Genomic DNA, 144,179 nt, shown 5'->3' on the forward strand with positions numbered 1-144,179 from the left:
CTTTTATATTATATGTTGTATTTATTGTGTTTATCCGTGCAAGGAATATGTAAAGTAGGTTTTCAAAAATGCAACACAAATGCCTTCCGTCTTTAGACTTGTACTTGTATAAACAAGAAATACGACTTGTGGAAGGATATCAATCTCCCCTCCCTTTTCGAAACGCCTCAGAAAACTGTACGTCTTCAACCCTCACTTACCCTCATTCACACTGCAGGGATAGTAAAACTGAAATAAGTTAGTGCTTCGCCTGCTGTGCTGGGACCCCTCGTAAAATGCTTTGAATACTGTGGAAAATCTGAGTGTACAGCAGTTGGATGAAAGGGAAATGTTGGCTGTTAACCCGGTGTTTAACAAGGCTCTGTGGGCCCTTAACTTTGAGCACTTCGGGTTTTTTTGGCCATGTCACTGTAAGCTCTGTATGTCAACGAATGACAACACCGGAGCACATCCCTGAATTTGCACAGTGCATGTTGAAATTTGTAGCTCAGGGGTAATAGATGCTGAATTTCAGCAGCGTAGGATCGTAGGAGTTTTGGAGTCTGGTGAATTTTTTTTTCTCCTGCCCAGATATTCAGTTTACTAACTGTAATAACCCTGTTGTTTAATGTAGCTTCACTCAGTCGTATTGTGATAGAATTCGGTTGACAGCCTGGTCTAAGAGGTAGATGACCTTTTTGGATAAACTCAACAGGAGGTGTGATTAAATTTAACTCTCTCCTTCAGTTTGATTTTACATCAAATGGTTCTCAAGCCTTGAAACCAGACTCATAACACAGAAAAAAGCTGCAGTCCTGCATGGCTTTTGAGACGATTGAGCATTTCCCATCACCTGAGTTTTTACTTCCTGTATTTTAAGGATAAAGAGAGATATGCAGACGAATCAAACTTTAAACAATGTCAGCAGGGAATATGTTTGCTAATTTCTCAAACACTGCCTGTAGCAAAACAAGTAAACCTGTGCCGAAGTGTTCTGCTTTCCTAGGATCTAGAAAATTGCGTTGTTTGTGTCTGTGTAATTATCGTCTCCCTGTGAGTGATTGCATTTTTTTGCTGTCACGAGTGAAAATATCTGGCAGAAATAACTCGCACGGAAACAAAGAACAAAGCAAAGCTTTTATTCGAGACTTGAGTTTAAGCTCCGAATGAAAGAAGGATAGAAATAAATTGTTTCATAGAAAAGCCTCTCCACTGCCATAGCATGTCTATCAAGGGCCCTGATAATTAATTTTTTGCCTCACAAATCTCATTAGTGCATAATGAGGGAACAAGTCCTATTAGAACGACATGAGTGAGACTGTTATCATCTAAGATGTATTATAGGCCCTGGGCAGAGTGACAGGTTCACCTCTGCTTTCAGGACAAACAGGACATAAAGGGAGTCCTCCCTGTTGTCTGAGCTGGTGATATAAACTTCTCACTATCAGATTTTGTTGGACCTCGGCTGTGATTCAACAGATATCTACTGGTTCTTATCAGGCTTTTCATTAAGAGATGATCGGATACCATCAAGAGATGACTGCGTAACGATCCGATACCAGTGGATTTTAGAAAATACTACATACTTTAACAGCTGGATGCTACTAATCCTGTAGGAAGTAATGATTGTGTTCATTGTTGAATGACAAAACAAATACATACAGAGAATGAATGCCATAGAACTTCTTTTATTTTCTAGTTTGGCACCCGTAACTAAAATTTAACACAAATATAGAAATACAGGAATACACAACACCCCTCGAAACTGAATTCTTGCATCTGGTATATGTCACTGTTTCACTTGTGGGACTTTCCAGTATGAAATATTGCCAAATTGCTGATATGTTTGCTACACTACCAGTAATCACTTGTCTTTGCCACTCTAAAAACAGGCACTTGCCAGTGGCAGTGCAGCACAACTGCTGTTTTGGAGCGACAAAAAAGAAGCGATTACTTGGAAAAGAAGCTTGCAGTTTTATTTGGGTGGACTAATAAACTTTAAACACGTTGTATCGGAGCAGTACTTAGATTTGCATATTCTCTAATGCGCGGTTTTTTGGCAGTATCGCAGGCATTTTGGATGCTGGTATCAGTATCGGAGCATCCCTGTGTTTATTTTAACAGCATGACATGAGTTGTGTAGTGAGGTCAGAAGCTGCATTATGAGTGTCATGGCATGAATCTTCTTTCATCCCTGGAAAGTTGGAAAATATTATTTTTGCAAATGCCCCCCCCCTCTCTCCGGCTTTCTCGTTTTTGCGACTCTACAAATTACAGGCTCCAGCAATGCCTCGGGTCTCTCATTCCCCCGCTCCTCTACAAAATAAGATACTATGATGAATGTGGCAGTAAATATCATTACACAAGTAGATCAGTGGTCTGCTTCAGGGCATTGCTTTGGCACTTACGCTGCTAATATCAAAGAGTTTTATATCAAGAGGGTTTACATAATTATCATGCAGCCGGCATTGTCATCCAATAATACATCAAAGGGTATGAAAAAGCAAAACTCCTCATAGATCTTAATTTACGAGTGTTGAATTGTTAATCTGAAGGAGGTATTATTTCATTAGGTAATTTCTACTCCACTCGCTCTATATACACTTGTGGCGGATGCTAATTTCCTGAAGAGGCAAACACCATCACGTACAATTTTTAGAAATCCAATAAAAATCTTGATTGTTCTGGGCTTTGTGAATAAATTGACCAGGCCTTTAAAATGTGGAGCGCATTATGTTGAAAACAGCACGCAGATGACATGATAGTCCCTGAAATTAGTTAATACTTCTGGGGATGATGTGCCAATCATGAACTAATTAGACTAAATCTGATCTTTCCTGCTGAAGAATTATCATAAATTTAGCTTCTATATTTCTTCCCACGCACTTCCCCACATGTAAAGTTCCTGAGTTTAGCCACCACTGTTAAATCCCATCACAACTCTAAAGTCCTATCTCTCACGAGCAGATAGAGACACTGGCGCAGATTAGCCCCAGAGTGAGGAGAGATTTCAGGGGTTTGATTTATTGTCTTTGAGGCAGTGGCATTGAACACAGTAGGGGTTCCTCTCTCACAGTATGCCGTGAATACAATAGCTGGCTCACATACTTTATACAGGCATACACAGGCCCATGCATCCCCACCACACACACATAAACACATGCCAAGCACTATTGTGGCCCAGATGTCCTCCTTCTCATTAGCATCTTTATAAATACTGGGTTTTTTTCAATCAAAAAGTATTTTTTTTCCCCCAAGTCTCTTTCCAATGTCATCTGCAATGTTGAACGTGACGTATTGAACATTTCGCCTTGTTACCTCCGCCGAGGAGATAATGTTTTCATTGCCGTTTGTTTGTTTGTTTGTCTGTCTGGGAGCTTTTGAGATTACTCAAAAACAACCCCTCCAGTAAATTTGGATGTGTTTGCATTGGCTTTCAGTGTTTGTCTTGCTCTGGAAGTGATCCTTTCTCTGCCACTATCTTTGGTATATGAATTCTGCTGTGCACTTGAGTTAGAATGAATTTTAAAATGATGTACTTACAGTTATTATTCTCTGTGTGAGTTGCCCTAAGCACACGCTTTGCTAGTAGTGTTTCTTTAAGAATGGAAATGTAGGGCAGCCTGACGGTTTATCCAACACTTCCTATACTATCTCTGCATTACCTGGAAATCGATAGACAGTACACAACAGACTGAATGGATCTTAACCTGGAAATGAACCTCGATGTTGAGCATTGTAAATCTTCACTTCACTTCACTGACATTGGGTCAAAGCACAGAGCTGCCAGCATGACTGTAGACTATTTAGTTTTCTTAGCAAAGCTGCTATTATTTGTATTGTGCAGAAAGTAAGTGTCTAGTTACGGTAGCGATAGAAACTGAAGCGATACTGCAGAATCAAGTTAGGAACATATGATTTTGTATTAAAGTGTATTACAAAGGCTGACAATTATGTTAATTACATCTGATAATTGTCCTTCTGGCAACATTTCTTTGTGAAGGTGTGATATTAGATCTTTTTTTAGCAATACAGATCTTTGGCTTCCAGTCTTCAGATGCACTATATCATTGTGTTTTTCAATAATGCAGCGAAAGGGAAAGTTGTCAGGCTAAAAATCATCTAAAAATGAGCCACATGGGTTTTATACACTTATGTTTTCAGTTTGGATTGATTCACTGGTATTTTTGATATCCTTTAAACATGTTAAAATCACAACTGGATTTAGTAATTTGTGAGCTCTAATTTATTCATAATGTATTTATTCATAATGCAGTTTCCTCTCTCTGAAACTAACAGGGTTTCTAAATATAGACCCGAGAATCTCAGTCCACATCGTGACAATCTTTGGTCTCTCAGTGCTCCAGGCAGGTTTGCTCATGAACCGTGACTGTGAGCTTGGTTGATGTGTGCTGCAGGGGCGAGAGAAGCTGGATCCAAGTAAAAAAAAAAAAGAAAGATGAACAGATGAGCTGCTATCACACCTGGGTGAATGAAATGGACAGCAGTGTGTTGTTTTGTGTGACCGGACCAAGTTACAAAAACATGTAAAGGGATAAACACGTTTGTCCTCTATTGTTCTTGTGCCTACTGCAGCGGGGCTCAGTTGTAATGAATTTCTGGCCCCAGCAGCTGAAAATGCTCCAAGCCTTGGGTGAATGGTTCAGTGCACAGTCAGTACACCCGAGCTGGAATGAGTGGACATGAACTTAGCCCAGCGTTGGAGTGGAAAGGAAATTGACCGTCCACGACAACAGCGATCCGAGCCGTCACGTTGTCAAGTGACCTTGAAACGATCTTTGATGCACAGATGAAGATGCAGAGTAAAACCGCACACAAGAAACGCTTTCACTGTCGATTCCTGAGCTCACTCGACACGTTTGGGTTCGGCCCAGTGTGCTGTGAGACTGTCGTGTCTCGAATGCCTGAAAGAGCCAGTTGCTGACATTTTCCTGAAGTTTCCATCATGCTCACAAGATGGAGGCTGCTCAAAGAAATGCATGGGTTCCTCTAACTTTCTTTTTCTTATTGTGCCGTTGAAACTACTGAAGAAAAGACCATAACAAAAAGATCTCTGACAATTATGGAGATTTCACCCTCCTATCTGGATAAATATCTCCTCCATCTCTGCCTTGGTATGCGATACGGTTTTCATACAATTTCCGATTTTGTATTGAATATTTTCATTGAAAGAAACCTTTTGACGAAATAGGTGTAATGCTGTTGGCGGGGGACAACAAAAGAACAACAGCTCCATACACATCTAACTTCATCATCATATTATTAATATCGTATAGACTCAGAAAGGCTGTGAATATGCAGTAGTGCAGTGCCTCTCCTTCTTTCCACTTTGCCAATACGATGCAGCCGAGCCTGAAATTACATATTATACAGTGTCTGCCTATAGAAAGGCTGAAAATATTCATATAAATGAGAAGAGGTCGGCCTCGTTAGGGCGATAACAACCTTAGGGCGTGAGGATGTGAGCAGATTAATTGTGTCAGTTGATTCTGTCTTGTTGTGCAAATGCAGGGTGGAGCAGGAGCTGGTATTTGATTCGAGCTGAACCTTTAGAATAAATAGGGACTCTATGGCAGTGCCAAACTCGAGGGATCTCAAAGCAAGACACCAAATAGAGTAAGACCTCCTTTTGTTTTCACTGCACAGTCATTATACCAAAACCTCTCAACCCTGAAAGACTGACAGGAACAGAGTTGGTGAGGGAAAATGCTGCTGAATCATCAGAGAAAAGTGCAGAAATAGTCAGTAGCAAAGTTTTCGCTGGTGTGGTCAGAACTAGAACCATCCATCTCATTAAAGGATCTTAGAGCTACAGAAAGTAAAAGCACCTTTTTATATCAAATCATAAGTGCTGAAAGCTGCTTTCTCTCATCTTTTCGCCCCTTCACACCGTATGTCCCGTGCAGCTTGTTCCTCTTATTGCTTATTTGCTCAGAAAATAAAGAGCAACACCAAATAATCTTTTATGTGCGTATCCTGTAGCTAAAAGTGTTTTATGAAAAAGAAATACACTAATCACTTTGGCTTTTACAAAATGCAGTTTTTTTTTTTTATCAGTTATGAGATGATGCCAGTCTGAGCTGAGAGGGAGGAAGAGGCAAACACAAGCCGAACTGAACGACAGAGATGTAACAAAAATAGCTGTCAAAGAGTTTCACAGTGCAAAAAATCTATTATATACACAGTATCTGCTCATATTTACATGGATATGAACATACAAAATATACAGAATCTGTCCCCCCCCCCCCCCCCCCCGAACCCAACAGGATTGATAATGTCTTACAGTGTGCAACACATCCAAGGCAAATCAAGAGAAAGATGAATTTCATAGCAAAATAAATAGTATACTTTAACATTTCACATGAGAATTTGTGTAACGCACTAAAATCTACTCTGCCATCATAGGATGATGATATAATTCGCTCATATTGATTGTCACTCTCCATTTCTTCCTTGCGCGTGGCTAGCAACAGCAAATTAACTGAAATATAATATTGCAAAAGATCCAGATGTCTGTTTTATTCAAGAGGCTTCTGGGGAACTGCAAAGTGAAGCAGTTAATAAATGTTTATTAATAAACCAATGCATTAAAGTGTGATCTTGTTTTTCCTACATTCCGTGTAAATCTAAATCAGAGCCCTGTTCTACACTGTTAAAAATGGACTCGCCTCTTAGGGCCACTCTAGAGATCCATTGATATAAATTTTCAACTGTACTTCATTATTAAAATCCAAAATATCTCCTTGTACAAATCTTTAAAATCTTCAGATGAACAGTGACCAGGGATTCAACAGATCGTAGACTAACAGCACTCGAGTAAAATAAAATAAAATTCAGAGAGTCAAATTAGGGCTTAGCAAATAATTGAAAAGGAAAAGTGCAGTCATTTTCTATATTTTTGTTATTGTCTAATGCAACGATAAAAAGACTAAAGTTCAAAATGAAACTCCAAATAAAGGCTCATATAAGCTGCCTTTACGTATGAAAAGAGACGTGTGTTTCAGACGATGTAGCTGTCACTGCTCACATACTTCAATGCGTCGTTTAATAACAAACACGGTGGAGGAGGTTGTCCCTGTGCCTGACAAAGTAACATATTGATGCCTGTAGATTTCATAGCAGCTTGAAGTCTCGCTCCAAAAAATTCAGCAAATTGTTGAAATTTCGTCCTCGTCTCTTCCGGTCATCTTTCCAACTATTGGCTACAGCGCCCCCCATGATTTCCTGTGGCAGTGCTCTGTTTCGCCTGGATTCGTAAGCTCTCATGAGACGTGTGCACAAATACGGACAAAATGAATGCAGAGCAAGGACATCGTGTCCCCGTTTACGTTTCAAACCTAAATGAGCCTTAACAAGTTACGTTAATGTTTAAAAGAAGTCTAGTAATATATTCCTCCGATTCACAGAGTTAGTTTTTGTCAAGAAGCTATTCAAAAAACATCCGTTAGCCACGCTGTTGTACTTGGTGCACATGGGTAGTATTTTAGTCCTATTTGATTCATGTTTCCTATCAACTTAATTGCCCTGCCCTTTTATTTTAAACCTAAACATTGAGGTTGTCAGTATGAATAGGTTTGATGCTGTGTCAGAAACAGAACGGGGAGGTTAGAGCGTGTTTGTCATGGGATTTGTTGACTGTAACAAATATATATCATCTGTCTTTCCTTTTAAAATGTTCCCTTTGTGTGTCTTTTACAAAGAGTTGATTTAACTTTTTTTTACAGCCCTGTAAAAAAGAGAGCGCACATTTTCAGTTGAAGAGTTGAAAACAAATCACAGTAGTGAGCCAGCTGGAGGCTTTGTTTGCTATTGGCTTTGTTCTGTCGGATAATTAATATTCTTCTCTGGCTGATTTTAAATGTCTGTTATTGAATATGTGTTTAGAATCTTACTGGGCTTTCAAGTAGCTTTTGTAGATAAATGCATGATACATCTTTTATTAGAGTTTAAAAAGAACTGACGATTTTGAAGATGTTGTGTTAGGGTTAGGAGAATTCACTGTAGTCCTTAGTTTATATTCACATTTAAATGCAGGATTCTTAACTTTCATCCTCCAAAATGGCAACAAATCAACAATGACATGACATAGAAGTTATATGAATGTGTATAGGACACATTCATGTTTTTGGAAAGTGAAATGTGCCTTTATGACAACAAGAGCGTTCACCGTTTTATCTTTTCTCCTCTGTTTCTTTTGCCCTGGATGCTCATTCATACAAAATGCTACAAATTTCATGAATAAATATGCACAGAGGAAAGAATTTCACATTTTCAACAAGCAGAAGATTGATTAAAGGCATCCTGAACGTGACAAAAAGATGATCGAGAATAAGTTCAAACAGAGCAGCCTCCATGCTTGAGAGAAACTGCGTCTTTGTCAGAGTCATTGGCACAACCTATAGCATCATAGACTTATAACAGTGAAACAACTCTTGTGGCTGTTAAACATAAAGATAAACGTTTTTTTTTTTCTCTCTATTTTTGTGTGTATGTGTGCATTTAGCTTATTTAGCGTTTCAGCCCTGTGATGTTCGGCATCGGCACAAGTACAGCAACTGCAAAACAACAAAGCAGTCGGGAGTGCAGCATCACAGGACAAACACGAAGCACGTACGGAGGAACCGGCGAGAATCAAATGTTCATAGAAAACAAAAATAAAATCTTTTCAAAACATTGAAACACTTTTCCAAATAAAACATAGTGAACATACATTATGTACACAATTCCAGAGAACAGAGTTTTTTTTTTTTTTTATAAGGTTTGTAATACTGGTGGGTGGGAGTGTAAGTGTGTGTGTGTGTGTGTGTGTGTCCTTTCCGTCAGGGTACCACATCTGTGCTCATCTGGACAGTACACCTCTTCATAGCTGACCAACATACAGTACCCTTTGGTATAGGTGAGGTTTGGAAGGATTCTCCTTCACCATCAACATCATCATCATCAACACATCATAATTCATTCACCGTTTAGTCACATAACTGGTGTGATCGCTACCATTACATTCAGCTCCATCATCTCAAACAGATCCCACACGGTCCCCTCCCTGCTGTCGTCCCAGTCACAGTTATTTCCGTCTCCACACCAGCACAAGCCTCCGTTACTGTGAGCGCGCTCACACAGTTAGCAGCTTTAGGAAGTGGCGCGTGTCAAAAGGGGCTCTTGTCTCGTGCCACAAGTTCTCAACATCAAAGTTCTCAAAAAAAGTCAAAGTGTCAGGTTCATAGCTTGTCCATCTCCGTCTCAATGAGTTCTTTATGTCCAGACCCGTATTTTCACCCTGGGCTGAATAAACCAGAATTAGCCTCTGAGATTTAATCACTGAGATATGGTGGGAAAACTGGATGAATTTTCCGTCCTTACTGTACATCTCTGTTTCTCTGTTGCTCTTCCTTGACTCTTCCCACTGCTACACTCTTTATCCTCAGTGTGGCTCATGCGTATGTATCCCCTGTTTTCAGCTTCTCCAGCTCGGAGTCCTCCATGTGGCGGCCGTTCAAGTATTCGCTGTTGCAGTCGTGGTTGTACATGAAGGCAGGTACCTCGCTGATGGAGGTGGCCGTGTAGGACGTGGAGCGCATCGAGCAGTGGTCCTTTCGTCTCTGACCCCACTGGGTCTTATACTGCATCCACTGTCTCTTTAGAGTTGCTTGCACCTGGACCACAACATGCACAGGAAAAGGAGAGTTTAGCGTCGTGGTGAGAATACTTGAGTTTTTGGAAGAAAGTGGCCCTAGTGTGGGAGTCAGGCTCAGTAATGTGTCATCGAAAAAGCCATTTTTTTGTTGGCTGCATCTGAATAAAAATACTCTGGCAATTTCGTCAGCCTCATTGAACCGTGTAACTGTTTACCTTTTAGGTTTTGCACACCCCTTAAACTCACTTTGTCAAAGTAACACAAAGATTCCTCCCGTTTTCCTAATTCGTTTTTTTTATCTACTGTGAACACAAAATGATGCCACTAGAGGTCTGCATGCAGTTGCATTGCAGTGGGAGTAGGACAGGGCCCACGTAAACACCATCTTGTGACAATATTAGTGCAAGCTTTAATTGTTGCAGCATGTGTGGATTCAATCACATTAACCGATGCCAGTAGGGAAATGTAAACGCCAAAGTCACATTTCCTGCAGTGTGGCCAAGCTGTGCATGTGGCCAGATCATCACCTGTTTTAAAGGGAACACGCATGTTATCATTATGGAGCCGTAAATCATGTATTTATATGTGACACATAATCTCCCACATCTGTCACTCATAGCCAACGGCTCTCAGGCTGTTTTTAAATTATCAGTGAAATATTTACAGTTTGTCCTCAGTCTGTGATTTCAGGATTGTGGAAATCATAAAAGTTTGCACCATGATTGTGCAAGAGAGGTAAATCAATGTGACATCTTTTTATCTCTGTTTTTTAATGGTTGATAGGGCTCGACTGACTTGTCAGTTGGTTGATAAGAATCGTTTGATATGAGCATTTCACAGTATTGGCATCAGCGTTTGTTTGAACCAACATAAAAACTTTGATTTTAATCTTTGATCTATTTTACTTCATATATCAGCTGATATATCATTACCAGAAATCCCTAAGATTGGAATGGGCATTGGCCTCCAAAAATTCTCATCAGTCAGCCCCTAAGTAGTTACTCCCTAAAGTGATTTGTTTTTGTTTTTACAAATTATTAATTAAACTCCCTGACACAAAATTCAACTGGCATGTATACCAAATATACCACCAAAAATGATTAATACTTGAGGATGTCTGTACTTGAAAGAAAAATGCAGTATATATGTTTTAAGACAAATTGTATTGGCTTTCAAATCCCTCCCTAAAGATCGTTGTCCTTTCTAGAGTCGAGTAAACTTCAGACTCAAAATCAATAAATTCAAATACTTGGGCGATCTCCAGAGAATTCCCAATTTCACACACCTCATAGATGGATGATGCTACTGTCAGATGGAGCTAGTTTCCTATTGTATCCAGCCCGTTTTTTTTCCAGGCTCCAGATTCATTTGTAATGGACATATGTTTGAGCCCAGAATGTCACTTTATTCTTTTAAGAGTATTGTATCAATTTTTGGTGTTTTTTATAAAGGTCAACTTACATGGTACTCTGGGTGCAGTTCACTCATGGAGCAATAAACCTGCTCATTGCTTATGACATTAAGTGCGTGACGTCAAACTCCATCAGGCAAAAATATTTTCACATTTAGTTTTTCAGGTCAGATCTTCTGACATCCCACCTGTACCGTATCTGAATGTCAAACACCGACTCGAATTGTTTTTTGACAGTAAATAAAAAGTTGTAACTTCTACATCTGTCGTTATTGCGGTTGTTCGCAGGTTATAAAGCATCGTGCTGCTCGTTACTTTGAAGCAGCGCCGCGGCAGTAAAAGCTGAAGGGTCACGTCAGGTGAGGAGTAAGACACAGTTTATAAACGGCTGTGTGGTTTCCAAGTCCAGCTGGAAATTGACTCTCCTTTCAAGTCCTCCCGTCGGCCTCTCTGAGTCTGTCTGCCGCCGTCTGACTGCAAGCATCCTTCACTTGGTTCAGACACATCTCAAAGCAAATAAAAAAAGATTTTCATTAAAACCCCGCGTCTGGGGTTAATGGTGTTAGCGAGACCTTTGGGCTCCGCGGACTCATTGTGTGACAGATGCTTTCAAGCTCGAGGTCGCCACAAAGCCGGGCAACGACAATACACGCTGTTCGGCTGAATTAGGGATTTTTAGCCGGTTGTTAGACTCCATGGCAGTGTGAATAGCAGAGATCAAGCAATTACTGCACCGCTATTACTCTGTGTTAAAACTAATATGCTTTTGTAATTCTCCTGGAGTTGCAAAAAGTAAAAAATAAAGCAGCGGAAATATTTATACGGATAATGATGTAGTTTTGAGGTATTTATTTCCATGGGAAGAAAACAGGCCAGAGATGCATAAACAGAGCGAGAGGAGCATATTTAAATACTCAGCATGAGGTGTCTGGCACGGAGGAACTAGCCATCTACTGTGGGGTTGTGTTTGTCACATTCAGCCTGGAAAATAGGTCAGGCATTAGCTCATACACAGGCAGCAGGAGCACACCAGCATCTTCTTAAACGATGTAAACAATTTGCGAATAAACAATGCTTAGCGCGCACTGTATTCTTTAAGGGCGAGCCCAATTTTCCTGGGACACGCAGGGTCAACAAACCCACAAACTGTCACGCGGGGATGAGAGGGTCTCTTTGCTTTGCCTGCATAATGACCAATTTAGCTCCCTTAATCAGGACACGGGCTTCTGGGGCTGGGTTCAATTCTGGTTTTTGATTTCAAGGCCAAACTGCACAGACCTGCCTTGTTTGTTCAATGGCCCCATTGTGGTGTTAGGTCAGTGAGACAAACAGCTCTCATGCTGTATTTGTGATATCAAGCAAGACGTTCTACATGGAAGCTGCGCTTTGGTCTCATTATAACAATTAGTGTCATCATTTATATCATTAGATCAGTGTGCTATGTCACAGAATAAAATTATTAACATTACACTGCAAGAAAATAGCAGCTCTACTCGCGGATTTTTAAGAATATCAACTCTTGTTTAGCTAATCAGTCAATAGTGTGGAATAGATTAGTCGATCAACAGAAAACGAGCGACCACATTTCTCAGCGACGTTAATTACTCATTAATCAAGGACAAAATGTCAAACGTCCAATGTTTACAGCATCTCAAATGTGAATATTTTTTTGTATCTGGTTTTTCCCTTTTCACCTCCACCGAGGAGGTTTTGTTTTCACCTGTGTCTCTTTGTTTGTTGGTTTATTTGTTAGCAGGATTACGCAAAAAAAAACCTTTGAATGCTCCACTGAAGTCCGTTTCAGTGACTATATTTAGACAATTAGTACTTTCACCTCTAAGCAGCCAGCCAAGCTCTGTCCAAAGCAACTCTAAAGGTTAATAGTTCATTCATATATTATAGGCGTCCTTGTAAATGGATTTGATTTCCTTGGGACAAAGTCAGTTAAATTATTCCTCTAAAAATATTGTATCATGGAAAAGTTACATTTTTGGGAGCATGTGTGACATTATGATTTACTTCCTTAATGACATGTGTTCCTTTAACTGCAAATTGTGTTATTGTGTGGTGGCAGCCACATTGGTAATGTGTAAATACATGAACAGTGCTTACCTCTCCATTGAAGAAGCAGAATATTGTTGCCACCAGTAAACCCTTGAAAAAATAAGCAAAATTACACAAACTTTAAAATATACTTCTCCACTTAAATAATTAAATACTTATAAATAAAAACCAGAAGAGTATCAGGGAGCAAAGTAATCTCTTTCTAATGAATGAATAAACTGAGTGGACTGCAAATTTCATGGGCTGCTTGCCTTGTTGTTTAATAAGGTGCTTACATGGTAGTTAGATAAACTTAATGGAGTGACTAACTGGTTCCTTAAAACGAAATTCAGCAGTGAGTCACAATAATCAATCACAACCATCACGAGGCAGAGAACAAGGTCCCGTGGTTTGAAAGTTTCAACAGTGCCAAATGGCTAAATCCCACATTTGACAGGGCCCGAAAGGTATGAACAAATCAGAAAAATATGTATGTATTTCTTTTCCCCTGCATACTGTGGGTTCTGGTCCTCTAATATTTATTTGGTGTGGCAAAGACATGCAAAGTGCTTGAAACCCACAGAGAGGCAGCAGCGAAAGCAACATTCTTCTATTTGTTGCAGAGTTACCTTCGAACTGAGCCCCATACCTGACACTTTCATGGAAACCCTGATTAGTTTTGTGCCTGCCTGCAGCTAAGTACCCACCTGGTAATGCATGAGTATGTGCATGATGTACTCGTAGACCTCCCCCGCCAGCCGGTTCTCTGGCCTCCAGGGGAAAACGACAAACTGTATTCCCAGCAGGGGCACCAGGATCAGGGTGGCTCTCACCGCTTTCATGTACATGTTGGACTCTGCCCGGTGCGTGTCTCTCAATTTTGTCACCAACACTCTTATGATATTTAGTAAGAAGAAGAGGTTCACCTGAAAGATAAAAAATAAAACTGGCTAAGAAGTAAATCTTTCACCAAAATTGCAGAAATTATGCTGAGACAGAGGATGAGCAGACTTACAAGAAGCGCTGCCACTATAGGACCATGGACCGCGTAGAGCAGATGGGTTTCCACACTCATCCAACAGCTACAGAAGGAAAAACACGTCTGTCAGTGCTGTCGGCCTCCCAAAATACACACGCACATGAACGGCTCTGCTGCACGCTCTCACTCACTGCCACATCCAGCCGAGCACATGTGTAAACGTCTCCTGTTTATTTGCAGAATTCTGGAACATTACTCACTTGTCATCAAAATACTTTTTCCTTGCCACGGCGTGGATGGATGCAGGGACTAGTGGAAAGCCTTGGGCAGGAGGAAAGAGACGGCAACCATATGAGGTCTTGAGTGAACTTTGTGAAATTCATTTGTCATTTATGTAACAGTAAAAGTGTGGTTAGCTTAGTCAGTAGAGTGTTGGTCTTTAACTTCCTCATCTGACAAATGATGAATATTGTTGCAATTATTCTCAGATGTGGAGCAACTTTCTCATCCTCATTTATACAAACTGAATAATTTCCTAAAGCAAGCCTGCCAATTTTGAAATCCACACCCTATAATGAAAACCAAACCAAACACTATATACTAACACATGAATCCATGTACAGTTCATTTGCAGACGCTGCTGGGGCCTTTCAGCATATCGGCCACAGATGGACCTGACAAACTGGCTTCACTCCATCCACACACACACACACACACACACACACACACACAGACAGAGTCCTGAAGGTTATCCACCCATTTTTAATGATGAGCATCCATTTAGTTCCATCGTCTGCTTGTTTGACAGCCTGCACTCATTATTCCTGTCCTGAGCAAGGTGAAAAACAGGACACGCGCCGCACTAAGCGACAGGAGGGACAATAAAGCCGTCAGCACGTCCGGGTTGACGAGCTGTACGAGCGCTGCGTGGTTATGAGTAAATGGTGGCAGCTGGATTGTGTCCCCTCTTGTTGAAATGCAACGCTCGGTTTTCAAGCTGTGATTTGAGTCCAACATGGATGTGGAAAGGAAAACAGAAGAAATCAGCGTTTTGATCAAGTACAGACGACTCACCCCAGCCCAGGAGGTAGTACCAGTGCAGATGCTGCTCCTCTGCAAACACAGCCACCACGATGAGTGTGTGCAGGTAGATGCCCTCACACAGCATCCAGAAGTAATTGCAGCCCAGCATGTACATGTGGAAGAAGTGTAACACCTTACAGCCGACCTGCAGTGACAGCCCAAACAGAAACGGTTATTTTGTTTAATTTTGACTTTTTTACACTGATTGATTCCGATTAAGATGATGCGATTTAAGTAACCATGACATCATCTCAGCAGGAGACAAGAACAGAGCCGAGCAGATATTTCACTAAATCATGAGCCAGTGTAATGCTCCTAAGGCTGAGATGATGTTTACTCATTTACCCCCTCTGGATGTGAGCCGAGATGGAAATGAAGCTTTGTATTTGAAATGCTTTTTGATTGTGTTGGTCTTACTTTGCACAAAGAAGTTAAAAACAAGGCAACTTTCTGAAAGTGCATATTAGTACAGTGCTATACCATTTTCTGTGTATGAATCCACCAGAGTGCGGCAACATATCAACACGTCTCATTGTGTTTTCTGTTGCTTTGATTGACTCGTTATTATAATTTCTTAAAGGAGACTATTATTGTCAATCTTATCTAACCAACACCTGCTAATGCTGTCATTACCAAGACACTTATGGGTGTTCCATGAGCTGTAATTCCTCAGATAGCTGCCAAACAATGGCTTCAATGAACCTGACTATCCCCGGAGTCTTATCCAAAAAGTCTGAAAAACTTTTCCCATAAAAGGTAGCAGTTTGTCAGTGGCATATTTTGATGTCGGCCCTGTTGGTGATTTAGGGACCATTGTTGTATTTCTTTGGATATTAGTTACGCAGACGTGTTTTTGAAACATTTTTGACAGGCATCTCTGCGGGTTCTGTCAGCTCTGATGAGGGCTGTTTGCTTTTCCCAGTTCTGAGAGCTTGCAGCAAGTCATCAAGAATTTCATGAAAACTGCTGCAAAACAATAAGGATTATTTTCAGTCTAACTTCTCAGACAAATCAATTTCATACTGCAAAGCACATTTTGATTGTTCTATATAGTATCATTAAAAAAAAAACCCAATATGTTCCTTTCTTGGATTCCAATGCTTCCCACTGGTTTTGATGATTTGGCACACAGCCGGTCTAATTCATATGTTCCTGGCTGTTTTTCCTCTTGGTATAAAACTATACCCGAAACATTGGAGGGATGTCCCAGAAGGATCAATGTTAGCACCCCCTGCAATCTACTCTACACATAGATAATGTTATTATAATTAATGTAATTATAATATAATCCTGTTCAAAGGTAGGACCATGACAGCAAATCACATGACGGGCTAACATTTAAATATCTTCTTAACTGGAGAAGAGGTGTTTTGCAACACAAACTTAAATCACTGGTTCTCGGAGTCATTAAATTTCTATTTGCTGATATTTTTAATGCAGTAATACTTGTGATATTTGCAGTGATTATACCTTCATCTGGTGGTTTTGTGTGACTGAATTGTCTTGTAATCTTTATATATAATTTGATTTTCATCTCAATGAGCCCTCTTGAATAAGACTATTAAATAAAGTTCAACGTTTCCCTAAAATACATGTTTGGAGAGACTGTAAACACTAGAAACCGTTGTATGAATATATATTTTGAATATTCACACTGGGGTTTCAGGTTCACATCCTGTGTTAAAAGAGCATACATGCGGCGACGGTATAATTCAGATATGCTGGCATCACTATTAACTGCTGCTCTCGGGGGTCTTCTTAGCTCAAGTAATTCATGTCTAAACTTTTAGCCATGTGTCTCCCGCACTTTCTTACCTTTCTCTTTCCAGTTGAGGAATCTCTACTATAACAGACAAGGACAGAGTCGGCTTCAATTACTTTTCACCAATTCCGACCTGTTTTGCTTCGCAGCAAGTCAAGGTTTGTCTAAAGTTACTGACAATGTTCTGGTTTACAAATCAAGCTGCTATAGATCATGTAGATGTTTCTCATGTTTTCAGCCTCCCCCCTGGTTTGACATAAGCTTTGGGGATTCACTCCTCCACTGTGCTGGCTGGCTAAACCCACAGTTTGTAAGACCAAACCAGAGAGAATGAAAAAAGCTTGTTTTCACTGGGAGAGTAAATCTCCACCACAATCCGCCATTCCTAAATCACCAGCGCGACAAACAGGCTCATAAGTGTCACTTTGGCAATGACATTTCAACATGCTTCCCCAACAGACACCCGTGAATCCTAACCAGTGGTGCTTGAGATGTTTTTCCTAGGCTTCCTCTTTAAACCCAGGGCCTTGTTGATCTGATCAGAGCTGACATATATAAATCAATAACCATATAGAGACAAACAACCATTCGCACTCTCAACTACATATACAGGCAATTAAGACTCTTTGGACTGTGGGAGGAAGCTGGATTATCAAGATGAAAAACCCACGCAGACACAGGGAAAGCAGGCAAACTCCACACAGAAAGGCCTGGACCTGCATTTGAACCCAGAACTCTCCTGCTGTGCGGCAACAGCGCTAACAACTGCACCACTGCGCTGCCGAAATATATGTTTCCTCACTTTGATGATGAAGGATGTCATTCCTATCTGCTTCTTGGACAAGTTGGGAGTTGGTATGTGACTAAAGACGACCGTCGGGATGTGCCAGACGCAGCAGGACACAGAAGCAAACCCAAACCGCAGCTGTCTCTTGGATGTTTGTAGTGACGCTCCGGCTCAGAGCAGACTGAGGCTAAAAGGATTGTGTGAAATGTGAGCCAACACCACAATCCTATCTGCTGTATTTGTTTTGTTTTTTGTATCGCACTTTGATTATCTGCTTTTTCATTCATCTCTAATTTTCACACAATTAAATAAAGAAAGGACGTTTTTTTATTTTTTTATTTGAATGTTTTCAGTTATTTTTTTTCCAACAGGAAATATTCTGACATCTTGTATTAACTTGGACTTTAAGAACCCGCGTGTGCTCAATTTTATTCAGTTCTACATAAAAGCAGAAAATATATGGTCCTTTTATGGAGTTGGAAAAACTCTGCAATAACAACTCTTAAGAAGCAGAAAAGCACAGAGTTAACAGGCTTTCATTATTTTGATTTCCAAAAAGGAGTGGTTCTTGAAGAGCAACACATGAATTTATGCTCAGTCCTGATAGCCGGGCATTCCTACGAGAGAGATTTATCATGTCTACCTAAGCAGACCTCTGGGTTTCAAAAAATTCACATAAGGCTTTCAATGTGGCTCCAAAACAGAAGAGAGCAAAGGGAGAGAGCAAAGAGAAAAAGTCTGTTGACTCTGCAACGCTGCCCCGATGTAGCACGCTGAGATGAAATACTAATTAGCATACACTTAAAAGTCGACAGACCTATACATATTTAAAATAGAGAGCAACTATATCTAAGTTTAGTTTCCTTGCATTGCTTGGCTTCACAAATCAAATGGATTTTAAAAAGCTCACCAAATTTTTTTCGTGCTTGTATCCTTGTTAGGTTTTGCATAAATTGTGAATGCATTTGTATCTCATTTAAAGACGGTGGAACTAATCCTCTTCCACGCTCTGTGTTCTGCTAACTGGGTTTTTTGCTAACACAAGGTTGTAGGGATGCCAGTGCTGGTCAGTGGTCGGCCCATCACTGGTCCAGACTGAACTATCATAACAAATATTGGACTCTAAGTAGAGGCCGACTGCTAATGATTTTTAGGGGCCGATGCTGATATGAGGGTAGTAAAAAAATGTCCAATACTGATAAATCTCCAATGATTCCGAAGACTTCGTTATTACCTTATAACAAAGTAATGTAATTGAGGCTTGATATTTTACCGTTTAAGTATAAACAAAAGAAAACACAAATTAAAAGAAAATTTAGATATATTCTATGTAAAATGTAAACATTAATGCACATCCTTTCTGCATTGTTAACATCTTTTTAGACATTGTATTGATCATTGTAAACATCTAAATACATATAAATATAACTATAAATCCACAATTTGTGTTGGACAGACTATTGACAGGTCTTCATATCGACACATATCAGCAACTGCACTTATAAATCAGTCGGGCTCCAACTATAACATTCAGTAATAAATTGTCAGGCCTTTAGTGAAACAATAACTTTTTTTTTTAGCAGCATAATCAGGTCTTAATTTGAATTTGTTAATTTCTTTGAATCATGGCCAAATATCTGCAAAAGATTGACCTGATCAGCGGCTTTTTTTTTTATTAACTGCAAATTGGAATATGGTAAACACATGATAAGTTAGTTAGTGTCTGAAATCTCATTTTACTGCTCACTAATTTGGGAACAATTGAGAATCTAGGTAGAAGTGAATGGGTGGTAAGGAGATTTTAGACCCAGACTGTATTGTCAGCATGCTAGCATTGTCATTGTAAGCTTTTTAGCCTACTGATGTTGGCATTTAGCTCAAAGCACTTGCGGTGTGTACAGACTCACCGGGTTTCTGCCCACCACTTCAGGATTGTTGACCACCGCTACAAGGTAGATGATGGTGAGGGCGGAATTGAGCACATAGGAGCAGAAGAGGTTCTTGTGGAGGGTGATCCTCTGGCAGCTCAGACTCCTGTGTAGAGACCGATGCCATCATTAATCTTGAAACACTGCCAGTCATAATTATTAGAAAACAACATCAACACATTGGGAATTAAATCATCTGACAAATAAATACCAGACATTAAATAATCTCATTTAATCTCACGCTGATATTTGTGGTTGGTGGGAAAAGAAATCCCTGGGATCAATGAGATAGACTGCTGCTAAGTACTCTACTGTACATGAAAGAAGGGCTGTTAAATAATGCATAATGGGTCCCACGGGTGCTTCCTCATTACCTTGGCTGGCCACTCAGAATTAATAGCACAATGAAAAGCTTGACAGGCAAAGTGAAAACAACTATTAGAAGTCATTCATTTCCAGTAGCTTTACTGTTGGCGGTGTTTAATCATGTTTTAATTTCGGGGCAGAAATCAAACGGACTGTGGAGTTTCAAGTCGGAATGAAACTTGAAGCAAATATATTTCCCAGAATGTAGCCTCTCATAAATATGACCTGTACAGTTTAAGAAATGATATCCTATACTGTTCATGGCCAATTTTATCATTGTTGAGTCATAACCCCCCGAGACACACGTAAAAGAGGAGGAGAGCTTTATTTTCTAAAGACAAAAAAGACAAAACAACACTGCCCATTTCCACTGTCTCGTTCACCCTCAACCGGACAAAACAGGAGACGTAGAAGTGGCTGAATGCTTATGAAGAGTATATCGAAAAGGAGATGTCAAAATACAGGTCAATCCACGCCTTGGCAGCTTTTTTCACACTGTCACCGCTCTGACCGGCTTCGTATGGACCGTTCAACCAGCTCCTGTTTTTCAACGGCATCCTGGAGTATTTTTATCTGGGAATCATGACAGTTTTGATGTAGAGTCATAAATAACAGAGTTCAGCTGTACACCACCACATACCATTGTAAGACTCACATCTGGATCTTGTAAGAAACATTAAGCCTCCAATATTTTAAGTGTCCTGGCTATAAATATTCAAAGTTAAAAAGAAAAAAAAAAAAAAAAGGAGTTATTTGCCAATAGCTTTTTCACTTTATTTATTGAGATCTTAATTTTTCTTGATGAATTGTGAACGTCCCACTGAACTGGTTGTGTAGCTTTGTTAAGCGTTTGTCTCTCAGTGGGTGATGGGGTTTTTTGTGATCATACACCTGCCCGGAACATGGCCTCTGGATTTATGAGTGTGTTTAAACGCACGCAGCACAGTGAGGGTCTCGTACAAGATCTGTTCTGGATAATGGCTCCGTTTAGGAGGTCAGCACCCGTCACCACGTCAATTTTTACAACTGCAGTGTTCTACAAACGCAAGGCCAACAAAGTAACTCATCCAAATATTGTTTCAGAACATAGTTATTTTTTCCCCTCAGGCTTCATTTCAGTTTTTTTTAACCTTAGTGTATCATTAAGAAAGATATATAGCTGTAGTGAAATGAAGTCTTATCTTTTTCATTCCCAGATTCCAGGGACATTACCTCAATATGATACCTGTGTTTCCTTTATCCACTTTACCTTGAACTCTTATCTAATTGAATTTCAACAGCAGAGTCTGTAATTAATTAATTAATTCTGCAATCGTGCACTTTCCCCTTCTGGGATTAGGAAGTACATTGGTATGAACATCCTTAATGAGCAATGCAATCAGGTACACGCCTTTCTAATAAGAGTAAAGCACACCAACACATTCAACGGACGTCACAGCTTACCAGTTGTGAATCCTAAATATCCATGAAATAAATGGTGCTATACGACGAAACCAAGTTGGCATGAAATTAGTGAAAGTAAGATTGTGTATAAATTACACTCGGAGAAGCCGAGGAGCTATTTTCAGGTGTAGTTTGCATAAATTTGTGAAAGTGAATATGAGAGTGATTTGCAACTGCAGTCTTCAGTGATAAATTTATAAATGCTATTCATACTGAAGATGATTGAGCCTTTCAGTGTAAAACTGCCCTGGATGAATCACTTAATGATCGTTTCCCTGTGACGAACAGTATCAGCCATTTAAACCATCCTGAATAATCACTTTCACTACCATGTGCACCATCCATTGTATTGTCACTGTGATATACATGGAGGACAGATCCTTAGTCCATTACCTGAAGTAGAAGAAGATGGCCAGAGAGATGAGCAGCGACGCTGTGGATAAAGCGTGACCCACGATTGCCATGTAAAAAAGAATGTACGCTGACTGCGAAAAAAAAAGACAAAAAAATTATGACATTATTCAGTTTAACAAACAGGGAATAAGAAATCTTGGTTGGGTTTTGCAGCCTCTGCTTTTACATTAGTTGTTTTGGCATCACTTCTAGTTTCTGTAATCCATGATAAATGATGATACCGCTAGAGCCGACTTCACTACAGAAAAAATGCATCACCCACACAAATAATCAGACATCAGTCTGTATTGATTCCCCATATTCCAATTTAACTGTCATATTTAAACCAGTTATTTGTACGTGAAAATGGAGTAAATACATAAAGTAAAAGTCTTTCATAAGCATCACTTTACTATGAACAAGGGAAACCTTTTAAAAATGTGTTACTCCTGTTTTCTTTTTCAATATTGTAGATAAAATGTTATGTAAGAATGGATAAATAAACAATTGCAATCATTTTAAGCTTCAAGAATGAAACTAACTACTTAGAGAAATTCTGATATTTATTTAGTACATACTAAGCAATATAAACCGATGCCACCATTACATAAATAAAATGATGAACAAAGAAATCTGGCAGAAAGTGGTAATATTATCTAGCCACATATTAAAAAATGAAACCAATGTTTTCATACCTCAGTTCATGTTTTGTTCCTAACGTGTAAAAGATATTAATAAGAGTAAAAGTTGGCATCACATCAACAAAAATAATTTGGCTTTATTTCTCTTTTGAATCTTTACTGCTGAGACGCTTTGTTCTCTGAAGTATCGTGAGGTCTGGAGGCTGCGTCAGCAAAGATCAGGTTTCTGTGGCAACTGATGCAGCAGCTGATCGCTGGTTTAGTTCTGATAGTCTGACTGACTTTTTGTCCTTCTCACAGTTTTGCCAGAACAGCTGTTCCATCTGTCTGGTTCGACTACTGGATATAGCTAGGGGAAATTTCTCGTAATCCTTTGCAGAAGTTTTGTTCACAAGTCTCAGGTATTTACAATTGGCCAGTGTCCTTGTTCCAGATGGAGGAGTGGAGTAGTGTTATTACTATGTATATGGATATTTACTAGGCGGAAAAAAACAACCACTTTTGGTACTGTTTAGTATATAAACTTGATTTTTAAGAGACAAGCTGGATAGGGACTTCATAACATCAACATAAAGAAGAAAGGGTTGCAAAGGGAAATCCCCCCAAAATATCTTTTTTGCTAATTTTGGTACAATTTAGGCTGGTGCAGAGTTTGTGGTTTTGCACCTACCTTCACAAGCAAGAAACATGATCATATTACCATGTAGTGAAGCATGGATAATACTGATTGAACCATTTAGAATATATTAAACTAAAAACTGTTTAAAAGTCGTGAGAAAATGAAAATTCTCCTTTGGCAAAATACTGAATTGAGCTCCCTGGTGTCTTGGTTTGTCTGGTTTCCATCTGGAAACACTGTTAGCAGCTTGGCACAGCAGCCTGGTGCGTTTGGTGATGAGAAGGCGTTAATATGTGTTGATGTTGAGACACTCACACACTGTCTGGACCTGTCTTCATGTGTTTATAATGACAGAATAACCCGAGGGAAAGGAGGCTTGTTTTTGTGGCACCATAGAATATGCAAAGCCTGTTGAACTGCTTTACCCGCCTTTGCTACTTGTCGGATTAAAACTCAGTTGGTTCATTATAAATCCAAATCATAGCTGCAGTCACCAGCTACTTTCTATGTGTAATTATTTCTGTTGGGGTCTGATAATAATGGTGTCTAGAACAATATTTATGTGCAACTACATCAGAGCTATATTTCCAGTTTCCACATTTTCCCATACTGCAAATACGAGGGGATTCTAGGAAACCAAAAAGATGCTGACCCATCTCACTGTGGCCAGCGTGCATCACAACTATGATAGCAAACTACTTTATCTTAAATAGATTACCTTCAATTTTGCCTTGGTGTTTTCGTTGCAGAGAGTGTAGTTGGACCAGGTCCTGTTGGTGTCCGGGTGGCGAAACCACTGACCCTCCTCCCCACAGTACTTAGTGGCCCTTTCTGCAAGTAACAATTAAGTAATAAATATCTGTAATGTATTCTCAAAGAATTTCCTGAAATCCATACAGATCCTCGTCCATATAATTTGGTTCCATTAGACTCGGTTAATAATTCATCCTCAAAGTGATTAATATTTTATGCTCCAACTTCTTTAAAAACAGAGGATCAGAGGGGAATTTATCACGAGAGATTTCCCGAGTACAGCAACTCCGGAGTCTCCCTGCTCACCTGTCGGGTCAAAATCCACAAAATAATTGGGGCAGTTTTGAGATGTGTGCGTTCCTGCCGGAGTATCGCCCCAGCAAAGCCAGCCATCCCAGTTACGACTGCAGTGAATCCCTAAAACAACAAAGTCACAGGGAGAGTTAAAACGTCCAAAGAGCAGTAGCACAATGACAGAAAGTCAAGGCTTTGGTTCATTGAGATCTGACCACTACCTGATTTGTTATAAGGTACATCTCGATTCATTTTCTCAAAGCATTTGTACTGGCTGTCGAGGATCTTCTTCCGCACGATTTCCTGTTCTTGGGGGTTAACTGTGGGGCTGACCGTGGCTTCATCAGCGGGCTGATCCTCAGCGCCTCCGGAGAGCTGGGCAGCTACCTTCATTTTAGTGACACGCACACACAGCCGCATACATACATAGTCATTATCAGCCAGGATGACGCAATGAGCAGTGAAGCAATAGGGTGAAACGCATGACACGCAATTATGGCACATAATTCGACAAATTTCCTCAGCAAATCATATTAAGCTGTACATGTACGACCCTGTGAAATCTATGCTTATCACTATATTTGGTCTGAGGTTTAGTAGTGGAAGCTGCACACATACTCTTCATTTTCTTACAGTGGTGGGGGCCGCATGCCTTCAGCTTGCAGGAAAAGACATCAGTACTGCTAAGATGAGTTGATTATTAGATATATTGTAAACAAGAGATAACCTTCAACTTCTCCTTAGTGTTGACAGCACACAGTGTATAGTTAGTCAATGTGCTGTTGGTCTCTGGATCGCGAAACCACAGGCCGTCCTCTCCACAGTACTTAGTTGCCTTGGCTGTAAAAAGTGATAAATCTATATTTAGTTACAATTTCTATAAATCTATATTCTATACATTTTAGATTTTGTTAATAATTCCTTTATCATGAGAGCTTAACAAGTCTCACTGTCACTGCTTACCTGTGGGGCCCAAGGCAAAAACATAATCAGGGCAGCTCTGGGAGGCGTAGGTTCCAGCTGGAGTATCATCCCAGCACAGCCAGCCATCCCAGTTCCGTCTACAGTACAGACCTGCAGCGGCAGCAGCAAACCCAGGAAAAAGTATTACAAATGTTGACAGGCCTCTTGCTTGTGCAAAAGTGAACTGTAGGAATCACATCAGAAGAGTTGCACAGAAAAGGCTCAGTGGAGACAGCATCAGTACCTGAAGTGTTCAAAGGTGGATCTCGATTTATCTTGAGGAGGCATTTGTATTGATTCTCAAGCATTTTCACTTCCTGTGGAAAAACAAACCAAGTCAAATTATTGATAAATAATTTTAAAATAAATTGATCCCTCACAAGCTCAGTCAAAGACATTAACTTATGCAAGTGACCATAGTAAACTCTTCAGCTGAGACTGAATTGGTTCACATTAGTATCCTAAACTATTTTGTACCTTTTGTTAATACGGATCAAAATCACCGTGTGTCTGATCTGATCTACTGAATGCCTGTTAAGTTACATCTCTATATAATGTACCATTTTAACTCTGCTGTTTTTAAATGCTGTTAATTTTTTTATTTGAAATGGTTTACATTTGAATTAGTTCATTAGAATTTGGTGGCAGTTTGTATTTTCAGATTTTCTGAAAAAGTGAAAACCCTACCATACCTGCTATTATATTATAACTGTTAACAGTTGTTTTTTCTTTTGATTAACATGTCCCAAACATGAAGGAAGATTTGTAAATTACAATAAGTACAAAAGAGGTAATAAATTACATGAACAAAGCATTACCCTTTGTCTTTTGTCATGGGTGCTAGCACACAGTGTATAGTTGGTCCAAATCCTCTTGGTCTTTGCGTGGTGAAACCATTGCCCGTCCTCTCTGCAGAATTTAATCACCGTTTCTGTAGAGAATAATTATGAGATTAAATCCCACCTCTTTAAATACTCTCAGCACAGGATTAAAGGGGAATTTGCCACAAGAGGGTAAAATGATCTTCCTGCTAACCCTGCTCACCTTCAGGATCTAAGTCAGTAAAATAATTTGGGCAGCTCTGGGAGGCGTAGGTTCCCGCTGCAGTATCGTCCCAGCATAGCCAGCCATCCCAGTTACGACTGCAGAACAGACCTGCAGCAATAAAAACAAAGAAATGTTTACAGGTATCTTTGTTATAAAATTGTCCAACATAAAAACCCATGTTGATATAAAATATAAATATGTTTGTTGGTGGATCATAGTGACGTAGTGGGCTAGTACCTGATTTGTCATACGGAGGATCTCGCTCCATTTTCTTGAAGCATTTCTTTTCATTCTCAAAGACCATTTTCTGAACATCGCTGCTTTTTTCTTTGTAGGCCTCAATGGCCTCAATGGTTGTCAACTCTCCTGCAGCGCCCCTCAAAAAATGGGGGATTTCCTTCAGAGAAGAAAAACTCAATGTAAAAATAGCGTACAGAGAAACGAAGGCTAGATTTGTCTTGTTCAAAGGGAAACCAGTATCCCAATATCAATGTCAGTGTCCAAATACCTGTAATTTGTCCTTTGAATCAGGCTGACATGTGGAACCAGTTTCTTTTACCCAGTTGCCCAATTTGTCACAATATTTGGTCACTTTTTCTGTAAAAGAGTAACAGCACAATCCATTAGAAGATTTTCCTGAAAGCTGCGTTTTATTGTATGAGATTACTTATTGTTTTTGATTGGGGTTCATGTCCCGTAAAGAATCTCTGTATTCTTTGGCTCTGTCTTTGTTTATAAGCAGTAGTACTCTATGTTGGCATCATCCAAACCCACACGTCTGACCCTGAATCATTACAGAACATTACAGAACAACTGTGATAGATTTAACTTGGCACACGTCTTCAAACGTTATGTCAAGCAGGACATTTTTGGGGTATTCTTCTGCCAAATTTTAAAAAAGTTGGGCTTAAAACCACATGTATTGTAGATCCACAAATGGGCAAAGAATGAGATCATATTGTTCCTGACAACACCGACCATTGCACGACTGCCTAGTCTTCTCTGACAGCTCATCTAGTTTTCAACAATCATTTCCAACCGTACGTCTCCCCCAAAGCCTCGAATCAGCAGCATCGGTTTTCAGAAGAGGAGCCATAAGGGGGACTCTTAATGTCAGAGGCATTTTGGGAAGATCCTTTATGAGCTTCCTCTTAAAAAACACCTCCTCTGTTCTCTCATTCATATTCTCTCTCCTCATCCATCTCTCTGGCTTTGACATCCCCATCTTTTGTATAATCCCTCTTTTCTTTGCTTCTCTCCTTTCTTACATACTCTGTTCACTCGTCTCTCTGTCCTCTCCCTCACCTCCCTTCTCTCTATCATGCTGCATAGCCTAAATCAGACATTTCTTGTCTCCAGATCTCTGCAACTAGACATTATTGAGCCTGGCTTTCCTCACCATGTAAACTGCACATATTTCTGTAAGTACTTATTTCAATTTAAATCAATTTCACAGTCAATTTGACTAATTAAAACATGTCAACATTTGACAAATATAATAGACGCAACGTACAGCTGGGGCTGATTAAAATGTCATTACTTGTGCAGGTATTTCGTTAAACCAAAGTATAGGACATAAAAATCCTGATGTAATTATAGTGCAAAGTCCAGGCATTGCTTGAAGGTATTATAGTTATTTCTGGAACAAATCCAACTGGTGGATATTGAGATATTTCACCAAATTTGCTGGTAGTGTTAAAGCAAGATTTTATGACAGTCGGCCAGTAGTTGTTGAGATATTTTATTCAGGACTAAACTGATGGACTGTTAGTGTCATGTCTAGGGCAGCTAGCATAGCTTATAAAAAGAAGTGAGGAGTTATTGTGAACTAAACACTGTATATAAAGATAGACGACATGAATGCTGCCCAAAAGTGAAGCGTCTTGTAATTACATGGTTACATTAAATAGAATTTCCTAAAATATGAGCTATAACCTCCCTGCTCTTCCTTTATATCATGACTTCCCCCTCATACACAGAGAAGACTGGTTCATTTTATTGTGTTGCCTGCTGACCAAATCAAACGTTGTGCAGAAAACTGGAAAACCTGAATTCCCAGCATTCTCGTTTCAGCCAGCTGTGTTTTGTGGATGAAGTGTAAGAAGTGCAAAACTGTCTTACCAGTCGGGTCCCGGTCAGGATGTTCTGGACAGTTTTGTGTTACAGATGTCCCAGCTGGTGTCTCATCCCAGCAAAATAAACCATCCCATATACGTCCACAGAATGTACCTCCAGAGGGGAATGAGCCAAAAAAGAAAAAAAAGTGTAATGACTAATCTGGATAGTTTCCAACACACATTTTGTATGTCTTCAGTTGTTTGTAGTGAGGGTCAGTGTAACATGGTTTCCCTACAGCCCATGAAAATGATGTTAACCCAAAGTTTCTACTCTAAAAGCCCTTGAACCAGTGCAGCAACCCCACCACCACCATTATCTCTAACAACAACACCAGCACCATTATCTCTAACAACAACACCCGCATTTTGATCCCAATCTCCCACCTTACAACCCTGTGATTGTGATGCTCTCCCAGATGCAATTGATTTGGCCTCAAGAAGCCTTGTAATGACTTCTCACCGGTTCTGTTGTCTTGGTGGTCTTTGTTGGACAGCTGAAGACATTGGAATTGACCCTGGCTCACCGCCGGACTCTGTCCCTCTGTCATGCTCTGTCCACGCCTAAGTGATGGGTCTGAGATTGGCTCAGTCCCTGCTGCAGCCCTGTGCTATAGAGACGACATTAGCAGTGAGCAAAGGGCAGAAGAAATCATGCATAATACTAATTTGCATTTGGGTATAGTGTAGATCGGAAGGTGAGAATGTGTGTGGTGGTTGCTTCTCTGATCTACATTCCCTGGACTTTAAAAAGTAAGATAAAGCATTAATATCAAGAGAGAAGATTTTAGTCAAATTTGTGATATTTAAAAGTTTTTATGATGCTTTGATTAAGATATGCAACCTTACAAAGGATGAGCATCTAAATAGAAGAGTGAACTTGCAAAGTTTCTGAAGCATCTTCAAAGCTGATTCGATGAGGATTTCACTACACTCTGAAATCCTTGTCCCTTTCCATTCATGCAAGTCATTAAAGTGTGTTCGGCAGCTCACAAAAGAACGAAGCATCAGTTTTTCTCAAACTGAATCTTATCTATTGTCTGTACTTGGAGGTAGCTTTAGAATTGAAGAAGCCCGCTGTGAGAAATGCCGATCTTGATAATGCTCACTGAAGTGATAAAGAGCCCATTTTGCTTTGACTTATCTCAAAACATTTTTGGCTCAAAATTAAGCCTCTCAGAGCGCCAGGCTCATCCACTCACATGTTCTGAATCATTTGAGGGTTTTTTCGTGCTGTGCCTGGGAGATTGTCTTCATGTGCTTTATCACAATTGAGATGAAAACCTCCTACCTTTGACTCTTTGTAGAAAGGAATACTCATGATACCAAAATAGCATTCCTACCTGTTGGATAAAAGCATGCAAAAGGCAAAACCTTTGAAATAGAAAAACTGAGAGTGCTGTCCCATGTAGCAGTTTAGCAGCCGTACATATGATGTCACTCCAAGCATTGAAGTAAATGACGTCATACATACGACCACCAGGCCACCACCAGTATCGTCAGATGGATGAGAAAAAAGAAAAAAAAAACGTCTCTCCTCCTTTAGTACAGCTCATTAATCCTCCTGAATTGACTTGACATTAGCACTCCAGCAAAAAAACAGTCCAGAAACATGAAGCAGAACAGCAAAGAGACATCAGACACACAGGAAACTATCCAGGACCTCACTGTCTAGGCTGATGCTGAACAGCAAAGGAAACTGAAATGGCAAATTTCCATTTCTCTCTAACATTGAAGAATAGGGGACCATTTTTTTTTTAACAAGGGACCATAACTCAAGAAAGAGTATTTCTGAAGTTAAGGCTTTAAAAGAATCCTGAAGTGAACATGTCCACGGGGACTGATGCTGACATCCTTGTAACCAGTTGGTAACAATGATAAGTGAATGGGGTCTAGCTCTGAGCATTGGGCAATTTTGAGCCGCTGTGTTTAAAATATCATTTGTTAAAGGACGGTCATTAAGTTGATTTGTGTCATTTTAAAAGCAGCAAATCCATGAAAGGAAATTTCCGAACAGGATTTGATGAACTAGAACACCTTCATCCAACAGCTAGGCATATTTTAAAAGACATGATTTTCACATATATTCTAAAACCTTTAACCAATGATTCATGAATCATGTAATTTTCCAAACACCAGAGCGCACTGTGAATATGGATCCATCCTCAGAGCTGAACTAGTAAAATAACGTCATAGGTTCTGCATTAAGATTTTACATTTTAGGTGGGCACAAACCACCAACGTCCACTCCAACCCCCAACACCTTTATAATAAATTCAGTAGATAAGAACACATATTCTTATACTTCAATATATGTGTGGGACCTTTTGTCAGGAATGTGTTGACCAATATGTCATTGTGCTCATATATTAAAACAACATACTTGTAAATTCCTACTTGCAATGTTTCCAAACACATCCATGGAAATAAATATTGAACATATATTTATGAGAATAATTATTATGTTCTAATGCAGAATTTTCAAGGGAATCAAGGGTTTTGCATGAAGTTAAGCTCTTGATTAACATGTGTTATGGGAATTTTACGAGTTGCATGTGTTGCACTTCTGCTAGCTTGCCTAATGTTTTCATTTAAAGGGACATTTTGATAAAATAACAAACTGTGTACAAATAATAAAATGTGTAATCGTAATGGTTAAAGTATATATATATGTACAAAATACACAACAGTTACACCAACTACAAAAAAAAACAATGCAATTGTATAACTTTTTCAATTTGTGCTATATCCACACAAAGAGGTAAAATTGAAGACGTCCTGCATATAATATGTGTATAAAAGTAAAAGTAGTAAAAATCAGTTAGAAAGTGGTGAACCCCCATGAACAAACATCATGTCATTGATCATACCTCCTCTCTTTTCGGCCATCCCAGTTTGTAATAAACAAGCTGTACTAATTATAAACTATAATTACTTTGAAAGTGTGAGTGAATATTAATCATGATATTTTTTGCTGATAAAAGAAAACCACTCGACCACAACACATTACATGCCTACAGCAGTTAATGAAAATTGAATCCTGTGCTCCAACAACTACGGCACACATAATGGACAAAATGAGAAACAGGACCTTTTGACAGCATTCTGCGAATTAAAAGATGAGAGCTTACCACCAGGAGAAGCCATAGGGTCCACAGGGAGCCCGCTAACTTCATATCTTCCTCTCACGGGCAAATCTGCAGGAAGGAAGAGGAGAACGACGAGTTAAAACGATCAGAAAACAAGATGCCTGCCGTGAAAGTGAGTGAACAAACAGTGTGGCTGTATCAACTCAGGATTACTCTCTCTCGGGAGAAGACCGCAACAGCAATCATTAATCTGAAATGCAAAACACTGCAGCAGAAGTGATGCAGTTTGTGACATTTCCCTCTGTGTGTGGGCATGTGTCAGAGAGAGAAAGTGTTTGCATACCAATATGTGAAACATCAGTATGATAGAGTAACGTAATGTTGTTTGAGGAAAATTAAGCTGGAAAAAAACACAAGACTGAGACACAGTCAGACATAAATAGTTGATGGTTATCAATCGTCTTGTGCTGAGGCTGTGGATGAGCTGCCAGTTTAGTACCCGAGTGCACGTGAGATTAGAATTCACTCCAGGTCTCTTTGCTTTGGCGTGCTGAGTCCCTGTTGGAATCCCATCACTCCACAGTTTGAATAGTTAGGACGACTTACTGGTTGCTTTCCACACCCCACAGCAGCCCAGGGGGCTGGTTGTTCAGCAGACACACATGCATAAGGAAGTCATTGAAGTCACTGGGAAAGGTTAGCAGGATTGATAGTATTGGTTTTGGCTTTTGGGAGCAAACCAGTGGTAGGCTACTGAGCATTATTTTTGACAAATAACTACAGAAAAGAGATGTCTGGATTTTACCTTGGATTTCTCATCTGTTTTCCAAGGTTTTTAAAACACGAAACTTACTGTAAATACAGTAATTGAAAGTACATATGAGGATGGATATTTTCATTAATATTAGTCCCAGATGAATCCTGTTCTGGATCTAGACTCAGAAAATGGTTAAGATAAGATAAGTAAGTCCTTATGAGAATCAGGAGGAAAGTTTCCAGACATGTGACGGATGCAAAACTGAAGTAATACAAATATTTCAGGATCAAAAAGAGTTGCCAGAAGATGTCCAACATTGAGAGCTTTTACTAATAAGGGCCGACACTGGTGTTGATGTGCTGAAAACAAAAATAACATGATTTCCGCTGTGGATTTCAACCATTAAGTCCTGCCTTCAACAAGCTCTACCCAGACACAACCCCTGAATGTTCCACAAAATGACTTTTTGTTGTGAAAATTTCTGACTCAGATGATCTCCTGCTGTGTTATTCAAAAGTAAAAGGTAATTCTAGGAAATTTCCTCGCACAATTTTCTGTACACTTTGCAGAGTTCATGTCTGAAACAGCTCTCCTAACAAGGTAGTTTTGGAAGGCACTGACATACGATTTTTGTCATTTATGGATGGAGGATTCATTGAACAGGTAGTTGAATAAAAATCTGCAGGAATTATGTAAGTGTTTTTGGAGGTAGGTACCAGCTGAGGTGATCTACTAAAACTCCAGTAATCCCTAAAACATTTTAACATTAGAAAACACTCTCTGTGCATGAATAAAATATTTTCCATCAGTCCATTTCATATATTAATATCTCTGCTGCACATCTGACAGTTTACTCAACCTCAAGACTCCCGGCTATATTTATGTTTCAGCGGGCCCGGGGTGGAGGGCTCTTTCTACAACTATGTCTTTCTATCTTACCCATTATCTCTGAGCATGTCTCTAAACATAGGCACCAGAGCACCCTTGGCCCATTAGCTCCTCTGTGATATGAACACTGAGGCCATGAAGCATGTGCAGTTCATTACAGACACCAGACCCCCTGTAGAGAAGACAAAGAGAAGCACTCAAACAGGATGGATGAGTGCGAACTATATGGCTTGTATATCAGATGCACCCCAGGAAAGCTGTTTGACATTAAAGCCGCTGTAGATCACATGACAGATCAATTACTCTGGGGCTTATGATCTTTCGAATTTTAATTACGACTTGAGCTCTAAACATAGAAACATTAGCAACATTATTTCCTGTGTGGTGACTGTCAGCATAAACCATAAACTGTATATAAAGATAGACAACTTGAAGATACATTATTTGGAGCCAGACTCTGCACAGTAGTGATTGTGGTGTGAAGGCAGGATATTGAGGCGCTGCCCATACACACGCTTGACCAATCACAAGTCACTGTCAGCAGGAGGAAGGGTTTATTACCTTTACTGCAGCCAGCCACCAGCAGCCGATCAAGATGATTTGTCTCTCTACTTTTGGGGAGCTGTCGTCCAACTTTATATACTGTCTATGGTGGAAAGCAGTGACTGTATGTGGCTGTAAAAGGAAAGTTTAGAAAAAATGTCTCAAGGTTTTCGAAAAAATGTCAGACCTTGATCAGACATTGATTTAGATTGAAAAGCTTTTTTTTCCTTAGTTTTCTCTGGATATGTGGCTGACATTCAAATTTATCATCTGTCTTTGTATAAATTTAAACCATCGTCTGTCTTCATCATCAATACTCTCGTGAATTTCCAATCCCAGTAATGAATTTATTCTGACATAAAATAAGTTTGTTCTCGCAGAGGACTAATAGTTTGGAAGATGTGATCTTTATTTCGAATTTTACTTTTGATGGTGGCAGTTTTATAGCGTTGGGCTTTATTTTGTCTCTGTAGAAATTGAATTAAAGTGTCCCGACTCCCCCTTCTCCTCAATTTACCCCTCATCTCTCTTTCGTCTCCCCACCTTGTTTGCAATCATTGCGGCACTCTGACAGCAGAAGACGGAGCCACAGTTTCCTTTTGTAGGGAGCAGTCACAGGCACGATGACAACACCGATTTTTTGCTGACATCACATTAGTTGACAGACGATGCAGACGCTCGATCTGCCTCCCACCCCCCCCCCAACGTCTCACCATTTCATACCCCATCAGTCAGTCTGAAGAGAGCAGCCATACGGACGTGATTTGGCGTCCCGACGAATGAGCTGGATTACAATAAAAACTCAAGTGAATTATTTTGATAAATGGACAGATAGTGGACCTTATCCACGAGGCTGTCACACAAGTCCTGTATAAAGAGCGAAAATATGTGCTGGTCTACAAGCGTAAAGGAATTGCTGTAGTTTAACAGATCTGCAAGAACACATCCATCATAACATGTCCCATTAAGTCATATTTAATACATAACTATCATGGCCTCCTAGCTGAGCTATCAGAAAATACAGGCATTGGTGAGAGCATCAGGTGCACTGGAGGTTTGTGTGTGTGAATACACACAGTGAGTATGTATGTAGAGACATGGTGTATGCACACTGAAGTTTTCTTAAGTATAAAGTATAAATATATTAATATTAATATTAAAGACCAATATTGATATGAGTGAATAAAATCCTCGATTGCTGTGTATTCCTCTATTATATGCGCCATTTTATGACTTTATCAATTTCTAGTTAATCAATGAACACACTCATAACTAAATCATTTCGCACCTGACAAATAAAGGATCATATTAATGCAAAAATCATATAAAGATCCAATATTGCCTTTAAGCAGCTCTATTCATTCATATGCAACATTGCCCACAATGGCCTACAACAACCACATTTATTAGAAGAGCTATAAACAGTGGAGTCTTTCATCTTATGTTACATGATGACATGTTGCCCATAAAATCACATTATATTCCCACAGAGATTTATAATATGCATATGTGAACTGTGACGTTAATGTGACTGTGACAAAAACAAATTTTCCCTGTGATGTATAATCGCATATTGCATAACAAAAAAAGACCGAAAAAAAGAAGGCAAGTTGACTTTGAAGCAGTATTTAATTAAATGGGAATATGGCCGTTTGGAAAGTCGGATATCAATCTGACAATTTAAAGCGTGCAGATAGTGTGTGTGTGTTTAAGATACAACAACATGAACATGGCTTTTTAAATAGTTAACACCAAAATATAATGAATCATAATGTTACATCATTAAATCAAGTACCAGTGAAAGAAGAGATGAACCATAGGGCAGTACTGAGCCAAGCTCATGTGGACTGATCACTCAGTCCCTTTTCAGCACTTCTCAAAGTGAGCATATTTCTGTGTCTGAGTCACCATCGCATTGAGGTGACACAGGTAAGTGGATAAAGCTCTGCAGCTTGACTAATTCATGATATTTTGGCTTCATCATCTGCCTGAAAATACACTAAATGCCGGTATCTTCTATTAAAGTAGAAAGCTCATGTCGTTTCCTCACCTCGTGTTTGCCTCCTCCTCCTCCTCCTCGCCTAAATCACACTTTTTCCCTGCATCCTCATTTCCTCTCTGGTCTCTTTTCTCTTTTGACTTCCGTATATGTTTTGCTGCTTTAATCAATTTCCTCTCTCCCCTTGTTTTTCTCCCTCTCACCCCCACTCCCCCTCTCCTCTTCACTTCGACCTCTTCTTCGGAAGTTCTGCTCTCCTTCCCACTTGGGTTGCCTCTTTCCACCCATTTCCAGGTACATTCTCCCTCTAACTCTCCTGGCAGATCCAACAGATGCATCAGCTTCAGCGTCCTTTAAACACTGAGCAGGTTCCCGATGTGGTGACACATCATATTTCCAACTAATCTGTCTGTGCTCCACAGAATACACTCCCATAGAGACATCCCCTCCCCTGCCCTGCGCTTCGTGACAGAACAATCAGACAAGACATAAAGCTAGTAAAGCACCAAGATTACTTATAAGAAAAGCAGCATAGTATAAAACCAAGGAAATAATGCACTATATTGTTCTATAATGTTTCTAGCTTATACTAAATGAAAAAATGCAGCAACATCATACTGCATATTTATATGTTTTGAAACATCCTTTTTCTGAGTTAACATGCTGAATGTAGTGCCTTCAAAAATTACCACGATTAAACCCCACAATCTTTTGCTAATAACAGTTCCACAATTGGATGTTTTACATTTAACAAATGCCAAATATCACTCTAAAACTGACAATTCCACCATCATTATGCTTTATAAAAATGAAAACAATATTATATTAAAGATTTATATGATTAGAAATGTTTAACAACATCTGGTAAACGGAATGAAGTGACCAAAGGGGAACTTGAACTCATTCTCTCGCACTTTGGCGGTATGTCAGACAAAAACGCACTTTGTGAACCAGAACCACTTCTCTGGGACCTGAAGGCCTGTAAAGCTACACCTGCTTAAACAAAAGAATAATGTTTTAATTTCAGAAAGTGTCTATGAAATAGGACAGCCTCACCTAACTGTTAAGATCTATTCAAACTAGAAGATGTAAACTTTAGAGGATCCAGCTCCTGATTCTACACAGTGAATTTCGGTTTATTTTCAGAACTCCGAAAGTAATAAATTTGCTTTGCTGCTATTTCAAATAATTGGACATTTCTGTAATACTTGTTATTTTTCTTTGCAAAACAAAATTATGGCAGCTCAGTGCCGATGCTTGATCTTCAAGAACCTCCTGAAAACTCGTCTCTTCCCAGAACACTTCCTCTCCTATCTCATGCCTAACCAGCACTTACCGAGCACTTTCAGTGAACTACTTAATCTAATCTCCTACACTTTTTCTTATTGAACAGATTTAGTACTTGGCGCTTACTTCAAGGTCTCTTACTGTACTGAAACTTTACTATGTCTCACAGTTGTAAATCATTTGCTCAAAATGGGTATTTGTAATTAGATGTACTAATGCAGAGTTAGTGGTTTATTAGTCAAAAGTCCTCTGGCTGTTTGTTTTCTATTAATAATGATTCTTTAGCAAGTATTCAAATCAAGTCCCTGCGGCAGTGAGAGCCTTTCGAGGCCTGGTTTTCTGTCCTGCATCCCAAACAGTGTAAGAACTGTTTGATTGGTTTTCCAGACAAAGACCAAACTGGATATGACAGGCAAACCCATCTTCATGTTGAGTTAACAAATTAAGATGCAGCTGAATACACAATGGCTTCATAGTCTGAATTGATTGGACAGTTATCTCCTCCAGTAAAATGTGATTCATCCATGGGAGGTCAGTGTATTTAATTGCAGACAGTGTCCTCTCAGCTACATGTTGTGCATATTTAAGCCTTTTCATTCTCAAATTTTTCGCCTAATGATTATCATCCAGTGGGTGCACAAAACAGATTTTTATTCGACGTTGCACCAAAGGTCACCCTTTTATAAAGGCTTCATTGTCAGGCCTTTAAAATACATTAAGTCCTTTCATTTACCCTGAAGGAGTTATACTGCCTTTCAGCATCTGAACTCAAGCACCTTTCCAAAATCTCATCTGTTTTGCGCCGGTGGCGTTGCAGGAATTATGGTTAGGGGCAATGAAGCAAGAGAGCATTGTGTGCTCGAGTGTTCCAGCTGCTGGAAAGAAGCCTGCAGAAATAAGAGGGCTCTCCCTGACTCTGTGTTGATTCATATCTGATCTCTATCTCAATGACATCCCACACACTTCCGCCCCACGTTGAGAAAGAAATTGAAGGGGATTGTGAGGGATTACTAAGAGAAACATGGACAATGGCACAAAAAAGGCTCATGGTGAGGGTCATCACATCATAGTCTAGACATTATCCAGATACATTGCTTTATCCAGTGCCTCTGTTAGTGCTCTACAGTGCACCATCTCTCTCCTTTTCATTTTTCTTCTAACTCCTTTCAATTACAAGAAACATACATCATATGTAAATTGAAGTAATTCGCTGTTTGCCAGGCAGACTGATGGGAGCCTTCTTGCCCTTTCCGTTTCTCCATGTATGACTACATGGAACAGGTTGGAGCCTTGAGAGCCAGTCTTCAACTCCAACAGCTAATAACTCATCTGTGGTTACGTGTCACCATGCATCTTGAGGATGACTGTTTTTTTTTATTATTCTCAGTAAGTTAACATCCCAAGGTGAATACACATTTTTTCCATTCCCCTTACATCCCTAAAGTTTGAGCAGTCTATCCGGGACGTGTACTGTATTTTACCTTCCATAAATATGCATGTCTTTTGAAGTACAACAACGTATTTACATCTCAGAAGGTAGAAGCAGAGCAGCAAGCCTAAGGCTAGGAGGGATTTACAGCTTGTTATGATCAACTATCATGGCTGGAAAATGCTATGAGCCATTTGAAAAGAAAAGTATGTGTTAAACCTGGAAAAACAGACTTTTTGCTCACTTAGAGTCAAGCTGTAAAGACTGCATTGACATACAATAGTATCTCCTTATAGTGCAAAGATCATATATAAACATGGACGACGTGTTACCACTAGGGTTGTCACTTTTAATTAGAAATTCGATCATCATTTAAACATGGGGAGGAATGTTCATATTCAAACTGTAACCTGTTCAAATAAAAAATACACAGTCTAGAAGCGCATCAGACCGACTAAAGTAGTTTGTCTTGTGATCCAGTAGAGGGCGCTTACTATGGGCTTGACCAATTGCATTCCCATATCCCAAATATGGGCGCCATCATCTGGCACTTTCAACACTAGTTTGAGCCGCAGTCTGAGCAGTAGTGATCATGGTGTGGAGCCAAGAAATATCGAAGTCCCACCGATGCATAAGATCGACCAATCACGTGTCAGTCTCAGCAGTCAATCATGACATTTCACTTTATTTTTACAGCATCAAATAACTAAATAAAACCAAACTAATCTGAAAACAAAGATTTGAACCGGGATCAGTGTGATAAGAACAACTTTAGATGTCAGAAACCATCTGCAGCCAACCACCAGGGGGCGATCTCTATCCCCTTTTAAGGAGCTGTCATGTTATCCATCTTAATATCCAGTCCATGCTTAAGGGTGATATCGTTTCCTACACGTTACGCGGGTGCGCAATAAGAGTTAAACATTACAGCGGGAACACCGGCTTGGAGCTCATTGTTTTTGAGGAATTAGACTCTCCATTTTCAATTCAAAAATATTGATTATAGCCACTGTAAATTGAGTTATAATAATAAGTGAAGTCAGGAGAAACAACCTAAAGTGAACTTCTTCCATCATTCAATTACATGCTCCATGTACATCCTGGCAAGGACCTGCACCCATAATGCTCTGGTTTTTGCAAACGTCTTCCATTCCTTATTTCCACTTCTCCTCCTCTGTCTGTCTCTTTCTCTCCCTCCGTCTGGGTGTCAAGGTTACAGTCATGGTGGTCTTTGCATTAATGAATATAGGGACCACCGGGACTCAAAAGATCCAGAGTACTCCCCATCGCACTCAGACCAGTTAACAGCTGAACCAACCAACTGTCCAGTCCAGCTCACTGTCTGACCAGCTTCAGCTCATACACACAAATCTTTCCTGTTGTTTTATTTATAAGGTGGGGGCTCCCCTCATGAAAAAAACATGAGTATAAATGCATATAAATAACAGTACGACATTTCTGTAGAGCCCCACACCTGTTCACATCTAATAGGAGTTTTGTATGATAAATGGTGTTTGGAATAGCAGATACAGCCCCGGTTTCCATCGGCTAAGGAGAATGAACCCTAAAGGGGAACTGCACAGAATTACCCAGATGATGTCATCAGAGTTTTCTTGTTTCAAGTTTGAGACTTCAGTTTTTTCAGGAAGCTTGGGTTACAACATGAAGGCGTATGATTTAAAGTTGAAGAAGACAGAGAGGGTCTAATGACCAAGACTATGAAGTTGCATTTTGGAAAGTGTAGGATACAGCTTTCCTTGGACCATTCTAGAAACTAAAACTCAGGATATCTTGGCATCTGTTGTTCAAATTCTCCTAGATTTATTTACCCTTAAAATCTTTCAATGCGGTGCCATGCAACAGAAATCCACCACAAAATAAAGACTTAATAAAGTATTAGTAAGTATAACCTCTAGGTAAAATGAGTCTCCTAATTATTTCATTGGATATATGTAATAATGTATAATAAAATATTATACATTCTATAAATACTTAATTCTCACCAAAAGCCTTTACGAGCTTGTTTTGCTCCAGCAAACTTCAATGTAATCACATGCTACTTCAACCAGCGAATCTGGCATTCCACAGAACACCTCCACAGCACATCGTAATCAGATGTTAAACAGTGTCAGCCATGCAACCAGCCCCGATGAACAAAAGAAGAACACTGGTTTGATTGCTGCATTCGAAGCTTCCGCTGATTTACATACAAGTGATTAATTCAGACTAATATCACAGCATCCCAAGGGTCACCGCTGAGATGCTGTGTGGTTAGACACCCGGTTTCATATCAGGGTTGTGAAGTGCATCTGGAAGCTGGAAGAAACGCAGGTCAAGAAAGGCTATAATCATAGAGGTCCTGGTTTTGTCTTTGTGTCCCCATTAGACAATGAGTAATCTTGAGGACAGCTGCTCCTTTCATTAGTATGTAAATCTACATTTACAAGGTTTCATTTTCTTGATTCTCGCCATATGGGAATCTGAGATGGTCAGAACGCACAGCCAATACTAACAAGAGCGCCACTATGAATCTGCATATTTAAATCACATTAATATACATTTCACGCTACATAATTTATGATGCTCACTGAAGACAGAATGTACTTGCACTACGGACTGTCACTAAACATGATGGGATTTCCAATAAGTAAAAAGATTACTGAGCTGTGTTGTCAGGTTAATTGAATATAAACTACCTGTTATATATTCGCCTGAATAACACTTCCTCCTCCTAATACCAATAAACAAAGGGCGCTTTGTTCTGCTCCCACCCACTGACACTGACTCCTTCCCACTAGGTTTTTTGTTTACTTCCTGAACTGATTAAGTGTCACTTTAAACTTTCAGCCACTCAGAAGCAGTGTTGACAATTTCATCTGCTTATAGACATCTGCCACAGAACAGGGGGGGTATTTTCAGGGGATCAAAGTCCTTTTCATCTGGCAACCTGTCTTCTCCCCAGCCTCTCCATTTCCTCTAGACTTTCCACCGAGCGTATATATCTCATCTGTCAACCAACCATTGACATTTGTTTGTCTCATTTCCCAAAAGCAAAGAGCACAGGACAGATGGCGAATACACTATGACCTCTGCCAGATTCGACTTCCTTGTAACAGAGAGGAGAAAGCTCAGCTCAAACATAGGCTACCACAAAATGAATTGGATAAAATTCCACAAAACTGTACCAGAAAGTTATGACGTTGTAGGAAATATACCGAGAGTAAGTTAAAGTGTCAACTACCTCATGTTAAACATGAGGCTCCTGCCAGCGGCTACTTAGCATAGCTTAGCACAACGACAGGAAACAGTTAGCTTGGCTCTGTGAGGCTGACGAGTGGAGAGTGAGGGAAAATACTGAGTGAGTGTAGCTCTGCATGTTGACCCCTGTAACATGTATTTTATTCTCAAGTGACCTCTGGTGGTCATGGGAAATATGACAAGAGGAAGTTAGGTGTATATAGCCTACTGTGCAGCAGCAAAGTCTGCATGAGGAGGAGGTTGGGAATAGGTTTATTTCCCCAAATGTCAAAGTATTACTTTAAAGTACATCTCTAAATGTAATAAATGTTAAATATATTTTTTTTTACAGAACTGGGGTTTGAATCACTGAAGTCATCCTTCTAGCTTTTCATGGGATTTATATTTTTCTTTCCCCCCTAGCCGATTCACTTTCTTATTGCAGACATTACACACCCATGCTTGGCTTTGCAAGCTGAGCCCTCCAGAAGTCCTTCAGTTGAACATGATCAAAGGTTATATCTTGACTTTAAAGCAGCAAATCAAAGGCGTTACTAAATAATAAGATGGATCAAACTGCAACCGTAAGTGCAAAGAGCCATGGACGATGAGTGGACAAGTGGTACAATTTGGCTGCACAGGTCAGCTTGTGGAAGCATTTGCAGGGAAGAGGGTCTACAAATCAAAGATAAAAGATAAGCCCCTCTGGATCAAGGATCGCCGTCAGACTGAAAATGGATCCCAGAGGATGAGATCAGAGGCCCAGAGGGCAGAGATCCAACTTAATCCTGCTGCTCAATCTCAAACTCAAACAAGACAGTTCAAAAAGCCCCAGAGAGCAAGGGCTTATGAGGATGGTAGATGATTGGCACCGATTGGAACAACTAAAAGCTCTGGGATGTGAATGGAACGGGTTGTATGGAACAAATATCCACAATGATAAATCAGGCTAGGTGGGAGGAAATGAAATAAGAGGCTGACAAAAATAGCTCAGTTACAGCGGTACAGCAAAAGCACACCATGAGACAAATCACGGTCATCTTAGCAGAGGATCAGTGATCATATCGGTCAAGACTGCACATTAACAACTGCAAAACACCAACCCACAATACAGACAAAACATCCACTTAAAGGAACACAGAACACAATAGTCTGCCTGTAACCTTTGCTAATGTGTTTTCATCACAGGAAAATCTTATGCAGTTATGGAAACACATTTCCAAGAAGGCTGAAAGCATTTCCCTAAACCAACACACAGTTCACCTCCACACAAAACATGTGTTGTACTGTAAATATCACCAGCATTGACATCCTGGTACATACATCTGCTGGGCTGACAGCAGAGCAGCTGCACAGAGACGTACACACAATTTAAAGTCAATCAACCCAAAATACTTTATTCTCACGACTTCAGATGACAATGAAGCAGATGAAAAAGGGGGGAGGGTGTGTTATCAAGCATGTCTTCTTCAGGCTGTGTGTGTGTGTGTGTGTGTGTGTGTGTGTGTGTGTGTGTGTGTGTGTGTGTGTGTGTGTGTGTGTGTGTGAATGAGAGGAATTAAAGCCTGTCTCACTCCCTCTCTATCTATATTTAGTTATGCACTGCTAAATTTGTTACTGGCTGCATTTGTGTGTGATTACATGCCGAGGTGTTGCAACCGTAAACACTTGGTGGTTCCGGGAGGGGGGGGGTGTATGCGTGTCTTTGTGTGTGTTTTTTTGTGTGTGTATACGTGAGAGTGGAATCAATAGAGAGAGTAAAATACTGGCAGTAGTTATGGCACATTGTTATGAGTTATAATAATAATTTACTTTCCACTACAAAGAGCTTGTGTAAAAAGCCTGTTTGTGAAATGGCCAAGTGTCTTTGTTGGAGTCAATAAGAAACAGCATGATGAGATTCTCACTGAGTTGCAGAACTAAATGTTTTAAAAAATGGCAACGTTTTCAGTGAATTCATCATTTGCTGTTTGCACAAGAAGAACAAAAGAAGTAAAATCAAACGTATCTGAACCATATTCAACTGCATGGCATCATTGTATAAGAATCCCATACGGCTGAATTTCCCCGAAAACAACAGCGTTATGCAAGAGTCATTATGGAGAAAATACCTGTTACGTGATGATATTTCAAAATATCAAAATATTTTCCATTTCTATTGTGTAATGTCAAGCAGAAGAGTCCTCCATTAATTATCATATTATAACTGTTTGGTGTGATCATTCTACAACAACACACAACACTTTACAGACCTTACAGAGGGAAACTGTTGAAAGCATCAGACAGTGAGGATTATGTGTCCTGTTCGAGAACATTAAGAACCCTGGGGGGGGGGGGTCCACACAACCATTCACTCATCCCTATCGGTTTTACACACACACACACACACACACACACACACACACACACACACACACACACACACACACACAGAGAGAGAGAGAGACTATCTTCTCTTGAAATAGACTACGTTATTTTTAGCCAAAGAATAATAATCTGTTAAAGACCAAAGCAGATGTCGAAAGCATTTTTCTTCCTGCGTATTGTTAAGCACAGACAGAGCAACTTAAGCCACAGACATATACTTACACCCCTTCCATTGACTGCACTGCTTTTTGCCAAGCGCTTAACTCCAAATAAATTACTCCAAAAATTCATCTCACAAACATATATTTTCTTAACTTATAGATATCTTCATCTGACAGGTGAACTCAGAAAAGTCCCAAAACAATGAAGTTTACAGAGGAGGTAAAAACTAAAATCCACCTTGATTGGAGGCAGCAGATAGTGACAGACTTGAGTGTTGCTGCTGCTGCTGCTGCTGCTGCTGCTGCTGCCTGAGCAGAATTACCTGGAAAGAAACCAAGCCCAAAATGATAAGGCTCCCAAATCATTAACAGACATGGGCAAGCCAATTTCCTTGTCCCTGAATAACAGAACTAATTACATTGTTGAGATTGGGAAGGAACGCAGCTCTCACCCAATGACATACATGTCCTTCCTCACTCGTGTTAATCAACTGCATAATGGTGATTCAAAGTTCATCATTCTCTGACCTATGCCTTCTATCTGCAGCTGTGCAATATTTACAGCATTTGTAATTGTAATTTATGAGTGGCTGCTGCTAAATCCAATGTAAAACAGGGCAGTAATTCTTTCACTCCCTGTAATTGGTCATGCCCTGGCACCTACAGTCAGGCCACATTAAACTGGCTTTGGCAGAGTGTGGATTATTGACTGCAGCTCAAGTGATAACAAAACTCCCTCTATTTCATGTGCAAATAGCCACATCCTTATCTTCCCCACACTCATCATTCCAACCACTGCAGAGTACTTCTAAATCATTTAATGTGTTAAATCTTGTTCATTTCATCTGTACAAAAACTGAAGTGCAGAAACCACACAAATATAATGCACAACCACCTGCAAAACCACAACTTCTAGTTTTCAACGTTTCTTTTCTCCCAAATTGTGCTAACCTACGCCAACTGTCTCCTGGCTGTAACAACATATATTAGGCTAGCGACAAACTTCTCATTTAACAAAAATTTCCTTCAAAAGTAATGGGAAAACATATTTGTGTACTATAGGAGCCATTTTCTTTGGGGCTAATTGTATGCAGGACCAAATTGGTCCATAGATGTCATCATTATGCTTTGCGTTATTTGTCATATATGTAGGAACTTTAACTCTAGGAACAGATGTTGCTAGATGGAGGAGCACGTACAGTTTTTTACCGCCGCACCACACCATGTGAATGCACACGTGTGTGGGTGCGTGCGACTATGCCGTGTACAGTCCAAATGTCAGTCATGTTGCCTCAATTTGTCTGGTGCTTACTGCAGACTTAAAGATGCTCTGGGATCGGGGTATTATTTCGTCAAAGTGATGGATGTAGGAGCGTTTGGAAAAACAGAAGTATAGATAGGCTACTTCATCAAAACTCATTGCCATGCAATAGAGAGCACATAAGCAGTATCATGCAAAGGCAATTAAGTAAAAAGTTTCAGGCTTAAATGTCATCACTTCCCTAAAAATAGCTCCAAATGAGATAATAACTCTTTATTTCAGGCTCAATTTCAATATCCTGCCTTTGAGTTTTCTCTTTTTGAAACCGTCTGAATAAAATGAAAAAGAAGGGGATGTGTTTAAATAGTCCTCCCTCTTTTGTTGGATACTTGATCTGCCGTGCTTTCATTTGGTCGATGAGTTCAATGTGGTTCATCACAATGCAAGGTCTTATCGGCGGCAGCTGAAGTTGTTCTTTTTGCACGTGGGCTGGCTAGAGACGAAACGTGCATTAACGCACAATCTCCCACAGATATTCACAGAGGTGAAGAGAGTCTTTCTGTCTCCCATTTCCTCTCTGTCTGATACCATTACCATTATCTGGGCCATGCTCATGGCAACCATTTAGAGCCCAGGCACAGTCTGGTCGGCAAAGTACACCGCAAATTGCCCCACTATTAACTAATCAGTGGATGGATGTACACTGATTCGTCTGATGTTCTGCACTGTTACTATCACAGTCGGCCTCATAACAATCCATTAGCACCGTCACAATTAAGTTTTAACATGAAGACGTGTTCTTCCAAAGTGTTTTCACCACACGGCTTAATGTACAGTGATGTTACAGTTGAAATGTGACTGACTGAAAAAGTAGCAGTTCAGTAATTTAGTAACTAACCCCTGAAAACATGTGGACTCTTTCCTCTTGTTATTTTGACTCTTATTTGACAGATAAATGTTACAACTAAATATTTTACACACTTGTTGTGAACACTCTAGTTTTTACGTGTATAAAATGGGTAAATTAATTTACTGATAACTTTGACAGTCGTACCGTTTTTTAATAGATTAAAAATGTTTTTTAAATTGTGTGCATGCATGGAAGAATCAGAATGCTGTATCTTTATCAAATTTGATGGGGTTTAAGTGGGACATAAACTACGTGCAATATGATTTATAAGTGACTTTAAATTTCCACATGTATTATTAGCAACACAAAATAATATTTGTTATGATTTTTATTATTTGAATCATTATAATTATTATTTTAAACACTACCATAAATTACAGCATTTGCTGAAATTACCATTGTTAATTGTAATTGGTTAATTATTAACTTTGTTATAATTAGCCAATTAATATAATTACTTCTCAATTCATGTTGTTGATTTAAAATGCTATTCTCATTAAGACTGCAATTTACATTTAAAAGTTCCCTTAATGACACTTAATATAATAAATGATAGTAACTAAACTGCAGTTATTGCAGTGACATTGAAAACCACTGCAGTCCTGTGACTGAAACTGATCTCACTGGGATGTTTTGGACATTAAAAACAAATTCATAGTTTTAGAAAAAAGATTTTACTTTCATGGGAGATTTATTATGGTTGAAATGACTTAAAATATATATTTTTTAAATAATCATATACAAGTGAATATCTAAATACTCAATAAGCTTTTTCTGAATTCGATTGTTCCAACTAATAAAAGGTCATTTTCAAAAGTATAAGATCTGATTCCTCAACTCTTTCTTCTTCAAAGTTTCTTTCTTTTTTCGCTTTGAAATAAAAATAAAAGACAGAGATGAGCTTTGCATAACCCCCCCCACCATCAAGATGTTAGGAGCCAGTTCAGTGACAGATGGACTGAGCTCAGGCCTGCGCTGTCATCTAGGTGACTTACTGTACAGTGCTCTCGATTCCCTTTTCTCCATCTGCAGATCGTTATTCACATCTTAAAGATAACCTTCCTAAGGCATAAAAAAGAAATCATGCATGCGCACATTCTTCCACAGTATGCTCTCAATTATCACTGTGAGGGAGGACCCTGTCTCACGAGGCCTCCCCCTCGCAACCTTTGCTTTTCTTTCCACATTAAATATGTTTTTCTCGAGCATTTTAATCTTCTGAAAAAAAAAAGAAAGAACGATGAAGGCGACCAGTTACACATCGGCGAGACTAAGAAAAAAAACGAATGTGCTTAAATTGATGAAAGCTACAATTACCGAAGATCACGACAAACTTTTTTGTAAAGCTTGGTATCTGCATGCAACATAGATCCCACTTGGATACGCCTTTTGTCCTACATCGCTAACTCCCACTCGCATCCATGTGCAATTGGAGAGGATGCACACTGCAGCTCAGGGCTATGGGAAAGCAATTAAAGAGGTATTTTGTCGCTGGACCACAGCCATTGACTACAATTCCCTTGTGGGCACAGTGTTCCTAGCACTCTGTTGGGTCAGGGATTGGACTGTGTCTGGGTGCTACAAGCTGATAGAGACGGGCCGAGCGAGAGCAGTTTAGGTGCTCTCATCACATGAACGCACAGAAGGCCTCAGGATATCGGTCTTGTAATATTGTGACCTGAGGGTACAGATGAAATAACCAAAGGACACAATGACAGAAAGAGAGACGGAAAATTCAGTTCTTCACAATAATAGTAGGGGAAACTGAGAACGTAGACAATAGGAAAAGAAAGACGATGTCAAAGGAGGAAAAGAGAACTGTGAGTGTGTCAAGGTTTTGAAGAAGAGTAGTTATGCTGCAAATCTCTCTCTCTCTCTCTCTCTCTCTCTCTCTCTCTCTCTCTCTCTCTCTCTCTCTCTCTGCTCAACAAGCCCCTCAAGCCTCATTCTGAAGCCCCTGAAGGCCTCTCAGACCCTCGCAAAGAGCCAGCACAGACCTTTTTTACTGCTCTGACTCGCTGTAACTGTTAGCGAAGGACACGTCTGCCATCTGTAACAAGGGTTCTTTATGGAGTTTCATCTTGGTAAATCGCTCTGAAGTTTGGGAACATTAGGTTTGTAACACCTATTGCAGCATTTAGGCAAATTTCCGGATAGTAGATCAAGGAGAAGGAAAGGACAGCAGTGTGTAATCATAACCAAGATCATACAGATCCATGGCAGAGGCGGAAAGAAGGCAGCTTTTGATGTTTCACAGGCATTAAAGCAGAGTGTTTGTGCAACTTGTATGATGATAACATAAACAGTCTTTCAACATAATCAAGGTCACGTTCAGCTTAGAAAAAGTCCCTCTGAATTTCCACAAAAAAAACAAAAAAACAAGCCGTACACAGACTCAAATTGGCCGAAAGAAACCGAATGTGTGAGAGGAAGAAGAAAATCATTGTCCACAACCTCCAACGTCAGCGCTTTTACCTCGGACCACAAATCAATCACACAAACCTTAATTGGGGGGTGGGGTTACACCTGGTATAACACGCCGCCCTGTGAGTCATGGGGGGACTTGAAGTGCAAGCCAAGATTAGGATGAAAAAGAGTCAAAGAGCAATGGGAATCAATGAGCGGTCCGGGAGTCTAGGGATATTGAAATAAGTCAGAATTACCCGTGTCTCATAGAACTCACAGAGCTGCACTTAGATGGAAAAACTAAAAGCTACATTAAGGCCTGTTGAGAGCAAAACTTTAATTTAAAACAGCAGGCGTCTTTCAGAAGGGCCCGACGTGTCACTAATGCCCTTGCTACATAGATTTTTGCTTTGGCGTTAAATCTTTTCAGATTTTCTTTTCTGGTGTCTTGCACACAGAATAACAATGATGTAATTTCATTGTCAAAACCTTTTTATCCAAATTCTGCTCTTTACAGTTTTGGTGAAAATATTGCCTTACACACTGGATTACATACTGAATAAGCTATTTCTCTTTATGTATGCATTATTAAATGCAGTTTGAAAATTTGGTAAATGTGTTTATTTCCTTTATTGTCGCATGGTAAATGATAATATTGATATCACTCCTGTGTCTGTGACGCTGTACATAAAGATGGATGACATGACTTCACCCCGAGAGCGAAGCCAAAGCTTCTCGATCACCACCTGGTGACTGGCTGCAGCATAGATCATAAACCCTGCCTCCTCCATGTTAGTGATTAGGAAATGGACCAAACTAAAAGTCACATTTTTAGGTAGTTCTAATCACATTAGGTACTTATTGTTATGGTGTGTTTGGTTTTTATTAGTTATGTGATGCTATGAAAACCAGGTAAAATGTCATGATCGACACCTGAGACTGACTCACGATTGGTCAAACACATGTATTGACTATCATTTCTGAATAGGATCAGTGATAGAATAGCACCTGCAACCAGCTAGCTTAGCTTAGCATTAAGATTGCAAATCTTACTTGTCGTTTTTAAACCTAAGCGTAAAACTCGCGGTTGTTTTTTATTATGGTGCTAGGAACTGACTGCATCAGGCGATGAAATAGGTCCATTAAAACACATCTTGTTGCAGAGCTTTAAAGGAGATGGTTGGCAGGTTGTGTTTCCTTTTCACAAAGCTAGCTCTTCTCCCATATTTACAGTCTTTACGCTAAGCTAGGTCCCCTTTCTCCAGCTATATTTACTGTACCGACACTGACCGTGTGGGATGAGTCTCCCCATCTAACCACTGGCAAGAAAGCAAAGTAGCCTACTAACTGTCAACACATCCCTTTTAATGACCTTTTCATAATCTCGTTGACGTGGGACATCTATTCAGTGCAAAAGACCAGTTCTCATTAATAAAAAGAGATCACTATCTATGCCACTGTCTTGACAGACTGCAGGCGCGTTAACTGACAAACGTATCAGTGCTGTGTGAGAGTGCCAGATCCGGGGAACAGGAGCCAAAAATATTCCAGTGCGTCACTCTAAATGTCGGCTTCCCTGAAAAAAAAAGGAAAAAAGGAAGAGCATATCTAAAGTGATAGTCTGGACAGCAAGAAATATCGGAGGTGAACAATAACAGAAAGGTGTAAAAGAAATGGCCTATTTTTGTTGACATTGCGAGAGGTTGAGTCCGCTTTTTTCACGTTGAAATTTAGGAACTGCAGTTTTCAAACTTGAAGAAACGCAGAAACTTTGAATAGAAAATGTAGAAAGGATCCTTTCAAGACAATTCATCAGTTACCCCCATCTGTCCCTTTGACCCGGAATTATGTGCACTCTGTGACAGCGTCTCTATCCAAGCAACAGTAAGCTTTCAGGAGTTGACATTTTGTTGTGGACAAACCCTCACCCTGGAGGGAGAAGGTGAAAAGAGAAGAAATGTGGGAGGACAGGGGGAAAAGGGAGATGAGCAAAAGACAGGAGAGACGGAGAATGCAATTAAGTGTGAAGGATAAAAAGTGAAAGGACAGAGCAGCAGCAGAGGACAAGAGATGAGGAGAGACAGACAGGGACAGAGAAAATGAAATCACATGGAGGGAGACAGGTTGGTGGGTCATTCTGGAATCCGATGAAAGAAAAAAAAATACAAAGAAAAGAGACAGGAGAAGCATGTGGCGAGAAAACGATGAATATGAAATGTGTACAACAAAAAAATTACTATCTCATAAATAGATGAGAGTAAAGATGATATTGTAAAGAATCTCAAAGGTAGGGAACTGACAAGAGAATCTGAGGGAACGAAATCTGAACGAGCAGAGACATAATTAGAAAAAGAAATGAGATAAGTGCCATTTCTTGACTGCAGAAAATATTACCGTGATAATTGGATTCTTTATGCAGACGAGTTTGATCCATTCACTGTCACACTCATCCAGAAGTGAAGAGAAGAAGCAAGTTGGCTTTGAAGGGGTCTATTAGAAACTGTACGTTTTGTAAGGTACAGCATATTGATCAGACGAGGGATTCAAATCTCATTTAAACAGACTTGCTCTGGCACGTGGCAGCTGTCATGTCACACCCTTGCTTCCACAACTCATTTCTACTTACAAAGCAGTGTTCTGAGCAAATTGGTTTGCTGTCATTGTTTTTCTGAGTAATTGTTGATTGAAGTCTCATTTGTTAAAGATGGCATATATGGAACATTTGAACACAGCTCTCTAAGTCTGGTAAAAATGTTGAATCCATTCTGCAGCACTGAATTTGCATTAAAACCCAATTCAACATCTGCAAGGAGGCTTTAACCGTCCTTAGTACAGAGTCAGACTAACAGCTCTGACTCTGTAACCAAACCTATAATGTGCATTTTATGACCTCAAGGTTAAATTACAGTGAACACTAAAAATGATATAACAATAAAGTGGAACCACACGTTCCTGGGTTTTGCTAACAAATTTCAGATAGGGAGCGTTCGATCGATCAAGGTGGGGAGGGAGCACGTTTTGCCATTTGCAAAAGGATCTGGAGCAGCAGTGCTGCAAATTGAATTTAGGTAATAGAGGAGGGGAAGAAATCAGAGGCCAGAGGAGACACAAATACATTTTGAGGAAAAAGTTCAAATGCACCTGTCCGTATACTTCGTTCTCATCAACACACATTTCTCTTACTGTCTCTGTTTTATAGACCTGTGTTTACTAAGCTCTCAGCCATTCACTCTATTGTAGCACCCCCTATTGATACCACAGCAGCTGTTCAGTGCTGTTGAGGCTGCATTATTTACAGAAGATATATCATCGCAGAAAGTACCGAGTATTAATAACTGAGCTGAAATAAAGACTTTCTTGTGTCATTTCTACCATGTGCATCTATTTCCTCGAGTCTTGAGTTCAGTCATAAATCATGCAAATGTTCATCCAACCAACTGAGCAGCTTAACGGAGCAGAGATAACAGCAACACATGACTGTGAAATTAATTTTTACAAAAGCGGATTCTGTTTTCACAGGGAAAATCCTGAGCGAGAGCATTTGCCTGAATAAAGTTCACGTCTGACTCAGGAGTCAGAACAATGTAACGTGAAAGATGGACAAACCAGTACAGAACAGCTGCTGCCATGCTGCACATGTTGCAGCACTTAACTTTAATCACATCCTACGACCCGTCCAGCTTGCTCAATGGTCTACGCTGAGTCAACTTCAGCGTCTCTTGCTACTCTATAAATGCCTTAATCATTTTACACAGCCTCGGCTGTGCAGTGCTGAATGAAGCGTCTCTGGCCCGACCTCTAGCTCTGACAAGCACGGTTCAATTCATCGCATAATGGAAAAGGTGATGTGTTGACTGCTAGCCTGCAGAACTCCAACCTTCACGTGTGATCGTCGCAGCTTTAGTCCAAATTATTCAGTTCCTCTGAACGTTTAGCCTCGCTCCTCTTTCAAGGGTTTGCAAAGCAGCAAATGTAAGTAGTTGATTGCATGACAGCAAAATTGTCAACATCATCCATCTGGCTTAAGACACGAGGGGTCAAGGAAAGAGAATTATCCATGGTGACAACTTTGGACCAGAATCCTGATTCCTCCAACTTGTTTTCCCAAAGAAGTGTTAAGCAGAGGGATAAGTACGACAGTGGTAAATTGAGCATTGCCTTGTTCCTGAACACATCGATTACGGTGCTCAGACGGAAAGAACAAGTGACATTTAGGGTCAAAGCATGTTGGTATGAATAAAACATGGGGCATTTGCTTGATTAGTATTGAGGAATAACAACAAGCAGAGGAGCTGGGGATATTCTGCTGACCTTCCCCGAGTGATGGATCTCAATTACATGCCTGTTTGTGTGTGTGTGTGTGGGGGGGGGGGGGGGGGCTATTACTGTTATGGGGACCTACATCTGTTTACACAGTCATATTATGAGGACTTTATTCCTATGGGGACAAAAAGCAATTTTGATGATGTAAATCATTAGGTTAAGATATGCTTGAAGTTCCTAGTAGGCTCACCCAACCCCCTGGGGCGTAGGATTAGATTTAGGTAAATAGTGATGAGTTAAGTCTCCAGAAAAACCAGAATCTTATTATAAGTCAATGTATTATCCTCCGAGGCGCGTGTGTTTGTGTCTGTGTGGCCTGTCAATCACTAAATTCCTATGGGGAAAAAAGGAAGGTCTCATTCGAAAATCATTGAATTTAACGTGAAGACATGTTTCAAGGTTGGGTTTAGGTTAGGGGTAGAATTAGATTCGAGGAGGAAGTATTAATTAAGTCTCCAGGAAATGAATGTAAGTCAATCTAATATCCTACGAAGTCAAGAAGACATGACTGTGTGTGTGTGTGTGTGTGTGTGTGTGTGTGTGTGTGTGTGTGTGTTACTCATATTGTAAACAGTGTTTCCTATACGACACGCCCCAGCACTACAGAATTACACGAGTATTGTTGTCCAAAACCCAAACTATGACACAAAAGCACAAAGAAACAGCATAAATGTGTACCCGCTCATTCATCACCCTCTTTCATTTGGACGTAAAGCTTTTAGAAAGCTCTCTCGGACAAAACCACTGAAATCAAACACACAGTGGACGCACACACACCCTCTAAAGGTCCGACTTTGCTTTTTAATCTCTTCATGCAGACCATTCTCTCCCTCTCTCAGGCCTCCAGCTCCTGTCCCTTGAATTGGAGAGCAAATTTGCCACTTGCTTGCTCAACCGTTCACCTGTCTGTGGCCAGAAAGACCGACCAACAGACAGACAGACAGTGTGTGGGATGATGAAGGACGAACTTATCTCTGAGACTCAGAAAGCAGCCAGACACGTTACCAACCAATCCCAATTCACTACGGGCCGCTGTTTATATCTCAGCCCGCCCGTCTGCACGTATCCTCGCGTTGCCGTCGTTCTCACTCTGTGCTGTTTCTGCCTCTCTTCCTTTGACAGCCTGACTGAGTGTCTGTTGCTATTCTCGTCTTCCTCTGAACCGCTCAGTGTATCAGCATTCTGCATGTGCTGAGAAGCTCTCGTTCCTCAGTCGTATCAGCTCGCCGAAGCCACTTCACTCACCGTTGCCTCTAATAAAACCCCAGATGACACGAGCCATTACTCTAAACACGGTTATGTAAACACAAAGGAATCCCCACAAGAAGAATCCCAATTTAGCCGCAGACATCTTCGAGGCGGGCCCTTCGGTTTCTGCTCTGTTTCTGCCACAAATGGACACTGAAGTGATGCAGGCGGCATTCAGCAATTTTGGCTTATTTCGTTTCCGGCTTGTGGTCCAGTCGGTCTGTGTAGGAATGCCTATTTTCCCCTCCTCTGTGAATATAATCAATATGAGGGCGAATGCATGAATGCAGCAGCGGCAAAAATTATCACGGAGAGGAGAAGAAGCTCTGGGGTGAATTGGCTCACGCATATAACTCATACAAAAGTCAGCGACTCCAGTCTCGCTCTCCACGCAGACGCTGTGTCTTGTACGTGTGGCATAGTGATTAATACAGCAAGTGCAGAGAGGTGGCACACGTTGACCTTTCATCTGCGTATACGTGACTACTTTTGTGCATTGTGTGTTGCACGGATGTGTGCGTCTGTGCGTGTCCTCCTGTGTGTTTTATTGGCTTGTAAAATTGTATTTGTCACTGGGAAAAGAACAGATGCCTCTCCATTTTTATCCTGTGAATTACTCTGAGGAGAAGCAGGAGCCTGTGTAGATGTAACACACCCTTTGTGTGCGTACATGTTTTTGTGTCCTCTTCAGGACTTTTTCTGGCATAAACACTGACCATGTCGGGACTAGTGGACCTCATGGGGACCAAAGCCTGGTCCTAATGAGGCAAATCAGCATTTCTGAGATCCTGATAAAGGTTAGGGGTAAGAAGTAAATTAATTGTGGTTGGATTAAGGTTAGGCTTAGTCATGAATTGGTCATGGTTAAGGTTAGGGACACGTTTGTTTAGGCTATCCACATTGAACGGACGTTCAAGTCCTATTAAGGATAGGTGCGCAAACTGTGTGTGTGTGTGTCACAAAGTATTCATCTGGAACACATCCTCTTCAGAAGTCTGGCTGCAAATAGGACAGATCTGCCTTAAGTTTGCAGTTTGTTCTCCACTATTAAAAATCCCTCTGTAAATGTGCATTATTCATCTGAGGAGTATCCGCTGACTGTAGCATCCCTGAGCATTAACCTATATTAAATATTCAAACAGGATATCTTCAGGAGTCCACAAAAACCCAACACAGATTAAGATTTTCTCCAGTGGTAGAAAACATGCGATTATTACAACACCACAGTGAAGACTCTTCTCAGCCTTTCCTTGAGTTTTTTTTTTTAACCCTAAAAATAGCGCACCACAACACGAGTGTGAGTCACATTCTGCATTATCTCCTTTTCCCCCCTCGCTTGAAATAATCTGCAGCTAAACTGATGTTTAGATCCCCTTGACGCGCCATAATGGGCTATTAATCAATTTGGAGCATGAACGAAAGAAAAGAGAAAATCCAATTTACATTGCGTCAACAGTCACGACCATGCAAGCAAATCCCAGCGAGCTCTTCTTTAATTCATCGGAGCAAAAAATAAATTAAAAAAAAGGCAAATTGAAACTGACAGACAAACTGAAAATATAATCTCCCTGCAGCTCACTAATCTGTGCGCTTTTTCCCCAAACAGCAATTTACAGAAGTTAATACCCGGAAGAAAAAGAAAATAACCTGAGTCTTACCTGCCTTGAAGAGATGAGAGAAACTGCAGAGAACAGATGCTTGTGCAGGAGAAGCCTGATGTTTCCTTCCCTCGGAGGAGACTGACTCCCTGCTGCTGCGCTCCGACCCTATTTAACGCAGTGGCAGTACATTTAAAAAAAAAGAAAAAGAAAAAAGAAACTTTTTTTTGCATCCACGGAGATAAAACCCACAATTAAAAAAAATCAATCAAATGCTACTGTGGCTCGTGTGTCCGGGGGCTCTGGCTTCTGTTTTATGAGATGGATTAATGACCGGCGGTGCGCACGGTAAGGGGAGCGCGGGGCAGGGCGCCGGTCCGCGGCCGTTCTGAGCGGTGACAGTCGACTGGCCGGTAATCCAAGTGCGTCTAACAGCCTCCCCGTGTACGAGCGTGTGTTGCTGGAGCTCCTCCTCGCCTTATCTCTCTGTGGCTGTGCGTTAAAGACACACAGCGCGAGGAGAGGCTCGCTTCTGTCTCCACTGCGCGTCCGTGCGCTCTGCTGCGGACACTCCTCCGGACACCGGGCGTAAAGTGAAGTTACACAGCTGTGACACAACGCGTGTTTGTTTGTGCTGCTCAACGGTGACTTTAAAATGACCTTGTTGACATTACATGAGAGCTTCTTTTTTCTTATCTCCTCCGTGCAGCTTTTAAAGTGACATGTTTGTGTAGCTTGGTGGAAATGAGGATCAGCTCCTACATTAAAACCAGCTCATGGTGCCAAAGCAGTTCTGACCCCTGGAGACATGGTGTCAACACCTCTGAAGGTTTCCTTTAAGTTGTCTGGGACCCTCATGGATCGGATTTGATTTTCCAACACACCCCCACAGATGCTCAATTGGATTCACATCTCATAAATATGGAGGCCAAGTTAACACTTTGAGGTGCCATGTTCCTCAAACCATTCCTGAACTAATTTTGTGGAACCTTGCTTGTTTTATTTGAGAAGACAGGACAAGATGGTGAATATCCCTTGTACGTTCGAAGGTCTTCTGCACAATTTAACTTACCATCTGCCATTAGAAGCTAGCAGGTGTTAGCGGCCACCAGCGGATGTGAGGGACATAACTTCAGGTGTGCACCTTAGCGTCATTAAGTGTTTTGGCCCATTTTGGTCCATTGGTCCCATTTTAGAACATCGGACAAGATGGAGAATATCCCTTGTATGTTCTACCGCACTAATTAATGCCTACCACTAGTTGATGTTATCAGATGTTAGTGACCACCAGCGGATGTTAGGGACATATCTTGAGTTGTGTACCTTAGCGTTATCAGGTGTTTCTGCCTTTTAGTGAATGGGGCCACTGCCATCAGGGAGTACTACTGCCATGAAGGGGTGTACTTGGTCTGGGATCTTAAGGTAGGTGATATCAGTATAGAAGGATGGACGACGTGTCTCCACCTTATCCCATTGTACCAAAATTGAACCTGCATGGATATGGGTGCTGCCTTTTTCTGCTTTTCATGATTTGGAGCCAAAGTATCGAGGTCCCTGCACCAGTACACCCAGTCAACCAATCGCATGTCAGTCTCAGCTGTCAATCATTACATTTCACACCATTTTTTTTGCAACAGTGAATAACTATGTGAAACCAATCTTACTGAAAAATGAACACTTGAGCACATCAGTACTGCAGGCAGGCTTTCTGACCTTTACTGCAGCCAGCTACCAGAGGGCGATTAAGATGATTTGGCTTCACTTTTGGGGAGCTGACACGCCATCCATCTTTATATACAGTGGGTGGTGCATGTTAAAGTAACATCCACATGAATTCCACACAAGGTTTCTCAGCTGAACTTTGCGCTGAGCTTCTGTCTTCTGCTTGCCTTATAGTGCACCATGCTCCCATCACTATCCCTGCTAAAAAAAACAATGCAGAAGCAATCAGCCATCCATATAATTGCCACTCTTCCCTAACAGCTTTCCATCATACACAGCCTGTTTTCAGAAATGTGTTCTACAGTAGCTCTCCTGTGAGATTGAACCACTTCCAGCCAGCCTTTGCTCTCAATGAGCCTGGGGCCATGACCCTGTCCCCGGTTCACTGGTTGTCCTTCCTTGAACACTTTTAGATATAGCTCACTAACCACTGCATTCTGGGAACACTTCACAAGACCTGTCATATTGGAGATGCTCTGACCTAGTTGTTCCCCATCGCAATTTCGCCCCTTGTAAAAGTCGCTCAGATCACTTTGCTTGCATTTAACTTCAAGACACGTGAAATGAGTATGTAAAGGATTTACCCTTCTTAGGGATCCAGTAGACTTAAAGGGAAGAACCTCCAAAATAATGTGACCATAGTTCAGGTTAGAATGGAGGAAAGTAGAAACTGCCACGCTCCAAAAATATTTTGTTGTTGTGAGAGGAACTGATATTCCCCCACTTCTACAACACAACCCATGATAATGCTTATCAATATGAGAATCAAATAAAACAGCCTCTTTATTCATTCAACCTGTTTGGCTGATGTTGAGTTATTACTCTTACAAAATTTCCTGTGGATATTAGACAGCCTAATCTATTTGGATTTTAGTTTGTGAAGTGTATTTTACGATGAGTAAAAAAAAAATCAAAATCAACAAGAGCACAACGCGCTCCCTGGTTGTAGCGGATGGTTTCCTTATTAGAAACATGGTAATTTGATTTCTTATTTTCCGATTTGGCGTTTAGATAGCTGGTGGTGTATAAAAAGCAAAAACATCTGCAGAACTGCACTCGGGAGTCCTTCAAACATCAGGAAGTGACCTGTCAGTGTTGTCATTTTGTTCCACAACTTTCTCTCTACACTTAATCACAACACAGCCAGCTGTTTGCCCGCAGCTCCCGTCATTACTAACCGAACACTCGTTCCTCTTCATGTCTCACACACAGAGACAGGCAAGGCAGTAATGGACATGTAGCTGCATATTCATGACACATTGTAACGGTGACAGACATGATGAGCCTGTCATCTCTAAAGCCGGGAGATCTGCAAACAAGCAGCGCTGCCTTCAAACCGGTGGAGAAGACGGAGCATCCCCCCAGGAGAGGGACAGGAGGGGACAAACACAATCTACCTGGGAATGGGAGTCCTATTCCTATAATGGAAACCACATTGCTCTTGTCAGCTACATTTGACGTGCATGTGTGCTCACATAAATTGTGTAGATTAACCCGAAATATTTGACAAACCAAATCAGTTTGTTTGTCGGCGACAGATTTGGGCTATTTTATTATTTTATCCCGAACCACACCTTGACCAAAATCATTCCGAACATGCAGAAGTCCCATGCCACAAGCCACATTTGAAGCTGTACAGCACATGGCATTGTGGGTAGGAGGAACTTGTCTTTACAGAGTCTCCTCATTATGGTCAGTTGTGGTGATGACAGTAGGTGGAGGGCGATTGAGGAAAATTGAGCTGGAGCGATGCCTGTTTTTGTGGGACATGCTGTGTGGTTAATCTAAGGCATAATGATGCTGGAGAAGATGCCATGGGAGTTTGGTGCCAGCGCTGGCGGTGTCTGTGCACAGTTTGTGTTTAATAAGACGTCACTGCATCATATCCTGCCATGAAGGAATGCAATTATTTTTTGTCCTGCAGATTCGGAAGCAGCAGATCAGCAAGACTTGCTCACAGTGACCACAGGTAATTATCACTCAGCTCTGCGTTCTTTTTTTTTTTACCTCTCTTTCAAATGTTTGCATCTTTTAGCTGAATATTTTTTGCCACAATTATTTTCAGCAAACATTTGCCCAGCTAAGACCTTAGTGTAGTCTTTACATCAGAGATAGCAAAGTTAGCAACTAGTTGGGTTACCATTATGGCATTTTATTAGCAAAAGCTAGCCAAGCAGCCAAGGTTCATCCCTGAGGTTCAGGCGAATTTGCTAAAATGTGTCATGTGGCCAAACTTTGATGGCGCTCATCAACCTCTAGCCACAAAGTAGGGGGGGCACAATGAAAAGGTGATTATATGTCAGTGTTGTCTTTGGAGTGTGTTTCCAATGACCCAAAGTTGGGTGCTAATGCACCTTAAACAGGGATAAGTTAACTAATATTTTGTTGCCTGGTGTGTGTTGTGTATCCATCTCATTGTTTACTAGCCTGACATCTTCTTAAAGGTTTATTTCAGAGTTTTTATATTTAGATGTGGATGTTATTTAACACATTGGGGAGTCTGAATAGGGGGAATGATGACAGCAACCAATAACTGTACTATTATATATATATTGCTTTACAGTGGACTCCTTTAATTCCACCTTTAAAACATTTAACGAATTTAAGGCATATCTATGTAACTTTAAGATCCAGTCTTACAGACCAACTTGTCACCGTTTTTAGCTTTTGTTGTAACAATCCGAAATGCTGGGTTAAAGGAGCAGTTGTGAGATTTCAGTGATGTCCTAGTACAAGTAGTGACAAGTAGTATAACAATATACATAACTGTCATAAACCTGAACTCCAATAAGTGCAGAGAGTGTCTGCTCATGTCCTTGATTAGTTACAGAAAATATATCCAATTTCATTTTGCAGCAGGTATCATAAAAAGACATATTGTTCCTCTCCACCAGTTTGCATGCAAATCTGCTTATTCAGGACTCAGCGCTCCTGCTCAACCCCCCCCCCCATGGGTTTGCATATCGTGGCTCAGCTTTCCTAAATGTAATATATATTAAAAATCCATTATCAAGCAGCAAATTCAAATGTGCCAATGCGTTTGGTTGCCGGGTCCTTAGAGAACTGCTGAACAGGAGCTCGGTATAAAGTCTTTGACCTCTGGGAAGCTGGTAATTGAAGCGAACGGTCAGAGAAAAGGAGAAAAAAGAGGCCCCAGTTCAGACTGACATTTTTGTGGATATTTATTTCATTTTCTCTCGGCACTCCGGAAGAGAAAACAGTTCAAATCTGGCTTTGGGAAAGTCAGGCATCTGTATTTGTTTGTTCTGCTCAAATCATTTTTGATCTCCCCCACCATGATGAAAAGAGATTCTGGCACATTTGCAGGAGGGTGAAAGCTGTAGATTTATTCACAGCTATGAGTCATCCGCTACATTAGAGATGCTCTGCACCAACAAAAGCACACCACTATTGTTACTGTAAAGGCAACGGCGTGTGGACAGCAGTTACAATATCTGTGTGTATTCCCAAAACTACTCTCTGCCATAGAAACTGTGGAAATTAGTATTCACCTCAAATATCAATTACTGCACCACTACTGGAGCCAAGGCAGGGTGAAATTACATTTGGACTTTAGGAGCAGGGTGTGTGGGGGAGGACAAATAATGACTATTAGTAAGCTTCTAAATGCATGTTCACTTGAAAACACAAACAGTGTGTTGATGGATTCATCTCCTCTTGTTGGCATTTTCCAGGGAATCAAATAGGAAAAACCTCAGAAGGCTTCCAGATTATCTCAGAGGTCTGGAGTTGTCCGACTTGTTTAATTATACAGCAGCTACGTGTGTTTGGCAGCCAGATGGACAGCGAGGAACGGACCAGATACTCATCACCAGACACATCAATCTGAGGTGTGTGAACGGAGGGGAGACGAGGACGGCCTGAGACACTCCTCTCCACCCAACAAAGGGGGATGGTGGATGTTGGAGAAACTCTGATGCCATGTCAGGGCGGGGAAGCCATCTGACATGTTTGGTCTACAGTTTAAACAGACTAAATGCCGACATCCCAGAAATAGTGTATCTTCAAATTCTGTGCCGTATGTTTTTCCTGGGTTCAGTTTCTGTCGGCAGGTTTGGTCCATGAAAGCAGACGCACCTAAACAGGTAAAAGAAAAACAATTACTCAGGTGTAAAACAGGTTCAGACAGGCAGATGCTGCTTCATCTTCTATTCTGCACCAACATTTATAAACCATAGTGCTCACATCCTGTTATATTAACCAGAGTTTCCATAAGCAATATCAAAGTATCCCACCAATCTATTTGAAATACTGTTTTATCTATTCTATTTGTTTCCTGTTTGTGCCTTTGGGGAAACTGAAGCATTGAACAAGATTGATTTGAAAAAAAACTATAGGATGTAGTTTTCCTCTGGGGAAATGTGTCATTTAAATATTCAGTTACTTCTTAACCAATGTCAGAAACCAAAAAGGATTTGTTTCTGTACAAGATATACATTTGTAAGGCATGTAGTTGGATCTCCACCCGGTGTTTTTTATATTAATATGGTAAAGCTGTGAGAGCATTGAGGGCATTTCAGCAAACATCCACCAACAGAATCAGACTGAAGTAGAATGAATGCTGGAGATCCAACGCCTGAAGTGCACAGTGAGCTGCTCTAGTATTCAGCAGCAAAATCTGTTGTTTCTTCAGTTTATGAGTCAAATTAGAATAGTCAGAAAAACAGCTCATTGCCCTCTAGATTTACAATAAACTTTTTTATTAAAAATGAATGGAGAATACTTAAACACTTATTTTTACCCGAAAATAGGAGTGTAGATACGTGAATCGGCCACCAGGGGGCATCTAATATCCTGCCTCCTTACCATGACCTACAGTGAGACAGTATGTTATCATCATTTGTTGTCATGTTAAATGTTAGATTTGCATAACTCAGTATTCTGCATTAAATGGTGAATTAAATTATCATCTAATTAAGCTCGCAGTCATTGTGCATGTTGTTATTTTAAAATCAGTGCAGTCATTTCGTAGCAATAATATAACTGGTTGACAAATGGTCAAAGCCTCCTTCACCGAATTAATCTTGTTCTAAACGAGAGCCACGTTTCAATGTAAACTCCAATCCATCACCATTGAGAATGAGGCCGAACTAATGTGGTGCGGCTAATGAAACGACCAGAGCCGGATCGGTTCATCTCCAAGCCCCCTGAACTGCCCCGGAATCTCCCACAACCCGTGTTTTATTGCCACTCATTAACGGTGCGAGACAGAGCTTTGCTGTAATTAAAAGTTAACCACTGGGTGTGTTTGCGGCCATCTCAAACATTTGTCATGTCGTTCGGTGATTAAATCGGACCAAAAGGTTGTGATTCTGCAAAGTGTAATTAGACTTTGAACAAATGAATTGTTCACACAATTATAATATATTAGTAGAAACTGTAAAAACAGCTTTAAAAGAAGAGGAGTTAGAGCTTATACCACATAAAATATGTATAGAGGTGATGCACGATTTCCGTATGTGTCAATCAGCCATTATGTAATCTGTACAAGTCATGCGTGAGATTCAACACACCTCTTTTTTGCTCTGCCTTTTTCCTGCACTTTATAAATGTGCAATTACTTTTATTTTTATTGATTAAAAAGAGCAGGGAGGAGAGAAACGTTTACCTCCAAGGGCAGGAAGTGGAAATAAGCTTAAACGAATAAGCCTAAATTTCCATCATAAGCAGTGGTGATGGTTTTAGAGATTAGGTAGAGTACGTACTGGGAGGATGACATCCTCTCTCATATTGCTTCCCAACAGATGATTTAGCTTTGGTTCTTAATGGCAAAAGGGCCTGTGCAGATATATTACCTTTTACTGCTATTCATAGCCGAGCCAGATGGGCGAGCAGCTTCCTTTAATATCGTCTATAAATATTTATTGCCCGGAAAAAGAAAAGTCACACAGTGCTTCAACTGAACAAAGCAGATTTGGTACAGTCAGGATTTTCTACAAACACAGGGTACTTTAAAATTAACAGCCATCGGAGGGGCTACAGACGATTTCTCTTGTGGTACGTAAAGTTCATTATCTGTGAATACTAAACTGCTTGTATTGACCCAAAGGAAAATAAAACCCTCTTCAATAACCGAGCCGAGGGAGAGGATGTGTGACTGCTCACACACATGCGTTTGTCAATGGATGCATTCAGGTTTCCTCATTTATAGTGTGTAGTTCACTCTGATTGCATAATTGCTGACACCGTTCCTGATTCACGACATGGAAACCTGCAGCTCGCTCTGCTGCAGCGATGCTCCCATTAACCTGCCACGGTAACATTTTCCTGCTCCGAGATTGCTTCCTTCCTGATTCTAGGCTATACCAAAGAAACCGAGATAGGCAGAGTGCCCTGCAAAGTATTTGCAGATAAGAATGGAAGAACAGCAGCGTTAGTACGTGAAGGAAGAAAGGCCGAGAGATAAAGAGAAAGTGCCCTGAGAGAAAGTGGAGAGAAAGTGTCATAGGGGCCAAAATGCGCACTTAGTCTTTGGTGTTATTTTTGTTTCGGCTCCTCATGTGTTTTTTATCGTCATGGGTGTGGTTTCTCATTATTTAACTGTTCACTTATATGGTGGGACCCAGACAAAGAGGGGAAGTATGGCTCCAGTATTTCCCAGTACAGCAATTTAAAGTCAGTGTTTTTGTTTTTTTAATCATGATATAAAATGTATTTGGGCTCCAGTAGGAATTTGTGAAAATAAAAATTGAATTTGTCACCAGACTCTGTTGAAGATGATAGAGTTTGCAGCCATTCAGTTGAATAAGTTGCAATCAACACATTTTGAGTTGGTTAAATGCTGAAATAACACACGACACAGTTATTTACTGATAAACAGCAGCAACAAGTGGCTCAATAACTTTATAAAATTCTGTATATTTCATAGAAAATGTGCTCATAACACAGTTTGTCACATCATAAAATGTCACATCATAAAATGTCACTGTCATAATGTATTACAAAACATATATTAAATACATACAGTATCAAAACACGAGTGCAGTAGTAATAAACGTCATCAACAATATACAGTAAAAATACATTTGAAAAAAAGTCCTACAAATACAACCAGGATGTATTTAGGACTCTTCCGGTCACAACAGATGTGACCTGGTCGTTTTTCTTTTGGCACAAACAGTCAGTTTAATACTTGTTTCTTTCCGTCATAGGCTCATCCGTGTGAGCATCTGTGAGATCGAGTGTCAGACAAATACTTGAACGATGTGATTATTTCTATTCCGTATCCTGCGTCGAACTTTTCTTAGGCCTGTGCGCTTTTTCCCTCCTGCAACATAAAAAAAAGTGTTGGACAGCTAGTATTAGTATGACGGCCTCTGATTCTTCTGCTTGTTGACTTTCTTTACTCTTCATCAATAAGCAGACAACTTCCTACAGCCAGATTGTCTTTGGTTTCCTCTCGGTCATATTTTAATGATTGGCTGTAGAGTATCAACGTCTGAGTGTATGCTAATGGTTTCTTAACAAGCCAAACAGTTTTGAAAGGCTCAAATGAAATCAGCTGAGTTTTATTTAGTCGCTACCCAAATTCCCCTCTGACTTCCTGAATTATCTCAAAATTTAAACCAGCAAGTTGTTAATAAGAGCCATATATTGTAATTACAGAATTGAGGAGTCTGGTAATTATCCTCAAACTCTCATCTTCAGTTACAGGCTTTTTATTGCCACACTCGCATTCCCATGCTCATGCTCGCGCACCTTTAACACACACGTCCATGCAGCTCTGCCTGGAGACAAAGTTGTTGCTGGTGCCTCCACAGCCTGAGTAGGTGAACTCCTGGCACTTCTTGGTGGCGCCGTTGTAGTAATACCGAGTCATAGAGGCCGAACACTTCCCTTTGTCCAGTGGGTCCAGGCAGAGCACGGGAACAGCTGGAGGAAAAAACCACAAAGCACACAATGAGACCATCGTGTTTGAGGAGAAATAACACCAGAAGGTTTTTGATTCTTAGCTCATTTTATCAGATTATTCATTCATTTCATTTTGACTTAAATATCTTTATCGGTTGTACATTAACAAAAGGGCCTGATGAAGTATTCTTTTCATAGGAATATATAGTTTGTTTCTCAGTCGTACCATTAAATCACACCTGAAACGGTTGTTTTTGGAGAGAGCCCCTGTATATTATGTCAGTGGCAGCACAATTGTTGTTGTTCAGGTCTGTACTAACTTTTCGGTGGGCTGCAGTACTCCATGCAACTGGCTTGGTCCCCGAAGCGGTTTGAGTTCCCGCCACAGCCCCCATAAGAAAAGGTCTCGCACTGCATGGTGGTCATGTTGAAGAAGTATTTGGGGAAGAGGCCACGGCAGGGTCCTACTACTTTAGGAAACCTGCAGATCTGTGGAATCTCTGTGGAGGAAAAATGACTGGATTTATGAATATGATTGGATGAAATGGCATCTTAATGTATGTGTGCGCCTTTTGCACTGAAAAAATACTCAGATTTTCTCATTTAATATCAGATCTAAAACACAAAAACACCCGGTGCACACATTCAACAGCTTTCAGGGGAGGTCAAGGTCCCCATCAGCCAAATAAAGTGTGTGCTCCTCACTTAGAGAACATACTTGGGATTCTGAAACATGTCTTCTGGCACTGCTGATAACTCCTGAAGTTGTTGGCGTTCCCCTGGCACCCGCCATAGTAGAAAATCTCGCACTTTTGCGTGATCGTGTTGTAGTAGTAGCTCTCAATCTGTCCCCTGCAGGGTCCCTCGTCCACTTGAAGGAGACACACGCCTGAAAGCATATACACCGTTACACCGTTAATGAAACACGAAATCAGCCATAGAAACGTGACGTGGTTAAGTGCGTTGCTGCGCGTAAAGCAACCGTCAAACTCTCAAACTGTGCGTGAAATTGTGCAAACAAGTCTTTTACGCGAGGTTAGTTGAAGATCAACAGTTTAGTGGTAATTTAAAACAAAGCGAGAAAGTGCTCCCTTACCTGTAGGCGACAGCGCCAACACGTTGTAGAAGGAGGAGAAAAGTGTAAACAGCGCTAATGTGCCAAACTCCATAGTGCAACTTCTGCTCCGGCTGCGACTCTCGCTCGTCTGCGCTGCCGACCGCGTCCACTTTTATCGGTTTGGTGGTGGTTCCCAGAGGAGTTTAAGGGGGCGGGGATGTAATGAGTCATTTCCATATCCACAGATTAGCAGAAGCAGAATGGTGATGAATCCATGAGTGACATCACACAGGGAGAGTTATTGTAAGATTTGCGTAAAGTGGAATGTGACTCAGAGTGTATTTCACAGAGGTGAAATGACAAGAATCAGATAGTCACTTATGATGATGATGATGATGATTTAGGCTGTAGTGACCCAGTAGCTCTACAGCATCCCTGTTAGTTTAACATACGTGTGTACACGTGACAGATACTCTTGTGAAATCAGATCTTGTCAGACTGCATCCTGCCAAGTTCCCACCACATACTAGTCTTACTGGATCCACACACACACACACACACACACACACACACACACACACACACACAGAGAGAGAGAGAGAACCTTGTATGACACTTATTGGGATAATATGTTCTCTAATCCCCTACCCCGAACCGTAGCCATCACAAGTGCCTAAACCTAATACTTGCCTCAACACTAACCTAAATCTAATTCTGTCATCAACCCTAAAAGCAAGTCTTAGCAATAACAGCTCATGGAAAGTGACCCAGAAAGTGAGGAACGTCCAAAATGTCCCCACTCCGTCAGTTCACGGCTCAACATGGTCCTCACATAGTCATCTGTACAAATACACACGCACACACACACACATTTTTATTCCAAGCACTGTCACCTCCAAACCTGTGTTTCCTAATGACTGCAGCCGCCTCCAGCATTTTTTCAAGGGAACACTGATGTGTTGCCCAGGTTTGCCCTTCTTCACAGCTAAAAGCAACAAATGAAACTAAATTTACAATAAAAACATAGCTCCTTCCTTGGTTTTTACAAATAATTCCCCTGATCAGCTCCATCTTTTCCTCAGGCATCTAAAGGGGGAATCCAGTCCCTTCCTATTGTACATTTAAACTTGTCTTTGTGTGGTTGGAAAACTGCAGTCACCTTTAGGGCAATGATGTGTCACCACTTTGACAGGTGGAGGCTAAATGCAGATTAGCTGTCTTATCACATGGTACCTTCCTTTTAACCCATATCTGCATTTACATAGAGAACAGAGTCGCAATAGCAGAAATCCAAATTTAATCTGCAAAATAGGGAATTCGGTTCTTGGTTTTTAATTTTAATTCAAATACATCAAACAGACACCGGTGTGATTCTCCCCCTCCTTACTTGAGAGACTGTCTTGGTTATACTGTGGGGGCATTGTTTTAATCAGATTAAACGGATTAGGATACTTCATGCAGATTACTTTATAACCAGGATTGAGTGAGAGGGGAGTGATTCTTCAGCAGGATTGTGGGGGTGAAGGACTGCTCCCTCTAAGCATCCGTGAGTACATTTTCATTCTTTACTTGTTTGTAATCATTGGGTAAAAATCGGACATAAGAGTGAATATTTTCCGCCTCAAAATGCTGAATGTTTCCTTGACTTTTTCCTTTTTTGACAGAAAATGCCGGTCATTAACATGGACGAACTGACGGACAAGGACAAGGCTGTGATGGAAGTCACCCAGCTTAAGCTTGAAGTGAAACTTGAGAGGTGGTTGGTACGTTTTTCACACTGAAGTTACAGGCCATATGTTTAAGGATAGAGGCAAATGAAATAGTTTTCAAGATATTTATCCTTGACAAGCAATTTATGCTGTCAACCTGTATGAATGTAATTATACAGATTTGTTCTATCAGGGGCAGCATTTAAAACCGAAATTGCTGCATAACACATCTTTGTCTTCTTCCCTCAGACGTCGAAATGCTGTGAAGAGGTGAAGGACTACATTCAGGCTGGAGAGGAGGAGGACACTCTTGTCAAAGGCATTTCAGAGGAGAAGAACCCCTTCAAGGAGAAAGGCGGCTGTGTCGTCTGCTAGACTGGACATGAGGAGCTTTTCATAGCTCAGATTAGCACCCGAGGACATTATCCCTCCCGTCAACAACAAAGATTTGCAGACTGACAAGAAAGGATGAACAATGAAGAAACTATTCCAGATTTGTAGCCTTGTCATTTTATCTTTTGAAAACATGCAGTGTAAACGAAGTATAATTGGTAATGGTTATATATATATATAATGCTTCTCTCTCATGTGGTGTGTATATCTATAACTGGCCCATGTGTTGCCTCATAGACAGAAGCAGCTGTCATTAAACGTGCTTGTTATGAACTCAACCCGTCTCCATCACTCACTGCACAAAGGTTTTTCATGACAGGATATTTACATAACTCAGTTTGAATACATTTGGAGTATGTGGAACGTCGTATCATAAATCTTAATAAGAGCGGTATCGTTATATACCACAGACCTTTATGTAAATATCAAAAAGTTTGAGAATTGTTGGTACAGTTTCAGATTTTTTGATATGTTCCTCCTGTAGGTCCAGACATCTATCTCTTCCCATTTATTTCTGTATATATTACATTTCTAAAACACAGTTACTCATAGACATAATCGTAAGTCTTTTTAAAGAGGGATTTTTTCTTGCAGATTATTTAATTTCTAAATATTTCAGAGGTTTTGAAGGATAAAAATATACAGAATCTCACACGACAATATTTTTGTCTCACCGGAATGTTTCTTTCTTATTTTTAATAAATTTACTTTGCCCTATTTTTTCTAATACATGTACTCTACTGTCTTATTTCGAATACTCTTGCTTTACTTTTTTATTTGTAATACATTTACTTTACTTTTTAACTTAAATTGAAATCCGAGCTTGCTTTTTAGTGCATTTGATGTAGAGCTGCGCAATAAAACAATATCAATACAATATCACGACAATATCATGTGACATTTGTATCAATTGAAATATTTTTGTTTAAGTGTCATATAGGCACAGTGAGGAGGCATAACACAAAATTGATTGACTTCAAATGTATCTATCCCTTGAAGGATTTATCCCGGGACAAACCGGGACAAACTCAGCACCTGTCCCCCTCTAGCCCAGCGAGAGCCGCGGTCTGCGCATGCGCCCACACAGTAAACAGACATGGCGCTGTGCGGAGCAGCCCTGCGTTTGAATCTGTGCGTTGACAGCCGCCACTTCTACAAATTCAGCTCCCGGGTCGGAGTCAGGCGGTTGTCCGAGAAGACGTCGTCCAGACCCGGCAGCGGCAGCGGAGCAGAGACCGCGGGGGACCATGTCATCTACACACAGGAGCACTTTGCACTGAGGGAGTCCCTCGGGAAGGTACGGGATGCTAACCATGTAGCAGGCTGTGGCGTTACCATGAAAACAAAGCGTGGTTAGCTCACGTGCTAGCCGCTAATCACTGTCATGTGTCAGTATTAGTACGTGTTAGCTGGGAACTTGTGTTTATTACACCGGAAGTGACAGTAAAAGCCTGTTGGAGGGCCGGGAATGGAAAGTGGGTGAGAGGTCATCATAGCAAACAGAGGTTCACCTCTAACTAACAAACCAACTCTACGTTAACTCTGCTCTAACTGGGCTTAAGTTGTAAAGAGAACTTTTAATATATCATCATAATGTGTCTCTATACTAGAATGACTCCATAATATATGGAGTTTTTAAGGTGATGTGGGGGGGCTTGACTTTGTAGCTTCAGGGCTAACGAGTGAGAAAAGTTAAGATGATCCTTTGTTACAGCAGCAAGAGTCAAAAAGTCCTCAGCAAGTAATACGTAACATGCAATACTTATGTGTAAGGAATGTAAACGAATATATAAAGAAATATAGAAACATATGATTGTAATTAAGAAATATATGCAGTGTGAGGATATTTCCAGTGAATGAGTTGCACATGAACCGTTGATATTGCACAGACAGATGAATATAGCACAGGTGAGACTTCAAAATGTTAAAGTAAATGCACCCAACATCCACCAGGACATCCTGAGCCTGACATCGATCCTCCTGATAACCTGTACTCTGAAGCTGGTGATCCACTGGCTCTGAGAACTGTAGCCTACACGAGAGATGCAGATTTGCTGATTACAATAATCATCGCTGCGGTCCTGGATAAAGTTCTTAATGTTGATAGGAGAGAAGACGCCTACTCCTGCAGGTACACGCAGTTATGGACAAGAGACATTTCAGTTCATTCAAATGAAACGTAAACGATATGATCCAACAACGGGAATAGAAAAGACACACTTGAAAAAATAACAACATTTAATAGTCAGGCTAATGTAAATAAACTCAAATCATCACCGACTGAGTATATTTGCTTTTTTTGTTTGATGATGATCAAACTAATGAACATGTTATGCAGGTTTTCTAAGAAGTTAAAGTGATCTCAGACTGCAGAGAGAGGAGGAGGAGGAGAGAAGTAGGTATGGTGTGATTAGGTCTATCAGACTGAAATGTTCATTGCCTCTGCAGAGGAGCTTATGTTTTTGTCTGTTAGTCAGCAGGAATATGATCAAACTAATGGACAGTCCAGGATTTTTCTTTAACGTTGTTTGAGAGGAGGTTTTTCACAATGTCCCTAGTTTTCTGGGAGAATAACTCATGGATCTGGATGGAAAAAGGGTTTGGTTTTTATTTCCATATACTGTCACTGAATCTTCTCATGTTATTCTGAGCTGTAATAACAAAAATCCTGTTGGGAATCAAAGGGTCTTTGTTGAATTCAAATAATTAGAAGTTCTCTATTAAAACCAGCGTGGAAACAAATATCATCATATTTTATCATAAATATAAAATGAATTTTGCTCTTGATTAGTTGTCACCACAGGTCAGTATTTGAACTGTTCTGATGTTATCTTGAGCATAATCGGCTCCAGAGGAGGTTAGAGGTGCATCGTAACTTACCACAGTGATTCACCTCAGAAAGAAGTGAAACAGCTTCGGAGGAATAAGATCCTGAAGCTACAACCTCGCTAACCACAAACCCTGCTTTGTTGTACGAGCATTTAATGTGTTTATGATCCATCCTTCACTCCAACATTCCTCCTTTTAATGTCGACCCAGCGTCTCTGCTCTTTCTTCCTGGGAAAGCTGCAGTTACATCTGTCAGTTCAGATTGTTAACATCTGGTGGTACATGGCGGGAATCATGGAGCTGCTGACACAGATCTGGATGCACACAACATGTTGGCTTGTGTTTGAAAATCTTCACACTCTGGACTCACGACTCTTAAATAATGTGAACATCGACGGGTCCCCAGACTTAAGTTTAGGTCAGTCCTGCAAAAAAAACATTTAAACAGGTATTTTCAGTTGGAATTTGATGCTATAAAAAAGTACATAATTTGTTGCTTTGTTAGTAGCATGTATCTCTGAAGTGGATGTTTACTAAACAGTATTATGTTGCTTCAGAGAGCATTTGTTGACTGTGAGAAGATGCTGTGGACTTGCCTGTTGATACTCGGCTTCATATTCAAACATGTATTTTCCCAAAAGCTCTCTGCCCCTCTCATACTCATCCAAATGCTGAATCCGACATTGTAAGTGTTACTCCTTTTACAAAAATATGTTTACTATGCCTCAACATATTCAGTTAATTATTTCTGTAATGCAAAGCTTTTGTCTTTTGTGAACTGAATATCACCAGATGGAAATTATGGGAAAAATCTAAGGGGGTGTTCGTAATCAGCCTGACTCATAGGATATATATTACCAGACAGTTATCAGAGACAGAGGCTGCAAAAAATAACAACAGGCGACCAATTTAACTCAGCTAGTGGATATGTTGCGGTAAAAGGAGGGAACCTTGTCGTGTGACTAAACCGTCCAAGGATATGAGAAAGGCTGAAAATAAAGCAGCACTGGGAATATTGGGAAGGATGGAGATGTGAAAAGGAAATGCAGAACAATATGTTGGTAGTGCCGGAAAGGGAACTCGAGGCAGTAGGGTTTATGAAAAGAATTCACTCAAGGGTAGTGTGTTTATAGATGTATACAGAGGGGGTTATAGGAAATCCTGTAGTCTATTGTCAGTCTAGTTGTGTGTCTCACATAGAAGGGTGTATATATTCATGAGCTCATTTACAGACTGCTTCAAAGCATTTCCATGGCAAGAAATTAGTCCGGAGAGTCCCCATCAAACTGGCCACAGTTTGTGTGTGTGTGTGTGTGTGTGTGTGTGTGTGTGTGTGTGTGTGTGTGTGTGTGTGTGTGTGTGTGTGTGTGTGTGTGTGTGTGTGTGTGTGTGTGTGTGTGTGTGTGTGTGTGTGTGTGTGTGTGTGTGTGTGTGTGTGTGCAAGGTCATCTGCTGTCGTTAATAAGGACAAGGAGCCAAAAGTGATTTCCCTAGCGTTTCTAGGAAGAGTCTATTCATGTGCAGCATCCCTTGGTTTCAAACCGGGACTTCCCTTCCCTTCCAACAAAACCTTTGTCGCCAGACACATCTAGGAGGTTAGGGACGGGCATTTCGAGCAAAAATACAATTTGACAATTGCTGGGAAATATTCAACCATTATTTATAGAGTTTTTTAAAGAAAAGACACACACACATATTAGATTTTATTAGTTAAAAACCATCCTGATATAAATAAGATACTGGTATATGCCTTTATGTTTCCATCCTATGGAATTGTTTGGGACTTTAATTAACCCATTATGCCACCAGACTAAATTAATGCTTCTAATTAGGGTTGCAAAATTCCGGGAATATTCAAAGTTGGAAACTTTCCATGGGAATTAACGGGAATAAACTAGAAATTTTGTGGGTAATTTATACTAACTGTATTTACCTTGTCATATACAGACATAAATATAAACATTTTGTTTTGTCATAAGCTGATTTGAGCCCCTTTGGGCACTTGACTATATGCTTCTGCATCTTTGTGGCATTCTTAACATAGGTCTTTGCACAGTATTTGCAAATGTACACAGCCTTTCCTTCTACATTGGCTGGGGTGAAATGTCTCCACACATGAGATAGTGCACGTGGCATTGTTCTGTAGAATAAGATGAGAAAAAAGCTTGTAAAAAACACTAATGCAATGCCAGGGATATAAATAGTTAGCTAAACAATTGGAATCGTCTTTAAAAATATTTTACAATTGATGGATAAATGAATAGAAATAGGCTAGATGAACAGATGAACAATCCTCAATCAGCATGCTAATATATTTTCCCCAGTAATATCATCAAAACTTACCTGACTAGTCCTTGGGCTAATGCAGTAGTGTGGCCTCAATAGCCCGGCTGTAGTGTGCAGGATGCTGGGAATTATCTGTGCATGTGATGGAGAAATTCAACGTGCAGCGTGTGCTGCATTCCATACATCTTTAAAATAGAGTTTTGAATGACGTTTTTATTGCTCAGCGTTTAATTTGCGGTAACATTTTTTTTTCAAAATTCCCGAGCTTAACTTCCCATGGAAAGTTTCCGGAAAGTTTCCGGAAATTTACCGGAAATTTTCCGCCCCTTTGCAACCCTACTTCTAATATTTAATTATTATACTAAAACAGCTTCTTATTCCAGATGGTAACATTTGTACCTCTCAGAAGTCCTCGGAATTGGAGTGTGGACAAAAATCTTATATGATACTAAAGTTTGGGTCGGATTGTTTCATGTTGGCTGGGCTATCTATGTAATCTTCCACACTGCACATGTCTGTAACTGGGGAAAACAAGCAGTAACCATGCGTGTGAGGGACAGAGTAACAGTCAGGCTCGGTTAGTTCTCCCTCGGCCTTGAACGGGTTCAGACAAAAACATCACACTACTCAGAATGAGTTCACTCTTGGTGTTGCTACTACTATAAGATTTAGTTTCTGCTATATCCAAAGTATTAGTCAGAGAAATAACCAACATTACTTTGTCGTAATAAAGTGACACCTTGTTTACAAGTTGCACGGCAGACATTTGTTTCTCTTTACTGTTGGCCAGCTCTTTGCAAGTCAATTCTTATGCAGCCCAGTGTCTTTCCTCATGTGGAGTAATCCTGGGTGCCAGGGGATTAGGTCAGAATCTCCTGACTTTACATCATGCAAGGCCTGATAACCCAATGTTCTGTCTTACTACATGGCAGACTGGTGATGTGAAAGTTTCTGGTATGCAACACAGATAGTCCAAATTAACCTTTGTGAAGAGATGTAGGATTACTCCCTGATTGACCTTTCATGTTTCCGTTGCAGCAGCTCGTCTTCCCTCCCTTCCGGTCTTCAGGATTTGAACTTTGAACAAAGTGGACTTTATTTCAGGGATGAAGGGAAACAGGACCTGTGTTTAATGTGCAATTTGTTGTGTTTAAAGCTTTATTTTCCCAGATTCAGGCCCAGACGTGTAGCCTGTATGTCTGTTGAAGGTATCCATGTCCATGTTTTCTGTCTGCCTTGTATTCAGATGGTTCCTCAGCCACCATGTTTTCCTTGGCTGGTCAAACGGCCTGCCGGTCTGGCTTTGTGTGTTTTGGAAGAAATAGATGAGTGTGCATAGCGTGTTGCAACCCTGGAAAAAACAATTGAGATTTCTTCTTCAGCTCTTTGTTTTTTTTTTATCTAGTCCAGCTGACGGTTGCACTTTCACTCTAGCTGAGGTGTAAAGCTAAACTGGATGAAGAGAATAATCAAATGTGGTTAATTTTTCATGATCCACTTTATTGCACATGGCTCATTTAACTCCTTTTTATTGGCTTAAATTTTATGTTCCCTGTTTCAACTAAATGCCTCTTTTGTTTTAATCGCTGCTTTTCATCGGCTTTACCCTCCATTTAGAGCCCATTGCACTGAGCAAGGAGACGTGGCTGTGGAGCAGACCAGCATGGGTTTGTTGAAGCCATAGCCCATTAAAAATGACACATTTGATTGAGTAACGTCTATATTGCACAAGTTATAGTTGTTTTAATATTTTAGCCGACAAGTGCAAAGCCATTTGTTTGAGGACATTTTAATTTGAAAAGCACTCTGCAAGAAACAGACAAGGGAAGTCACAGCACGTATGTTTTTATTTTAAATCTTTTAAGTGGCAGGGACGGCACTTAAAACTGTTTTGTGGGAACTTTTGTTGACTCACTCGGCTTTAAAGCATCCTGTTGCTTGCTGTGCCAGGTAGAAGTGTAAAAAAAAAAATAATAGAAACACTGACAAAAATAATCTCACACTAACTGTAACCGTCACCACAGCTCTCACAGCTCTGCTCCTTGTGAAGCAGCTTGAGTTCCCGGCAGAAAGTAGCCCAGTGTGAGCGCCTCAATAGATTGGTCAGTCATAAGTGCTTCTCCAGCTGTGGACCCCTTCATTGTGCTCAGGTTGAGTCACTGCACTAAATGTTCATTCATTCACACACTCATTTCAAATACAGGTGGTAATCCACTCTGCTCTTCCTGTCGAGTTAATTAAATGTAATGTAATGTACGGTTGGTAAATTGTTTCGGAAACAACTTTTTTGTTGAAATCCTCTTCACGTCCCGATAACTATCAATAAATAAAGTGATCTGAAAAAAGCTGGGGGGGGGCTGTGACCCTCACAAAAGTGTGATAAATTCAGCCCAAATGAAATGATTGGTCGCTGGCGTACCTGTCTGTCACTTCACGACCTGCCTTGCCCGTGCCCTCACTGCGTATGCCCCGAGTCTCCTGTCGTAGAGATACACACTGCAGAGGCAGAGACGATAGCCAGAAGTTAGTGAGCGAATCACAGAGGTCGGCTTCTATCATTTGTCAGGCAGTTTACGTTTGTGTGTTTTGGGGGCATAGCTTGGACAAGAGGGCCGATGGGAGGGGCTGGGATGTATCGTTTGCATATTTTTAAACTGTAGCCTTCTCTTGTGAGCTTTTCCAACCCTTGCTTTAACGTCATTCAGCTCTCATGATGTAAATTGTACCAACGCTGCAAATGTGTTACTTTCTTATTATTCTGCTCATAAAAGCTTGTATTTTAGCCATCCCTCATTTTTCAGTTTCTCAAGGTTTGTGGCGGAATAGATGCAATGGCTGCTAACCCAGAAGGAATGTCATTACTTTGGGTTTCAGCACCAAGCTTTACTCTCACTTGTTGGTTTCCTACCCTGCCAAGGATAAAATGGTGGGGATCAACTCTGAGTCATTACAAAAACTGGCTTATGAATGGTCGAATGCAAAGATGCCAACGATCAGCACAGTATCGGCTGCCAGCTGCGCCAGGACAAAAGCATCAGTATCAGCCCTAAAAAAAAAAATCCCAGATAGGAGTTTTGTTTCCTGTTGGAGCATTTTTTTTGTTTTTTCACTGGATTCTGTTATTTTGTTTTTCTTGCATTTTTTTACTGCACCAAAATGACTTGGAGTGAAATTAAAGCTGTTTTTCATGGTTTTATGCGCCTGCAGTTGTCGTATTACGTGTTATCAGTAGGAGACTGATAACATGTACATACAGGAAATGGCATCCCATGCATTGCATCACTGTAGCCATGCATCATTGTCACTGTTACACATTCACCATGTAATACGGTTTCCCAGCCTGCTTTCTATTCATTGATATGTTATACCATATCTTGCTGTCTGCTACAGATAGATTACATAGACTTAAGTTAAGATGAATGCAACGCAGCAGGAAAACCAATCATTGTATACATGTGGAGGTTTTTTTTTACTCATAATTTACATCGTTTTGGTCCTATGGGGGACAGGAGATGGAATAACAGGGCTGGTATTTGTTGTCAGGATCATGTTGAGGTTTAAAAAACGAAATATAACTTTAAATATACACTGTTACACACAAACATGCTTAAATTATATATGTTTCCCCTGTTGTGTTTGTGCCTTAGATTATCGACCAGGAGATCAACCCCCATGTAGATCAGTGGGAAGCAGAGGGCAAGTTTCCAGCCCACAAAATCTTCAAAATCTTAGGTAGTGCCGGCTTCCTGGGAGTCAACAAACCAGTCGGTAAGAGTTTCAGATGATCTGTTTGTCTTTATAAATGTAGCACATTCACTTTCATAGGCAAACATTAGAGTGATGCAGCAGCTCAACAGTGACAACCTCCAAGGTAAAGTTTAATTTCCCTGTTGGATGGGAAACTGAGTTTGGCATCAAATTGCCCATAGCAGTGAAAGTCTGGGTTTGTTTGACCACCTGTACCTTTGTTAGATCTGTAAGTGACTGGCAGTGCATGCTGGGATAGCCTCTTACCCCTTTGATTCTGAGGTGAAATTTAAGATGACATTTTTTTTATTGGAGACAACTCATAACTGAATCTTGTGAGATTTGTTGCATTATCGGAAGCACAGAGATAAGACCAAATGGTGTTTTGATTTAAAGAGCCAGAAGCATTTTTGTATTTTGATAAATGCTTGAAAGGATCTAAGGAGATAATGAACCTTCCTGCAAATGATAAGAACCAGTCCAAATCAACTAAAGAAACTCTTTAGCCTGGTTGTGTCTCTGAGATATTATAGTGATATATTTATTTATTTATTTTCTTCATCATTGTAGTCGAGGGTTATGGACAGAGTATTTTGCATCTTGTACACATTAAGCCTTTTGAGGCAAATTGTGATTTTTGAATACGGGCTATTCAAATAAAATTTAATTGATTGATTAAAGAGCATTAAAAATAGCTACATGCCCATACTGTACTTGACCTGTGCTTTCTGAATATGTGTCCATCACATGTGAGTGTCTCAATGGTGTATGAGTTGTATGTATCCTGAAAGTATTTTGAGAGTATACCGGAGTATTTTTTTTTTTTTTACCAAATAAAAAAAAATGCTTCATTTGGCAACATGGAAATGAAACAAGTTTTTTAAAATATAGTTTCCAATTGTGTTTATATAACTTTTTAACTTAATTCATGTGTGTGTGTTCCCAACTGAAGACATTAAAGTTGGTAAACAGTTTTCCGACTTAAGCCTATTTGTATTCCTGGGGATTCCAGTTGATAACTCATACAAAAATGAAGACTAGTTCATGACCAGTCATATGTCTGAAAAGTCCTTTTAATGGTTTTAATGATAAAACATTTTTTACCAGTGACTACACATGAATAGAAGTTACTCAGCGTAACATTTTACATTTCCCTGAAACAGAGTGGGTGAATCCAAACGCACTTCAATAGATGAGAAACCGAGGGATCCGTCAGCGTGTGCACAGTTTGACCACCTCCGCTCCACTGAGCACTTGGCAGGTCTTTTTTCACAGCTGAATTCATGTTCCGCACATTTTCGGTCCGTTTGACAGACATACATTACCGTCGGTCTGGTTTCTGAAATGTTCCCACTGTGATGATGGGTGCCGGTGTCACAGCATCTCCCCACAACAGCTGTCTGCTGCAGTGTAGCCCATTTCCAGATGTTTACCCAGCTGGGACGCTTTTGGGCCGGATGAGGGAGTGTGATGAGTACAGTACAGGAGGACCACACATTATTTGTGGTCGTGAAGTTTAATTCATTTTGAATACGTGAAGAGATGTATGGGGGAGTGTTTGTCATCCAGAGATCTAAAGTTTCATATTTTATTTCAGAGTAATCGCTTTAATTATCTCAGCGAGTTCTCCTGTTTTTACTATTATCTTTGTCTCGCGTTGATAGTATCACTGTAGCAAAAACAGATGTTGTGGATTATCCGACAACTGACACTGAAATGAACAAATCTGTTCACAGTAACGTTGCACAGCGAGTCCTGTGAAGAAGACTCCGCTACAGGGTCTGTAGGTCAAAGAAGAGGAAGAGCGAGGGAATTAAAATGTGCTGAGTTCAACAAGCCTCAAGCATTAGTTGCCAGGATTAGAGAGGAGGAGCAGCCCAGAGGAAGACCGTGTGAAAACACATTGTACTATCAGGTGGTTGATCAACAGCACCAGAAACATGCTTTAGATGTACATTTATAAAATAATATATAGAAAATGACAACAGAGGGACATTTATACTCGATTGAATTAAAGACAATTATTAGTTGTATTACTATCAGTTTAAATTGACCTGATTCTAGTCACTGGATATGATTCTATTGAAAGATGACCAAAATTAAACGTTTAATAATATTGGGGATTTCTCTGGGTTTGAACATTGTCGGAAACATTTTGGATAATGTAAGTACACAAGTCAACAAAGTTTGTAACATACATCTAGTTGTCTTTAGACATTTTAATGAAGAATTTTGACATAGTCTTTTCATAAAAATCAGCTAATACGTGAACATTGTGTGGTATTAAGATAAAAAGCAGTTCCTCAGTTATATTATTCTGGATTTGGGCTCTTTCTGGTAACTTTTGCTGCATCTGACTTAATATTCTCTACAATATTATGAATGACCAAAGCTGGTACTATAATTCTTCAGATAATTGTGTAGCTACTACAGACTTGTCCCATTACCGCAGTGCTGACTAATGAGGTATACTCTCAGAAGACCTCAGCACTGTGTTATTAATTGATTTAGAGGCCCTGGGTGAATAGGGAATAGGGATTAAAGAGCCCGTTCAATGGAGAGATGACGGATCAGGTGGGTGGCTGCGCTTGATCAGAAAGGTACTCAAGTCAAATACAATAAAAAATCAAAAAAACTCTTAATAAAGGCCTTTAGCAAATGACTGAGCCCTTAAAACACTTCTATATGTAATAAAAGCAAAACATCTGCAAATGTGGTGAGATGTTGTAATTTATTGATGATGCAAATCCACTTATTTTAGAACTGATCCATAATTCAATTTCTCTCTGGATCAATAAAGTATTTATCTACTTATCTAGCTAATTAAGTGGCGTTGTCTTGATATTCTGTTTGTACGATGTCTGCTTTTAGACACTCAATTCTACACAACCGTAAACTGCAAGGGAAACAAGGAAGATTTATCTCACTCTATTTTTTCAATTATAAAATGAGTTGTAAAGATGTTGTCTAATGGCAGCTGTGTCCCGTTGTCTGTGATCATAGCCGTCAGTTAACATTTAAAAATGGCCATAACACATAATTACTAATTAGAGCTCCCTGATAGGCAATGATGACATTAAATGTGGGAGGAAAACAACAGAGCTCTGGCAGTAGATGATGAAATAGACAGTGGTCTAACTTTATTGCCACATATTTGAAAAAGGAAGTATCTTTCTGTCGACAACTCGAGGAGCGGGACACTGTGTCTATTTAGTCAGGAGGGGCAAAAACTCAACAGTTACTTTCTTCCCTTTCCCATGAACAAGGAAAGACATTATAACCTTTCAAAACACGAGAACAGGAAGTTTTCCCCAGGCAGCCATGTTGAGGGAGAAGACAGGGATGACCCCTGGCTCCCTGCCTGTTTTCCTCTGTGCTGACATCCGCAGGTATCCGCTGTTCACACCATGGCAATGACCTCCTCTCCTGCCAGACAGATAAAACCCTGACAGCCCACACAGTTTTCTCTTCTTCTTGAGCAACACCGTGAACTGTCTGTTTCTGATCAAAAGCATCGTTTGTTATTGTGAATTGAAAACATCTCCATGTTAGGCTGTAAAACCGACCCCCAAAAAAATGTATCTGGCAGTAAAGGTTGGAAAAAACCTACCATCAGAATACAGTAAAAAAATAAATAAAACTATCGTTGCTCTACATCTTTTTTTTAAATACAGATGCAAATACACACATTCAGCTTGAGGATGTGTAATATTTGTATTTTAACATAGAATCAAATTAAATTTAACATTCAAGACCAATAATTATTGCGTTCAAAATTAATTGAGAAAAACAAAAAGTAAAATAATATAATACATTTCTGTGAGATATATTATTTTACAGTTTAGTAGTTGTTGCAGACGTTTCTCCGAAATTAACTTTCGACAGTTATTCATGGGCGCTCTTTCGTGCATTATTATCAGGTGCCTCTTTTCGTGATGCCGTCTTTGCCTCTATATCCTCCACCTGACAACAAATGTCGAGGAGCATCTGCTGTGTGTAGGGGATCAACATTTGTGATAGGATTTAGTTTGCTTTTCTTCTTGCTTGCTTGTTCAACCAGGCGGCCTGCTGTTATGTTTAAAGTGGGACAAACCTCACCGCTTCCCTTCGTCCACATTATCCTCCGCGGGGTTTCCGACGCTCAGAGACTTATCACCGCAAAGCTACACCTGTTTCCTCTTGTTTTTTCTCTCCCCACTCCCTTGTTTGCTTATCCCACTGTATCGCCCTTTTTTCTCTGTCCCCATTTCTTTCGCTTGCTTTTTAAAACTCCCGTTCTGTTGACAGTCTGCCTCACTGTGCTTTTCTTTACGCGATAACTAGCCTGACAGGTGATATTAAACCACTTTCTTAGCGTTACATGCCTCCATGTCATAAATTTGCTGAGAATTATTCATTGTCAGTCAGCATTTTGTATCCATCACCCAAAAACTGAGCACAGAGCATTTCACAGATGCTCAGACTTGATACTTGGCTGACAGGGCGTTACCACCAAAAGATTTTGTCCTAAATGAATAGCTGTCACGTTAAATCTGCGAGACCAGCGTGAGATGATGTGTTCCAATTTATTTGTGCTGCACAGAGACCCTTCTTTTTCATAATGATATATTTTTGACAGGTTTTGAATGCGTGGATGTTTACCAGTGAAATGCAGTATGAGAGTGGGAACATTAGCTCACTAATTCCATGAGTGTCGGGCAGAAAAGAAAAGAATGTATGAGTATAAACCCAGGCTATTTAATTCACAATGGATGCTGCATTTGATGATGAAAGGCAAAGGAAAGGTGTAGAGATGGCTCTTTATGAAGATAAGTGACACAAAGTGGTGTTTTAAACATGGTTTATAATGCACTGCTCCACTCCATTAACGACCTGGGGTCTGAGCAAATGTTTCCACTGCCAGAATGAAAGACATGGACGTCCATTTTTGACTTATTCAATAAATGGGCTGGTTAAAGAGAACAAAATCAGGTTTCACACAAAAAGTAGAAGATATGAGATGACACTGAGATGACGGGGGACCTCATCCGCAGTTCGTAGTGCTCATCTCCCAGCAGTGGCTTTTTACACATAATTACAGCTACAGCAATTAATGATAACATCCCGTAATCAATTAGAGTGCATGATACGGTGCCAACAGATCACTTCAGAAAATCATGTACGAATAACAGTGTGCATTGTGTGTGTGTGTACGTGTGCAGAAGGCACTGATTGTATTGTAGTTATATCACTACAGATGAAGGGGAGACATGCAGGGAAGGTACGTGTAAGATGACGGGGTGTATTTAGGGTTCGGCTTGAGTCCTCAGCGGCTGCAGGTTCAGTTCGGACCTGGTGCTTTACTACGTGTCTTCCCTCTCTCCTCCTTTCACACACCTAATTGTGTCCTATCTAATAAAGGCTAAATACCCAGAAAGTGAGAAGGAAAGGGAACATCATTTTTTCAGATAAAATGTAAACACAAATCTTTTCTGCATTGTTTATTCTTTTTTTTTCTTTTTGCTTTGTTAATCAATGTCTTGGGAAAGAGGGGCAGATTATATAAGATTATTCTTCTTTCTCCTCCTTTTCTTTCAAGCTTTGAGATTTTGTGTTTGCATTTGAACAGTTTTGTTTGGTCGATGAATGAAATAAACTTATATAAATATATATTCTGTAAAATACAAAATTATATTGGTGCATTTTGTCAAAATTGAGCGTCGGCTCATATCGGCCGCTTTTATTAGCCAACCGACGAGTTTTTATTTATCCAATGCGACTTGCATTGCTTGCATTGCATCGTTTCTTCTTCTTTCAACTGAGTTGCAAATGGGAAATAATGTCTGCCTGCAAATGTACAGTGAACTGTCAGCGGTACCAGTGTGTTTTTGTCCATGTGCAGAATATGGAGGCCTGGGTCTGGACTTCAGCTACAGCGTCGCAGTGGCAGAGGAGCTGGGCAACATCCACTGTGGAGGCATCCCCATGGCCATCGGTGTTCAAACTGACATGACTACTCCTGCGTTGGCCAGGTACAGTCCCAGAGACAGCCAGTAGTGTTGCATAACTGGAATCCAGCGTTTTTATTTCGCCCTTTCGAGTCAACTCTTTAATCGTTTGGCTTGGCTGCTATGTCCTCGGGTAGTTGCGCATGTTGTGTGTGTAACTCATCTCCCTCCACCGCTGCCTTTTCTTAGCGTGAGTCACCCCTCATCAGTGATTCAGGCAGCGATGTCTGTGCTTTTTCACACCAGCACTGGAGCCGCTTGTGTATTTTCAAACCCTTTCTTCCTACATGACTGTGCTTCATTTTAAGATGAGAAAAAACATTGCTTGTATTGACACCCATGTTAACAACTGACACCCTGTTTATCCTGGATATTGTAAATAGATTTTAAAACCAAACCACAGGGTCTTAAAACATCTAAAAAAGAGTCTAAAGTTTAGCAGAAAGATGTTGGTGGCAAGCTTAGTTTGCAATGTTTCTGTGTGTTGTAGTTCTTTCTGCAGTAAAACTACAAACAAGATGAATGTGGAAATGATAACAAACACCTTGGTCAGAATTGATCTGAAATGATAACTACTGTCTCTACCTGTAGTTTTCGAGATAATGTGGTTATTCTCTATTCAGCTACTTCACCTTATCTTCAATTTTGTGGGTAGTGGAAGTAATTCTGGGAGTCTGATATTTGTTCATATTTATCATACTTGACATATAGGTCATAAATTCACAAATGTGAAACTTTGGAAACCCTGGAGTCTTTTTACACCCATATCTTCTTAGCTTATATTTGCTTTTATGTGACAAATTCCTCGAATGTGGAAAAATATGATGATAAAAATAGTTGTGACAAAAAATTATGTGAATCGATATCAACTCTGCTGGACCATCTGCTCGGCTGTGATGTCACTCAGTGGTCTCAGAGAATCCTGAACAACTGGCGCTGAAAGGCACTGGTGCACAAACTAAGGATAATCTCACACACTCAATCACAGTTGTTTATTTTCTCGAATGCCTTATATCATACATATAGAAAAGATATGACTGTGACAAGCCCCGAGCATTTTCCCTCTGATAGAACAGTCAAATTGTATTATGGGATCAGTATCAGTAAGGAAGTCCTGTTACCCTTATGTCCATTACATGCATTTGATTTTTCAGTCTCTGAACCAAAGATTGGCTTCATGTGTCGAGTAGAATTTAATGTAAAAATCGTTATCGCTCACGCCTCTGTAACTGTGTCACATATGTTAAGAGTTATATGTTAAAAAATACAGCCTGTTGCACAGCCCTTTATCAAAGTGGCTCTCCAGAGGGTAGGTGTGTTAATATATTTGGTAATTGTTTGTCTGACCCGTGTAGGGCCTTGGCTTGTTGTGCGACGTCCCCATGCTGTGAAGCAGCTGCCTGTGGCACATGGCACAATTCTGTGAAACAGACAGTTTGGGTCTCGGGAGCTTAATTAGAGGATCTACACTCGCCCGGAAAAAGGTTTAAACACAAAGAGCAGCAAAAACAAAAAGGGGGAGACCATGGGGCTTTAGGATCCTCTGTCCCACTGGAGCTGTGAATGCCTGAAACATGGCAGTGTTGTTTTAAAGCACAAATCCTGCTGTTCTGTCTGCCACAGTTACACTGAACATTTAAAGAGTTTCACACAACTTTACTTCACGACAATCGCCTGACAACAATGTTTAGATTAGAACGTATGAGAGATGAGATGCTCTTGGGTTCTGCTTAGTGTCAGAGAGTTTGTTCATGTCATTGTACATGTGTGTTTCTGCAGGTTTGGTTCAGCCGAGCTAAAGCAAGAGTTCCTCCTTCCCTCCATCACGGGGGACCAAGTGGCCTGCCTCGGAGTTAGTGAAGTTGGAGCTGGCTCTGATGTCTCAAGTACATCTCGCCGTCATCATCTTCCTGTCATTTATTATTATCGTTTCCTCTTTTTTTTTGCCCCTGAGGGACTTTTTTAAATTCAGTAATGTTGCAAAATGATTGAAGAGCCAGAAATGAGATCGTTTTACAATCAGATTGACACTGATGATCTCTGAGTAGAGGACAACGTGCTGAAAGCAACATCATGTAAAATGGCTCAAGTTCACTGTCCTTAGATTTCACAACGTCTTTGCTTCTTTTTTTCTGAAATAGTATGATTTATGTTTGACACTATTCTGCTGCAAAATATGTAGATGTATCCATTCATCCATTGAAACTTTTAATTAAACCTCACACTCATCTTCCCCGTTTCTCTCTCTGTACATTCACACACTCACTGATTCAGGTATTAAGACCAATGCGGTGAGGAAAGGGGATGAATATGTGATCAACGGCGGAAAGATGTGGACCACCAACGGCACCCAGGCGGACTGGATGTGCCTCCTTGCCAACACTAGTGACGGGCCCCCACACAAGAACAAGTCTCTCATCTGTTTGCCCATGAACCTGCCAGGTAGGAATCCAGAGGAGCTGCATGTGAGAGCCAACGTGCCAGTCAGTTGCTCCAGATATTTATTGGAGCTTTTCCTTCCAGTCCCCTAGTAAAATGTCAGGAAAATGTCAGAGTGAGCCCACATGAGAAGGAAAATGTCCACAGACGACGTGTTGATGCTGTTTCAAACACACCATACACGCAAAAGTGAAAGGAACTAAAATAACACAAATATCTTAGGATGAAAAAGCGGTTCCATACACAGAGAAGATGCCGACGAAGATATCAACATGAAAAGACAACAAAATTCGAGACCTATTGGTGATGAAGGCTGGCGATGGTGTTGATGTGCTGCTACAAAAACAAGTAATTTCTGCAGCTTAATGCATACATCGTGTCTTGCATCTCTACCCAGACGCCACCCCTCGCCTCGATGTTCCAGACATGTTCTTGTTGTAGAATCTCCTGCTGTGTTGTTCATATGTGAAACTCTGGATAATGTCTGGACCCAATTATTCTGGAGTTCATGTCTGAAAACGGCTTCGGTCATTTTCTACAAAAAGCAGGCAGCCAGCCAGGGACAAAACCTTTCAGAATGTTTGGCCTCTCAACAATGTTTGCATTTCCATTCTTTAAATAGCATTTGTTTGAATTAGTGCACATGATTATTATGATTATTTTCTTTTCCTGTTTTTCCCACTGTAGGAGTGCACATTGCCCGCAAGATTGATAAACTGGGTATGTGGTCATCGGACACAGCGGAAGTTTTCTTCGATGACGTCCGTGTGCCCTGCAAGAACATCATCGGTGAGGAAGGCATGGGCTTCACCTACCAGATGCTTCAGTTCCAGGAAGAGCGGCTGTGGGCAGTGGCCAATAGTGAGTGAGCTTTACTTTGTGATCCAAATCCCCCAGGCATCCCCCTGTGATCTGACATCATCATTCCCAGTTTACTTTAATTTCTCACTTTATCTTTCACTCTTTTTACTCATCGGTCTTCTGCTCAATCTCATCTGCCTCCTACGGATTGAAAATGAAAGTGAACAGTTTGTGCTCTGACTTCTGTTTTGATGTTAGTTTCCAGTAAATTCAGGTCACATATTTTAAGCCATTAATCTCTTTTAAAATAGTTGTTTGCTTTTAATTATCAGTTTTGGGGATGAGCCAATATTTTCTTGGGCAGACATAATGAAAATGTAGAAATAAAGCAGAGGTGAAAGTACGTGGTATCACTGACACTGATGTGTTAGTCTGTCTGGTTTTATTCATCATAATAAAACTAGAATTACCGCACTGCAGCTATATGCCAGAGCAGTTTCCTTGTACATATTTATAAATACTTTTCCAGATTCATATTAGGTCACTGTGACCTTTGGCCTTAGACCAGTGAAACATAATCACTTTATCTTTTTAGTCCAAGTGACAACTGATCAAAAGTTGAAGAAATTCCCTCAAGCAGTCCTGAGATATCACAGGCGTATTTTGAAGCCACTGTGACCTTGACCTTTGACCTTTGGCTACCAAAATTAAGTCCAAGTTCAATTGAATGTTTGTGCCAAATGTGAAAAGGATTATTTGACGGCGCTCGAGAGATAAGGCAAAAACAAGGATGGGGGCGAAAACTGTGCTTTGTGAGGTCACTGACCTTTGACCACCAAAATCTAATCAGTTGATGCTTGAGTCCAAGAAATCCCCTCAAAACGTTCCTGAGATATCCTGCTCACGAGAATTGGACGAACGGACTGTCGCCGGTGCGGAGGTGTAAAAATAAGAGACATAAAGAACAAATATTCACAGACATGCAGCTGTTTGCATTCAGTAAAACCCGACATCACCTCTTCCTCTCTGTCTCTCTGATCTCTACACCTCTAGTCCTGACAATGATGGACAACGTCATTCAGGACACCATCAAGTACACGAAGCAGAGGAAGATCTTCAAGCAGCCCGTCCTCCACAACCAGGTGGTTCACTTCAGGTTGGCTGAGCTGCAGACGGAGGTTGAGCTCCTCCGCTCCCTCCTCCACTGCGCTACAGGTAGGGTCACCTGATAAGAGGGAAGGCATAACAATAAAAGAACGATTAGCATACTTGTTTGCTGCATCTGGGTGGCTCTGTTCCCTCTGAGCATCTACCAGGCTTGGTTCAGAGCATGGAGATGATTGAGTAACGTTATGAGAACAGTTGTTGGGTTAAAAAACATTTATTTTCCAAATATATGTCTGCAACATCCCCTGTTTTCCAGGTTGAGGTGTTTTTCTTAAAAAAGGATGTAATGTTTCTTTCAGATATAGATAACACATCATTAAAATACTCAAAAAAGTCTGAATAGGGAACAAACAAGCTTGATTTGCACGTGTAGTATTTTAGGAAAATCACAGCCAGTGATTGCAGACACGTGTTCTTGTGGAACATAATACCACAGATAAGACTGAGGCGGCTGTAGCAAAGTCTGACATCGACTGAACTCTACAGCGATGATGTGGCTGATATGTCCAGCAGGTCTGTTTTAAAAGACAAGAGGGCCCCGAGCAGGCGGTTAGCTCAGTGTTAGGTAGTGATACATGTCTGTGGTGTGTGATTATCTGGCTGCACAGTTCACACAAGTTCCTCTTCTATAATCAAAGCATTGATCAGTTGTACGGGTAAAATATCGAAATTGGAAAAACACCATTGACTCTACATCGTTGTTGTTGTCCTCCGTACATTCATACTTCTCTTTTCCTTTCGTATATATAATTTTTTTTGCAGCATTGTACATCAAAGGCAATGATGTCACCAAGTTGGCATCCATGGCCAAATTGAAGGGGGGTCGTCTGTCCAGAGAACTGGGGGACAGCTGTCTCCAGTTCTGGGGAGGGATGGGTTTCACCAGTGAAGTGATGGTCAGCAGATTTTACAGGTGAGAACGATGAGACGAACAATATATCTGTATAGGTTTGTCTACAAAGGTTTATAACATATTGTACTGCGATGTTCAGTTTCATTATTTTTTCACTTTGTTGACATGGTCCAAGTATTTTACATGAAGTCAAAGACTAATTCAGGGGCAGCTGGGGCTGAGGGGGCAGTCGTCCTCTAACCAGAAGGTCGGCGGTTCGATCCCAGTCTTTCCAATCTGCATGCCGATGTGTCCTTGGGCAAAATACTGAACTCCGAATTGCCCCTCATACAAAAAGTGCTGCTCATAGACTATGAATGGGTGAATGGCAATAACTTGTTCCTGTGAAGCCCTTTAAGTGGTCATCAAGACTTGAAAAGCGCTATATAAATATATAAATACAGACCTTTTAATTCCTTCACCACAAAGCTGAAATCAGACTAATTGATGGTTGCCACGGAAACACAGCATGTGATCAAATAATCAATTAAATTCTCGAAGTCGTGCAGTTAAGTTTACGTGATTATACTCTGAATAAACAAAGGCCAACACTTCGCAACAGGAAGCCTCGGACCCTGTTGATTCAGTGTTTAATCAAGTAACAGTGTTTGATGTAGATTGTCTAAGCCAGTACTTTACACTATTGTGACACCTAGTGGCGGGGCAAATAATGTGGCAGGACTGTGTTAACTTTGTCCTTTCCACAGGGATTCCCGGTTAATGTCGATTGGTGGAGGAGCTGATGAGGTCATGCTGGGAATCATATGCAAATACATGGACACGCTTCCCAGGAAGTGATGTCATCAACAGCTGACACAGAGACTGATGCTGCAGCTCTGCTCATAATGAGCCAACTGTTGACACTGACTTACCGATCACCTAAGTGCAGTTCTGATTCTCTTCAACTCTGTTTGCCTTTGTTCTCACAAAACTGGTCTGAATGAAACTCATGTGCTCCAACACAGAATAATGAAGTTTATTAGGGCATTTGTAGTGTGCTATGTAAAAGATTATTATTTAATTTTAAGACTAAACTTATTTTTAATTAGATGAGCTAAGTTATGTGTATAAAGTGGCTGTGTAGATAAATGACCTGCAAGGATTCTGGCTGTCTGTGACAAAAATATCCGTCCAAGTTCAGTTTTTCTTCTTTTCATTGTATTTTCTCTGTGTTTAAGTAGCGTACAATGGTCAATACATTGCATAAAACGTCTTTATTTACATTAAAAAAACATTTTTACAACAGAATTAGAACAGTTATGAAGGACATTGTTGCTCATTGTTTGACAAATCTTGGTGTTTCCATTCATTGTTGAATCAAAAATACACCAGTTTATTTCCTTTAGCATTCTACAACGTTAGTACTTTTATGAACAATAGTTATTTTCAGTGACACAGCAAAGGTTGTGGTGGAAAAAACTAATCCACAGATCTGTTGCTGTAAAGGTTTTTGACGCAGTATATTAGTTATATTAGGTTTCATGTTTTCTCATCTTCTCACTTTAGGTAAATTGGGCTGTTAGGACATACAAATACTGGTATCATCCACTTAGGGTGTACGTGACATGTGATCATTAATCACCTCAGACCGTTTCACCTTCCTAAACTAGTTTTATTGTTTAAGACATCAAATAGCATCGGCCCTTTCTTGACTATTTTGGGGTCTTTGTATGAAATGCTCACAGACACTGGCCCCCTGTAAAGCTGAACACTTTATTTTTAAACCCCTGCCTGTCATCATCATCATCATCATTACGCTGGTCTCGTTTTGAGACGCAGCAGCGACCGTGGGGGGAGGGAGATGTGAAGTTACAAAGGGACCAACTCTAGGAGGTTCCTCCGATCACCTCAGCTTGATGAACCAGTACAGGACGAAGAAAACGAAGAAGCAGAAGAGCAGCATGTAGCACAGCAGCTTGGTCTGACTGCCTCTGGACAGCCGCTTCACTCTGCCGATGGTTGCACCGAGCAGGCCGCCGGTCGAGTCAAAGTCTGAGTCCTAGTGTGGGAGAGAGAGATAAGTAAAAGTCCCAAGTCCAGAAAATGATCATGATCCAGGTGTTATTATGTAACAGGCAGCTCAGGAGACTGAAGAACAGTAGTATATTTTTTAGTTATCTTTAATTTAGTTTGGTTTATTTCACACAACATCAATGCATAATAGGAAGTGTTAAAAATATGTGTGGGATTTGGAAGAAACCAGCGATGGCTTACAAGTAAACCACACCCAAATCTAACAAGGAAATTAAATACAAAACTTACAAAATATCCAGGTTGTATAAAGGCACAAATAGATTCATTTCATCTGATGCTATTTTATACTAACTATACTCTACTTCATTTCAGATAAAAGCAATTTACTTTCTGGATTCTTACATTTAATAACAGCTTTGGAAAGTAGTTATTTTGTATTTTAGTACTTTTTACACATTAAATATGTGAATCAGCCAGTGAAAATCTAGATTAAACTACACAACACTATAAAAGATTCACTTCCTTGATATTTGAAATGCAGCACATTTCTGTGCAAACGAGGATATGTTCTAAAACGAGTATAGTTATAGAAGTAATGTACTTTCTGAACTCTACCACATTTAATAACAGCGTTGGTAAGGAGTTATTTGCATTTTGGGGATTTTGACACAAATAGATTATATATCACATGAAATAAATTACACAATATCATATCTGTACTTTTGAGTAAGTATTATTAGGTATTATTACACTGTGTAGGACTGGTATGTGTCTTAATTGCTGTTGATATTTAGTTTCAGTATTGAAGTGGAACTCACCATCTCATCCAGCATTTTATTCTGGTATTTCACTTCCGTTCCGATGTCGATAGACAGCTGTGGGAACCAGTATCAACACGTTAATGTCACAAACACACAGACTCGTGTCCCCAGCAGCTGATTCGTGTCATCAGGAGGAACTCACACTTTTCAGCGCGTTGACTTTGGCTCTCAGTCCCTCCTGCAGATGCTCATTCTCCTCCTCGTGAACACTGTACCCGCTGGCGACATAAGCCCCGGGGCCTCCTTCACCTTCACCGGACACAACCACAGTTAACACGGCGTCACTGTTACCGTGTCAGTGCACCGACATCCCGCTAACACATCGCATCACAACACCGGCTAGCGTTAGCAAACAAGCTAAGTGTTAGCTTAAGAAACAGAAACGTGGAGGTTTGTTTCTCACCCAGATTGGCGCGTCTCATCCTGACCCGCTACAGGAAACACGGTCCGCTGTGTGTGAGTGTGCGTGTGTGAGTGTGTGATGAACCAGGTTCGATTCCGTGGAACCGATAGATAACAGGTCTCGGGTTCACTGATGTGACACTTCACTCAGCAGGGAAACGCCACGATAGCATACGGTGGCCGAGGAGGACAACCCATATCTGAGGGTGGAAAAAATCGCGATTGCATAATAAACAAAAGAGAGAGAATCACTGTTTAGACGTTTTGTTTTATTTCCACTTTACATTGTGGAGGAGATGTTTGATTTGTAAAATTGTATTAGTTGGTAAATAAAAAGTGCATGATTTGAATGTGTGTGTGGGTGTGTGTGTGAGTGGGGTGGGGGGGTGACAAAGCCTCTAATAAAGATAAATTATACTCGTCAGAAAATCCATCAGCATCCGTCTCTATTGACTGTGTCTCATATTCTCCACTGACAACATTTATCTCAGGCTTAAAGAGGCTGTTTAAGTTAATCATTATCAGTAAATACTGCACGGTCCTTTGCAATTAATGTGTCACACAAGTCTTATAGTGAAAACCTTTTAACGTTATGCTTTTATTCAACGATTAATAAAACCTTTTTAAAAAACGGAGAGCTTTTTATAAAATAGAGCATATACAAATTAGAGTCAGAGCTATAATTTTGAACTTCTGAAGCAAATTATTGTTGATTTCTCAACAAAAGCAATATTCCATATAGTTTTCTCATTAAAAAAAATGAAATCAAAAATCTAAATCTTCCTCGATCATTGCAGTTTCTTGCATCAACTCCAAAAAAACAAAAACCCCGGAATTATTTATTTATTTTAAATGGTCACTGGTTCAATGCATCATTTACATATAAGAAAATATAACTGCCAAGACAAAAATAGTGTAATTAAGAAGTAAACAACCGATCCGTCCCTGTATCTTAAACACATCTTTAAAACTGCAGCAGGTCCCAAAGCGACAAACATCCATGGGTTAATCTCCCTTCGGTATAATATGTTTGTTGTATACAAGAAACATATTATGAGGAGAAAATTGTTATGATGTCCCTCTCAGGCAGAGACGGATTGTTTCCTTTGAACATTTTGAAATGTGAGCACCATAAACTGGAGACAAATAGGCCTCTCCTGTGGGTTTAATAACGGGGCTCAGCGACACATCCATCTGTGGCGTATGGGACGAAGAGGAGGTTCTCAATATCCCCCAAATCACTGGAGGTGCTATTTAGCAGTGATTAGCTTCCCTTATCCCCTCATACATCATCTTTCCCTCAGACTTGCGCCGATATTGCAGGCGACATCTAATATGATATAAGAGATTAAAATGACTTTCGCGACGTTAATTCATTCCGATCCAATATCTTAAATACAACTTTGAGCTCCTGGCTACCATAATGCATTTCAATGCCCCCAGTGCTCATCTATTTATCTGCTCATGTTTCCCAAAGGCTTGGCTGCGTGCGTGACCTTGACACGAGTGTCAAAGAAACAGAGGGTATTGATTGAACTGTGTGCGCATCTCAGCCGCCTTTGTGGATCTGAGAGGATTGGATTTATCAAATGGGTCCTGAGAATGGAGCGGTTGGAAACTGGCCTTAATCCCTAACTGAACCTCTGTGGGTCCAGAACATCCCTGATGCATTGATCAGTGCACACACACACACACACACACACACAAACCCACGCACCCACACTCATTTGAATGTAAGCCCATATAGGAGTCATGTATATAGCCTACACAATGCTGTGTGTTAAAGACCCCTTATATTTAAACTACAGGTCAGGTGATACAGTTGTTTTCTGAAAGGACAAGTATGTGTTATGTAAGGTCTCCACCGTTCTATGTAAAGTGCCTTGAGATGATGTATGTTGTGATTTGGCGCTCTGCAATTAGAACTGAATGAGAATGAATTGAACACTTAAAAAGCTACTTAACACAAACTGTCAGGAAACATGAACGATTATTTTTTTCCACATATCGGGAAATATGCCACGAACTTAGTTAGAAGATGAGTGATACCACATGGATTTCTGTTCTTTCACTATGAACCTATGTCAGCAGCTGCTTAGATTAGCATTACGTGTAGAGACAAGGGAAACTGTTCGTGGGGATGTGTTCCATGTAAACAAAATCCATCAAGCACTTCTAAAGCATTTCTAAAGGTGCAGTATGCGTCGCCGCGATAGCAATGCTAAGCTAACCAGTAGCCTCTCATTGTAGAGACATGAGCGTGGTGTTAAACTTGTGAATAGAAAACTTTATCTTACACATGGAAATTAGGGTTAAAAGCGATTCCTCTTCATCATCATTGATTTTTTATCATCATGAAAGGAAATGGCAGAAAAAGAAGATATAAGCCTATGTGTTGGCGGCTCTGCCCATCGAGGTACTGAAAGACATCAGCCAACAGCTTGCCTTTTATGGATCAGGATAAAACAGATTCTCCCCAGTCAGGAAAGTGTTCATACCATAGCCATAATGAAGGTGAAAATACGATTTGCCCACCTCGCGCTGTATACTGCTGAACAATATCCCGCTCGCTCTGATTAGCATAATTTCTCCAGAGAATGGAGAGATGAATGAGTCATATGAAGGAGAGGGAGAAGTGTAGAGGAAAACATGCCCGAGGAGAGATCAAAAGGATGTTATTGTGCTTCTCACTATTAGTCTCAGGAGAAAGGATTCTGATTCCCACACTTAACTCGGCTTTGAACCGCACTTAAGAGAACTCTGCGGCCCTTAAGCCATGCTCGCAAATTCTCCCCATGTAAATTATTATGTCAGGATTTGGCATCTGAATAGATGTTGCTGATGTTCAGAATGAATCTAAATCCTTTATTTGTCAGCAAATGAGTTGTAATGAGTCGTGGAGGAGAATTGAACTATGATGTTTGGAGGAGGTGGAAGATGGAGAACAGACGAGATGAGAGAGGATGGATTACACAACTGTACCGAAACGTATGGAGCAGAAAAGCCATCGATATTATATAAATAACTCTGACATTATTAAATAAATAATAATAGAGGAAACAAAGAGTAAGTGTTCACCACATGCTAGCAAGTTCGCTAAATAGATTTGGCAGCGATAAATCTGAAAATTAGCTGTATATTTTAGCATGTATTACATTAAATGTGTCATTAATTACTGTACTATAACTCCTCATTGTGTTTATTTACACAAGCACGACTTAAATGTTGCTTTGATAAAAAAATATCTCAAGCTAGCCGGCAAAAAAAACCACTTTTGAAAAGGCTATTCCCAAATAAATGAAGCTAAATACATAACATTTCATTGTGAGTTAGTTCTTTCAATAATATATTCAATTATTTCACAGTTTATTATTGTATAAATATAATTTGTATCTATTTAATAGCTTATTAGATTAAAATGTATGATATATATATAATTGATTATTATTTATTTACTATTTACAATTTAATATTGATCATTTTGGGGTCCCATACACACCAACCACATAATATTGAAACAAATGAGCATGTGGGTGGATGGGGTGACACCACATGGCTCTAAGCTGAGAGAAGCTTCCCTAACCACCAGGACCCCAATACTTCTGCAGGAATCTGTGTAATAAGAGCAGCATCATGAACACAGGATTACAGAAACTTTCCAAATGAAAACAGAGGCTTAAGGAGAAGCTGTCTCAGAAAGACAGACGGACATCTGCCAACACGTCAGAGAGAAGACAGCACTCCTCACCCGCTATGTACATTATTTCAAGAGCAGTTATAGCCTGTTTATATATATATATATATATGCACATATAGTATGATTATTCAGTTCCCTCATTTATTTCAAAGACATTTTTATTCAAAATCATGGCATAGTTTATGTGATGTCATCTTGCATTATTCTGTTGTGTGCTACCTTATTGCTTTTGGAGTAATGGCTATACTCATTCATACAAATGAAACATAACTGAAATTCGAAAACCGACGTTGAGACTGTGTGTGTGTGTGTGTGTGTGCTCGTGCGTGCGTGCTTGTAGAAGGTAGATATTCACCTTTCTCAAACTCATCTGTGTAAGAGTTCAGATTTCAGCTTCACAGCTTTTCCATTTTGTTGAATTCCGTCTGGGGATCCCCCCCCCCAGTCACTCCTAATGAACAAGGCTATTACTCACAGTACAATAAGTTGTCACCCCGCTGTATCCGTGTTATTATTCACTGCTCTCATCTGTGTGTCTGTCTGCGGGTGAGTCTGGGTCTGCAGCCTGATCACCCCCCCACCCCCGGCTCAAATCCCATTAAAATGCAGCTAAAGTCCACATTAAAAACATGAAGGTATGATCTTCCTCTTTCTCTTTTTTCTTGCTGGAATCGAGCTTTGATTCACTGGTCAACACTCACGCCGATTCCCCTTGACAACTTCCCCGTGGAAACCCAGCACTATTTACAATTGAATTGAGATATTGATTCACTATAGCAGCGTTAACCCCGCAGGGAGCCCGGACTTGAGTGGCTTTGTTTGCAGTCTGATTATGATGTATACAAGACTGTTTTTGTCCCCTCTCACAGAAGACATTTTAATCAATGGATGTCATTCAAAGTGCTCCTGACTGCAAATTACAATACTGCTTTCTTATCTGACCCTTGAATGGAAGGTAACCTGACTCCTGGGCTTTGCTTTTTATCCTTTTCTGTCTCCCTCTCATACACACACACTCATACACACACACACACACACACACACACACACACACACACACACACACACACACACACACACACACACACACACACACACACACACACACACACACACACACACACACACACACACACACACACAGCTCTTATATCCGACCCTCTCTTTTGTATTCACACTTGATGCACAGCAATATGTTATCAGTGAGCTGTACGAGCTGCTGCTGGGAGAAAAAGTAAAGCTACGTGAGCTGTGTCTTTACACTGCTGCTGTTTCTCACTGTCCAGGAAGAAACCATAAGGGACAATAGCCATAAAGTTGCGGCTTGTATTATCTTCATTCTCTTTTAACGGAGCGGAAACGATTCATCAGATAATCAGTTTGCATGACAGAAAATGAATCTAAAACTCTTTTAGAATATTTATTTACGCTTCTCAAATGGGACATTTTTTGTCTAAAATGATAATGAACTGGAATCTTTGGTTTTTAACTTTTGGTGGAACAGAATAAGACATTTGAAGACAACAACTTGGGTTCAAGGAACTTATGATGGACGTTTTTTGCAGTTTTTAGTAATAGCTGCTTTTTGAATTCCCTCTTGAAACATTTCTCTTCATGGAAGCTTTTATGGAATATTTTATTGTTTATATATATATTTGTTTTATTATTTTCATTTTATCTGCCTTGTCTGCTTTTATTCATTTATTACACACCTGATACTCTATGAAAGCCTTACTTAAAAAAAAAGAAAAGTGATTAATCAACAAGTAAATAAATTGAGGAGGAAATAATCTACTTGGCTCTACATCTAATCATCATTAAATCAATCTACAATCTTTGTTCAAAGAATATTGACTCAGAGTCGAGTATTAACTTGCAGAACTGACCCCTGTAGTTTCAGAAGCCGGAGACATCTGGCAAAGTGTGTGTGGTCCCCAGTTGCCTGACAGAGAGACGCTCTGCTGAATATATTCTTATCTCCATTGGCCGCACTGATGCATCGAGATTCAATCAAACCCAGAGCGGCTGTTTACCTCAAGGCATGATGTAACACTGTGTCAGTGAGTCTACTCCTGCTGGCTATTATCTTGCATTATGGAAATGGTTCTGAAATCCCCTGGGACTTTGCATCAGTCAGTCTGAAGCCGGCTGCCCAGGTGAAGAGGTGAAAAGGAACTTAGTGAAACTACTTTGGAAGAATCTTAGAAAAAAGAAAAACATTTAAAATATTATTTGTTTTACACCAGCAAAAATATCATTAGATTTATGACTAGAAACTATGAAAACATGGTATTCTTCAGTGTTTAGATTTGATTACATTTGACCATCCATCAATCCATCCATTATCTATACTGCTCATTGTTTGTGGGTGTTGGATGGAACTGAAGCTAATCTTATCTGGATGGGTCACCAGCCAATGACAGGGCCAACATACAGAGACAAACAAATATTCCCACTCGACTGGTAATTCAGAGTCTTTAGACAGTGGGAGGACCATGTGAATATTTACTATTTCTTTAACCATTCACTTTACCACTGAAAAGTCACTGCATGGCAAATCTCTGGAATAAATACAGGTCACAAGTTGTCTCTGGCCATTGAGTTTGCTGGACCCAAATTACAAAATACCTTAATTCCAATCTACTGTATGAAATAAACACAGGCATCTAAAATATACTAATTCCAAATGAGCATCTTCTATCTATCTTTTTGTGTCTATTATATTATATATAATTTAATGCAACAATTTACAAAACAAACTTCAATTACAAGTCCTTCTGTTACGTCATGTTACATTATAGTGCTAGATTTATGTTGGTTAGTTTGTTAGAATAGTGAACATGCTATGATTTTAATCTTTTGTTTTAAACAGCCAGTGCAGTGGTCTGATGTGGAGCATGGCCCTCATCAGTCATTTCCTTGGCTGGAGCAAACATTTGCCTCAGGATGTTTGCATATCTCTCCCTGTTTTGGGAAACACCTTCAGTCCCTGTGAACCTTCAGACATAACACAAGTCCTGTCCGGGGACTATTTTGGTGCTGAGAGAGGAACTGACTGAATAAGTTGCTACATCATAAGATGGTTGCTTTAAAACTAAAATCTATGTACAGGAATGAATGACAATATACGTTAAATACTCAGTATAGCTCAGTACAAGCCTTGTAGCTCAGGCTTCACTATGTTTCTCAGCTACACATTGGTATTTACAGGTTTTTAGGCCTATTTGTTATGATGCATCAGATGAGAAAGCAGACAACCCAATGAAACCACATTTAAATCCAGTAGATCCAGATTTTTGTTGGGATGCACACTTGTTGATACAAACTCCATAAATATGTCAGATTTTTTTTCCATCAAGAATCAAAGGTTATTTTAGGAGAAATCAAGGAACATGTTGAAAAATGCCAATGTTAAAAGTGAAAGGGAAAATAAGTTCTGGAGCCGCACCAAAACTAAAGGGGATCTTTTCTGACCACATCCCGAAACTTGGTGGAAGGATGTGGTCAGTTTCTCTGTAATCTTGCTTATAAACAAACAGACAAACGGGAATAAAAAACATAACCTCAGTGGTGGAGATAACAAAGTATTCACCTGGTCTCAGACGTTCCATATATTTGCTGCTCTTTTCTCTTCCTGAAGCCTCAAAGTACATTTGTCTTCACATTTCATTTTTGATTTGAGAACTTAGTTTTTCAGCCGTTCACCTCACCTCTTTGATTTATTATTTAGGAAGAAGAACAGTTGTTGGTTTAATAACTGAATATACTGAACGGAGCGTTTCAGTATCTTTCTTCACTCTGGATGTGTCCTATTTAGGTTCTGCCTGTTTGGTGTTCTTGCTTCATCCTGTGTTGAAGTCTGTTTCCCTTATATCTTCCAATTATTTTAGTTGGAGCCACAACACACAGCACAGTATCAAACTCTAAACTCTGATTCACAGCTACAGTGGGGGTTAAGTCAGTATGAGCAATCGGGCAGGAGGTCTGCTCTGTCTGCAGCATCATGCATGTCTGAGTTTATGTCTCAGAATGACGGAATACAGAAAATGAAAGAGCACACCCTAAAAATGCTACGTTTGAAACTACCCAATCTGGGTGATTTTCAACTCCACTACTGGTATTAGACCAACCAGACGCTGTGGTTAGTCTAACACAGCAAGATGAGTTGCTCATTTATCCCAATAAGATGTGTTTTTCTACACATGTTGAGTTTATTCTACCTCAAAAATAGATTTTGATCATGTTTTTTTTATATTAAAATCGTTACAGATTACATTTACACATTCTATCACATCATCATCATCATCATCATCATATCCCACCAAAAGAATCAAGCGGAAATATAAAAACGAATTGACTTAGCTGAGCCGATCTAATAAAATAGGTTGTTGCATTTGTTGAGAGTCATCCAAGAAAAACAGGATTGGGGTGAAGATAGGTGTAAAGGTTTTGTTTTTTAATAACAAAGGTGTACGAGTCCATCCATTCATCAAGGTCACGGTGAGGTGGAGCCTGCTCCAGCACGCACAGATAATCAGGATAAAGAAAACTCATGAATAATAACACCGGCGCGCACTAATTAGCTTTTTCGTCTGTATCCACTTGAAGGAGGAAAGTTTGTGGCGACACAGTTTAGCAGAGTGAGTCAGGAAGCCAGCCGGGAGCAGACTGAGCTTGTTCACTTTGATCATATTGAGAAAACATTTCCGTCATCTGTTTTAATTCCCGCAGCCAAGTTGGCCTCTTTCATTCTGATGCGGTTAGACAAGAGCATTAATGTGCAAGCTGGTTTTGCTCTGGCGTCATCTTCACACGGGAGGCCTCCAACTTTTAATTGCAAAGTGGCGGTGACAGTTGGGGAAGTGACCACACAGACGTGCCGATTCGCCGCTAAACCATTTGGCTGTGACCACGAGCCCCAGCTTCTATTAACTGTCATAAATAGGATGTTTTTTCTCTTCGTTTTTTTTTTTTTTGGTCTCCACAAAAAAGTAATCCAGACAAAGCTCGCCCTGATGTGAATTCCATTTGGAAGGCTTACCAACGCACCAAGAACAGAATTACAATTTGATGCACTGCTGTGTCTCTTGTGTCACCAGGGCTCCTCCTCTCTTCAGCATGTCACCGCACTGCACGCCTTTGTCCTGCTATAATTGAGTATCACCGGGGCTCACTTCCAGCCCCCCTCTTATGGCCCTGGTACTCTGCATGACGAGCTTTGACAAGTAATTCATAGTTTGCTGAGTACTGCTATGAATTTGCTTTACGGTAATCCCCCCCCACAGGGATTTGTTGTAATGGCAAACGGGCTGTAATGTTGTGCCAGCAGAATACTTATTGTGACTGAAGATGGCCTCGCTCAGAGTGTTCATGTCCAGGCAGGAGGGGATAAGGACAATGTTTGAACAGTGAATTCCTGTTGAATTACTGCAGTGGCAGATGTGCATGACATTGAAGGAACCATTTGGTGAAACATAATGAGGCTTGTTATCAAACTTGACACAGTGAAAAACACAGTGACTGTTTGAATGGGCTGGACTACAGCCTGTTTATTGTGTTGTTCCACCAGTTCCCTGTGGCCTGCAGCAACGTGCTGCTTGTTGACACATAACCACAGATCACTGTGAGGTTCTGCACTATGTCCATTGTAGTGAAAGAGAAAAACCACACACAGGCCAGATGAAGACAGTAATATATAGATATATTCCCTGCATGGTATATAATAAAGTCGTGTATCGCAAGTCTTGCATCATATTGTATCTTATCATATTATCGCCTTATCTCGTACCGTACATTTCGTATCGTATCGTATCACATCGTATTGTATCATTTAGTTTCGTAGTGTATAGCCTATCTCTTATCTTGGTTAGTTTGTGATGGATAGGATAACTGTTCTTAATTAACCACGACTGCTTTGGTTAAACAGACAGCGCAGTCGTCTAATGTGAAGAACGGCCGACAGGTTAACATGATCTGTTCTTTCCTTGTTTGAGGCAAACATTTGTCTCAGGGTGTTTGTACATCACAGAATATTTTCGGGAAACGCCTTCGGCAAACATTTACATAACAAAATGCCAGGTCAGGGAAATATTTTGGACCACTGAGTCTAACTTGGCCAAAAAAAGTGTTTGACTGGGTTGAGATCTGGTGACTGTGAAGAGCATAGCACCTCATTTTCATCCTCATCAATTCATTCAGTGACCCGTTCGCCCTGTGGATGGAGGCATCGTCAAGCTAGAAGAGTCCACTCCCATCAGCATGGAAATGGTTCAGCGTAGGACAAATGTGATCACTCAGAATATGTTTGTATTGATTGGAAATGACCCTGCGTACTTCTAGGGGGATAAGTGGACCCACACAGTGCCAGCGAAATGCCCACCTCAGCATAACGGAACGACTCAGGCCTGTCTTATCTGTGGGTTTACCACTGAGCTCTTAGATGTGCATTCATCTTGGTAATGAGAAGTTTACAGTCCACTGTAATCCTCAAGGTGACAACTTAGCTTGCGATCAGTTTGCAAATAAATATCGTGAGCAATAAATATCATATATAATGAACTCTTCACACTGTCGTCTACCATTACGGGAAAATACAAAAGACCCAAACATTAAAGCCGCTGTTGTGTGGATTCCTTCATAGCAGCACACAAGGAGTGGTGAGAAGCAAGGATGACAGCTCATTTTGAATGCAAGGAACCGAGTGCCTGACATATTCACTGGTGTATAGATACATTAATCAGTACACATGCACGCCTCACTTCATCTAGACACTGAAAAACCCCTAAACACTGGCGCTCTGCTGTTAACTAAAGCCCTCAATCAAACCTTGATTTTCTATTCTGTTTACCAGCTTCCCACAGCATATCATATCTGAGCTGTACCCTATTATCCAAGAAGCGGTGTTCATATAAATTGGGAGCAAAGACATTTGTTTTCTGAAGTTACACAAAATGTTACGCAGTTTCAACATCAGCCTCCGAAGACATGTGGTATCTTCAAAAAAAAGAAAGAAATAAGAATAAGTGTGGGAGGAGCAGTCAGATCCTCTGCTGCTTTTATCGTTCTGTAACATCCCGACCCACTTTCTGGATCGGAAAGTACAATGTGAGCTGTAATCTGATTATAGAAACCAGCACAGCTATTAATGCTGCAGTATCTAAAAAAAGACCAACCGTGAATTTCAGAAATTTGTCATACCTTCATAGCTTAATGGAAATTTGAAACCTAAAATCCGAGGAGGATTTGTGTCTCTAATTTGTGTCATTATCACAACACAACTGTTTGTACAATCACAGAGTTCAATTTCTCTTTGAAACTTTGTTTGGGAAGATCACAGCTCTGTAAAATCAGTCATGTCAATATCTTCACCAATCCAACATGATTGATTATGAATCCTATGCACGACACAGATTACGAACAAAAAGAGAGACTTCCGATTCAATCTACGTATCCATCACCGCCCAAATTCTTCCATGCGTCCTTTACATTTCCGTGGTTGTTAGGCAATGCATCCACTAGAGAGCACGGAGGCGAGAATCTCTGTCAGCAGCAAATTAGTTGACGGTGGAGGAGGTTGTAATGATTTACCTCCTAACAAAGAGCCACAAGAGGCGGTTTGTCCAACATCATGTTGTTGCGTGTAGTTTTTCACCGATGAGCAAAGTCTTTCCTTAAAAAGTTAAATAACAGTTTCCTGTGGTACTGTGCCGTTTCGTCGGTTTTGTCCATATGCATATCCGTAAGGTTTCAAAAGACGTACACAAATACGGACAAAATGAATGCAGAGTAAGAGTAGAGCCCCTTTTCCACCGGTCAAAACCCCACTAACACGAACTCCTGGCTTTAGTTTTCAGTTGGAAGGAATTCAATCGTCATTCAGTCCCTGTTTAAATGGCATTTTAATTGTCTCAGATCGTCAGTGGTGGAAATGTGACACATGGTTGAACGCTCTAATTTGGCAGGACAGCGAGGTGAGAGAGTGCATCAGTTGTTGGTGCATTTGTCACGTCGAACGCGACACTTTGGGAAAAAACACAGGAAGGTGAACACCTCTGCTGGTGGTGGGAAAAGAGTCAGTCACCTTTTTTTTTTTTACTTGTGTGTGCCCACAAATTTTGGTGTATAATGTCAAGGATAAATGAGTCTTTGCCAAAATATCCTGGATACTATTGCTGCCGTCTTGTGCATTTGGAGCCAAACGTCTGTATGGTAGCGATCAGAGCATGGAGTTGCAGTAGCAAGATACACACTCTCGACCAGCTGTCAATCATGATTTGTACGTTATATTGCGGCCAGCCAGCAGGTGGCGATCAAGACGGCTTATCTTTTGGGGACCTGTCGTCCATCTTTATATACAGTCTATGATCTCTAGTGCCACCTAGTTCAAAGCACAGCATGAACATCTGTATCTGCATGAGTGAGCATCCACGTCCAGGCGTTTTTATCCTTAATGTCAATGCAAATAACTGAGATTAATATAATGAGTGGTTGTCACGTATTGTTGTGTCACTGTAATAATCACATCACCACACTGCAGTCAGGAATACATTAGATATTGACCTTCCTGAACACGTCTCTGCTGATGAATACATTTGTGGAAAGAGTCTCTCTCACACACACACACACGAAAAGCCTTTTATTTCGACAGACACATCCTAATTAGTGTTAGGGTCAGCTCTTCACAGCGTTGTTAATTCCTCAGATGACACCATGCAAATGACGTCTACGCAGCGTCGCTCGCACGGCCCCAAACATTGAGTCATCGCTGCTGTCAGGGGAGGAAACAAAACAAACTGACACTGCTGCTGCTGCAAAAAGTCTCTCTCTTTACTGTGTCTGTCCTTGTGAATGAAGAGAATCACAGTCCAGCCTGGTTAAACTTCATATTTCTTCTGTTTGGATGGTAGTATTTCAGATGGCAGCTCACAGATGGCATTTTTCTTACTTTCTTTTGTTTAAATAAAAAAGTCTCCTGACTGTTTTTTTAATCACAAGCAATCACAGCAAATGGCGTATTCGGGGTATTGTTGGCATGTTGACGTTTCCTGTGAGCATACCAGGGATTATAGTGTTCACACCCTGAAATTCTGATGCTGCACACTCGGCATCAAGTGACCACATCGAGTGAAGTGTAGCCATTTGAGATTGTTGGAAAAAGACCTCCCTCTAATTAAAACCTTCTTGATCTGAATGGAGGATTTGCAGATTTTCTCCAGCAGCCAAAATTCACTAAGATAATGTATCTGAAGCAGATGGACGACATCACTGCTCCCTAAAAGTGAAGCCAAAGAGTCTCGACCGCCACCTGGTGGCTGGCTGCAGTATAGGCCAATTGTCCTGTTTCCTCTAGCTAAGTGGATGAGTGGATGGGACATGAACCAAACTTAAAGAGATAATTCACCCAAAAATGATAATCTACTCATTATCTACTCACTACGGGGATGGAGGGGTGGGTGAAGTGTTTGAGTCCACAAAACACTTTTGGAGTTTCAGGGGTAAACAGCTTTGCAGCCAAATCCAAACCATTTTTCTAGATGGCCAATCATAGTCATCGGTCCCACATTTTCTGTCCAGTTACTCTAGAATGAGAACTTTGTAGAGGATAAGCATTTCTCCGAGTATCAATTGCAAAATGTTGACAAGGACAGAAAGGTTAATATGGAGCTTAGCATCAGCCGTCCTCACCGCACACATCCTGTTTGACCAATGCAGGTCCATTCGTCTCCCCCCCCCAACAGACAGTCCAGGCTTCCTGACTCGCAGCAGACATAGGGGAACCTTTCTTTTTCTTCCTTCTCTCTTTAGATGCTGAACTGTGAACACAGGCTCTGAATTCAGTCTGTTCTCTGCTCTTGACTTCAATACAACCCCGACGTTCTCCTGCCTCAAACGTTGAATCGTGCCAGCTATAGATCCGCAGGCTCAGGGACACAACAAACAGCCCAGGAGAACTTTGTGTGTAAATATAGATGGGATGGATGGCAAAGTCGAGGTGAGGCTCTGGTCAGATGAGTCATAGCGAGGTGGATTGAGACATTAGAAAAAGGAGGTAGTGACAGATGCTGTGTGAGAGAAAGTTGAACAGTTCAGTCAGAGGCCTCGTCTGTATGTTGATGCCAAAATCACTTCATCTAATCTCGTGGCCTCGTCTCTGGGATGCACTCAGCGGATTGTCATTCAAATGTGCACAAATCGTCACTTTGATGCCAAAAAACAAAACAAAAGGACAATGCACGTGAGCTTCTGCAGATCTGTCTGCAGATTCTTCCAGCTAAATACACATAAATCACTTGTATAAATTTCCATGCCAGTGGTAATTGCTTGAAAATAAAGTTTAATTGTGTTTTCAATAGAGCGCAGCTGCTTAATTTTCCTCCCTGTATATTTATGTGTGACTGTGAATCCTCCAGCCTTTTGTGCTGCTCTATACTTGGAAGGTAATTTACCAGCTCCTTATCTTCACTGAACAGGTTGTATCCAGGTCGGCGCCCGACGTCCGACAAGGCTGGGATTGCTCACTGTTGGCTGCTGTAACCGAGCTGCCTGATGTAAAAGCAAATTCATGGCAGGTAATAATTTCTGCAGGATGCAGTGTGTGTGTGTGGTGAGAACACATTGTGAAGCCCCCGGTTTTATTCAGGTGCTGTCAACGGTTCATTGGAAGGAAATGGCAGCACAAATATATTTTATAAAAGGAGCATCAGGAATTAAATTACAGGGAGCTACAACCCATATTTATCCATTATGTGAATGGAAATTCTACTACTATAAACTTATTATCATAATAATCTTAATTGAAAGATTTGTGCGAACAGATTGTACTTTAAACATCATTTATCTGTACAGGTCATATAGTTTACTGGTAAAGTGAAGAACCCAGGGATGTAACTGTGTGTTCTGGCAGTACATGTGTACAGAGAGCGCACAAAGACTCAGCAGCTGGTTAAAATACAATTCTTTTCTTTGCCCAAATATGGAGCTGTCTGCTAAAACTACATTTCTATTACTAAACTGTTCTCTCTGTTCGGGTTTGATGGAAATGTATTATGTTCAGCTGCGCCATTTTTCACCTTGAGAAATTGCAATATTGTTCCACACAGAGTTCACGGCTGTGGTGGATGAAGGTGTAAAATTGCTCTATTGTTGCAGATGCTGTTTGGGTTTTGAGGCCACAGAAACAACATTGGCCCCTTTTAAGACTCTGCACATTGTTATTTTGGCCAATTGCACATCCTGTGCGGCTGAGGGTGGGTGGAGCCGGGCAGGGAATTAAATGGTGTCACCTAATTTATTTTCACAGCAGACGTTGTCGGTGAAGAAATTTCTTCATTACCCGCAACAATGAGCTGATTCAAAAGAAATATATTGACATTTGCTCAGAAAAGATTAAGCAGTTTGATGATTTGTTGTTAGACGCTCTTTCAACCTTTTACTGTGAAATTTAACTGACAAATTGAAAACGTCTTCTGGAGAGAGTGATTACAAACATCCCTCAGCTCTGGTAAAGGTATGTAGGCTCTGAGCATCTTCTGATTGGGTCTTAATGGAGTTTTTAAGTGGGCTGTGTGTTTTCTAACCACATACTGTGTGGACAACACAGCGTCCTCATGTCAGATAAACACTAATCACCTCAGCCCTGCGTGTGCCATGGACTCAGAGTAAGTTAATCAAGTGTTTGTACACTTCCACTCAGGGCGACGGGAGAGAAGGTGGAAATAGTCGACCTCCTGGTGGTCCAGACCCACCACTGAGGATTAGGTGTCACAGGGCAGCAGACTCTCAGTGTGAGGCTACAGGACACACGACTGTTTACATCCTCCTCGATACGCTAAATGTACCCATTTCATTTTGTGGTGGAGCTGTAAACACATTTTATTTCTCATCAAGGACACGTTTCAGTTCATTGAGCCACTTATCATAGGCTACTCTAACCTGCAGACCAGACTGATGAATAAGCTCTTATTGATTCACTCTCTCCTGTCAAACTTACATCCATCCTAAAACCTGAAGAGCCAATCACAACCATTTATCTTTAATGAGCGGGTTTGATGCGATGACTGACAGATGAGTGCCCAATGGGAGCACCACCGAAGCCTTTTACTAACAAGATGGCTGCTGACAGGTTGAAGAGAGGTCCTTTAACTCCCCTATTGCAACAGTACTGACATTTTTTGTATTTTCTCTAACAGCAGAACAAAAAAATACTTCTTATATTCCTTTATTCACTAGATCACACGTTTGACTTCTCTGATCGGTTGTAGGTCTGTCTAATTGAATCCAGAGTCATTTTGCTCTGCAGCCGTTAATAATGCTCTTTGGAAATCCAAAATGAAGCGAGAGGTTACAGTGAATTGGTCCGGCGATGCCCGTCTAATCATATGCGTGATTATCCATGTGTCCTGGTGTCCCATCTGTCTCTGGTCCACTGATCTGGGCCTCTGTGCTCCCTTAAGCTTGTCTAAGAAGTTCTGACACTTTATAAAAACTAATCTTTATGTATGGCCGCTGTCAGGAGCATCTGAATACATTTACAAGTCTAATATAGGCAGATGGAGCTTTCAGTCCCTCACTGAGTCTCCTGGTGACTCCTGAACATTTTCCTTTTGGTAAATACGGGTGAGCAGGGACGGCACCAGCCCACAAGGCAGGGTGTTCTTCATCGAAAGATATGTCAGACTAGATTTAGAGAGGAAGTCAATCACTGTGGGTTTGAATTGGACTCAGCTCATTGCAGTTTCAAAAGATATCAAACAAAACATACCTCACATGTGGCATCGTGGGATGTATAGCAATAGACTGATGTGCCACTGTTTTCCCATATTGGTGGAGTTAGTGGACTCAACAGAAAGCAGCCGGATAAGAAAGAAATCGGAGCGGATGTCGGACGACACCAGGTGAGAATATTGCTCGCAATAAAAAAGCTCACAGATATGATTCATGAAAACCCACACAACCATTGGTTTAGTGAAGATGTCATTAAACCAGTGTCAAACAATGTCATGCTGTATAATGGAAACCACAAAATGAAAGAGAAAGGGGAGTGTGATCGGGCGCAGAGCTGTGACATGATGAAAACAGAGCTTTTGTTAAATCACAGTTCTTTTCAATGGGTGGAAGCGCCGGACGTATTCAAGGTGGTTATTATAACTTCCATTATTGTTCTCAACATCTATCCATTTAAAAAAACATTTAAAGTTTGAGCAGCGAGCTTCATAATACTGGCAGGATGTGTGTCAGAGGTAAATTGCACTAGTGATAGTCAATATTTCCTGAGTGGAGCTTCATAGATCGAACCACTCAACGGTCAGCGTCTGATTAACTTGCAGAGAGTGGGGGGGACCCTGGGACAGGAGCTTAGCCTTGGCAGAGGTATGCACTTCTAATCAGGTTATAATTGGACTGAATGTAAGTTTCTTTAAGAATATGATGCCTGTAGGCATAATATCAAGTGACATTTTAAAGGCATTATAATTAGATTTTGTTGCGACACCAGGCCTCAAGATTGAGTAAAAATGCAGAATTATCAAGCGCCACACACTGAACCTGGGGCATTGTGGGTCACAGCAGGTTAGGGACCGCTGCCCACTTTGCTGAGAAAATGTACATTTGTTTTTTATAGCTCTTTAGTTTAAAGGCAGCTGCTTGCTGAGGGCGACGGTGGCGCTTTTATACACTGTTATGATAAAAAAAAATATCAGTTATATAGTGACTGCTTTGAAATATTGTGAATGCAGGACTTTTACTTGGATGGCACGGTGGTGCAGCGGTTAGCACCATCACCTCACAGCACGACGGTTCTGGGTTGAAACCTGGCGGACAGCCGGGGTCTTTCTGTGTCTGCATGTGCTCCTCCATCCTCCTCTCACAGTCCAAACACACGCGCTCCTCCATCTTCCTCTCACAGTCCAAACACACGCAGGTTAGGAGACTGTTAATGAATCCAACAGATTGTTTGTCTCTATGTGTCGGTGTCTCGCTGGTGACCTGTCCAGGGTGTACGCGGTACGACCCTCAAGGATGTAAGCAGTAAATGATCTGAAACATCTGCTTTGTATATACTAGTATTGTATGTCCATTGGAGGAGAAGAGACACAAATTTTATATTTTTACATTTGTCTCGTCACAGGCTGCTTTGATTTATCCGTCGGTCATTGTAATGTTTCAACCTGCTCCAACACGCTGAGTGTAAATCACCTCAGAGTGGTTTATGCATTAGTTCTTTTTCTTTTTACCAGAAACCGAGAATGATTTATTATTGCCATATATTATTAGTAAACACAGACTGACACGTCACTCATTCATTGGACAGTGTTTTTGGCCCCATCAGTCATCCTGCATCATCAAAGCCCTATGCTGGAGAAAATCAAAAGTAAATTTATTCAGCTAACTGAGAGCCAGGTCACGCTGCACGCAAGGGGTTTATTTATTTGCTGTGGTGGACACAAAGACTTCACCAAGCTCGATAAACATTTGGATGCAGCTCTGAATTCCAGACTGCAAACCGTCTCCGTCCACCAGCGAGAGACAGAGAGGAAATGATGCATCTTGCAACGCAGCATGAAACCAGAGATGGAGGGAACGGCTGCAGAGACCATCAGACATATCAGGCTCTTCTGGAATTAAACACAATATTCTCAGCGAAGCTGTTTGGTCCTGAGTGAACGAGGATAAATGGGGATAGAGTTTGTGTGAGGCCGGGTGTAAACACAACCTCATCAATCTGCACTGCACAGGCTTTAATTGTCTTCTTCTGGGAAATCTGAACACGCTGTGTCATCTGAGTTGAGAGTGAGAGACAGGATGAGTGGAGCGCTCTCTTTGGGTTTTCATTGTTGTTGTTTGTGTTTTTCTTTGCAGAAAATAACTGGAAGACATGACATGTAGGAGGGTCTTGGAAAATACAGGTTATTATCAGACCACTTGAGGTTCGAAGTGAAGTCCAGACTCATAAATTGACAGGATGAATGTGGGTGCTGATGGGCTGATGACCATTTAGCAAGGCACTTAAGTTACAGCTGTTACAGGGTAGACAGGCATTTTTGTGTGTGTGGAAGGGAACATGTATTTACACTGTCAATTACAAGACAACAACAGTACGTCAGCAAAAGATACAACTACTGACAAATGTATGCGTGTGTGTGTGTGTGTGTGTGTGTGTGTGTGTGTGTGTGTGTGTGTGTGTGTGTGTGTGTGTGTGTGTGTGTGTGTGTGTGTGTGTGTATGTCTATCTACAGTATAGTTATTTTGGTTCAATACCATCATTAAGAGGACATTTTGGTTGGTCCTCAAATATTCTAAGGATTAAGACTTGGTTTTGGGGTTAGGGTTCAAATTAGGTTTAGGTTAGGGTTATGCATTTAGTTGTGATGGTTAAGGTCAGGGTAGGGGGAAATGCATCATGTCAATGAGTGTCCTCACAACTATAGAGAGTTGTGAACGTGTGCGTGTGTGTGTGTGTGTGTGTGTGTGTGTGTGTGTGTGTGTGTGTGTGTGTGTGTGTGTGTGTGTGTGTGTGTCACACTTGCTGTCACAGAATCCTTCACAAAGCGTGTTGCAGTTGTTGATCCTCTCTGCATGTTAAATGAAAAAAACACTCTGATGGTACAGTTGTGATGTTGTGACGCCCCCCAGTGGACAATGGGACCTTGCTTTCCACAGCCACAAGGACACTATGGATGATACATACATGAAGTAAAGTAGTTTGCTCTTAAATTTCCTCCAAGAAAAAATATTTGTAACCCTATTTTTGATGGAATTAAATATTGCATACCCTAACCCACGCAAAATATTGGTTAGTAAGTTATTTTCTCTTGCAGAGATTTGCTGTTGTGCCATTCAGAGACATCAGAGGAAGCAAACGAGAGTCAAACAAAAGGAGTGTCTTGTTTATTGAGCATTTCCACCAGGAGAGGATGCTGCTCTCTCACTCATGAAGAGACAGATAAAAAACTATGGCAGCAGTTCCTGACGGGTCCGAACGGAGAAGCTCACAGAGTCTGCGGTCGGAAAATCATTGTCTCACTATGAAAGAACGAGAAAGAAAGAGACAGAAATCATGACAAACTGTCTGTTTATACACAGTGAATACAGATAATGTAGTTTCATACATTATAACAGAGAAGTACCCTTGGTTGATTACATGTTAAAAGAAGATTTGAGGAATGTGTGGCACACAGACGGTTCCCTGCACTCCTGATGTTTTCACTGTTTCTTTTCACCATTCTCGACACTTAGTTTTGGAGAAGCTGTAAACCTTTTCTCTTCTCTTTCTCTTTTCTTTTCCCCCCGTCTGGTTGGGGTGGTCCCTCAGCAGGAGTGTGGGAGGCGTTTAGACTCTTCACGTTTCTCACATTGTTGCCAGGAGGCATTTTGAGGTGAAACGCTATAGTTTGATCCTCTAAAGTCGGTTTAAATGTTGTAATGAGCAGGTAGAAGGAACTACAAGCGGTCCAGACACTGGTGACTGAACTGACAGGGTAAATCAACAGTGTGTCTTTGAAGTATATGCATTTACTGCCATACATCTTGTTTATAGGAAACATGTCAACTTGGTATAACACTGGAGAGGGAACTAAAAGCTCTGAGCTCCACACCTGAAGGTTGAGTTGTGTTTGTGGTCACTCTGTATAAAGCTAATTCTTTATTCTCTGGAAGAACCTTCATTTTAACAGCCTCAGGGCCTGGATCCTCCAAAGCCTGCATTTCAGTAGGTTGTCACAGATCAATAAGGCCAGTATCCCATATCCACAGTGCACTTGTTATTTTTTGAAGTATATTTTTGGGGCATTTCAACTTTATTGATCGGAAAGCGTAGGTGTGGAATGGGGAGAGGGAGCATGGGAAGACATGCAGCTAAGGGCCGTGTCAGAGCCGAACCTGCAGCGGCTGCAGAAGAACTCCAGCCTCTGTATGCCCACACTACTAAATGAACTAATGTTAAACCTGAGGAAATATTACTCAACTTATAAGGTTGGAAAATATCACATGAGCATATAATTTTAACAGGTTTCTGCCTTCAGGTACTGCTCACTGGTTAATATTGATATTACTCCTACATGTAGGTAATGGAAACAGATATAAACATATAACTTCAATTCAATTGTGAAGAGATGGGTCTTATATTTTGTTAAATGCATGTATTTATTGCACTTTCTGCCAGTAGAAAATACTAAACATACTAAACACCAGCCCTCATTCTTTACCTTTTTGTCCATTCTAAGATCAATATTTGACTCTGTGAGTCAACAAGGACGATTAAATGTCCTCTGCCGTGGTCATCTCTAAAGGCCACATGCAGCTCCTGCTCTGCAACTCGGGTATTGATCAGGAAGTGGTTCATTATCTTGAATTCTACAAATGCACCAGCCTTTCCAAAAACATTTAGTAGCTACAGCTTAGTTATTACAGTAAATCCATCGCTGTAGTAACAATAAAATGATAATATAGTTTTTTCCTTAAGAAAAAGTAAAGGTGACTTGTACTCATGGTAGCATTAAAAAAAGTATTCAAAAAATTACGAGAGGCAGTGCATCCCAGAGCCAACATACAGTGACCAACCAACCATTCACATTCACACCTACGGCCAGTTTAGAATCTCCAATTAACCAAACCCTAATCTGCATGTCTTTGGATTTATGGAGGAAGTACCTACACAAATCCCACACAGACACGGAGAGATTTTGCAAACCCCAAACAGAAAGACCTTGGCCGAACCTGGAACCCTCTTTGTGCTAACCACAATAAAATGATATACAGAATAAAGTCTGCTCCTGTGTAGACTACTCCAAGTTTTCAGTCTGTAACTTTTAATGGAAGTGTAGTCATTTTCTTGAGTTCTGTGCCAAATCTACAGCAGAGTTGTAGATTGTTGATTGTTGATTGTAGATGATTCATACAAACTAAAAATGATTGAGCACAATACTGCTGGACTGTTTTTTTTCCATTTATCATCTGGAATAGCTCAGTCTTGTCTTTTAAGAATCAGTCAGTTTGCGGGCACCCAACAGTGTGTCCGTCTGAGACATCTGGACAAAATGAGCGAGAGCAGCTCGGTGAAAATGGCCTGTGACCGAGCTGCAGCGGCTGAAGCATCCCTGTGCCCTCTGTGCTCCTCTGACGTGTGGTCACCAAGCTGCATTTAGACTGCTCCGAGCACAGGAAGCAGATCCACTGCACTGACCCTCCCTGCATCCCTGCAACAACCACATCACACAGCAAGAGCCAGGACTGTGCCAACGACTAAACGACCAGAGAAAAGAATGACACAGAAAATGGTGAAGGAGCAGAGAGAGAAGTTGAGAAAATCATCAGAGAGAGGGAAACAGACGCATTGGGTGAAAAAAAAGAGCAGAAAAAAAAAAGGGTTGAGACAGGCCCCGAGAAAATAAAAGAAAAAGAAATCACAGTGAGAAATGTAGAGCGAGGGAATGAGGAAGAGAGAGAGAGACAGGGAGGGGGGCGAGAGAGAAGAGGAGAGACAACGTGGCAGGAGGCTTCGTCCGATGTAGACCTTGGATGAGATGATAGGACTCCGGGTTCATCTGAGGATGAGTGCTGGTAGAAAGCTCTGCATTACCGTTCACAAGTGAGCTGCAACTAAACAGTCATTAACTTGCAAACCCATTTAACTGCTGTTTGCAGTGTAAGAAAATGTGGCTCTTTGCATGGTGCAATTTGGTTTTCACTATCTTTTTGGTGCCACACCCCGCGGCATTATGAATTAAGCCATAAATTAAGATAGTACTTAGGTAATAACAGTAATATGAACGTATTATAGGGGGAACTGAACTAAATTCATTGTTTCTCCCAGGCTCAGTCCGCTCCTCTCTTTGTATTTGCTCCTGACACACAGACCTTATCACTAGGATCAGGCCGTCCTATTAAAATGGAACTTCCTGTTTACCTCAAGGAAAGAAGGATCTCACTTTAGAATAAATCAAGAGGCTTCATTCACTCGATACTGAAGAAGAAGAAGAAGGAGATTGTTGAGTTCATTTTGTCCTTGTGGCACACCCACACATACACACACACACACACACACACACACACACACACACACACACACACACACACACACACACACACACACACACACACACACACACACAGTGGGTTCTGATCTAAGGATCAAAATGTGTAAAAATGAATTTGAATTGAACAAATCTCCCCAGAAAGTAACCCTCATGTGTCAGTGTGACCCCACATGAATTTTCTTTTCACGTGAACTCTTTTTTTCCCTGTGAAAATGAAAATATTCTGCAGGGCAGACGACAGGTAATTGAGGGGGTTTCACCTGTCCTCGCCCCTCCTTTCAATTTTATACTTTACTGCTGTTGAAATTGGGGGATTCTCTCAACATGCAATCACAGGCCACACGCCTGTAAAGACAAGGTATGGCTGACGCACTCACACACACACTTCACAGAGCCAGACGTGAGATTTACAGGTGTTCCAGTGCAGAAAGGCAGTCAGATTTCTAGGTCGTGTTATTTTATACATAGAAATCTGCAGGAATATAGTTAAAATTCAGATTTCTAACCTGTGTGATTCTCCACAACACGATGTTCAGATCCCCTCTTCCTCATTCTTCTTCTTCTTCAGTCCCCACTAATGATAATTTATTTGGCCCCTTCACCTCTGCCCTTTTCGTTGTATTCTCTCTTTTGTACTCAACCTTTAAATACTACAGTCCTTTTCAACACCACTGTTTTTTCTTTTCATTCATTTCAAGAAGTTTTATTTACATGATGGTTCGGCATCATTATTTGTAATTTTTAAAATCACACTACAAACCAGAGTAGATATAAAGATGTACGACATGACAGCTCCCAACACACAACAAATTAAATCGTCAAAGTCCTTTTAGGTGGTTATTATCACAATGATTTATGTTCAAGTGCTCTCTTTTCTGGTAAGATTGGTTTGGATTATCTGATGTAGTACAAATGGGATGGAACGTCATGATTGACAGCTGCGATGGACTCTGAGGGTCCAGCTTGTGTATCGTGAGACCTCAAATCCGTGGCTCCAGCTCCTGATCATTAACGCACATACACAAGATGGCAGCCTTAATATCCGGGAATTTTTTTGCTTCATTTGTGGATAGAGAGAGGAAATGGAAACGCATCATCCATCTTTATATAAAGTCTATGGTAGTAACAAAAGTAGATGCCCAATGGTTTCAATATTTCTCTGTTATTAGACATGTTCAATTTCCAATTAAAAAAAAAGATTCATAGATTTCGGTTAAAACATCAGTTTCACTTGTCAACTATTAATTTTGGCCAATGCACAGTTCAAGAGACGTGTCAACCAACCAGACCATGATATGAACTGTTAAACCTAGGAGAAATCCCTCCGTGAATCAGAATGAAGCTGCATCCTCCTTTGAAAGTCTTAGGAAAGACATAGAAACGGGGGAGCGAGTTGGGAAGAGAGGAGTGTGTCTGTACAGGGAGGAGTGGGGAAGGGTGGGAATGTGGCAGGGAAGCAGAAGGAGGGGGAGGTGATCACCTCCCCTCATACTGGAGGTGTGTTTATCACCCTCAGGTTGTCATCTAGTGGATCCACCCATGAAAGCACCTGGGCAGGCGGGTCCCACCTCCTCTCCCCCTCTGACCACCAGGGGAGGAGAGCGAGACGGAGAGAAGGATCCTCCACCAACCAACCCTTTGGCTATATGGAGATTCCACATGAGTTTCATTCCTTCCCTCCGTCGGCTCCTCGTTTCCACTGTGGCTGACAGGGACTGCAGGCTGAGACAATCCAGCAGCAGGAGCCTTAACACAGGGAAAGAGAGAAAGCTGGGAGGGAGAGAGGCGTGGGGGGAGGGGAGAGGCTTGGACCTTTTAAGATGTCTGTGGAAAATGAATCATGGGGGCCTGCACAGGGGGAGATCCAGAGGAGAAACACATCTGGTTGGGAGGAAAATAGAAAAGAATAGGACAGAGGAAAGAGCAGAAAATGTGTTTTCTTTAGGACGAGTTAAAAAAGACTGAAGGGATTGTTTAAAACGTGTGTCCATGGTGAGATACAGTCATGTGCTTTTATCAGAATAAAGTGTGATGAAATAAAGAAAATGAGAGAAGAGACTGTAAGAAAAGTTTACACTGTGGTAAACGAAGGGAAAAGGAGACTGTGAGTCGTCATATTTGACTCTAATGCCATGTTATGGTAGAGCCGGAGACATCCCTCCCTAAACACTGACTGTTCTCAGACTGAGGGAGACGCTACCCCAGTGCTACCAGCTCTCGACTCACTCTGGCCTCTGGGGCTTGTCATTAAGTTTTTTTTATTTTTTTCAGTTCTCTTTTAGAAATCGGTTTGAGCCACGAGAAGCAGAGACAGTCTCATGAGCCGAGCCACGTCATCCACGAGCCTGGGTGAAGGGAAACGATCACTGTGCATCAGATCATTAAGAAAAATACAGTATATTAAAGGTGCAGAGGAGATCGTATACAATCCATTGGAGTGTTTTAACCCATTGTTTCCCCTATAAAGTCGAGTTAATGTTCAAATCACGTCATTCCACATTGTCTGATAGTGACACAAACTGAATTAGCTTATTCCAGCAATTAATTAAGGACATGTTTGATATGCTGCACGATTCCTTTAAATATGCCAGATGTGTAGTGCATCATTTTATTAACTCTCCCCCAAATGTCTTCAGATTTGGAAAAACCACTGAAATTGTGAGAGAGTAGAACGATGCTTGTCAGAACAGGATAGATTTGTACAGTTTAACCTGTCGATTCTTAAGAGGTAAAACTTTTCTGATTTTATTTGAAAAAAGTTGGAAAAATCCTGCTTCAGAAATGCAGCGTGCAGCAAACACCTTGGATTATAATGGGAACTGGTGCTGTTTTGTTTGACGTGTGATTTCTGCCACGAAGGGAGTGGTCAAGAGACGTGGAAGAGGAAAGAAGGAGAAGAAGAAGGAGAAGAAGAAGAAAGGGGGGTGAATACCAGACGTGTTGGCCGAACACCAGCAGCTCTGTGAGGCTGGAGGCTGGAGGCTGCAGATTTACAGATCAGACGACATGCTTGAAAAAAAACCTCTATCTCTCTCTTCTCATGTCTTTCTCAGCGTTTCCAATAGAAATACAAACTTGCAACTTCCTTGTGTCTGTAAAGTTCTGTCAAATCAGAAAAAAAACATCTAACACGTACTCTTCCCTCCCTCCCCTCAGTTCGTGGCTTTGTTACTTTCCATCAAAAAAGTTGAAATGACCAGAAATGTGTGTGTGCGCATGTGTGTGTGTGTGTGTGTGTGTGTGTGTGTGTGTGTGTGTGTGTGCGTGTGCGTGCGTGTGTGCGCGTGTGTGTGTGTGTTGACATTAACAGACCCCGGGGAGCGGGCACAGGAAACACCCCTGATTCCTGCTCAGTGTGGTCGTCCTGTCTGACACAGGCTAAGAAAACACAGCCCCTGCACCAGCAGACGTGCTCACCTTAATGTGTGTATTGATCTGTGTGTTTTTATACACTCAGGTGTGAGAAGGCAATTTACTTTAGAACCGCGGATGTTTTTTTTATGACCCAGAATCCTAATTTCACTGTTTAATGAGTAAAAAAACCCAGAGTTGATGGAAGATTGACCCGTTGGCTGATAGATGGTGAATACACATATTGTTCTTGCTAAGTCCAAATTCCTTCAAACTGAACGATGAATTTCTTGAAAGCTTTGTCGTCCGACTTCATTTCTTTCACGTCAGACAATGAGATGTGTCTCTGCTGTGTAATCTGCCTCTGCTGTTCAGCTCTGCATCCAAAACACACCATGTGAGTCACCACTAAATAATCTCAGGGTTCAAAAATGTGCTAGTTCATATAAAAAAAGATAAAACAAAGCTGGTGGCATGGTGGTGCAGTGGTTAACACACGGCGCCTCACAGAAAGAAGGTTCTTGGTTTGAATCCTGGTTTCTGTGTAAAGTTTGCATGTGTAAAACTAGCAACATATACGGTAAAAACAGGGTATACAATACATGTAGAGATTTTCTGTCAGTGCCTTGTATTGCAGAGCTGTTGCTGCATGATTGTCTAAAACAAATGCACGTCTGAAGGTCATGATGGAAAAGTTTTCTGACATGGCTGGTAGTGTTGTTATACTTCTTGTATATAGCCCTAAAAATGTAAATACAGATGTTGTGAGTCCTTTCATATTTGTGGCACTCTTTTGTGACCTTCTTTATAAACATGTAAGACTTTTTGCTGACCAGTTTGAGCATAAAAATCTATATTTAAATGGAGAATCAGAATTTAGCGCATCTGTTCACTGTACTGTGCATATACTGAGTCTTTACGATCTAGGAACCTATTGTAGGTGTGAAAAGAGAAGGAGGTTATACTGGAGGAGCCCGAATGCATGCTGAACCAAACATGATGGGTTTACTTGACTTTTTTCCTCTGAACAACAATATATTTTTTCTCAATTAAAGATCAAAACTAAGGGTCAGATAAGTGTTTGGAAGAGAGATCGTGGTTGGAGCTTTTTTGTTGCTTTTGTCCCTGAGGGAGGGAGCAGGGTCACATTTCACATAGCTTATAGCAAGTCCCAGCACATCTCTGATCTGTGCCTGGTCAGGACCGACACCACCGGCCAGTCTCACGTCAACCATCAACAAACTGAAGAATAATGTGTTACTGCACCGATGCTGGTCAGAGGTTAATGGGAAATTGAATTGATTTACAAAGATAAAATGAAGGTTTTGGACAAAAAGTCGCCCGTACCTATGCTACTCTGCATTCCGAAACTAGAAATGATTCTTCTGTCAGACTCTGAACCAATATACAGTATAAACTAAAGTGAGAGCGTTTTGTTATCAGCAATCCTCTGTTTGGCCTTTTACGACCGGAAACAGACACGTGTTGATGAACAAAGACATGAGTTACAGTGTTATCACTTGATATTTATAATAGATAATGTTACGGGCTTTGGTCAATACAGGGTTAGTGGATGTGTGTTAATGATCCTGAAGGTTCCTGCACAAACTTCTCCTATAGCCATATTCACATTTGAAGAGGACCCACTTATTAATGAGATCAAGTTTAATGCAATTTAAATGCAATTTAAATATTGATACCATTTTTAAATAAAGCTTCATCAGTGTAGCACAGCAGCATAGAGTCATCCATCAATAACAAGGGTGGTAGTTCCTCTACTTGACCAAGACACTGAATCCTAATGACGTCCAAGGGTCAGACCGTTGGTTTGTGACTGTGGGTGAATCGGTGAATAGAAACAGTCAGATTACTATTTACAGCAAAAATGAGGTTCCATGAATGTAGAAATGAAACAGACACACTTAAAAAGGTAAAGTGAGAGAGGTGGGCAATAAAATACTATCTCTCTCTCCCTCTCTCTCTTCCCTCTCACCAGTCGAGACCTGTCCTCTGCAGCCCAACGTGTCTGTTTCTCTCTCTCTCTCTCTCTCTCTCTCTCTCTCTCTCTCTCTCTCTCTCTCTCTCTCTCTCTCTCTCTCTCTCTCTCTCTCCCCCCCCCCCCCCCCCCCCCCCCAGAGTAAATGTTGTGACCAGTTACTCAGGTCACAACAGCACAGCAGCTTAGAAACCAGCATCCTTGTCATATTTATAAACACATGCCTACAAAAAGACAAGAAATGTCCGCACACCACTTGAAGCTCCAACTAACTTTTGAATTATTTCCCAGGTTACGTTTTGGGCACAAGCCCTTCTTTAAAACAAGAGGAAGTCGAAGAAGGGAGGAAATTAAAAAGTTTGTGGGAGCTTCAACTGGTGTTATTGGGCACTTATTGCTTATCAAGTTTGGATGGCTGTGCTTTTGTATACTTTCAGAGTTTTGGAGCCACAATCCAGTTTTTGTTTTGCAAATATTATACACATGTTTCCTATTTTCTCCTTTGTCTCTGAGAATTCTCCTTCTGCTGTTTCCTCTACTCTATGCACTCTTTCATTTACCATTTCTGCAACCTATAATTTAATCTTTCTCTGACCTTCACCCTTTCCTACAGTTTTGTAGTTGGCTGTAGTGAACTGGACCTTATCGCTTTCATTTCATACAATTCATATAAAATGAGGTTTAAACCTGAAAATGATGTTCGGACATTAATCATGAACTGCTGTTATTTCTGAGCCAACCTGCTGTGTTGTTTTAATATGCTCTTCTGCAGGATATAGTGTGTGTGTGTGTGTGTGTGTGTGTGTGTGTGTGTGTGTGTGTGTGTGTGTGTGTGTGTGTGTGTGTGTGTGTGTGAAACTAGACATGTTCTCTCCCTCCTTCCCCTCCTCCATCCACATCCAGCAGTGGACACGTGGAATTTTTTGGTCATCATGAAGTCTTGAATCTGGCTGAGGGGGAGAAAAAAGAAAGACACAAAGCAAGACTGGAGAAAAGGAAAAGAAAGGTTTAGGTTTTTTTTCTTCTGTAAATTCAGACTCCTCCCCGGCATTATGACTGGCTGCAGGAGATCATCTGGTCAACAAACCGAGCTGAACTCGGTGAAGAGTGGAAGTGTGGACACGCCCTGAAGCTGTGGAGTGTGTGTGTGTCATGTTTATATTACATTTAAAAAAAAGAAAGAAGGGTATGATAAAAGAAAAAGTGAGGTGGCAAAAAATTTGGAATTTTAAAATAGGAAGCTTGAGACATCAAGACAAACTTTGTTTCATGCAGGTAAACTTTTAACATGTGAAACCCAACGAAAATGAAAGACAGTGGCCTCACATGATATTATCTATATCTGTCTTGAGCTTCAAAGATATATATTAAGAAAAAACATGAGAAAAATAGTCTTATTTGCTCAAAAGGTAAGTTCTTCATGCCTTATTTACTTTATCTCCATAGCGGAGTTTTTGTTAATTTGCAGTTTGCATTTAGAGGAAAACTGCAAATTAGAGAGACAGGAGGTAAAAGAAGAAGAGGAGAAAACTTGGGTGTGTGTGTAAGAGAGAGAGAGAGAGAGAGAGAGACGAGCTCATACATGTCCCCCTGTCCCATGTAAACCTGTTAAAATTACTGGGAGTCAGTTTAAGAGCTGGGACCACCACAGTGTTTCAACACGTGCTCTCATCCATTAGTCTTTACGGTCACTATAAAAACCAGCACTCAGCTGTCCGACCAAACCCGAACGATACTCGGTCAGTGCACCGAGCAGTTTAATCAAAGTAATCTTTGTGTAATTACACACATTTACATGATTTACCTGCAGTAATCTGCATATCATTGATTCACCATCTGGGGGCTGAAAGGCAAAATCGTCTGCTGAGCCGATGCTTCATTATTGTAAGTTTTGGCCTCCTCAGGGTTTTTACAGTAGATTCATCTGTGTGACGCTGACATCAGGGGTCATATTTTCTAAACTCCTGTCTTGGTCACAAGTCATGCTTGTTTGGGTCGTTGAGGTGAAGTTATTTCCTGATCCAACTCCACTTATCTCATGAGACAGATACAGTACAAAAGAAACAACACTTTAGTCAACTGACTGTGACAGTGGCATCTTCCTTCCTGCACATCATGAGAGAACTGGCTTTAACATACTACAGTGTCTGCACATTTTACTTGATTACAAATTGAGCAAATCTTTTTGGGAAACGTACCATTGATTTCTTGCTGAGAGTAAGATAACCATGATAAAAACAAAGCTACTGCTAGTAGCCAATTAGAGAACGCTGGCATCTTGTGCCTATGACGTCATTTGGAGATAGAATCTGTGCAGTAGCGATCGGGGGATGGAGCCTTGGCGTCGAAGTCTCAGCGATACACGTGCTCAACCGATCACCAGTCAGTTTCAGCTGTCAATTATGACGGAATTTCACGTGTGATTCTGTAAATCTCCTATCCAATAACATGGAGGAGGCTAGGGTTTATGACCTATACTGCAGTCAGCCACCAGGGGGTTTAGGGAGTTGCCATGTCGTCCATCTTTATATACAGTCTAGGCTGGAAACAGAGAAAACTGAGAAACATATTAACAGCTTATATACTGTTTTGATAATCATCTTTACCTTCAACCGTTATAATAAATTAGATGCAACATCTCGCTTACTGCTGGCCTAAAAATCCCGGTTTCTCATAATGGAGATTGAGCTGCGAGCGATGAAGGAGCAAAACTACAGAGTAAGGGCAACAGGACAAGACACTGTGGAAAAACATTGAACTCTTCCCTCCAACAATCCTGAAACACCAAGAGTTGGGGGAAACAGGTTCAGAGGCGTCCTCCTGTGTCTCGTCTCATCCGTCCGTGTTTGTCTTTGTGACACGAAGAAGAAGCAGAAAAACAAAGCAGAACAATCAGGTTACAGAGAGGAGATATGGAATAGAACGAGGGTAAATGATAAAAGGTGAGAAATAACGGAGGGAGAGGTGAGTTCAAGAGGAAAAGTGAAGAAGTCGAGAGGGGAAAGCAGAGGCCGTAGATTTCAACCAGATGCAGAACTTTTCACAGTGGACGTCAGCCAGCAGGCATGTACTCATGCTTTAGCTATGTCATGAGCCGCCTGCTCTACCCTTAAACCTCCTCCCCCCTCTTCACTCCCTTTCCCTCTGTTTCTTTTAACCTCTCTCTCTCTGGGTCTCTCTTAACTCTGTTACCCCCACCTCTTTACCCCCCCCCCCCCCCCTTTCCCTCCGACACATTCCCATAGTATATAAACACAAAGGGAAAGACGTGGACGTGGACGGTATGTTGTCATGATAAATACAGTTCGTGAATTTCATAGTCAAATTAAAGAAACGTGGCTTCGAACTAAAACAACTGGATCCATGTTAAAGACGCTACAGTCCGTCTTTGGCTGAGCGAGTTAGAACGGCCGCACGGGCTGGAGTTTGCTATGATGGTGATTTTCCACTGGACTCTCGTGAAATGAGAGCAAGAGAGAGAGAGACATCGAGAGAGAGAGTGTGTGTGTGTGTGTGTGTGTGAGAGAGATAGAGACAGAGAGAGAGAGAGAGAGAGGAGGGAGGGACCAGACAAAAGAAACCGAAGAAAAAAAACAAAAAACATCTGTAATTCTCAAATGGAATTTCTTCCATCATCAGCCAAACCTCCTCCAAATGTAACCAGCAGAGGAGGTCAACACACACACACACATGCACACACATGCACGCACACACACACACACACACACACACACACACACACACACACACACACACACACACACACACACACACACACACACACACACACACACACACTGAATCCAACCGACCCTGTAGATCAACACAAACCCCTCCTATAGTTAAATTAGGAGACTTCCCAAACCAAAACTACATGAGCTAAATCTGTAGTACGTCGTATTTGCATTGGAGGCTCTACTGCTTCATGGAGACCTAATTCAGAAAGTCGTGGACTGAAGCAACTTCACGTCGTGTAAAATTTTCACCATTAAAATCCCCTTTCTTTTCTGAACCTGATACCCAGACTCCGACGACACCTTGACCACTCATTCGGAGCAGGGAGGTGTCCGAGGACAACAAGGGGTCCACATCAGCTCGCACGGGATGATGTCATCAGGCAAGTCCAAACGGCCAGGCTGGCGGGGGGGCAACGACTTTCCTAATGACCGTAATGTGGGAAAGACAGCTCCCTGCCACTTTAAGACTCATGTGCCCGCCACATGGCTTTCAACAGGATGTAATGTGTTCCAGGTGCTGTTGGAGGTGGTTCTCACTGGGAATGTACAGACATGGACGTGAATACATTGTCTCACAAACACACACGTATACATACAGTACACAGAAAACAAGTGAAGCCTGCATGAGCGATCACAAGTTCTGCACACACTAACATCACTTTTTTTAGAAAACTGCCCTAGTGTTGGTGTGTTGGAGGCCTGTTGACCCCTGGTGATGGACCATGACCAACAGCAGCTTCACACACCTCTGATGACATTCACACATGTACACAAACACAGCACCAGGAACAAACACAGCAACATATGAGGCTGTCCCATCCTGCTGCAAATAACTCTGCCTTCATTCGATGCACTAATGGCATTTTATTTCAGTTTCTTTCCACAATTATGCAAAGTAACACATCCAGGAGTTACACAGGAAATATAAAGATTTTCACGCTGAGCTACGAACTTCAGTATACTCTCTATAATATTCTCATTAGTGCGTTAGACATGATCTCTCTCTGTGGGCATCCTGCAGTTCCCGGGGGTTTTAATTTATAGACATTTTGGAAATTATATGGAAATTATAAATCTAGTAATTATCCCCCCTCTGTGTTCTTTACAGCTCCATGTACGAGCCGACACATCTGCTAAGGGAGATGATTAAAAGCTTAATATTGTACTGTGGTATTTGATGGTTCACAGTATCAGTGCAGGTCACCCTGTGCAGCATTAAAAGCAGCACTTTGCTGTTACAGTCCTCACCTGCACAAACCACAAGCTGCTATGGGGACGGTAATAAACTGGTGTGCCACTAACTCCCAAACTAACTATCTGCGCTTACAGTCGCTCAGCGGGAACTCACCTGGGGTTTTCCTGTAGCACGCCACACTCTCACAAACCACTGTACCACACTTTCATTAATGATTGAAGTCTCACTAATGCTCCAAATGCGCTGTAATAAGGAGATTAGAGGGGCCTGAGTCCTCCTGCAGAGGCCCTGGGTTCTGACCTGGCCCATCCATCCATCCATCTATCTATCTATCTATACATCTATACATCTATACATCTATACATCTATCTATACATCCATTTATCTATCTATCCATCCACGCATCCATTCATCTATCCATCCATCCATTAATTTATCTATCTATCTATCTATCTATACATCTATACATCTATACATCTATACATCTATCTATACATCCATTTATCTATCTATCCATCCACGCATCCATTCATCTATCCATCCATCCATTAATTTATCTATCTATCTATCTATCCATCCATTAATTCATCTATCTATCCATACATCCATTTATCTATCCATCCACCCATTAATTCATTTATCCATCTATCCATCTATCCATCCATCTATCCATCTATTCATCCATTCATTTATCTATCTATCCATCTATCCATCCATTTATCTATCTATCCATTCATCCATTCATTCATTCAAAAGATTATACTTATTTTTTTAATAAATGGATGATCACTCATTTTGATTACTTCTTGTATTTTCAAAAGCTGAATTAACTATACTTATACATTGAATAGAAATGCATACATGTATTATTTGTATTTTATTGTAAACTGCTGCCAGGGGGACAATGGATGCAAATCAGCTAAAGCAGCATTTTATTTTCTTCCAGCAGTTTGCTCTCAGGTTTATTAGCCTCAGTCTAAAGCTACTGGGGCTTTTTAATATACAGAACTAAGTTATTAGTGTTACACAGAACAAGAGCAGTACAAACAGCAGTGCTTCGAATCTCTATCTCTGTGTCACAGGACATAGAAAACTGTTCCCTGCACTAGTTAACCCTCACACACACACACACACACACACACACACACACACACACACACACACACACACACACACACACACACACACACACACACACACACACACACACACACACACACACACACACACCGCACGCACACACTTATTTTCTCCTGTCGGGCTCTGCACAGTGTTTTCTCTGGACAGCAAACCCTAACATTTGGACTGTGATCCAAAACCATGGATCCAAAAGAGCTGCGCTACAAGCTGAGAAGAAAAGAGAAAAGAGTGAACGACAGAGAGAGGAGGAGGAGGAGGAGGAGGAGAAGTGATGATGTGGAAGTTAGAGTGAGGTGAATTTTCAGAGGAGAAAAATGGGATGAGTATGACATTGTGTGTGTGGGTATGTGGGTATTTATATCACTATAGAATAGTGAAAATCTTTCTGGATACCAGAGAGTTAAAGGAAAAACTCATTTATTCATTAGGTCTGTAAATTGAAAACTGGTCTCAGTTCAATTAAACCTTACTTGAGATAATTAACATTCATCATCATTAAATCATGAGGCATAATGCTTTGCCAACACTGATTAGATGTGTGTAATTGAGAGTGCTTTTATTAATTAAATTAAACAGCAATGAAGCTAATTGTATACAAGGGTTCTTCATGAATTGTCTTAATGGCACCTTTAGTTTTGTTCATTATCTCCCCGCAGGCTTCTCTATTCTTCCTTTTTGCTGGGTCCTGACTTTCGAAATACACACTTCCTCATCATTAGCATCCCCTCCATCCCAACTCCTCCTTGCAGGACATGCGTGAGGGTCTTGAAGCAGTGGCTCCTCCCGCTGTGATCAAGTCTGTCACTGCACTTCTGGTGCAAACTGCTCACTACCAATTACATGTACCAGCCATCCGCCACATCATCAGAAGCCATCGCCCAAATTATAACTAAAAATGGCAAAAATGGCACTTGGTGCTATTACCTTCACCAACAGTCCCCTTAAATTCAATTAAGCTGGGGAAACGGTGAAAACTTCTTTTGCTCCAAATATTTGATGAGTTCTTCCCTGACCCATATCACATCCTCCCTACATGTTGGGAGGAAAATCCTCTCAGTTGTTTTTGTGTAATTTTACAACCAAACAAACAATCAAACCAACAACGAGGCTGAAAACATAACTTCCTTGGCCGAGGTAATTAGAACATATAAGAGGGAAAATCGCTACCAAACCGTGGCTACCAAACTTTAGCCATGTATCAGGAGTCTATTCAGTTTTCAACATTGGGCCATTACATCGGTAATAGCTAATCAAAGAACCTGCTGATTACTCAATGGCTAATGTTGGTGCTGAGGATTGGGTTTCCCAGTCAAACATGTTTGGAAATGTAAGAACGGACTTAAAAGCATGGTTTGAATTGCAGGGGAGCTAAGAGGAGCTTAGCAGATACTAAGAGGGAGCATTTTTGTTACAGGTTATTTATTTTTCTTTATATTGAGGTTCCTGAATTAAATAAGAATGGTAAAAAATATGTCAAAAAAAAAGTTTCTTCTGCTCATTAAAAATACCCATTTTAAACTTTAAACTTGTAAACAGCTCCCCTGAAAGCTACTTCAAACACTGCTTAAAAGCGTCATCTAAATGGTATCACATCTCCTTTTAAGATAAGAGTAGTTTCAGGTTTTTCTTGTTCAGCGCTGGGTTCTGAACAATGTCTTGGGTTGGTTTTCCTGCTGCCGATAGGAGATGTCGTGGCTCCAGCTTTCCTCCGCTGCAGCTCTCCTCCCACTGGCCTAGCGGGTGGAAAAAATGACAGAGCAGCAGACTAAACTGCAAGAGGTAGCTCTGCTCCCAGACAGAGTGATCGAATGGAGACAAAAAAAACCAACTCAGAACTCGACTTACTTTTCCAGGATTTATTCAGAATACACAAGCAACTGTTCATTTAAAGACGTGAGAGAAAGTAATTTGGTTCAATGTGTGATACAAAGGTTATAAAAAAAACGTTTAACTATAGTGTGTCGTCATAAACAGAAACATATGGAACATGTTCAGCTGTGGATGTAGATTGTGATCCCACTCCTGTAACACACACACACACACACACACACACACACACACACACAGATAGTCATTTCAAGTGTTGAGTTTGCAGTTCCAGCCGTGTTAGCATCACCATTATTATAAAAGACTGTTGCTAAGAAACTTGTTGTTTCACTATTTCATTGTAGAAAACGGTTGGTGGATTCTTTGTACCGAACGACTGACAAATCATTCAGCGCCCATCAAATGTATAATGTATAATGTTGAAACGATGGATTTATCCAGTATCGTGAAGAAGAAACTGCTGATGTCCCACTCTAATCAAAGACGAGACATATGCAAGAAGCAAAAAAGATGTGCTGAACTTATCCTTTCTTTCTCCTCCAGGAGCTAAAAGTCTAAAGTCCGACTTCAGGGTCTCAGCTGTGTCTGTGCTTCTTTCTTTGTCCCCAGGTCACATCATTTTACCACGAGCCCAGGGGGGTTTAAAGGCCTGACAGCCCTCGGCAGGCATCCACCAGGTGTTTTATGTGGCAGGTGGAGGTTTGAATGGTGGCAGGTGGCAGACGGTTCAAGCTCTCATTTAAGCCCATAACACAGCAAGACACACAGCACAAGCACTTGAAGTGGTTCACTCAGCCAACACATCCCTGCTGAGATTAGTAAATAACCTGCTTTGTAGAGGACGACACGGGGCTGGGACCTGGTTTCAGTTCAGTCATATTAACTTCCATTCTACAAGGTTGAATATGGTTTGGGTTTATGATTACATTTACAGCTAGAATAGAGAATGAGGTTATTACTATTATCACTTTTACATTTTTAACCAATTCATTTGCAACAGTAAACCAAGATTCATGAATGATTTTTGTTTCATTTCAGCAGTTACGAGATCAAGACATGAAACAAAGGTGTTTTGAAAATATAAAATATAAATCATGATAACAGATTCTTATTCTCTGAGCGGGTGCTGTGACCTTTTGACTACAACCAAACTTTTCCAAGCTATTCATCATAAAGCATGGTCTTCATTAAGTTTTATTTAACATTTTTACATGAAATGTCTCAACAACTATTGGACAGATTGCTATGAAATGTTTTATAATAAGTTGGTTGGATTTTTCTGTGGCCTCATTTTTGACCTCTGAATCAATGACATGCCAATCAACCTCACGTATCCTTTGTGTTTTGTGCTAATAAGCTAATGTTAGCATGCTAACACTCCAAACTATGATGGTGACAATGCTCAACATGTTATTATATATAAGTATAATGTATACGTAAGTATAATAATGTTCAAATTTAGCTCAAAGCAGCAGTGTGCCTGAATAGCGCCTCACAAAGTTGCTGGCATGGCTGTATACTCTTAGCCTTGTTATTTCAGGGTCAATCTTCCCTGACTTATTTGCCAACACAAACTAGAAAACCATAAAGTTCTATGGATGAAGTCAACAGCTGAGCTATCATGTCGATAGGTTCATCTTTAAGAGCAAACTCCGTCCACCAATGACAACTAGGAGATAGATCTGAAAGCTGGAAAAAGCCAGTAGTCGGCCCTCGACACATGCCAACCCCCGTCTGCCTAAGGTTTATGTTACGTTTCATCTTTCCTCTGTCAAACCTATGTCTCTGTATCCCCTTCCCACATTTTCAAGTGTTTAACACCAGTCTTGTGTGGTTTAGTAACAGGAACGTTGAGAACAGCAAAACTATTTCTCCATCATCAGAAGCCTTGTGTAGCTTTACAAGATCCAACTGTTTCGTCGAGCGTTTTTCTTCCTCCCCATCTGTGAAACCATTCAAGTGAGGGGGAGGTCTGAGGGAGTCGTTTTACTTCCTTGTTGTCACCCCGACTGCAGCAGACATTAAGCCGGAGAGAGGCGGGGGTGGGGGGCAAAAACGCAAAAACTCACATGTGGGGTGGGCAAAGCTGAAAGCAAAGGGGTTAACTGCAACTTGAATGTACACAAAGGTATCAGGGTAACACAGGGGTCGGGAAATAGAACAGACTTTCAATTTTGCACCTTCTAATCTGGTTCCAACAATACATGAAAGTATTAAAGTCCTGAATGGTTCCACATCCGTTTGAAATCTGGCTGTGAGCGTGTGCAGATTGGGAAAGAAGTTTGCACGGCAGCACGGCTCGGACCAGAGAGAATGAAGGGAGATGGAAAGAGGACGTTTCAAGTTGGAGCTCCCTCAAATGGCTCCTGTGCTTTTTTTACAGGACAAGGATGGTTTGAGGTCAAGCATGAGGGGGCTGTGAATGTGTGGAGGGGGTAGTGCTCTGCTCAACTTTGACCTCGTCTCTTTAACTCTTGCTTGCCACCCATCATTCTCACTGCAGGGACCCCTACCACCTTTGTGGGTTAATGTCCTGGGGAAGATGGAGAGAGAAGAAGCAACAGCAGAAGCATCGTCTTAAACATTATTTGCCACCTTATTCCACTGCTCAGAGAGAAAAGTTCAGAGGCAGCTGAAGTCATGGAAGCAATATTATCGTGGTATGTGGACCTGGGACTGAAGGGAAACAACACTTTCCATACTGGAAAAAAAAAAAAAACTGTAGAGAGATTCCTCCCTCCTGAAAGCTCCGCCAGTCCACATTCATCATACCAAAATAAAACTGCAGGAACCAGAGCGATTTCAAAGAGGTGGGGCTACTGCAGGGAAGTGATGGGAGGAGCTAAAAACGTCAACGTCTCACATTTCTATCAGTGTTAATATTAATGCTTGTATTTGTCATATTCACATCTTTTGCCGGGCTCAACCATTTTTTTCCCCTTTGAGAGTCGGGAGACGTCATTAGCTGCATAGCATCAGTTGCATTCTAGCTTTGAGACTTCAGATGGACGAACACTAGTACTTTTAGGGAGTATTCTGCAGTATTAGAAGTTTTTTGTTTATTTAGGTTAGTGAAAACTCTTCATCTCCTCCGATATTTTTCATTTTCAAACTCCTCTACCACAAAGGTTGGTTACAGATGGAGCGCGTTGTCTCCCTTTGTCTCTGGTGTGTCATCCGGGCCTCTGAGTGCATTTTCCCAGATGTGAAATGATATACGGCTGTGCTGAACTTGCTAACCAGAACTTGCTAACCAGCCAATGAGAGAGAGGGAGAGAGAGAGAGAGAGAGAGAGAGAGAGAGAGAGAGAGAGAGAGAGAGAGAGAGAGAGAGAGAGAGAGAGAGGGGCTCTGCAGACAGCTGAACTCACTTAAATGTGTTCCTCATGTGTGCGGTAATATGGAAAAGATTTCAGCGCTCGCCCCTCCACTAACCATGACTGTGTTCAGTTTAACCCCTCAACTACCAGCACACTCCTACTTTACCAAACAGGATTAATGCTGCTCCACGCAGCCTGCACGTCATGTGTTGTTCATCCTATCTGTGCTCTTTAGCTTATTGCCCCTCGTAGACTCGTGTTCAATGTTCGGTAAACTATCAATCAAATATTTGCTCTTACAGATTCCTCCAAAGTACAAGTTTGCCAATTTGCCACGATGGTTATTTAACCAGATAAATTGACGGCTCACCTACTTCAATGAAAAAGTTTATTTATAAAGGGAATGATTGAGCTATAGGTTTTCCATGTTTTGTCTTGTAGAAACAGATGTCTGCTAAACTTATAAAGTATTCTTATTTTTTATATCAAGATTTTTTGTTTGATAAGAAGCGTATAGACGATGCTTCCTTACAACAAAGATGTATTCAGTATATAAACACAGACAACGTTGGTAGAGGATAAACATAATAATACTTTATTATAAAAAATATGAATTGACCACAAAATATGGAACATTTTGTCATATGTACAGAATCATTTCATGAGAAAAGCTCAAAACTGCACCTTTCGTAATCAAATCAGCTCCTACTGGATAAGGCTAATGCTGCTAAAGCCCTGTCAATGACAGTCTTCACTAAATAATATCATTGTTGAGGTTTAAAATATCTACATATGGATGTGAATATTAATATAAATATGTTCCAAATATGACTTTTTTTTACTTGGATGAATAAAGGAATCATAACAAAGCACTTTTAATCTATATTCAAAGGTGGAATTAATACAGTGATGATTATTAATTGCTTATGTGTCACTTAACAGCTGAGTTGCAATTCACCTTGAATAATGTATTTTAAAGGAATAGTTTGACATTTTGGGCGAATTCATTTATTTGCTTCTTTGCAGAGATTTGTGATGAAAAAGCTTGTGTGGCTTCATCCAAAGGTCAAAGCTAAGTCGGTCACTAACAGGATATTATACTCTTTTGCTTCCTTGGTGGTAATATGTGGATTGGTGTAATCTTTGGACAGGTGAGTAACTAATAGTCAATTTCAAATATGTTTACACTCAAAGTAATTTTTTTTACAATAAACTCACTATAGTCATGGTGGTTGAAGAGGAATTCTATCACGGAGGGAAGTTGTTCGACTGTGGACAAATTATCAACTGTGTGCAGGATCTGCAGCAGGTAATATTTTGAAGTAAAAGTCAAACTTCAGATTACATTACATAGCTTTTTTTATTTATTCAGCAGGGACAACACTTTGCTCAGTGTGTCATTTTTAGCCAACATTTTTTGTAAAAATGTTTGTCTAACATAACATTTGTTCAATTTTATTTTGCTTGATAGAATTTCAAAACTGAATTTATAATAGCTTATGATAAATTCCACTGACTTTTATCTTCACTTTGCTCCCATAGCGTACCTCCACCATAACCTGGACTGAACTCATCCAATGATCTTAACTCAACCCTCCTTTGCATATTTATGCAGCCTTTCAGAAAGAAAAGAAAAGATACATATAGGGACGATCTCCTGCTCTGCTCTCATGCGTTGGACGTTTTTGCCTCCTTCAAACCACGGCCCAGCTCCATCTAGCAATTAACTGCCTGCCATGGACTCTGGTGACATTGTGTGGGGATATTTCTGTCACGTTTATTATGCGTTTGCTGACCAGACTGTGAGTCATGTGGACACACAGGCAAATCTAACCATGTGTTAGTCCCAGCCAAGGGAGGTTCCCTACTTTGATTTTCATCCTCTTGCCTTCTTCTTCTGCTCCTTCTTCTCTCTGATTCTCACGTTCTTTCTCATCTCTTTAGCTCTTTCATTGACAGAAAGACTTTTGGGGAGAATCGTTTAGTTAAATTTTTTTTTTGCTTTGCCTCAGTTTGAGGATTTCTTTTACATTTATCGTTTGGAAGAACTATTTCCTCTCTGAGTCAACATCTGCCATACTCACTTGTATATTTACAGTATTTAATACTCTCTCTTGCCCTTATCCCACACTACCTCCCTGCACCCACTTATTATACAAACTCTTCAATAACCCCGCCCCCCGAACACTAAACGCTGGAGATATTTGTTCCAGTGGAAACAGTCTGCAGATTTGATAACCTGAGGGAGAGAAGCTAGACGAGGAGGGAGAGACACAAAGACGGACATGGGGATGGAGGCAGGCAGGGCGAGACGCTGAAATGATACGAGAGACGTGGGGTAGGAGGGAAAACAGGAAAAGCAAAACAAGGACTGGAATGAGGGGGAAAAAGGGCGTTCCATACACACACATCACAAACTTAGCCCGGGTCTTGTATAATTTGAAGCACTTAAAGTAAATGAGTGCTCCTTAAAAACCCTGGCCTCTCTTTTACTAGTTCTTCCTTCCGGGGTGCTACGCAGCCAGTCAGCTGGGTGAATAACGCCAGTAGCCTCAGCATGCTGATATACGCTCAGGCCTGTCGGGCCAACAGGGGAGCTGGATTCTTTCACTCAGCCTGGCTTTTTGATCGCTTTCAAACTCTTGTGTTAGTGCCAGCAACAAACGTTCAGCAGAGAAGAACAGTTCTTTAGAGGATTAAACTGTGTTAAATAAATCTGTGGGGTTAAATATGGTATTGTCTCTAAACTGCTGCCATCACCTCCATAAAATAAAGTCTTGCAATGTTGCTGCCTAGTTTGTGTTCAACCTCACTAGCTCAACAAGTCAACTCGTGTTGTGCTGTCAAACTTTGTTCAAAGTTGGGTTTTGGATTCTTAGCTTTAAATCAGCACTTTGTAACTGTTAATAAAAGAACTGACGAAAACCTTTGTCCTAAGATGAAAAGCTAAAATCACTGCTACAACCCCGCACGGGCTGAAACAGCCAATAACGGACAGTGGCTAATGTCATGATGAGTGTTAGACCTTCAATGTGTCTTTGTCCACCAGTGGCACCAGTGGCCATAGATCAATGAACGTTAGTCTCCCTTTAAGAGTCACTCAAGCTGTGCTGTAATTCAGGGGCCACATCGTGCGTAAGCTGCATTTGAAGACTGATTGAGCCACAGCTTAGGTTGTCCCATTATGAAGAATCCATCAAACACGTCCAACAAACGAGTCCTTCAATTCTCAAGCAGCAAGGGCTCTAACGGGCGGATTCTTCTTGGGTCAACCTATCCCAAGATGCACTGCATGCCAGGGATGAAGCTAATGGAATGGCTATGCAGGCAGCGGTGCCGCAGTAAGTGCAGTACCTAACAGTAGCTAACAATGCAGAGGTAAGAGTGGGCAAGCTGATGCAAATAGGAAATCCTCCGTAGCCCAGATCCTGTCTTTGGTGCAGCTTTCTACTCGGTCGACCCAGTTCACTGCAAAGGCCTAGAAAGGTCTATGAAGGCTAGATATTCCAGCTGCATCACCAGCGCCTGGTTACAATGAATAGAAACAGGGAAACAGCCACCTTGGTTCAGTACAACAGTGAAACTACATTAAAAAGAAAATGATACCTTGTGAATTATTGCTTGAAGGTATTGGTAGCAAGCTAGCTGGAAGCAAGCTGTTCTGCTTCATGCCAAGCAACCGGCTTCAACCAGCAGGCCGATAGAAATCAGTAGTTGGTAATACGATGCCAAGATGTTACAAAGCTGCTGTAGCTGCTATTCTTTCAATTGCAGCCCGACACTAAACGGCTCAAAAATGTCATTATTTCATAAAAGCATTTTATCTTTGACAAGCTTAGGTTCACAGTTTCTAGTTTTTCCAACAATTTTCAAAGTGTGGAAAGTTCAATGCAAACGTTCAGCGCAGAGAAAGAGAAAAACTGCCTGGAATATAGGCTGTAATTTGAAAACCTCAACCGCCCCGGCATGTCTACGTGTGTGTGTGTGTGTGTGTGTGTGTGTGTGTGTGTGTGTGTGTGTGTGTGTGCAGTGCCCTGTTTAATTAGTGCCTCTCTCTCTCTCTCTCTCTCTCTGTGTGTGAGTGTCTCGGAGGGCAGAGTGACTGAACTTCTTTACCCATCACCCTCAGCTTCTTTCAACCTTCAAACATTTTGTTTTTGATCATAACTCATCTCTTCTTCTCTCACTTTGCTTTAGCCATTGGAAAGATTATAGGTGTGTGTGTGTGTGTGTGTGTGTGTGTGTGTGTGTGTGTGTGTGTGTGTGTGTGTGTGTGTGTGTGTGTGTGTGTGTGTGTCTGCTCCTCCTCTGTAATCACTAACTCTTCCTTTCTCTTTCTCCATCACTAAACTTCCTCTACAGACGGCAGTGTCTTAGTGTGTGGGCAACTGCACATATATATATAAATTATAGTTACTGTATTTTACTGTTGAGTTTTTTAAATCCAGAAGATATATCACTGTCCAGAATCAGGTCCCCCCCCAAAAAAAATACTTTGAAACAAAACATTTAAAGAACATTACTTTAATTCCAGAGTTAATTCTCTCTGAGTCAAATGTACGATGGGCTCTGCCTGAGCAATATTTAATTACATAAATGTAATAGAACGTTCGAAATCGCAGTACAGTGCATACATACAGGTGATAAAGGAAATGCCTGTAAGTAAAGTAACATAATGCACAACATAGAGATGGACAGTGCATCTCCCACTTTCAAGAAATGAGGCTTAAATATCGCAGATACAAACGTTACCATCTTGCACTTTGGGATTCAGAGTTTGTGCAGTGACGAGGGGATGGAGCCTCAGTAGCAACGTCCCACCGATATACGCACTCGAACAATCGAGAGTCTATCTCTGCTGTTTGACATTTCATTGTCGTGAGATCCATACATTACATTCCAAAGCGTCTTCCAATTAGTGCATTCAACATCTATCAGGGGCCATTCAGGGTTCAGCATCTTGCCTAAGGACACTTCAGCATGGGCTGGTATTCAAGCTGCCAACCTTCTGGTGTTGGGTACGACCGGTCTACCCCTCAGCCACAGCCCCCCATACATACATCCATGATCAAACCGTCTATCTCTTCGGGGTCACAGGGGGAGCTAGAGCCGATCCCAGCTGACATGGGGCGAGAGGCAGTTAGAGACAATTTAGTGTCACCAATTCACCCCACCCCCATCTGCATGTCTTTGGACTATGGAAGGAAGCTGGAGTATCTGGAGAGAACCCTCCCAGACACAGGGAGAACATGGAACCACACAGAAAGACCCCCGGCCAAGCTCGGATGCGAACCAGCAACCTTCTCGCTGTGACAATATTAATGTGCCTTACAATGAAAGGGTGTTTACCATCTGATCTTCTTTGTGATTTATGGCCATAAAATGACTTGATAACATCAGATAAACTCTGGTATTTACATATCTGGACTATTTTATAAGTTTCCATCTCCGCACACAGCAGCTGATCAAATCTCTTTTCCTCCTCTTCTCTTTGGTCGCATGCTCATTTCTTACCAGCTGGCCGACGGGTGGACGGCCACCTCTGACATGAGAGGATCCACTCCACCCATAATCCTCAGCGCTATTCCTCTGCATCAGAATTGAAATATGAGCCTGGGTGACTGAGGCCAGTGACCAATCAGAGCGCGGCACATCTGGAGGAATCTGTCTGCAGGCCCAGCTGGCAACACTATGGGAGACAGGAGAGGAGAAAGATTTAAAATGGCTGAAGGATTTAAAAATCTTCAGGTGAAGGAATTAATAGAGATCTAATCTGATTATGTTTCAGTTTATTGTTGTTTCCTTTGCAGTTTGCTATTAAAACTAAAGCTATTTCTTGCATTTATTGAATAAATACCTTTAAAGGTCAGGATTTCTAAGGTCACAGCATTAACTGTTATTCCGTGAACTCTACTTCTGCCTGATCAAATTGCAAAAAGAGTTCATTGCAATGTGTCTGGATGGTGAAGAGTTGGGACGAATCTGGAGCAGCAGCAGCGATAACCCCTGCTGACCTTTAGTAGAGAAGCAGAGCTGCATCTACTCCCAGTGGGAAAGGTTTTAACCCACAGGACACCCTCACATCCTTGAGGAGAGGAGGTCTGGTGTAAACTGAAAATGCCACATTTGCAATTATTTGCACGGAAAGTGTTTTTTAATTTTATCAATAATCCTGTGGGTGCTTCATGAACCTTTACTTTTACAGTTAAATAAAAGTGTTTCATTCTTCTTGGGCTCGAACAACAGTTGAAATAAAAGAAAACAACAATAACCATGTTTCTGAATTCGTACAAAGTGCAACTCTTCCCTGGGATATCACCTAACTGACTGTCTCATGTGGAACGTGGTTAAGTCGAGAGGGAAAAAAGTCTGATGATGTGGAGCTTCGCAGCCATCTTTGATTTCCTACGCCGCCTGTCTGGTCTCTGCAGCTACTTCAAGAGCTGCGGCTCCTCAGCAAACATGAGAATGTAACTCTGCAGTGAGTGGGAGCCCTGCCATCTTTAAAACACATTTCAACTCACGCGCCCCTCCTCCTCCTCCTCCTCCTCTTTTTTTCCCCTTTCTATCTCCTTAGTTTGACTCAGGGAAGAGATGAGGTGAAGCTGCCGGGATTGTCCAACAAGGACTTTTCTGGCATGGGGGTTACATACAGGCCTGTATGTAAGAGAAATGTAAGAGAAAAGTAGCTGAGCAGTTATTAAAGATAAGACCAGTAAACTGTGAGAGAACAGAGAAGTAACCTCCTATATAAGTCTCCTTCTGAGAGGCTTAATTAGAGCCAATAAACACGCTTTTATGACAGCGTGCTGCAAAAGGAGCTTCTTAACAAAGTAGGTTGATTGAGACACAGTCTTTTCATCGGGATCTGCAGCATCTGTACCAATTACTTTATGAAAAGCCTTAAAAATAGTCCATTAAGCTCACTATTGAGTAAATGGTTATTTTCTATCATTTTGCTTTTCAAAGGCAATCCTATACATAGTCAGTGTTCATTAAGTAAGTTCGCCCTCATGGTGTCAGAGTATCAGTTACATCTTGATGATTTAAGTTGTACTGAAGACAAAATGTGAAGGAATTCTTCTTTACCGGGCACAGAAAGGGATTTGAGGGATAATCAGCAACACAAGTGGTTGAGCATTATGTGATTTGCTCTCATACAAACACAAGGCCTCCTCTCCTTTGCCACAACGACATAGACTTCATTAAGGACTCAAATGCCTTCTGTTATTCTTTTATCGATGGACGTTCTCGGTTAATTCAGCATCCAAGTGTTTAAACACGGACTGCATCGCTGCGAAATGAATACACTTAAGGGATTATGTTTATGCTCTGTACTTTTCTTGCTGGAATGGGCTCTGGGTGTGCAGCAGGAGGTAGATTGAGGGCCACGCTGCATGTTGTTGGAGCGGTAGTATGGAGGAGATGACATGTCTGGTCATGTGGGCAGGTAAGAGCTGCTCAGAGAAGGAGAGAGGGAGAGGGGTTCAGACTAGATCCCTCCTTCACACCTGTCTTTTGTCAGGCTCCAGCAGTGTGTGTGTGTGTGTGTGTGTTGAACGTGAACCACTGCATTCCACTGACAGACATATGCAGAGCAAAGACACCAGTACTTTTTGGTTTGTTCAATATAAATCCATTTCAATAAACTCTTAATGGATAAAAAAATGCTTTGAACTGCTAGAGAAGGATCAGTTGTAGGGACCGAGACATTTATTTTGACATATGTGTGAAACGGTTGGAAATTGTTCAGGAAATGCTTGGTGTGTATGGTTTGCACTTAAAAATGAAATATGAAACTAAATCTTCTTGGCAGTAAGAGTGATATTGTCACCACATATTACACAAAACAGCACATTTGTCACTAAAATGCCTCGAAATAAGGTTGAAGTATCATATTTTTTTCAAATAAATCCGTGCGTAAAAACCACACACTTTAGCTCCATTCCAATAAAACCCCAATAGAGCAACACAGATTCACTACATAATCCTAAATTGTCTCTTCATCATCATCAATCCTACAAAATCCAATGCAGAATTAATGACCCAGTCCCTCCTGGTGCCAACCGATGCCCGTCGACTCGCACCGAAACGGGCACCTTTTTACGCACGAACCCAAAGTGCGCACCGGGCGCCTGAACCTCAGCACTGACGCTCCGGACTCGCTGCAGCCCGTCAAAAAAGGGGGAAAAACGTAGACCTTCTTCTCTTTTAAACCTCGACGCTGTCCACGTCCTCAAAAAGAATGGATCTAATTAAAACGTTGCACTCGTCATCATCGCCAAGCCTTTGCCAAACGCTCCCTGGTGGAGAGGAGGCTGGAAGATGCGGGACCACATGACTGACTGCGCGCTGCGGAGGGATGGGAGTCAGATTGGGTTTCTCCTCTCCCATTGGCCGGTGGGCTGACTTTTGACACGCAGACCAGGGACCCTCCTGCCGTATATATAGGCCTGATAGAACATTATTATTCTAGCATCACGGCAGCAGGTTTCTGCAAAGCTTGGAGTTACTCGTGTCATCACAACTGTATGCCTGCTTGAAGGTGGTTTAAAAACAGGGGCACAGCAGCACAAGGAGTCTGCATGTCCTTTTAGACATGCTCAGCTTTGTGGATACCCGGATTCTGTTGCTGCTTGCAGTAACTTCATACCTAGGATCATGTCAATGTAAGTTTGAATATCTGCTCTTTTTTTTCTGTGATGGATAATTTTTCTTCGGGTCCCCACTGCTTGAGGATCTTGCGCTTGGCTTTTGTTTTGGGACTTACACCAAGGTCAACGTGGAGAGCCGCTCAGAGCACTGCTGCATTAAACTCTACGGATTGAGAGAAGGATCCTTCACTTTTCTTTCCTTTTTCTGTTCCAAGGATACAATTATTGTCATTTGATTAGTTTTCCCGAAAGGAGAAGTTGCGCTGCTTTGAGAGAGTAGTCGATCTAGAGTCTTTTCAAAGCTGTTTAGTGCATGTGGAGTTTTGAAAATAGGCTAAATGTGGATTTTCTTTTAGACACAGGATGAAAAACTTTGTGGGGCGTTGTACACATTGTTCCATCCAGACGTCCAGGGAATGAAGCTTTATCATAGGAAACTGCAATGTCTCCCCCTTGCGGCCATAGGTGCAAACATCTACTTGGCATCACTAAATTCTTTTTTCCCCTCCTTGAAAAGATAAATCTGTTTTATCAAAGTTTAAATAGAAAAGATTATAGATTAGAACATAATTCAAAATGTATATTGTTTTATAATTCTAAATTAAATAGTATCTTAACTTTTTTTTTTACAGTTAATGATTTTATGCTTCAGCAATAATCTAAATCACAGAAACATTTAAAGATAAGCTTATAAGTTTGTGCTTTGAAGTCAAAGCTTTTCTCAATAGGGAAAATAAATAGCCTTACATCACTTTGAAAGTCTTACTGCGCCCCCCTGTGGTCCCAAGGGGACACGGCATGTTAGAGGTCATAGGGAGGTCCTGGCTGTGCCAAACTGAGCCATCAGCAGCTGATCCAGAGTCAGGGGGCAGAGATCTCCACCTGCAACAAAGTGTAGACGTGGGATACAACCATGAGCAACGAATGATCCTTCAGTCTTCAGATGATCGAAATTAAAACAATTTATCAAGTCTGAATAACAATAACTCCTTCTGATTGGTCAAAACCCTTTCACCTTTCTCTGCAGCTTTAATTTCATTATACCGGAGGTGACACAGCATCAGTAGCAGATGTTAAACAGCGCCCGTCACAAAGGCAGTCGTCCTTATCTTGTTTGCAGACGTTCGCCAACTATTCCTGTCCCAAGGGTATTCACTACCTGTTCAGGCCTGTTGGCAGCTGGGGCCTTAATATTTGGAATGCTATTGAACGCTGAGCCTCACTTTGCAGAGTTAGACAGTTTAATGTGATTCACACACACTGTGCAGAGATGGCCCTCAGGTACACATGTACACATGGGCTAAAAACGCATTATACAGCAGACAGGCTGTGGGTAGGATGATTGTCGAAGGCACGTTTAGCAATGCGAGATACTGGTGATTAGTGTAGATATGATAATCTTTACAGAGTTTCTGTGCCACAGATGATGGTTGAGGCCCTCGAAAAAAACCACAACTTCAAACAAAACCCAGCTTTCTATTACCCAATGCATTTTCTCTGAATTCCAGTTTTCGTTGTACATGGGATTTTCTACATGGAAACACCCCAGTCTTGTTTCTGCATAATGATACCCACACTTTGATTGACTTTTTTCATCATGCAACATGAGGAACAACCAATGCCCTCCACTGTGGCGAGATGTTAACACATTGAACAAGTTTACAGATGGTTAGAAATGACATTGCTTCTTTTTCAGGTGACTGTTTTGCTCAAAAAATGCTTGTTGTGTTCTAACGGATTATTCCCTCTTCTCTCCCTAACCCTCGTCTTCATCCTCTCCTTCCTCCTCCTCCTCCTCCTCATCTCCCCAACGCCACAGCGATGGTTAGTACACACACATGCAACACATCTCAAAGACAGCTTTACCTTGTCGCTTTGCCTTGTGCCTTCCGATCGCAGGGAAAATGTGCCATGAAAAGAGAGACCTCTCGACCATTTGGGGCAATCTCAACGACAGCAGAGCATTTCAGTCCTATCCCTGAACCAAAGTTATTTCTTGTAGTTTTTCCCCCCTTCCTGTCCATGAATAGGTGATGGTCCAATTGGCTAAAGTTTGTGTCAGTGAAAGCTAAAACCGCCGTGCTGAGGCACCCATGGGGCCTGGCACAAAGGATCCTTTCTGAGGACAGCAGAGAGGGGGCAAAGGGAGGTGGGCTCCCAACAGCTGACTTTGGGTCAGTTTAGAGTTTCCCTCTGCTCTTGGATTTGGATTTGACTTAAGGAGTGAAAGCTGATCTCAAATAAGTTACAAAAGCTTTATAATGATTGGATGATTAGTGAGTGTAGGACTGAGGCCTGGTGATAGTGGGTTGAAATGACTCTGCTCATAATTGAGATTGCCTAAAATGAAACAGCTCCAGTAGCTTTAAATGATTTAAAGGTGCAGTACACACTGTGTGGCACTAGTATCATATCAGAACTTTTATTATTCCATAGACTAACCTGCTCTTACTGCTTTGGGGACATTAAAGCATCTCTGTGCACGAGTTGATCATTGACGTCACATGCACCTTGCTCTGCTGTACTTTAATTTAAATTCCTGTATTAGCTAGAGCACGTTTTATATATTGTTATATCATATTGGATGCGTCGCAATTATGTTACAATGGCCACTCGTTCATTCTTATGCAAAAAATGAGCTAATGTTATATGACCAGAGAAACCCCGAAAAGAATAAAAGATAAACACATTTTACATCTTTACATCTTTTATTCTGTTTATGGAAGAGTGGAAAAAAATCTTTACGACTGCTAATCACTGAAATGTGTTTTAACTTGCTGGTCCTCTCTCTGTGAGATCACGTTTGTTTACAAACACAATTTGATGATAAACCAGATCATTTAGACACAAGTTCTGGTTTCTGATTTGCTTCTAGTGATGTTTACTTTATTAGACACTGGCCTGCTTTGCTTTGCTTTGAGGAATAGTTTGGAGTTGACGTGGTGTTAAAGCAATAAGCTGAGCCATCTGCTCTGTGTGTTGGTCTGACGGAGTGATTTCTCTGCTGCAGGGTCCCAGAGGAGACAAAGGTCCTCGAGGTGACAGGGTAAGCTCAACTGAAACTCTCAAACTCTGCAGCTCTTTCTTCAAACAAACAATTCTAAATACGTCATTGAATTATTTTATTCAGTATATTTATGAAGCATCTGTTTGTTGACGTCATTTGAACCTCAAGCCACCATAGGCCACACCCTTTTGTTTACATAACTGATAGCATTAATGCTAGTGATGATTATAGATATATTATACGCAGTATGATAGATTATGTTCATTATAGCATTTACCAGATTTATTTTATATTAACAGCAGAACTTTTCTACATTGTTTCTGAAATTCAGTTTATGTTCATCATGATTTATATTGACACAATTTCTTAGAGTAGTTTGTCCGCTTTATCTATTTAATGCCTATAATTTATATTTCTATGATATGTTTATTTTATTAAATATATTTCAGCTCCTGCAGAATTCATATTGCATCAGCATGGTCAGCCATCAGGAGCTGTTCATTCCGTAACACTGTTTACTCACGGTATCATCTGTGTTTTACAGGGTCCTAAGGGCCCAGATGGCAGAGATGGTACACCTGGAATCCCCGGCCCCGCTGGCCCCCCTGGGCCCCCTGGACTCGGAGGCGTAAGTCCACTGTTTATACTTATATATAAACTGCCTAGATTCCGGTCCAAAAACTTTGATAATGCTGATAGTCAGGTATTTGTTATGATGCCGATCGGGCAGAATAGGAAGCATGTTTCTGTGTGATGTATGAATCTGACCCACATTAGTTAAAGTGAGGATTGCAGGTCATGACAGCACTCGGCTAGTAACACGTTCATATTTCCTGTAAAATACATGACAGATTATTTTTATTGACCTCTGCTGACTTCACTGCCTCATGGTGTAACCCCATGACCTTTGACATGGTGTCCTTAACCCATACGACCTCACAACACATGGATTATACATAAAAAGGTTACTTGTGTTACTGGTTACATTTAAAAATGTTTGAGGATTGTAGTTTATTGTGAATCACTTTTAGTCCAAAACAAGTAGGAGGAACTGACCATATCAGGATTTATTTGAATTGTGTGCTGCTTGTCTAATAGTCCTGATATTCTATATTAATAGAGGTTAATGTTGATGTGCATATGTTTTAGTCAACGTATTAATCTGTGTTGTTATTTTTGCTTTTCATCAGAACTTTGCTGCTCAGTACGAAGGTGCAAAAGGTCCCGATGCCGGTCCTGGACCCATGGTGAGGGACCTTCTCCCACACTCAGACAAAACCTTACCACATTTCAATTCAGCCGTATTGTTACATCTATCAATGCAACTATTTTGAATATTTACTCCAGTCCTGCCTCATCAATGC

The 144,179-nt window shown here is 40.8% G+C and overlaps 6 protein-coding genes across 15 annotated transcripts in view; 3 read left to right on the top strand and 3 right to left on the bottom strand.

Annotated features, from left to right (window-relative positions):
* Positions 1-7,996: 7,996 nt before the first annotated feature.
* calcr (calcitonin receptor) lies at positions 7,997-56,345 on the bottom strand. 4 transcript variants are annotated; one of them, XM_034599601.1, is made up of 22 exons: positions 55,824-56,345; positions 31,392-31,457; positions 28,724-28,871; positions 28,268-28,387; positions 26,655-26,743; positions 26,384-26,543; positions 26,144-26,254; positions 25,918-26,030; positions 25,344-25,416; positions 25,100-25,216; positions 24,864-24,976; positions 24,358-24,523; positions 24,149-24,259; positions 23,808-23,920; positions 21,830-21,921; positions 19,607-19,733; positions 15,142-15,295; positions 14,328-14,388; positions 14,104-14,170; positions 13,796-14,014; positions 13,158-13,199; positions 7,997-9,653 (listed from the first exon to the last, which is right to left on the bottom strand). In XM_034599601.1, exons 2-22 carry the CDS (start codon positions 31,434-31,436, stop codon positions 9,432-9,434), a joined length of 2,463 nt encoding a protein of 820 aa, XP_034455492.1. In that variant the 5' UTR covers positions 31,437-31,457; positions 55,824-56,345; the 3' UTR covers positions 7,997-9,431. The 4 variants fall into 4 exon arrangements, with proteins under 4 accessions (XP_034455492.1, XP_034455494.1, XP_034455493.1 ...); XM_034599603.1 differs by lacking the exon at positions 55,824-56,345 and adding an exon at positions 47,184-47,201 and having other exon boundaries at positions 25,100-25,217; positions 25,345-25,416; XM_034599602.1 differs by lacking the exon at positions 55,824-56,345 and adding an exon at positions 33,556-33,582 and having other exon boundaries at positions 25,100-25,217; positions 25,345-25,416.
* A 7,946-nt stretch (positions 56,346-64,291) lies between these two features.
* On the bottom strand, positions 64,292-66,583 carry tfpi2 (tissue factor pathway inhibitor 2). The gene is made up of 5 exons (XM_034599606.1): positions 66,454-66,583; positions 66,076-66,246; positions 65,678-65,857; positions 65,205-65,378; positions 64,292-64,773 (listed from the first exon to the last, which is right to left on the bottom strand). The coding sequence occupies exons 1-5, from the start codon at positions 66,524-66,526 to the stop codon at positions 64,691-64,693; spliced, it is 681 nt and encodes a 226-aa protein (XP_034455497.1). The 5' UTR covers positions 66,527-66,583; the 3' UTR covers positions 64,292-64,690.
* gngt1 (guanine nucleotide binding protein (G protein), gamma transducing activity polypeptide 1) lies at positions 66,578-68,872 on the top strand. 2 transcript variants are annotated; one of them, XM_034599610.1, is made up of 4 exons: positions 66,578-66,717; positions 67,892-67,960; positions 68,079-68,177; positions 68,373-68,872. In XM_034599610.1, exons 3-4 carry the CDS (start codon positions 68,082-68,084, stop codon positions 68,496-68,498), a joined length of 222 nt encoding a protein of 73 aa, XP_034455501.1. In that variant the 5' UTR covers positions 66,578-66,717; positions 67,892-67,960; positions 68,079-68,081; the 3' UTR covers positions 68,499-68,872. The 2 variants fall into 2 exon arrangements, with proteins under 2 accessions (XP_034455501.1, XP_034455500.1); XM_034599609.1 differs by lacking the exon at positions 66,578-66,717 and having other exon boundaries at positions 67,198-67,960.
* Positions 68,873-69,578: 706 nt separating this feature from the next.
* zgc:85777 (uncharacterized protein LOC405871 homolog) lies at positions 69,579-89,929 on the top strand. 2 transcript variants are annotated; one of them, XR_004615369.1, is made up of 10 exons: positions 69,579-69,813; positions 77,279-77,399; positions 83,260-83,389; positions 85,145-85,251; positions 85,640-85,807; positions 86,492-86,665; positions 87,659-87,820; positions 88,535-88,685; positions 89,372-89,565; positions 89,596-89,929. XR_004615369.1 is itself a non-coding variant. In XM_034599605.1 (9 exons), the coding sequence occupies exons 1-9, from the start codon at positions 69,613-69,615 to the stop codon at positions 89,460-89,462; spliced, it is 1,305 nt and encodes a 434-aa protein (XP_034455496.1). In that variant the 5' UTR covers positions 69,598-69,612; the 3' UTR covers positions 89,463-89,771. The 2 variants fall into 2 exon arrangements, 1 of the variants encoding a protein (XP_034455496.1); XM_034599605.1 differs by having other exon boundaries at positions 69,598-69,813; positions 89,372-89,771.
* Positions 89,862-92,040, bottom strand: bet1 (Bet1 golgi vesicular membrane trafficking protein). Its single transcript, XM_034599607.1, has 4 exons — positions 91,863-92,040; positions 91,602-91,708; positions 91,457-91,513; positions 89,862-90,663 (listed from the first exon to the last, which is right to left on the bottom strand). Exons 1-4 carry the CDS (start codon positions 91,879-91,881, stop codon positions 90,508-90,510), a joined length of 339 nt encoding a protein of 112 aa, XP_034455498.1. The 5' UTR covers positions 91,882-92,040; the 3' UTR covers positions 89,862-90,507.
* Positions 92,041-139,482: 47,442 nt separating this feature from the next.
* The window catches only part of col1a2 (collagen, type I, alpha 2), a 17,642-nt gene continuing 12,945 nt past the window's right edge, over positions 139,483-144,179 (top strand). For all 5 annotated transcript variants that reach the window (XM_034600709.1, XM_034600710.1, XM_034600713.1 and 2 more), the window contains exons 1-5: positions 139,483-139,823; positions 141,628-141,632; positions 142,819-142,854; positions 143,360-143,443; positions 144,006-144,062. In XM_034600709.1, the coding sequence (XP_034456600.1) occupies positions 139,754-139,823; positions 141,628-141,632; positions 142,819-142,854; positions 143,360-143,443; positions 144,006-144,062 (252 nt within the window). In that variant the 5' untranslated portion in view covers positions 139,483-139,753. The remainder of the gene's footprint in view (positions 139,824-141,627; positions 141,633-142,818; positions 142,855-143,359; positions 143,444-144,005; positions 144,063-144,179) is intronic.

This window comes from Hippoglossus hippoglossus, chromosome 11, assembly GCF_009819705.1.
Source record: "Hippoglossus hippoglossus isolate fHipHip1 chromosome 11, fHipHip1.pri, whole genome shotgun sequence".
In the NCBI taxonomy this organism is placed as follows: domain Eukaryota; kingdom Metazoa; phylum Chordata; class Actinopteri; order Pleuronectiformes; family Pleuronectidae; genus Hippoglossus; species Hippoglossus hippoglossus.

Excerpts from the sequence above, each read along its gene's own strand:
- calcr (XM_034599601.1), bottom strand. The coding sequence starts at position 31,436 with ATGAAGTTAGCGGGCTCCCTGTGGACCCTATGGCTTCTCCTGGTG. Across the intron at positions 28,388-28,723 it reads CCACCAAGACAACAGAACCG|TCCCCTCTGGAGGTACATTC; the intron begins GTGAGAAGTCAT and ends TTTTTGGCTCAT. Across the intron at positions 13,200-13,795 it reads ACATACTCATGCATTACCAG|GGTTTACTGGTGGCAACAAT; the intron begins GTGGGTACTTAG and ends TATTTTTTCAAG.
- tfpi2 (XM_034599606.1), bottom strand. The coding sequence starts at position 66,526 with ATGGAGTTTGGCACATTAGCGCTGTTTACACTTTTCTCCTCCTTCTAC. Across the intron at positions 65,858-66,075 it reads GACATGTTTCAGAATCCCAA|AGATTCCACAGATCTGCAGG; the intron begins GTATGTTCTCTA and ends TTTCCTCCACAG. Across the intron at positions 65,379-65,677 it reads GTACTGCAGCCCACCGAAAA|CTGTTCCCGTGCTCTGCCTG; the intron begins GTTAGTACAGAC and ends TTTTTCCTCCAG.
- gngt1 (XM_034599610.1), top strand. The coding sequence starts at position 68,082 with ATGCCGGTCATTAACATGGACGAACTGACGGACAAGGACAAGGCTGTG. Across the intron at positions 68,178-68,372 it reads TGAAACTTGAGAGGTGGTTG|ACGTCGAAATGCTGTGAAGA; the intron begins GTACGTTTTTCA and ends TTCTTCCCTCAG.
- zgc:85777 (XM_034599605.1), top strand. The coding sequence starts at position 69,613 with ATGGCGCTGTGCGGAGCAGCCCTGCGTTTGAATCTGTGCGTTGACAGC. Across the intron at positions 77,400-83,259 it reads GGGAGTCAACAAACCAGTCG|AATATGGAGGCCTGGGTCTG; the intron begins GTAAGAGTTTCA and ends GTCCATGTGCAG. Across the intron at positions 87,821-88,534 it reads CCTCCTCCACTGCGCTACAG|CATTGTACATCAAAGGCAAT; the intron begins GTAGGGTCACCT and ends TTTTTTTTGCAG.
- bet1 (XM_034599607.1), bottom strand. Across the intron at positions 91,514-91,601 it reads AAGTCAACGCGCTGAAAAGT|CTGTCTATCGACATCGGAAC; the intron begins GTGAGTTCCTCC and ends TGGTTCCCACAG. Across the intron at positions 90,664-91,456 it reads ATAAAATGCTGGATGAGATG|GACTCAGACTTTGACTCGAC; the intron begins GTGAGTTCCACT and ends CTCCCACACTAG.